The 123,423-nt window shown below is 38.3% G+C and overlaps 5 protein-coding genes across 13 annotated transcripts; 2 read left to right on the forward strand and 3 right to left on the reverse strand.

Annotated features, from left to right (window-relative positions):
* Positions 1-1,702: 1,702 nt before the first annotated feature.
* pdlim7 (PDZ and LIM domain 7) lies at positions 1,703-47,519 on the reverse strand. 5 transcript variants are annotated; one of them, XM_084431233.1, is made up of 14 exons: positions 45,115-45,279; positions 42,383-42,481; positions 32,459-32,610; positions 24,688-24,718; positions 19,965-19,981; positions 19,481-19,519; positions 17,244-17,398; positions 16,291-16,327; positions 10,601-10,662; positions 9,909-10,146; positions 9,321-9,501; positions 7,705-7,825; positions 5,557-5,672; positions 1,703-3,562 (listed from the first exon to the last, which is right to left on the reverse strand). In XM_084431233.1, the coding sequence occupies exons 1-14, from the start codon at positions 45,133-45,135 to the stop codon at positions 3,476-3,478; spliced, it is 1,356 nt and encodes a 451-aa protein (XP_084287359.1). In that variant the 5' UTR covers positions 45,136-45,279; the 3' UTR covers positions 1,703-3,475. The 5 variants fall into 5 exon arrangements, with proteins under 5 accessions (XP_084287359.1, XP_084287355.1, XP_084287357.1 ...); XM_084431229.1 differs by lacking the exons at positions 16,291-16,327; positions 17,244-17,398; positions 19,481-19,519; positions 19,965-19,981; positions 45,115-45,279 and adding exons at positions 22,918-23,111; positions 47,386-47,519; XM_084431231.1 differs by lacking the exons at positions 16,291-16,327; positions 17,244-17,398; positions 19,481-19,519; positions 19,965-19,981; positions 45,115-45,279 and adding exons at positions 22,918-23,111; positions 47,332-47,353.
* Positions 45,921-52,927, forward strand: cltb (clathrin, light chain B). 2 transcript variants are annotated; one of them, XM_084431235.1, is made up of 6 exons: positions 45,935-46,370; positions 47,504-47,553; positions 47,682-47,799; positions 48,627-48,738; positions 50,006-50,059; positions 51,272-52,927. In XM_084431235.1, exons 1-6 carry the CDS (start codon positions 46,181-46,183, stop codon positions 51,441-51,443), a joined length of 696 nt encoding a protein of 231 aa, XP_084287361.1. In that variant the 5' UTR covers positions 45,935-46,180; the 3' UTR covers positions 51,444-52,927. The 2 variants fall into 2 exon arrangements, with proteins under 2 accessions (XP_084287360.1, XP_084287361.1); XM_084431234.1 differs by lacking the exon at positions 50,006-50,059 and having other exon boundaries at positions 45,921-46,370.
* Positions 51,972-59,213, reverse strand: higd2a (HIG1 hypoxia inducible domain family, member 2A). Its single transcript, XM_084431237.1, has 2 exons — positions 58,969-59,213; positions 51,972-53,630 (listed from the first exon to the last, which is right to left on the reverse strand). Exons 1-2 carry the CDS (start codon positions 59,210-59,212, stop codon positions 53,464-53,466), a joined length of 411 nt encoding a protein of 136 aa, XP_084287363.1. The 5' UTR covers position 59,213; the 3' UTR covers positions 51,972-53,463.
* A 761-nt stretch (positions 59,214-59,974) lies between these two features.
* Positions 59,975-66,747, forward strand: faf2 (Fas associated factor family member 2). The gene is made up of 11 exons (XM_084429866.1): positions 59,975-60,151; positions 61,010-61,078; positions 61,184-61,318; positions 61,605-61,681; positions 61,787-61,925; positions 62,086-62,171; positions 62,267-62,358; positions 63,914-64,091; positions 64,243-64,414; positions 65,651-65,794; positions 66,021-66,747. Exons 1-11 carry the CDS (start codon positions 60,089-60,091, stop codon positions 66,201-66,203), a joined length of 1,338 nt encoding a protein of 445 aa, XP_084285992.1. The 5' UTR covers positions 59,975-60,088; the 3' UTR covers positions 66,204-66,747.
* Positions 66,748-70,602: 3,855 nt separating this feature from the next.
* On the reverse strand, positions 70,603-87,655 carry rnf44 (ring finger protein 44). Of its 4 annotated transcripts, none has more exons than XM_084429870.1 (11): positions 87,342-87,655; positions 81,469-81,669; positions 81,126-81,345; positions 77,429-77,548; positions 76,426-76,599; positions 74,756-74,917; positions 74,207-74,322; positions 73,622-73,709; positions 73,133-73,254; positions 72,952-73,051; positions 70,603-72,347 (listed from the first exon to the last, which is right to left on the reverse strand). In XM_084429870.1, the coding sequence occupies exons 2-11, from the start codon at positions 81,573-81,575 to the stop codon at positions 72,285-72,287; spliced, it is 1,272 nt and encodes a 423-aa protein (XP_084285996.1). In that variant the 5' UTR covers positions 81,576-81,669; positions 87,342-87,655; the 3' UTR covers positions 70,603-72,284. The 4 variants fall into 4 exon arrangements, with proteins under 4 accessions (XP_084285996.1, XP_084285994.1, XP_084285995.1 ...); XM_084429868.1 differs by having other exon boundaries at positions 77,381-77,548; XM_084429869.1 differs by lacking the exon at positions 87,342-87,655 and adding an exon at positions 84,713-85,098.
* Positions 87,656-123,423: the final 35,768 nt, after the last annotated feature.

Raw genomic sequence — 123,423 nt, forward strand, 5'->3', positions numbered from 1 at the left:
GGATCACAAATTGTCCGCTTTCATCTTGAGCAGTAATGACGGCCACGTCTGAAGAGATGATTGGAGGAGCCCGGCACATTCTCTCCACAGCAAGGCCTGTTTCACTCAGCTAACAGAGAACTCCAGTTAAATGCCATATTGTGCACATTATGGGTTTTTGTTTCATGGTTTTTCTACCTTATGTTTCCCTTGGTGGTTTTCGTAAATCAATTAACCAGTCAGCTATTTCTCTCTCTTTTTTTTTTTTTTTTTTATCTATGAAAGTCTTGTAGATAAGTAGCCTACTTTTCATATGACGCAACCAAAGTGTATGAGCCATCTGGAGCATTTCTTTCATATCTATGCCGATTGTGTTTTTTTTGTTTTTCGAGTACAAGTAACATTCCTATATTCAACACTCTTATCTATTTTTCTTTCAAGATCTCATGCTAACTTTTCATTTTGAGCATTTCACTGGTAAAACGATTTAAATATGTAATACAGCACTTTGTAAAGTAATTGTAAATGATATTTTAATAACAAGCCAAAAAAGACAAGACAACTGACGTAACATTTGTCAAAGTATAACCTGTGAAGTGTTTGCCTACTGTTCATTGGTTATAGCACTGAGTTCATTCTTTCTGCAGTGTTTGAGGTTTAGACTGTTTCCGCCATTAGTTTGTTCACCGCCGCTTTGTTTCGTCCTGAGGCTGTTGGTTTATGGGTAATCAGTTCTTAGATTCCTACGAAATCTCAACTCTACGTCATGAGAAATAAATTTAGACAAGGATTTGGTGTAAAAATGGTCAGATTCCTAACACTCAGGTTTACAAACAGTTCAGTTGAAACGGACACGTTGCGCATTTCTAAACGTTCTTTACAGAGCGCGCAACAAAATGAGTTTCTCATTGATGTCGATACTTCTCACTGACATGAAAATCATTCCAGCAGTCTTTCGTTCTGAGCTCACAAAGCAGAAGTCAGCAACCAACACTGAATAAAGCAGATGCCATGATATTCACTAAAAGAACCACCGATCTCTTTTCATGACTGTACATTTTGTCAGCCTCATTCATGGCTTTTTCTGTGTAAATGAATGTGTGAGTGTGCTATTTCTTTCCACTGAGTTTCTTTTTGAACTGAGAAACGTAGAATTGTGTACTTGTGAATGTTCAATTCGATTTCTTAATTCAATGTTCCTTGCCTTTCTGCAAGTCAGAATGCTGTATTTATTACATGCCACAGCGCTTATGCAATTGTACAATTCTTTTCTATTATTATTATTATTATTCTTTTTTTTTTTTCTTTTTTTTTTTGGTAAAGTTACTTTTCATTTTTCTTGTCGATGTAAATTGTCGTCGATGATTTTGTGGTAATAGGAAGCCCTCTTCTGCAGAAGGTTTCCTGTACTTTTTGGACAATGATATGGATTTGTGGGTAGAATTTTGGAAATTCGTTTCTAAGTGCTTTCAAGTATTTACTTGGCCTTATGTATATATATCTCTCTATGAAATTTCAGAAAAGGTATGTATAGTAATTGAACCTAAAATGGATGTAAATAAATTATATATTGTTAAAAGTGGAGTCGATTGATTTATGCTAGGCCCTCTCGCTTCAGTTTAACACTTACAGAAGGATTCAATCCGTAGCCTTCAGAATTCAAATGCATGCAGAAAACCCAATGACACTGCCATTCATATGAGTAAGTCAGCACACCGCAACATGAATGCAGGTGATTTATTGACTAAGTGTCTCTAGCACAATTTCTTTATAAATGATTTGCGCCATCTGACATATAAACCTCTGCACAGAATACAGCAGTTTGACACACAATAGTTAAAGGCTGCAAAGCAATAAAAAAAAAAAGGCACTTGATAGTTGATACATAACACATTGTCAATACAACAAAAGTATAAAAATTGAGCTGTTGCCTCAAATATATATAGCGTTCTAAGAGCAGGATATTGGAGGGTTGCATTTCTTCCGATTAGAGCGGAGGAGATCACGATAAGGGAATGATGTTCTGGGCAGCATCTCTATGTTTGGATGTTACTGCCCAAATGGCATAAGATTATGCACATATCGGCGATATCTAAAATCAGGAAACCACTGGCCAAAGCTTTAAATAACACAGCGAGCAAACGCTATAAGTGACTCAGTTACCATACAAAATTGCAGGATCCGTTTACGCCAATGCAAACCGGTTTTATGGCATCACGGGCCTTTCCTTAATTCAAACTACCTGTCTGATTAGAACAGATGAATGTAGGGTATTTAGTATTGAAGACATGTAGAGACCATTGGTTGGGTCAGGATGGAACTCATGCAATCAGTGCTAATGTATTTCAGCGTAGCTGCCAGGGGCATTTTATTCCTCTGTGGTTTGCCATTACCTTAAGTACCCTGGCAGAGCAAATCAGGCAGAGCAAAAAAGTAGGCTGCACAGCATCTGGGGGATTGAGGGGCCACTTTAAGATCCTGTCTGAGTAGATCACATGCGCAATGCTTTAGCCTACAAAATGGATTGTATGGAGTAAGACTAGATTGCTTTACTCATTGCACGGAAAATGCTTTGTCCTTATTTGTGACAAAAGAGAGGACAGAACTTTGGATAATAAATATACATCAAAGTGTAGAAGAGATGGATGAATCTCATAAAAAAAAACGTTACGTTTTACACTAAAATAAAGAGAAAAACACTTTTCCGTTAGTTTTTTTCCACTGTGACAATATTTTCATGATAATCGCATTCCCTTTATTTTTAATGGTGATTTTTGCTCTATTAAAATAAGCATAAAAGGCATAAATCATGATGTATAAATACTTCTTTTTTTTTTTTTTATTGCATTACAGTAATTAGAAAGACACAAGTAGGGAAAATGTGCACAACGGTCATGGAAACTAATGTTAAAAAAAGTTAATATTCTTACAAATGGCTTAATTTTAATTATGCAATATAAAAAGGGGTGACATATGACCTCACAAGTATTGAAATACTGAAACGAACCAAATCTATCTAAAATGTGAAAGTAAAGTGAGCCGTATAAGTGAGTGTAATATCTTTGGATTTACGAAGCATCATGAATACTGCAGGTGTACTTGTGGAGGTGGAGGTGGAGGTGGATGTGGATGAGGAGGGACATCCAAAATGCCTTGTTATCCATTCTGACATCTGCCATTGTTGGTCCTAACAGTTCATAAGCCGTTTTTCCAGTTGAATGACTGGCATCGTAACAGCAAAACTGAGGCCAGTCTGTCGGCTTACTGTAGCAAGCTACCGAAAATTCAGATCCGTGCTTTGCTGAATGATACATTCTTAGTGAATGCTGATCGAAGCGGGCTATAACAGCCGGTGAAAGCCAGCGGAGCTGCTGTATCCATCACTCTGTCAGTCAGCCATATGTTACAGGCTTCAAGTAAAGTAGTTGGTCTTGTTTGGCATAGCTATAGACCCCCCAGTCTCCGCTCCGGCCCCTCCTTGAAGAACAGCAGAGCCTCACAGCGGAGAGAAAGCGTGGCTTTTACACAGTGGCTTGTCCTTCTTTGAATAGAACGTCTTCCCCTCTAGATTGATTTGACAGATCTGAGGAGATGAAAAATGAGCATTAAACAGTGGAAATCAAACTCTTATTCAGTCATGGAGCCAATGCAAAGGGACTATTCAACAGGGCTATTCAATAGCTGCGATTCACCATTTGCTACTTGCTAGAAGCCAATAATATTAGGGGGGCGAAATGTTTGAATTCTAGAGAGCATTTGGGTCAGTAAGATATTTTTAAAGAAATCAACTCTTTTCCCACCGGCGTTTCTGAAAAAAAGTTTCCAGTCACCGCCAGCATTTTTGAAACAAAAGTTTCATGGCCCCCAGAATATTTTTTTTTTTATGAATATCTGAACATGCAATATTGTCAAAAGAAAGGACAGAGCCTCTGCTTTTAGACAAACAAAACAAAAAACTTTTATTTTAGCTTCATGCATTGTTTTTTTAATCGACATTTGAATAGGAGTGTTTCATAAAAAAAAGGCTGGAAAAAAAACCGCGGGAAAATAATAATATAATAATAATAATAATAATAATAATTATTATTATTATTATTATTATTATTATTATTATTATTATTATTATTATACGCTGCATGTTTCAGAGTAAAGCACAGCACTGGGTTCATTTTCAGTTTCGATTCACAGTAAATGCGACTCAAACACACAGCACTTGCATTTGGGAATGCGACGTGCGCCAACCATCTTCCCAAATTCGGAAAGAGAATCATTATAAATCTGTTGTAGTCAACAAAGAGAAACGTTAAGGTCTCTCTGCGGTTTACCGCCAAAAATAAAAGCTCAATGGTTTCATGTTTGAAAGCAAATTTAGACAACCACATGTTAGTATTGCAATTTTACCATTGTTCTGTAAAATAAAATAAAATAAAATAAAATTGTAATTATAAAAAAGTTAATATTATGATTGGTATTAATAATAATAATAATAACAAAAACAATAGCAATTCTATTAATACTTTTATTATAACACATTGTATTATAAGACAATATATTATTATTATTATTATTATGATTGTTAAATATTAGATTTTTTCATTTTGCAGTACAATAGAATGTATTAATGCAATAGTAAGATATGTATTTATTAATTTAATAAAATAATACAAATAATAAATTGCAGGTCAGGTTTTCCTTCTTTTTTGTCTTTTGCTGATCACATGCCTGCAATGTTCCTCACAAATGTTTGCTATTTATTGTGCTCTTGTGGGCAGCAATGAGGGACACAAATAAAAATTAGGCCATCCTTAAAAATATTAGAAAAAAAGTGTCGGTAGGTAGGTCTATTTTTATTTTATTTTCAAGATTCAATGAAAAAAAAAATTTGTCATGATGATTACATAGGTATGAATTTAAACTAATTTGCATATCGTGACGTCACTGACTGGGTCAGAATCAAGAAAGAAGCCACTAGATATCAACTAAAGTGGATTTTCAGAGGGAAACAAATAAATTAAATTGACACTCAATGGTGTAAACATAATCATAGATGACGCGCCACGGGTTTTTATTTAAAAGAAAGAACGTAGCTTATGTTTGTATGTAGGTCTAGGCAATTTATATTCACAATACTTAATAACTAATATTATTTTATTGCATTTGTATTAGTTGTTTGAAGAGTTAAAAAAAAAATCAGTCGGTCTTAACACAAGTTTACAACCGGCAAGTCGGTCGGACTAAAAGGGGAAAAAAATTAATAATTGGGTCGGTAGCCTACTAAATTGACAGGGTCGGTCGGGTTACGGCAAACAAGAATATTTTTAAGGATGGCCTTAATGAACAGATTAAATTCCGAAAAAGAAAAAAAAAAGCTAAATAAATAGCAAGAGCATCTCCAGTACTTCCATAAGAGAATATCTGGAATATTTTTAAAAGCTGCGAAACACTTAAACTTCATGCAAACGCAGCCGCTGTATGAACTGTCTGGGTTCACAGTGGCTATTTCTTGATAGTGTTGCGTGGCGCAGAAAGTTTAAGATGGAGTTTCGGGACAGGTCCCAATGCATCAAAATGACTTACGGCACAGACAAAGCAAGTGTCATGCCAGCTGTAGCCCAGCGCCTCAAGGAAACGGTCCCCCGCATCAATCTTGAAGTCACAGCCATGGCATTTGGTACCAAACATCTTTTCATAGTCTGCAGAGAAAAACAAACCAGCCAAAAAGGGCCTATTAATCCAGCGAGGAGGAAATGCTTGGTCAGACACAGAGAGAACAAGACAAGACAAGAAAGAAAGAAACGTCTTATCGAAAGGAAAAAGAAAAGGGATTACATTTTCTCAGGCCTCACATGCTCGGTGTGTGATAACACACTGGTCCAGATTCCTATTTGGATTGCCCCAGTTTTAGCCATTACGGAAAACTTAAAAGTTGCAGGCTTTACGTCTCGTACGCAAGGTAAGTGGTTTAAAGCACAATCCTTTTAAGGTGCTGAGACTGCAGCTATTTTATCAACACTAGCTCTTTATTTCTGACAGAAGCAGCTGCCCACTTGCTGCTGACACAAGACTGAAACTCTTCAAAGCTGTAAAGCACCGGAACTGCAATGCAAGCCTATTTACATAATAAAGACACACACTCCCTTCAGATCGCTTAATGTCTGTTTATGTAAGATTAGGGGCCCAACAAATGTGACAATGTGATTAACTGCACTACATAAATATAAATTAAACATGGAAGGTGGCTGAGTTTAGCAACTTTCCATCGCTCAGGAAACAAAATGAATGAACAATTTCACTACTGAATTCAAAACTACTTCAACCGTGGTTCTCATGTGGGAAAATGTAAGTTCGAATCTGATCCGCAACATTCCCGAGCTCCGATAAATAAAAGTGTCAAAAGGTCCAAAATAAAAGAACAGCCGCCACACAATCTCTAAACACTTAGAGCTGTGGCAAACATGTTTGATTCTAATGTCTCCTGCTCTCACTAGTCATATGTTTACACGTAGATTTGCACTTTTTTTACTTTTAATGGCGGTTGAAAACCCAATTGAAGGCCCATTTTCTGCCACTTACTGCGTGACAGCTGATGTAAAATAAAGGATCGGGCTCAGGATAGCTGATTCGACCAGTTAAAAATGCCTAATTGGCCCCGTTACTGATCCTTGAGATTGATTGGGACATCCCTAATATAAATAAGTACCTATGATCACGCGCGTGAACTCGACAATCGACTACTGTGGACTTCCACCGAAAACAGGATGTAAACAAAGGTATGAGCGCTGGCTGAATTAACTTCATTTTTATTAATATCTCTAACATCTACTGCAGTCAGATCCACTCGTGTTCACTCGGAAGGAATCACTCACATTTTCTGTGCACTTGTAATGACACTTAAAGGATGTTAAGAGGCTAAAAAGCAGGCTTACTACTTGCCCCATTGAAGTCAATAGGGTGCAAATTTTAAAAATAGAATAACTCGGTGTAGGCAACACCGATTTTTGTCGTTGTTCTCTGTATTGACAGCACTCCAAATGTACAAAAAAATGAGCTCAATGTTAAAATTGACCGGAGTTCTCCTTTAAGGTCTTGTGACATGGTCCGTGATGCATTTATATCTCATTCGAAACGCACCAGAGTTCGTTTGGAAGCGGACCGTGACGCATCTTTTCAGCGGTCGTTTGGACACGTATTCAAATGAACAGTGCATTTGCATCGAAGTTTGTTTTAACCGAACCAAACATGCCGAGTGTGAACACACCCTCAGTCGTAATTCTCCATAGTCCTATAAATTAAAGTGTCAAAACAAAATTAAATTAAATAAAACTAAAATTCCTGATGCCTTGTTGCATCATAAATGCAAGCATCAAAAAAAGTGAACTACTGGCTACTACAGCACATGCTGACACTTTCAGCTGGTCAGCATGAGCTTGAATCTGTATTGTGATTCGAATAAACAAAAAAGCTTTAAAAAAAAACCTGAACTAACAGTATTAATGGTTTCATTGAGCAGCAAAGCACTTTCTACTAATTGCATATTTAAAGTAGATTCTCGAGCATAAAAGTTCTCAGCAAAGCTCCTAATCAATGTTCAGGGCCGGTATGGAGCAGATTTGAAGTCTGAAGTGAAGTGGCAGCATTTGAATGATTAAACACCGCAGGAGCCCGCGCTCGGCTCTCGGCAGGGGCTGTCGATAAGATGTGCGGCCGGGCGTACGAGTCGCTCACCTCTCTCGCAGTAGGGCTCTCCCTCCTCCATGTAGAAGGCCTGGTTCCTGATGGGCATTTTGCAGGCGGCGCACAGGAAGCACTGTACGTGGTAGGTCATCTTCAGGGCGTGCATGATTTCCTGTGGAGAGGACAGAGGGGTGTGAGGGAGCCGTTTTTGAGGTCATACAGACATTGTCATAGTATTATATTGTCATATTATAACATTAACTTACATAGTTTTTTTTTCTACAATTTGCATTAATGCATTCCATGATTCAATTCTGGTAACGCTTAATAATCATTTCTGTTAAGCCATTAATATTAAATAATGCTTTACAGATCAGTGAATATACATTTTTAGAAGAATATGTAGCAAATTCGAAAACAGCTAAAGTCAACATGAAATGCTGTTTGCAGCTCATTTTTTAACACTTGGAATAATGAATAAATAAATAACCTACTAATGTATTGTGCACAAAAAGACAAGAAATGTGTGTAAATATTTTCAGATGATCAGAAAGTAAATGGGGTTAAATGATGTTGACTTCTGACATTTTTAACTAATTGAATGTATATTACATAACGTAATGCTCTGTATATTACATATATACTGTATATATATTATTATATACCACCGTTCAAACGTTTGGGGTCAGTTCGATTTTTGTTGTTGTAATTATTATATTGTTTTAAATGTCTCTTATGCTGCATTATTTGTTTAAAATACATTATTGTAAAATTGTACAAAATTATAAAATAATATTACAATTTACAATAACCGTCTTTTTATTTTAATATAAGTGACCCTGAATCACAAAACCAGTCACAAGTCGCACGGGTATATCTGTGGCAATAGCCAACAATACATTGTATGGGTCAAAATTATCGATTTTTCTAAGTAAAGATCATGTTCCATGAAGATATTTTGTACTTTTCCTACTGTAAATATATAAAACATTTATTTTTGTGAGTGAATGCAGCACAATCGCAAACATAAATGAACAACTTTAAAGGTGATTTTCTCAATGCTTTGATTTTTTTGCACCCTCAGATTCCAGATGTTCAAATAGTCCTATCTCAGACAAATATTGTCCTATCCTAACAAACCAGACATCAATCGACCATTTATTTATTCAGCTTTCAGATGATGCATAAATCTGAATTTAAGAAAATTGACCCTTGTGACTGGTTTTGTGGTCCAGGGTCAATATTTAAATATATATATATATATATTTATTCCTGTGATGGCAGAGCTGAATTTTTAGCATCATTACTTCAGTCTTCAGTGTCACATGATCCTTCAGAAATCATTATAATATGCCGATTTGCTTTTCAAGAATGTTGAAACCAGTTCTGCTGCTTAACACTGTTGGGGAAACAGTAACATTATTTCTCTGGATTATTTGATGTTTTTTTTTTTTTTACATTTTATCAATTTCATACATCCTTGCTGTATAAAAGTATTGTGGTATGGTATATATATACTTTTTTTTTTTTTTTTACCAGTCTCCTTAACGATTTAACAAACTATTCCACAACTCAGTTTGAATGGGTCAGTGTATATTCCTGTGAAACTCTACTCAAAAGAACTGCATTGTGTGTTTGTGTTGCAGAACGATAGGAAATGCGCTCACCCCAGTTATTTTCTTCTTGCATTTGGCACAGTTGGGTGAGTAACGGTTGTCATAACACTTGGTGCAGTAAATGGATCCTTTCTCCTCAAAGAAGCCCCCCTCGTCCAACACCTTTTTACACTGACAGCACATGAACTCCTCAGGGTGCCAGGAACGACCGAGCGCCACCACGTAACGTCCCCTAGAACACAGGCACACGAACACAAAGTCTTACAACTAAAGCCTTTTGCACTGAAGTGAAAGGGTCAGCTCAAGCATCAGCAGCTGGGTTTAGCACTCTTAAGTGTTCAGTGTGCAAAAGCCATTCTAATGGAAATAGTAGGTCAGACGCAGAAACCCACTGCATTCCGTATTGATTCTCCACAGCAGAAAGCCCAAGGACATGCCGCTATTTCTGTGCTCAGCGTATTTTAAGAAATATTCCTGCCTTACAAAGTTTGACAACCTTTTATCCCTCCCCATGTCTTGAAGTAATGACATTTAGCACACAGTCATCATTGATTTGGAGGTATTTTGGGCTGCCTGCAGCAGTTAGCTTTGGGATTTTACTACATTTTTGGCAGTCCTGAAGTATGACTCCAGCCGTACCTGATGATCTTGTTGCAGGCGGCGCAGAGCGGCGTACAGCCACTAGTGTCGGCAGGGCTCTGCTGTGCTGCCTGAAGGATGGAGCTGCGGTTCTGCATGGGAGTGGGTTGGACCGGCTGCTTGTGCTGGGTCACCACCGTGCTGGTCTTGTCTGGGTGGTAGCGGTCTGCAAACCCGGGGTCCGTCACCCATGGTGGCCTGCAGGACGGGCCGGAACTCATTGGCGCTTTAGCTGGTGCTAAACAAAAAAGACAATGAAACATATTTTTTCAGCACTTCCTCACTATGGTCCAACAGAGACCTGTTAGCAGTATGTACCATTTATGGGCTGCTATTAAAACAAGTGCAATCGTAGTCTAAAATGGCTTGCTTTTATCCAGAGATATCATTATCATTGAGATGCTGCTAACACCATGAGAGGAGAGCAATAGGAGCGGCTCATGGTTTAATTCAGCTTATATAAACCGCATCTCGGGAGAGTGATAATTGAGTCATATTATCATCTTTGACTATAAACACATCAGTGCCCCTTATGTCTTACTTTTCCCATTAACATCAGGCCTGTCTGAGCCAGCCGGACCGCTCCGTGAACAAGTCAGCGAGTTAAGTCCTCCCCGTGGGAGCGACTCCGGGCCGTGAGTCAGTGCGTAATGTGAGAGTCAATCTATTCTGTCAGTTCTGAGAGTACTTACCTTGAACTTCATCAGGTTTGTCTGCTGGCTTGGACTTGGCAGGACAGGGAGTTACTCCGTGACTGTAGAAAGAAAATTTCCTTTCAGAACACAGGCCATAATAAAACGCCGTTAACCAGAGCCAATGAAAATGTTATTAAGCTATGCGACCTCTGACATCTACATCCTGGATGGAAAGTACACTCCTGAACAAAGCGAAGAGATTAAAACATCATGACCTGGCATTTTATGCAAATTAAAGTACAGGATGGGTGTTTTCTGCTTTAATTGTGAATAAAAATCAAACATTTCATCTTTATTTTTTTGTACTTTCTTCAACAAAATTGCAACATATTTAGACTAGTTAGACCTTAGGTTATCAAAGAAATATCTTGTTTTAAAAAATATGTATTATATAAATTATATATTATATAAAGAAAATATATTACACACACACACTCATACATATATACACATATACATACATATATATATATATATATATATATATATATACACACATATACATATATACATATACATATACACACACACACATATATATACACATATATATACACATATACATATATATATATATATATATGCTAACTTTCAAGGGGGGCCCAAATTTATATATATATATATATATATATATATATAAAAATTGGGGGCCCCCTTGAAAGTTAGCAGAGGCCCCGGTCCCTTGGTTGAGATTTAAACTGATTTAGACTATGTGTGGTTTTAGCTTACAGATTACTCTAAAAATGTCAGTTGTAGCATTTATGAGCTTTTCACCATACATCATCTGAATGAAATGAATAAACATATCCAGATCTGGTACTTCATCAAAGCTACATGATCACACAAGAACAACACAGTCATGTGCTTTCCAGATGTGTGTATGCAGTTTTATGTTTGCGATTATGAGTATGTCATTCCTCATGTTTGGTTCTTTCTCAAATGAATTAATGTCGTGAAGTTCCCTCGGCGTAAATCTATACAGAGTCAGCCAAACAAGTCTGTCTCATGTTTTAATGCCAAACATGGTTTTAAAATGATACCAGTTGGACAAAGCGAGATAACGAATGATTAAATCTCTATTCAGAGAGATTTAGAATCGATGCATACTGATTTCAAACAATGTCTAATTATCTCTTATTTGTGCAAAACACATTTCAGTTCTGTCCCACACACTAGTGTGCTGCCCACAACAGGAAGTCTGTTCCAAACAGTAAGTAGCAACATTTTCGTTTCTACCCTTGCTTTGGCCAATGTCTAAACTAGAATCGCCAATCCCAGAGTGCACTGCACTGAATTTTATCCATAAGGCTATAGAATTTGATCAAGATAAAACAATTATATATATATAAAAATGCAGTATCTGATGTAATGCCCAAGTCAAGTCACCTTTATTTATACAGAGCTTTATACAAAACAGATTGTTCAAAGCAGCTTTACAGTGATAACAGGAAAATTATGCATTTCAGCTGATGTTCAACGGAAGTCAGTTCCGTGTTGTAAAGATCATCAATTATTAAATGAGTTAATTTCATCTATAAAGCAGTTTTGCAAATAATTATGTCATCGTCCAGTTCAGTTCAGATCTCACACAACAGCACCAGTACAGTCAGATCAATAATATAACGAAGTCAGATCAAAGACTTGAGAAATAAAAAGACGATGCACTCATTCATTCCGCCATATAGAGTGGTGCAGGTATGACGTCACTTTGTAGGCCAACCGGCAGTAGGCATCACGCTGGTTTCCTCGACAAAAACCCAATAGGATTTTCCCATAGGCTTTTGGATTATGACTAAAAACAAGCTCTGTGATCAACAAAAGTTTATGATACTTGCACGTTTTGTCCATCAAGATAATTATCACAGATGAACACAACTTATGTGAATTTTGAAGCCAAAATTTGTTGCCCGAAGTAAAAAAAAAAAACAAAAGTAGGCTATAAACAAGCTAACGTTACTCCACGGTACCGCAAATTCAATGTCACCGTCACTAAGCTTCCGAAAACTCTTTCAGACTTTATCTGATAAACATTTTCCCAGAACGTTTGAGCTAGAATAGTTTATAAGAGCACAATTATAACCATAACCATGCTGTAAAAGTGGACTGAGCTTACCTTTTTGGCGTGATGACGTTTAATCTCCTCGACAACCTCTGTAGTCCCACTTATTAGCAACCGCCTTTTTAGAGACATGTAACAGCTTCAAAAAAATCACGAGTTGGGTAATATTGATGTATTTTATGTCGTAGAATAAAACGTGAAAGTGTCTTGAGCTTGTGTTCACCACAAACCTTATTTCAGCCATTTAACCAAAACCCCATTGACTTTGGGACGATGGAACCGGAAGTGCTAAAATGCTAACTCACTTCGGCGTTTTGGCCTACAAAGTGATGTCATATCTGCACCACTCTATAGACCTAATGTAGCCCCGCCCCTTTTCAGCGCTGCGCTCGTTGTCTTTTGTATTCTGGTCTGTATTTTCACAATGATCTTACGTATTTATGAATGAACGGCTCGTTTTAAAATCTTCCCGGTCTACTGGCATTTGTTAAGACATCTGCTTAATAAGTAAATCCACTTCACCAACTAATTACTCGACAGCGATGCCATAGAAATATACAGAGCGACTGCAAAAACGGTAGTTCAAAGATGGCTGTGTCTGTGCTTGTTTCTCTGGCGCGTTGCACTTTCTCCCATTCATAGTAATATAAGTCCAGCCTTCTAAATAAAAGAGCCAATCGGCATTTGGTAAAGCCATTGCATCACTGCAGCTGCCATTAGAAGCTCCGGTTGCTATAGAAAGAGTCAGAGCTCTGAGAGGCGCACTTATGACTGCACATGCGCATTGGCTAGTCCAGCCTGAAAAATGCAGATTTCAAATATGAAATTTAATCGTAAGCTTGGTGAACAGGTTTGGAGAACTAGCCCATTCAAAGAGATTGGAGCTGTACTTGCATGACTGAAAAAGCTGCCGAGAGACGTTTCAAAGATGGCCGCCGAGTGAAATGACTTGCCTTAAAGGTGCAGTAAGCAATTTCTGAGAAACGCTGTTGATATTTGAAATCACCAAAACAAACATGTCCCTACCCAAAAGGATCACACCCCTATCTTGATAGCTCCACCCCCATATTCACAAACACACGATGCAACACAGGCACCTTCCCCATCATGAGTGTATATGCCCCTTACTGCTGGCAACAAGTGTGTTTTGGTGCTCTGTCCGATCCACTTTTCAACAGTGTTTCTCAGATTTTCTTTGGTAATACTTGTGCTAAGTAATGCTTAGAATATAGAGTTGTTAGCTTATCTAGCCAGCAAAGCTAACATTTCAATGTTTGAATCTTTTTGGCCCTGCTGAAAAAAAGCACATTAAACCAGCCTAAGTTGATTTAAATAACAATTAAACACAAGAGGGAAGTTATTTATTCCCTCACTTCTTTGAAGACAAGGAAGTATTGTTGCGCTCAGATGAAGGCTAGTTGTATGTCCAGGTGCGTGAAACCCAATAAAATGTAGAAGAGACTATAGATGGTTCGCACTCTGAAAAAACTAGACAAAGTCTTTAAAAAAAAGAATCAATTATTCCCTCACTTCTTTACAATACTAAGGAACAGCCATGTATAAAAAGCAGAAAATGTTGAAATGAAGAAGAGGGAACAAACAGAGGCTGAAGAAAATAGAGGAGGACAGCAGAAAGTTTCACAATGTTTTATGTACTCATAGACATGAGTCAACAGATTATTTTATCTTATTGAAGACAGAACCAGAAGAAGAGCGATCAGATGACATCATAATAGTGAATTATGCTAAATTACAGTCAGAAAAAAAGAATGAAATATAAAGGAGAAAGAAAAAGAAAAAGAAAAATCCCAAGGGGGGCTACACAACAATCAGAAAGACGAACAGTACTGTGATGGATACCTCCTCTGAACAACCACAAAAATCATAATAACAATAAATTAACATGATTATCAGTTTGTAGAAACGATACCACTTGAAAGAGACTATGTCACACCAACAGCATTCAGATATTCCTAATGGGAACATGAATGTAGGGCTCAATTTGTGTGGTTTTTTCCGACTATGCCTGCGTTTCTTCTCACGTTTGTTTTTGCTATTTTCAACTTGCATTGTTTTTTTTGGTTTTTTTTTATTATTTTTTTTTACATTTTTTCATTAACTTGACAACCCCCCCCCCCCCCCCCCCAATCCCCAATTTTTTGTCCTGGTATAGCTGGGGTTGGTGTTCACCCATAGCTGGCACGCGGTATCGAGGTGATGCGTTTGTATCTAGCGCGGCCGTATCTCAGCCACCTCGGCCTTCTGATGCCCGGGAGACAGAGCGTTCAGGACTTGATGTTGAGGGCACGGGCAGATCTCTCGTGATGCCAGTCTCTCAGCCTGGCATAGCGGGGACTCTGAATCTCAGAGAGGAACTTTTCCCTGCATTCATTGCACGACAGAGAACAGGAAATTAGGAGAGCAGTGAGAACAAAACAGAGGGAGAGAAAGACATGCCAGCACATATAGAAAGACAAAAAAGGGAATGAAAATAAGATGGAGAGTAGCAGAACAGAAAGTCAAATCAGAAGGGATTGAAGAAAGATTAAAAGTTGCAACATATGCAAGCAGTGAAGAATTCAGAAAAAAAAGAAAAAAACTCAGTGTATCTGTAGATAACCAGGCCCAGACAGAATCTGCAGCCTTTTTCCTACATTTCCTGTTTTGATTTTAATGGAAAACTTGCTAAATGGATTTGGAACTACACGCTTTTTTTAAAGACAACGATTAAATAAGCCAAACGTTTTAAGGACATTTAAACACAAGAGAGAGTGTTCTGATGGATAGCAATGCACAAGATGCTTTTTTAAGGCTATGGAAACCATTTGGTTTGAAATCAAGTAGGAAAATAGGAAAGGCTATTTCTGAAAGCAGAACTGGGTTGCATCCAAATTCCCATATTTCATAGAAGTGCATTCTTGTAGGTATTAGGGTGGTCGAAATCTAATTTGCCCAAGTAACGGTTTTAATTATTATCGATGCTAAAAACAGTTGTGCTACTTAAAATTTCTGTGGAACCAGTGATACATTTTTCTCAGGATTCTTCAAAAAGTACCACATTCATCTGAAATAGAAATGTTTTGAAGTATTATAAATGTCTTTACTGTCACGTTCAACCAATTTAATGCATCCTTCCTGAGCCTAGAAGTATTAATATCCTTCAAAAAAACAAAAGCACTCCAAACTGTTGAAGGGTAGTGAACTTTTCAAATCTACCGGCAACTTATGGGATAGCAAAGTTTCTATTGTATAATGGAATAATTTCATAACCCCTTGCATTTTTTCCTCTACACAACCCACCCATCAAAAATCAATGAATGCGAATTGTTATCTGAAAAGGCGCAAACTAGATCTATAAAACTGTATTTCATACATGACAGGCATTTATATTCTGCAGGAATCTGTGGGCACGATTCTGTGTGGGTCTGATTATAAGGCACACAGCACTCTGTGTATGAATTTATACTGCAAATGCACAGATCAGACAAGGGCTCATAATGCAGATCAAAGCATATTTTCAGCATTTCTCCGCAGAGAGCTGATCTCTTAATGAGTGTAGAAAAAGGTCAGAGCTAGCGATCTAATGCTTCAAACTGCACTTCATTAGCAAGTTCACACAGTTCTTTACCTGGACCTTTTCATGTTCTCATCATCCGGGTCCTGCACTGAGGGAAGCAGGAGAGATACCAATCAGACCAACCATTAGACACACACACACACAAAAAAAAAAATCCACGGCCAAGGTCTGCACAATGCTACAAAACACTTGAGGATTGCTGCTTTTAAAGGAACTACCTATCACCTTTCAACATGAGAGTCAATCCCGTGAGATGTACAGGAACGGTACGCCAACAATGGTTGACTGAACACATCTTTCCTACCACTTACACAAGAGCAAATCACAGCCACTCAGGCTCTAGATCGCATAAAGGAGAAAATCTCAGCCATAACCATTTAAGCTATGGATAGACGACATTCCCCACTTCTTTATGATCTCAATCTCAATATCAGATCAGCAGCTGGGTCCTCTAGGACATGCTTTCATACCCTCCTACACTAAGATTAGTCCCTGCCACCAAGTAAAAAAGGGATTTAGGGATTTTTTTACTTAGGAACAGGGCTGGGAGATACAACTGTATATAGTGTACCGCAGTAAATACACCATACAATTAAAAACAAACAAAAAAAATACAAAAAGTAAAAAATACTACTTAGCTACTTTAACAGCTTCAATATTTTATGATTGGAGTTGTATGCATGTACGTACGGAGCTAGAACGATAGAATGATGGATGGAATTGGATGGGATGGGTATGAATTTGAGTTGAATTTCTGGAGCAAACCATCTCGTGATATACCACGGTAATTCACGTTTAAAGATTTTGTTCATAACTCCTGTCCCTGCTTAGGAATGTCTTTTTCCACATTACTTCACAAAATACTGACTCCCTGAGGAATGATCTTTCCAAAGAAACCCATTGACACTAATGAGCTTAGATGCTGAAAAGCCCAAATGAGAAGCAACTGCTCTGAGAGGAGTATACGGCGCTGACAGGCTGTGGTCTGCATGTGTCTGACTTACTGAAGTCAGTGCCTGTGAGCTGGGCCAGGATTCGGAAAGAGCGAGACTGGGTGGTGCCGGTGCGCGGCTGCCAATCCTCCGTATCCTGGATCAGTCTCTTCTTACTGCGATCGTTGGGGATGAAGCAGGCCATGTTTTCCACCCGCAGACCGTGCCTGGAGACATGAGCCCTTCGTGACCTCTCTCATTCACCACAGCAGCACAGCACACCACACCACCAAAAATACACAAATGGCTTCACATAATGCGTGCAGCACAAGAAGAGACGACTACACCAAACACAGCGAGGGAACATGAGGATGAGGATCCCAAAAAAAATCTGTTTTTTTCTGGGGTGCATAAATTCCTTTACAAAAATGTATCATGGTAACCAAAGTTTCTGACAAAATAGAATAGTTACAATTGCTACAACATCAAGTAGTAGCTATATTATTATGGTACAGAAATTAGCATTGTAAAATGTAGTAAGGTGATGTTTTAGTGCCAGTGTTTTCAACCAGGGGTGCCTTAAAGGTATAGTGGAGGATTTTCTTTTTCCGGGTGGATCATCAAGACTATTGGTCCTCCTAGTTGTCAATCATTCTGGTGATATGTTTACGTAAGGCCGTCGTACGTGCTCGTCCCTAGGTAGTTTTCGCTTTCTGCGCATGCGCACTTTCAGGTGTATATGTGTGGTGAGCTACGGTTACAGCCATTCATTGAAGCTCGCCGTTCTCACCGGGTTTTTTCAAAATGTCTGAGGGTCGCAAGAGGAAAAAGTGTCTACGAATTGTATGACAAGAAGAGAAAGGCCTCTGAAGAAAGAAACAAGACCAGAGTGTTTTTGGGAGAATATTTCACACGCTGGCGTGCGCTAAAAGCACAGGTTGGGCTTCCCACTGATGCCTCAGTCGCGAAGTTTCCACTCGACAGGTAAAGTTTGGCATGCTATTTGGAGAAATCCATTTAAAATCACTGCTAGTAAATGTAAGCTATGATTAGCGATGCTAGCCCTGGCACAAGTCACGCACTAGGCTCGTGCATGCTCTCTCATGCACACGTTTAATAGGCGTTCCCTCTCGGGAGCAGGTAGAGTGTTGCGCATGTGCATTTTTTCAAAAAGTGGAGAGGGCGGTTCTTTTCTAAAATTCTGGCAAATCCTCCACTCTACCTTTTTTATACCCAAAAAATTTTATAATTCTATCATCAAATACTCACTCTCATGTCGTTCAAAACCCATAAGACTTTCATTCATATTCCAAACACAAAATTTATATTGTGAATAAAAGCCTAAATAAAATCTGTTCATCATATAAAGAGATTGTGTCTCTTCAGAAGTCTTGGATTAAAACCTTTCAATTCATATGGATTTATTTTACAATATCTTTGTGTTGGATGGATTTGAAACAACATAAGGGTGAGAAATTATGACAATTTCCATTTTTGGGGGTGCACCATCCTTAGTGTATACTAAGTAAGTAAGTAAGTAAGTAAGTAAATACTAAGGTATTTGATGGGGTCCATGGAGAAGAAGGGCTATAGATGTTTTAAAAATGTATTTATTTCATTTAACAATTAAATGTTCCTTATTTAAGCCAACCATTTTTTTAAATATAGTAATTAATATTCATATTTTATTTGTATTAATTATGATTTTTTATTTAATAATTTATTTAAGTGCCTCAGCTTGTTTCCCAGTGCAGCTTTATTAAACCTGGCATTTACTTTGAATATTGTTGGCTCTGTGACAAAAATGTTGCTTTGGATAGAATCGTCTGCTAAATGCAAGAGTCTTAAATCAAAGTTATTATTCAAAATAGCATTAATCAGTTTATTATTTAATTAAATAATGTAGTAAAAGAAAATCTTTTTTTTTTAAGTACTGGAGTCTGTGGGTTGGCTGAGAGTCTGGTGGGAGGGTCTATAATGGTTGAAAACCCTGTTTTTCACACATCAGAGTCATAACTACATGCACACACAAAAGAATCAATCAAAACACCCACGAAATGTGATTTCTATTCAGGCTCCACATCATTGCTTCATGCTCTAATGAAGTCGCTCAAAGTGCACGGCTACATTTGCTAATAGTTTCAAACGACCCAGCTAAAGTGCCATGTTTCAATACAGTTCAACTCCTGAGTGAAAAAGCAATGAAACATGGTCTGATGTCGTCAAAAGCAAGAGTTTATTAGTGAGGTCAGCGGCAGGTCTAAGTTCTTTTAGCTAGTGCATTAGAGCCACAAGCATTCAGCACTTACTTCCCCTCAGGGTACAACTCCTCATAGAAGGCTTCTCCTCTAATGAACGGGAGAGTGAAGGAAGAAAAAAACAGGATGGAGAAAAAAGGAAAAGGAGCACAAATAACAATAGAGAGGAAGAGTGGGAGGAGTACAACAAAGAACACAACAATGTCCATTAAAGCAGCCTGACTTCACACCGAGCGAATGGAGACTGTCCACCGCGCTCTGAAATATCAACGCTGGAATAAAGCTGCACATTTACAATCCCATAGTGAATAATTACAGATTGAGACGGCAGTTTAGATGTGAGAAATCTGCCGTCTCCTAAAGCCAATACTGCAACAATGCAGGCTTGGGAAAAAGGAAAGATAAATTAAATTTAGGGAAACAAATATATGAAAACGGATAGAGGCTGAGCCACAGGGCTGGGATTTGATAGCCAAAAACAATAATTGCACACATTTTTCAGAGCAGGAGGGAAATAAGGAAAGGCATTACTAACTTGTCAAGAACTTCCATCTGTGGAATGACAAAGGAGATTAAAAAAAAGAGAGAAGAGAAAATCGTTTAGAAATAAATCACACAGAGCAGAATACACAGCATTTAGAAAGACATGATGCAGAGACAAACAAAGCAAATTGTGGGTTTCTAGTGGTGAAAAGCATCACAGCGTGCGTTAAGTAACACAACAGAAAACGTGGAAACATGAGCTGTGCCTCCTGTTAAATAAGTTAAATGATTCTGTTCTAGAACTTTTAATGTGCTTTTATTATTTAAGATATCCCTGCAACTTTTGCCAAACATGACAACCACTAGATCAAACTGACACTGAATCTGGCTTTACGCCATTAAGCCAACATCACCCTAAATACATGGTTCCTAAAAGATTTATGTGTTTTCCAGTCGTTTGTGACAACTGAATAAAATCATTTCAATTTCTAGCCAGTGAATCATTAAGTATTTTAAAGTTGAGCAAGTAGAAAATATCCAATCATTATTAAAAAAAAAACATACCGTAATGGAAAAAGTAATGATTTGCTATATCTTATTAACTTACCAGGGGAATTTTTAAAAACATATCCAGAAAAATGCATATATATATATACACTATAACTTTTTAGAAAGACATCTCTTATGCTAAAAGCTACATTTATTTGATCATAAATACAGTGAAAACGGTAATATTGTGAATTATAATTACAATTTAAAATAACTGTTTTTTGTTTGAATATATTTTGAAGTAGTAATTTATTCCTGTCATGATACTCACATGTGTCACATGATCCTTCAGAAATCATTCTGATTTGATAATTTGCTGCTGAATAAACATATCTTAATATTATCAATATTGAAAACAGCTGTGCTGCTGAATATATTTTTGTGGAAACCGTGATATATTTCGATACAGGATTCTTCATAAGAACAGCATTTATTTAAAATATAAATATTTTGTGATATTATAAGTGTCTTTACTGTTACTTTCAATCAATTTAAAAACAAGTATGAATTTCTTTCTTTAAAAAAAAAAAAAAAAAAAAAATCTTATACTGACCCCAAACTTTTGAACAGTAGTGTATATTACAAAATACATAATAGAATCTAATACTTTCGATTTGAAACCTTCAGGCATTTTTCAAATCTCAAAAGTTGGTACCACTACACAAACACTGCAAGCAATAGTGCCCCTTAGAGTGAAGAGCTGTAAAAACAAGCTTGTAGGCGTGCGGTGCAGTAAACATGCTCAGAATGCTGACGTGACTGTGTGATCTCCAGAGAACACGGAGACCTCAGTGCTGGATCGCACAAAAAAAATAAAAAATAAACACACAATCGCAACACTCCAGCAGCCGAGCTCGGATTCAGACTCCTTCCCTCCACTACACTCCAGAAAAGGTTCCCAAAATCCAACTGAAGTTCAAGGCTTCTGAATAAAACAATGAGGACATCTATTTAAATAAAACATCAGCTTCATGCAATTTGTTTGTGAGGAAACTTCTGTTAAGGTGGATTACAGTACAGGAGCTTTTCCGAGTAAGGCCGTTAAGTAATTCAGCACCGGGGCCGTAACGGCATTTTAAGGGCTCAGCAGAATTTATGGGAGGGTCTGGACTCTATAAACAGCAACATACAACATCAAGCACTGGCCTAAAGACAGACTTCAACCTTCTCAACCTGGCCAGATCAACACCTTAGACCTTCACAAACTCCTTCATGTGTTTATGTTAAATAAAAATAAAAAACACCACAACTTTACTGTCTTTAACTCCACCGGACTTGACGGCAAACATCTGTTGTTTTGATCAGCTTAAATAAAAGCGCTCGTTAAAATGCTGGACCCTGGCGGAAAAGAGGAGCAGAATGTCCCTGCAAAGGGATGATAAAGAGGTGGAGAGGAAAACAGATGAAGACGGCGTGTTCGAGCGGGTCCCAGAACAGTCTGGTCACCGTGGTGGCGATGCAACCGCCCGTTCCAACAAGGAAAACAGACACAGCTGCTTAACGCCATATCGTTTATTACAAGCACGCACAATAAATCCGGAAAAACACTAAAGACCAGACTCTTGAACTCACTGACCCCAAACCTCACTGCAGAAACGCAACAGAGTGTCGACTTAAACTGTCAGACTAGTCGCGATATGTCAAATCGTGCAAACTGCATTTTAATTAAATAAATATATGCGCTACCATCACCAGAATATACTATAAATTGTATTATTTTTATTAAATACTATTTTTTTTATTTTACAGTACAACAGTTACAATATGTATGTATGTATGTATGTATGTATGTATGTATGTATGTATGTATGTATGTATGTATGTATTTATATATATATATATATATATATATATATATATATTTATTTATATATATTTATATATATTTATTTATTTATTTATTTATTTATATATATATAATGTGTGTGTGTGTATGTGTGTGTATATATATATAAATAATGCCGTATATATATATAATTTTATTATTATATAAAATATAATAGGCCCTAAAATTATGGTTTAATTTATTTGTTATTCATTTATTTTTCCAGCTGCTTACAAGAAAATAACCCCACTCATTTTAGAATGATTAATTCTTACTAAATATAGCTATTTAAGTCCTCTGGTAAACATTCCTGTATTTCTTTATAATCGCAATATATCTGTCAGAAAAAGTAAACATCACAATGTCGGTTTTATTTTTCCAATATCGTGCAGCCCAATTTCAGAGCTAGCATCCAGACAACTCACGCTCACCGTGAATTCTGGGAGCTGCGGGCGTTCTTACCCATCACTGAGGTATTGCTGCATCATTAGAAACATGCAGCCTTGGGTATGATGAGGCTCATTATTGTGGACTAAGCTCATCAAACAGGTCCCGTGGCGATCAAAGCCCGCATTAAAGACAGATTATGAGCCTGAGTCTCGGTTGGAGACCTGGCTGGCTGGTCACCTACCCATTGTGAGGCTGCGGCGTGCTGCTGGGCACCTGCGAGTTGAAGTTAGGCTTGGGGGCGTACGACACTGGCTTGATGACAGGCCCCTTGCTGCCATTGCCAAAAGCTGCGGAGAACGGCCGCGCCATCTTGTTTATGGCTGTGCTCGGTGCAAACGAGTACTTGGGCTGACTGGATGCAGGTGCGAGTGAATCCTGAGTGTGGAGAAAGACAGTGCAATGCAACACCATGCATGTCAGATCATGCACACACACACACACATACACACTATTTCATAAACTCCAGTGGCACCACAGGTGAATGCACAGTCCCAGATACGGTTTAATAGTTAATCCTCTCCAAATGAGAGGATTAACTGGTGGGAAAAAAGGTGAGAATTGTCTTCATGTCTTTTCACAGCAAATTATGGAGCACGGAGAAAGTGGAGGGGGATTGTTTGAGAAGTGTGAACACACCCTGGGCACAAATATTTATCTTGAGATCAGGCCAAGGTCCAGCTTAAAGGACCTACTTCATTTTAGCTGCACTTTGTACCTGAATGGGTCGAAAGGAAAAGTATAACTGTCTGATATGACTAGAATTATAACAGGCACTGTTGCAGATACCCATGCTATGATCTATTGCAGCCACATGAGGGCGTGATTTCTCCCATTCAGATTCAGGTGTTTTGTTTTAGTATGCATTGTGGAAGGAGATACAATCTGATTAGTTATTAATGCTACATTTTTTTTTTTTTTTTTTAATCTGCCCAGCCAACATTTTCACTGACCCTACCATAAAATAACAAATATACATGTTTTTTTAACATGTTAATAATTTTTAATAAACATTTATTATTTCGAAAGGTTTAAATATAGTTGTCATGTGTGTATGTCAAATATTAAACAAACGTACAAAAAATATAAATTATATTTATTTGTATACATTTTAGATATGTTGTATATAACAAATTATATTAAAATATAAATATAAAATAGTTTATTAAGCTTTTAATTTGCAATTCTAGCTATAATGTATCCAGCTATAAAATCCATAAAGGCTAAATTAATTTACAGCATGTGCAAATGGCCTACAGGGAAAATTTACATTTAGTCTGGTTTTGTGCATTCTGTGGCAATGCAAATTCAATCAAACCAAAAACTGCTCAAGGGAAGTTTTAAGCAAGACCAAAAGCAAGACGTTTAACATTAGAATTAGACAGGCAAATAGACATACCACCCAAACTTCCGCAATATAGTGCAACCAGCCCACGAAAGCTAACAGAACCATGAAACTTACATGAGAATGAGTTATGAAGCGTTGTATATTTGAGATACAAGTATGTGTGTGGGGGTTAACTTAGATATGCTTTGGGGACAAAGTAGTGCAAAGAAATGAGCGAAATCTGACACACACACACACACACACACACACACACACACCAAAAATGTTTTAATAATCCTTTGGGAAGTACAAGGATGAACTTAAAAAGACAAAAATTATTCATAAATAGCAAATGTTTGCAAAAGTTCTTCCAGGGTCTAGTTGTAGTTATATATATATAACTTTATATTTAAAGTAATATATTTTATATTATATGGTATGCTCATATGATATTTAGCTAGCAAGGTGTACATGTGAGTTTGAGTGTGTGTGCTCAGTCCTGAAGTATTCAAAGCAGCTAAGAACTTGAGAACAGATCTAAATATCAGATATCAGGAGCTGGTTGAGTGTTCTTGCGAAAGCTTTGCAGTTCTGTCTGACAGAAGAGAAAAAGGGTAACCGTCTTACCTTCTGCTCTCCTCCGGCAGGATGAAAAGCTCTGCAGAGAGACAATTAGAGAATGAATTCACTTACGCTCGTTCATAAAATGACTCATTTCACTGCAATGTTTAAAATGTTAACCAAAGAGAGTCTAATGGATGAACACATTTGTTTTTAATTCAACAAGTCTCATGATGAACTCATTTGTGCCAAATTCAACAAGTCTCATGATGGGAATTCAATTGGTTCTTTCTGGCTCCCAAATCCCATTTTATCAGTCTGAATGGAATGTTGCAGCTGTATCTGTGGATAAATACCTGATGTCTGTCCAAATGTTTTTGAATAGACACATGTGACTCGAACATGTGAAATAGCAACGAATCAGATGTGGATAAATAAGAAAAAAATCTAGTTATTAAAAGTCACAAACACTTAAAGTTGGCATTAAAACACCTTTTCAAACTGTTTTTTTCTCTTGTGCTCATTCTCTTAAAGGGATAGTAAAAAAAAAAAAAAGAAAAACCCCAAAATGAAAATTCTGTCAGTAATTACTCACCCTCATGTTGTTCCAACCCCGTAAGGCTTTCGTTCATCTTCGGAACTAGCCTGGCTAACGTCAGACCTCTTTCTCATTGAGACGTGGTCTGGGAACCATATGTTCATTTTCTCGTATTTGAGGCGTGGTTTAAGAATGCCCAGAGCCGTTTATTGGACGCTACGAATGTCTATCAAATGCGCCTGTACGTAGCTCATAGCCAATCGTTTCAATTATACCAGATGACGTGTGTAGAGCGAGAAAATTCGACGAGGAAGAAGACGAAATAAACTTGCGTTCTAAACTACTTAAACACTATCTAAGGCTGCATCGAAAGGTAACTTTGCGTCTGCTGCCATGTTAGATCCATAGATATAAACAAACTGCTTCAGTGTGTCGCATAGACGTCGTCATCGTCTTGCTGCTCCCTCCCCGTTCTGTGATTGGTCCCCTCGCTGAGGCGAAAATCTAGTCCATGGAATCCAGGCTGCCTAGCAGCGTGAATAAAATCGCGCTGCGCACAAGGCAGCATGGGGGAACCCAGGCTACTTCGGAACACAAATTAAGGTATTTTTGATGAAATCTGAGAGCTGGATCACTCCTCTATAGACCTTATGTAGCTCCGCCCCTTTTCAGCGCTGCACTCATTGTCTTTTGACTTCCGGTATTTTCACAGCGTTTTGCGTGTTTATTAATGAACGGCTCGTTTTAAAATCTTCCCGGTCGATTTACATTTGTTAAGTCATCTGCTTTAAACATTACAGTCCTCATGATAACTTTCGTTAACTTTACATTAAGTAAATCCACTTAAAAAGCTAATTACTCCTGGACAGAAATGCCATATAAATATACAGAGCGACCGCAAAACGGAAGTTAAAAGACAATTTTCCAAAGATGGCGGTGCCCTCGTTTCTCTGGTGCACAAGGTCTATAGGCTTCTATGGAATCGAAACTTGCCGGCCCAGAAAAGTTAGTAAAGACATCGTTAAAATACTCCAAGTGACTTACAGTGGCTCAAACACAAGTTTATCAAGCGACGAGAATACTTTTTGTGCGCAAAAAACATCAAAAATAACTTTTCTGGGCCGGTAAGTTTCGATCCCTTAGAAGCCTATGGAGGAGTGTTCCAGCTCTCAGATTTAATCAAAAATATCTTAATTTGTGTTCCGAAGATGAACGAAGGTCTTACGGGGTTGCAACAACATGAGGGTGAGTAATTACTGACAGAATTTTCATTTTTGGGTGAACTAACCCTTTAACAATTAACAAAAAAAAAAAAATGACCAAAGACCAGTCTATAGTACCCCAAAGTACAATGGTATTATTACCACTAAAACCATCACTGTACTCAAGATAGTCACTGTATTCGGTCCTAAACTGGACTGTCTAGGTTAGTTTGACTGGGCTGGAAAAAAACTTTTGCATTCCATCATCGGCCTCCCTATGACTCTGGATTTCCTGTGCCTATACAGCACTTCCTGTGACAGTGATGGTGTCCTTTTGCACAGTGGCCTGCTTACAGATAACAGCTCAGAGAGAAAACGTCGAAGAAAACAGCACAACCAGGCTGTTTTACAAAAGTGATATGGCCCAGGAAATGAACATCGTCCAGTGCAACTGACAATTTTTTTTATATGCAATGTATTTTCCCACAAGCAAAATAAATCAATAAATCAATTAATTAATCAGTTAATTACATGTAACCCTGTTTCAGTGGCAACTGGCAAGAGCAAGCTATTGTACTTCAACAAAAGATTAAGACGACAAACATTGAGACAAATTAAATCGGATTTCACATTGAACTTAATGCTTTAAACAAACACTTCACTAACCAAAACACACAGGAAGGGCGAACTAGGACAATGATCTAAAGCAATGTCGCTAAAAAGAGACTTTATGTGTCAAAGAACCCTTGCAAACCACAACTGAAGAGGTTGCCCAAACGGCTATGTAAACCAAAAACGACACCACCCTCTGTAATAAAAGCATATCCCAGAGTAAATACAGACATGTTCAGACATTTGTCTTCAAGTATGTCTTTCCATGGGATGCAAACACTGTAATTTATCTGTGATTCACAACAACAGACAGATACACTGACATGTCTGACAACCAAAGCACCCAAAACAATTGTCAAGATACTAGACATTAACGGCAAACTGGGCAAAGGGGTAATTACGAACACTGATAAACAGATGTTTTCACAGTTACGTCAAAACAAACTCCACAAAAATGTCAAGAAATGACATCATTTAACCACCAGCAAAATGACTCATAAGGACACGCCCACTTTCATTCACACCTCCAATCAGCTCTCTCCATCCCCCAGCATTCAAACAAATTGGGGCCTGTGACAAAGAGCTGTCAGGAGAATCAGCTAGTCTCGGCATCGGCAACATTTTATGACAGAATCGAACTCATTCATTTATGTCCTCCTTCATATACCAATAATACCATACCAGCTTTCATATCCAGGTGAATCTCACTAAGAAATGTATGCATCATATCTCACCACAAAATCCCCCAAAAAATGGAGAACAAAAGAGGAAATTATAGTAGTTTGCATGTAGAAAATTATGCCTAGTTTAGGACCATTTAAGACCATCATTCTCAAAAATTTGCATTACTATAATGTTAAGGGGGGACTAATTCTTCTGATTACAAAATAATATTTTTTTGTCTTCATTTCAGTTCTACAATGATGTATACTAGCAAATATACTTAAAAAAACAACAACAACACATGGAATATGTATTTAGTTACTAAAAAAAGGAATGTCTGTGCTTAATGAAATGCAGTATATATCTATATCTTAATAGGTTAATTAATAGGGTGCATTTTGTTCACGCAAAATTACATAATAATATAACAAAAATAAAAACAAGCTATTTAAAAAAGGTACACTCACTGTGACTTTGTTAAAAATGTACAAAATCTATGTAATGAGCGAGTATATCATAAATCCATCTTCCAAAGGGTTCTTTTTTTTTCTTCTTTTTTCTTTTCTTATCCTAAATCACTACGGTACACCTATAATAAGTTACCCTGGTAATTTCTCGCGAGAGCACAAGTTGAATTTGCTCAGCGAGTTACTCATTAAATATGCCCCTCGATCTGAGCTGCACCAATCACATCGGGTTCATGATATAGGCGGGCCGCGAACGGCGACGTCGAAGTCATTAGTAAACATTGCAAGATGTGCTATGGATGAACACCAGTTGTTTGAAACGGCTTTGGCCGCTACAATGAAAGATTTAGACTTGCCTTTTTCTCTAAAACAGGAATAGAAGACAGCGCTCGAATCGTTCCTTTGCAAGAAGGGCATTTTTGCCGTTTTGCTGACCGGATACGGCAAGAGTCTAATCTACCAGTTAGCTCCGCTGGTAGCTAAGCGATGTTGTGATTGGTCGTAGTGTTATCCAGTTGCGTGCAGTGAGATTTTCAAATGCATGCTTGGTGCATGCTGGCCGATTTTCATTAGTCGACGCCAGACCATTAATCTTTTAGATTTAGGTCTGGATTTCCAGGCTAATAATAAGTGCTTATATTTGGAGTATTTTAGACCGAGCAGGACATCCGCTGTGGTGTAGCCCAGTATCTGCGTGACTCATCATGGACATAAACAGAGAGAAGTAACTCTGGCTACAATGTTCTTCCACAAGACTCAAGCTGTTTTGTTTATTAACCGCTAGAGCATCGAAAGTTACATAGTGTACTATATAAAATCTACTATACACAAATTTCCGGGTGAAATATGACCCCGACTGTGTCCGAAATCAAATCCTTCCCTACTATATAGTATGCGAAAAACATTACGCCACAAGAGTAGTACGTCCGAATACATAGTATTCGAAAAACAGTAGGCAAAAAGTCCCAGGAGATTCTGAAGTGCACATATGATGGACACTTTACTATCCCATGAGGCTACGGGAGAGGATTTGTAAATGGCAGTGAAGCGATGCAACTGATGCTGGTAGGTCACATGACAGTAACAGTATAGAACATCCGAATTTCATTCACACTAAATAAAACAAATTTTTCACGGTCACAACGTAAATTGAAATTCAGATGCAACCTACTCTGTGCATGCCTGTCTTGACAGTTTTCATGAGATTTGCCAGTGAAAAGAGACAAACAGTTTTACATATAAATATAGTCATGCAAATACTGTTTGAGCTAAGCCATGTATTATCAAGAGGACGCAATTCTAATAACTCAAGTGCAAGTTTTTATCCGTCTTCTCTTAAACAGGCCATTACTAACCGCTACAAGCGCTTACCTATGTGATGACATTTAAATGATTCTCGCACACCTAAAAAAGGAAGAAAACCACATTCATAACTGCGGTTTGGCCCATTAAACAGGCTCTTCGTCATCTTGTGTTGATCACAGGGACGGCTTAATGACAGAGCAGGAAGGAGTGCATCTGTCACTCTGCAGCTAGACTCCTCTTTTCCCATTACTCATCTCTTAACCACATACACTAGACTCTTTCCACCAGTAGCTCCTATTCTGTCTGAGTAAGGCCCATTAGCTTTCCTTTTTTGGGCCCTTTCTGCAGCTTCCCAAAAGGAGTGCAATATAAGCGATTTGAGAATTGTGTCCCGAGGCATTGGAGTTTTCCCATCTCCAAGCTGAAAAGTGAAGGGCAGAGTTAGCACTCTGTCTCCAGCTTATCTGCTCTACCTTTAGCCCAGGGTCATCCGAGCCACCGGACAGTTTTATTACACAGCATGACAGTGAATTTATAAGATTTGTTCTATGTATTTAATACCTGCCTTAAAATCTATTTGCACAACACAAGAGGCCTGAAGATCTAGAGGCCATTTAATTCAGTTTAAATGCCACACAATACACAACTGCAGTGGAAAAAGGGAAAAGACCTTTTCATTTGGTATATTTGAAATTTGAAATGTATTGTTAGGAGGATAACCCCTTGAGATGAGGCATCTCGTTTTGAATCTCAAAATATCTTGATAGATCTGCACTCTAGACACAATTTTGGGCCAAATTAGATTGAATTAGGAACCATTTAAAAGTCACATTGACATTTTCAAAACAACAGACCAAAATTAGATGCTAAATATCACAAGAGCACAAGAGTGACTGTGCAGTTTTATGTGGCCTTGGTTTTGAAGTATTTTTCCCATTGATTTTACATTCATGCATCTGGAAGAGGTTTTATCCACAGCGAATTACAGCGCATCAGTTTGTGTATTCCCTGTGATTCAAGCCTACGATCTTGCCGTTGCGTACCATGATTTTCAAACTGAGCTACACATTTTCCAGAGGCATTAAAAAACACACACACACACACACTCTTGTACATCTATCTTTATGAGGACATTCATTGACACAATGCAATCTCTAGCCGTTTACCCTAACCTAACCCATCACAACTAAGTGCCTAACCCTTACCCTAAACCTACCCTTAACCTAATTATATCCTTATCCCTAAAATCAAGTCTTGACCCTCAAACAGGCCTTTAAAGGGGTCTCGGAAAGTGAGGACCGGGCCAAATGTCCTCACTTTACTCTCTTTGTCCTCAGTCCAGTGGTCTAAAACTGGTCCTCACAAAGATAGTTCACACACACACACACACACACACACACACACACACACACACACACACACACACACACACACACACACACACACACACACACACACACACACACACACACACACACACACACACACACACACACACACACACACACACACACACACACACACACACACACACACACACACACACACACACACACACACACACACACACACACACACACACACACACACACACACACACACACACACACACACACACACACACACACACACACACACACACACACACACACACTTGTACATCTATCTTTATGAGGACATTCATTGACACAATGCAATCTATAGCCGCTTACCCTAACCTAACCCATCACAACTAAGTGCCTAACCCGAACCCTTAACCTAAACCTACCCTTAACCTAATTATAACCTTATCCCTAAAATCAAGTCTTGACCCTCAAACAGGCCTTTAAATGGGTCTTGGAAAGTGAGGACCGGCCCAAATGTCCTCACTTTACTCTCTTTGTCCTCAGTCCAGTGGTCTAAAACTCAAACTGGTCCTCACAAAGATAGTTTACACACACACACACACACACACACACACAAATAAAGCATTCTAAGATCCACACAATCCAGCTCCAAGATAAATCATAATATTTGAAAAAAAAAATGAAAAAAAAAAATAATAATACTAATAGTTATACTGTTATATATTAATATTTTTTTTTATTTTTTTTTTAAATTTTTAATTAGAAATTATTTGAAGGTTTAGTAATTTGGTTATATGCTTTTGTCATTTTTATACATTTTGGCTTTCATTTATTTTTTATCTCTGTTTTAGTTTTTGTAATTTTAAGTACTTCATCTCAAACTTATTTTATTTCAGTTTTGAATTATTTTTCTAATTTCAGTTTAGTGTTAGAAATTTGGTTACTAGGTGCTTTCGTGTTTTTTATTAGCTTTTGGTTTTAAATTTTTCTATTTTAGCTTTAATTTATTTTTAATCTGTTTTAGTCATTTAAAGTACTTAATCTTTAAACTTATTTTGTTTCAGTCAGGCAACATTGTGCAAAAACATTTTTCATCTAATATTTACATTTTTATTTTATCACAGCTTTATTTCAACAAAGAAAATGATTGGTTAACAATAACAACACAATGCATTTCACAATTCTTTTGTACAGCTATTTGTTAAATAAAAATCCACAGAAACAGTAGACCAACCTTAGAGCTTGTGGCAAGTTTATCTTAAAAGTGGTCATCAATATAAAAACATTTTTCTATAAAGAAAATTTATTGGATACAATAATTTTTTTTTTTTTTTTTTTTATCTGCCGTCCTGTTGTTGCACGATATAGGCAATGGTTTTGGCATCCTTAACAAAACAATGGTAAACCCATATAAACAGGCAATTACATTAAATGGAAGGGTTGTACTCTTTACAGGTATCTATTAACTAAAGCAAATGGTGTCCGACTAGTCTTTTTCTCAAAGCTCTTTGAAAGTTGTAGACATCTGAATGTCTCATGTTGTAAAATTCACACTCTATCTTTCAAGACTGTAATAAAAGGGCTTTTGAGTGATGCATGAATCAGAGAACTCAATTTCCTGTTAAGTCATCCTCTCCCCCGTCATGTGATACTGAAACTCAAAGACACTGATGAAAGACGCTGAGTAAGTGTGTGTGTGTGTACCTGCTCAGAGTGAGTGTGAGGGAGTCGGTTGCGGCTCTGATCTTGTTCTGTGCCTCCACATGGGTCATCTCCTCTGCGTTGGCCTCAGAGATGGACACCACCCAATCTCCAACACCCACTCCGGCCTGGGCCGCCTTGCCGCCTGGGGTCAGCTGAAACAGTCATAGAGAACAAACATTAGTCACACTCTGTCTAAAGAAGTGTCAGGAGATGACTTTCAGCTAACCCAAAACATTTCAAATCTAAACCAGATTTTCCCTTTGAAGCAAGTGAGTGGTGCTGAAAACAAACACAATACAGGGGTGTTGTAAGTCGTTGCCAGGGTGCCAGGTTTCTAAAGCACATTTTTATGTGGTTGCTAGGGTATTCTGGGTAATTACTAGGTAGTTGATTAATAACCAAAGCCATAAGTGCCCACCCCCAAGTCTCTATGACTTTTCTGGTCTAAACATATGGCTATTCTCACACTTTCTACAGTATGTAAATTTATAAGAGTTTTAGCTTGTTTTCTTGTCCGTCAAGGAGAAATCATAAGTCTCATAGCGCGCGCACACACCCACACACCCACCCACACCCACACCCACACCCCCACACACCATCTGTAGCATGCAGTGTTTTATTGATAACTAAACCTATTAAAAACTATTTTAATAGCTGAAATAAAATTTAATAAATATAAATATTAGATGAAAAAATATGAAAGGTTGTCTTGGCATGGCAACTACCTGAAATAAGTTCAAGTACTAAAATTACTGAATTAAAACTAAAACTGAGAATAAATAAATAAATAGAATGAATTTTAAATAATTAAATACTATTTAAAATGTTTTCAAAAAAAAAAAAAATGAGAAAGGACATAACAAAATGATAAAAAATTTATTCAAATGAAAACTGAAAATATAAAACTAGCATGATGCAGGACAAGCTTTCTGTTTAATACAGTTTAGCTTAAGTTTAAGTTTAATACTTAAGGTTAGCTTATTTAAGTCCCTAACCCCTAGCATGAACCATAGCAATATTAATGCCCACCTTAACTCCACTACTATGAATCTCCAAAGGAATAAACTCATTTAGGCTATTTAATATGTAAAAGCTGATGAACGTATTATAATTTGACCCAGATTCTGACGATGCCTATATTCAGGGCTCTGTAGGCCACCAGCAGTTGAGAAGATTAAAATGAGAACATTTCTCTGAACCTGCAAACCTGACCGGTTATATCAAAAATAAATGGATATAAGCCAACGACACACACTCATGCTGAACTATTCAAAACCACGTCAACTCTAAAACCACAGCAGTGAATGAAACAGCACACCTAACTTCCAATCAATCAAACCCTACCGCACAAGAACAAACACACCTGAGAGGAAGTGAAGTTTACAGACAAACAGACAGACAAAGAACTCACAATGTAATACTGTTGATAAATCCATCATAACACAAAAGCCAGTCTAAAATAATCCAGCACTTTAACGCAGCATTGACTTTTACAGTCTCACTGTGCAGCGCTTTCAGATAAGGCCGTCTTGGCAATGAAGCGAGCCACAGCATATAAATCACTCAGAAAAAGGCCAGAGGCATCGCCCAAAAGGGAAAGTGAATAGAATGTAGGGAAATATACAAATGCCGGTGTTACATGGAAAAGAACATTCAAATTTTGGAACATGGAAAATGTTCTACTGCTGTCTGACTCTGTGTACAATATGAATTGGGAAATTATGTTCTGCCATGTCTAGAAACATATGAGTCACGTTCATGTGTATATCACTGACTTATGCTAAAGAAGAACATATCTCCCAGATTTAAGCGTACACCATGTTCACCACTGGAATAGCAGCACAACCAAAATGTGAAACTCCAAGGCTTGGGTCAACCTGCGTCTGATGCATTATAGAAAAAGACGACCAGCAACAGTTTCAGATAACTACTGAGCAAAGTGTGAACAACTTGAACGTCACACACTGATGACAAAGCACACATCCTAGAACCCGCCAAACTGATCCGCCGTATAACATTTCTGAACATTCATTCCAAACAATGCGTGCTCTGACAAGCTTTGAAGGAATTTCTCTGACCTATTGTTGATCTGGCACGCAGTTCAGCTAGATTTCCGCTGAAGATGAACATTTATGAGGAAACTTTGCTCAAAAATCCCACAGAAATGGTGAACAGGAAAGATTCGAGTCCCAGCCTAAAGCTAAAAGGTACACTCAAACAGAGAAGTCTGGGGAATATCTGTTAGCATTCCCATTCATTTCGATCACAGTTGCTCTGCTTTTCAATGGCCAGGCATCAATGAAGAAAGATGCTTTTTGAGCCAGATGGTGTAACGGGATCATGAGAAACCTTAACCCTGTGGACCCAAACAGCACCACCACATTTGGCCACAAATAAAAGCAATTCAAAATGCAAAATGCTGCGCATCATTAAGAGCACTTAGTCTGTATAATAAGATAATAAGACATTTGGTTGTAGCACCCTAATGAGATCCAGCTTTTGCTATTGGCATGTATTTGAATGCAATGCACATGGTCTGTCCTCATGTCTAAATAAAGCTGTACCCAAAGATTTACCATCTGCTCTGGACATTTCAGGCTCCCTATCCCTCCATTCTCCAAGTTCTACCATGTTTCCGGTTTTCGACCGCCTGCTATTCACTTCAACAAACATTTAAGTCTTCTCTGCTGAGCTCTGAATCGGAATCCGGAGTTAGACAGCACTGGGGGAAGAGAACAAAAGTTATTGTCCTCGGACCTCAGACCTCAACAGCCTGTTTGAGAGACCATTCAAATATTTATGAAACATAAGAAGCACTGTGACGTCGTCAGGACATCATGAGGAAATGGCTGCGGTTTGAAAAACAATCCTGCAGAAAGTCCTCCCTCAGGTGTAGCGCTTTGGCAAGTGTGCAGGAAACAGATCAGACCAGGAGAGGTCTTAAAAGAGTTCATCCAAAAGACAATGAACATTCTATCGACTCTTACTCACCCTCATGTTAGGGCTGCGTGACTTAAAAGTTTTCATTTTCTGATAGAAATTGTGATTTAAAATGTGATATAAAAAAGTCTGCTGTCCCTGTTGGTCTGCACAATTTGGCCAAAATTGTAAGTATTTGACTATATAATAACAATAATAATAAATAATAATAATTATAATTATTATTAAAAATGCTGTTGTAATATTTCATGGCAAAATAGGAGTATTTAAGAAAAATATAATAATTGTTATTTATAATTTTTTTAACAAATACAAATGTATTACTATTGTAATATTTGAATGTAAAAAATATGAGCATTTAGTAATAATATAAGCAGTGTTGCCACTGGTTCCTTCAAGATTTTTCTGATGTATTTTTTTTAATTAAGTTTTTCAATTTATGAGTAAAATAAAGCCTGTGGTGAACATTTGACATTTTGTTCCACAACGTAAAATGAAACGCTCTCACACCCCAAAACTGTCTTATCTTGTTACTTATTAGAAACATACGCTTTCAAAAATAAACATAACTTATTAAAAATTCGCGAATTCGGTATGGGTGTGTGTAGTTTTGTAATACTCCATAGAGGAATCAGCGACGAATTAGTCTTCTGGGTTCTGATGTCATCCCTGCACTACTCTATATTGCGTTATTCTATGAAAAGTAACTAATTGTGTTACATAGATACTTTTTATAGAAAGTACTAGTGCGTTACGTACAGCTGGGCTTTCTTGCTTGGTTGAAATAAATGAAATTTCTATTTTTAGAGAAATGTAAAGGCCCTTTCACCCTCTTACTTCAGCAATAAAAACAAAAAAGTAAACACAAACGTGATGATTTTCTATAGTCATTTTTGCTTAGTATGGTTGGATTGCATCATCGAAGGGTCAGCAGCAAAGACATTGGTTAATAAAGTTAGATTAAATACATCAATTATATAGGTTTAATTTAATATATTTAATTATTTCAGGTTTGCGTAATATTCAGAGTTTGCATTTTACTGTTTTTTAATTCATTTTGGGGAATATTGAATCAGTTTTTGTGCAAGTGAGATGAGTAAATGCATGCTCAAATGTAGTCTCCAACAGAGGTGTCCAAACTCGGTCCTGAAGAGCCACGCCTGCAGAGTTTAGCTCCAACTTGCCTCAACACACCTGCCTGGACGCTTCTAGAATGCCTAGTAAGACCTTGATTAGCTAGTTCAAGTGTGTTTAAATGAGGTTTGGGCTTAAACTTTGCAGAACATTGGCAAGAATTTTTTTTTTACTATAAAAGCGTTACTTTACTAATTACTTAGTAAATCTGATTATGTAACTCGTGTTACTTGCAAAGCGTTACTCTCAACACTGAATATAATAATTGTAATTTTAAAATACTAGTAATTAAAATACTAATGTTTGTATCTGTCTTAATTTATTCATTTTCAAAAATGAAAATACATTTTTATAAAAAATAAATCAAAAATAAATCAAAGAGAGCCAAAAAAGCCTTTCTTTTGTTGAGAGAAGCACTTATAAAATGCCTGTTGACATTACAAGTTGGGGAATGTTTGGTGCATGTTGCATTCCCAAATGCATGTTATAAGCAAACTTAAGTAACCTAAACTGAGTTTGTGATGAGCCACTCTGAGACACTAAAAACACTTGATCATAAGCTGCTTGCGTGTAAAAAAAAGCCTTTGCGATTTGATAATCACACTAAGCCATTTCCTGATTTTGTTAAGCAGAATGTTGACACTGCTCTTCTACATTCAATGGAAGTGAATAATGACCAGGGGCCGTTAAGCTCCAAAAATGTCAAAAAGTGCCATAAAAGTAGTCCGACATTCTAAGTCAACAATACTTTTATGGTGCTTTTAGTCATTTTAGATCTTCCCTGGTCACTATTCACTTTCAAAGGGAAAGAGCAGTGCAAACCTCCTGCCAAACATCTATTTGTGGTCTGTGGATGGGGGGAACAAAATCGTGAAAACGAGTTAATGACAGGATTTTTTTCATTTTAGTTTTTTAATTTTTGGGTGTACTATCCCTTTAAAAGTAAACGCATAGGAAAATAGGCACACATACACAAAAATAAAAGGTTGAGAGACAAGAGAAAGAAAGAAGACAGGGGAACGTGGACGGTTGAGTATGCAGATAGAGCTGACGGACACGGCCACCTGTGATCCTGGCTCAAGTTCAGAACCCAGCTGTTCCTAGACTTGAGTCTGGTGGCAGTTAAGTGCTGCGCTAAGACCTTTTACAAGTCAAAGGGGGAAGAGTAGAGAAACCTTAAACCCTCTGACATCAATGTGAAGGACTACACAAGAAAATACACTCATATAAACCGCTACAAACGAGGACGGCAGCCATATTAGATGTTCAATGGAGGATGATTTGGGTCACAATCAACAAGAAGAATGGAGTCTTTGACATATCCCATGTATGTCCTGGATATCCGATGCTTTAAAATCATGGCCCATTTACAATTTTCTACCCCAGACACGCAGTGGCCTATCCTTTTGTCCATGATAGTGCTGAAAGTTTATGTGGCGACCCTAAAGACCACCCCATTAAAATCCTTGCTGCATTTCACTTTCCATTTCCTTTTGGGGGGCTGTAAGACTCTGGGCCTCAGTGCAATTGCGTCAGCTGATACGAGTGAGCCATAAATATCTTGGATGTAAGAGCCAAGCTTTAAACCAAACTGTCTTCAGAGATCTCTCAGAGCAGCCACTGCCATGCTGGCTAACAAGCCCTCTAAAAGCAAACAAACATATTGACAAACTTGTTAAAATGACTGTGACAAACTCAGATGATTAGGTCCACAGGTCAGAGACACTGGGAATACGATCAGTAAACCATGAACTAAATGTTTCTCATGATGAACGTCAAGGGCATGTCTCTCTTTTATTTTGTTGAAGTAATAATTCAGCCAAAAGGGAAATGCTGTCATTGTTCACTCACTCACGTCGTTACAAAACCATAATGACCTGCTCTTTTTTTTCTTTTTTTCTGAGGAACACAAAATTACATTTTTAAATAATCTTTATACAATGACCGTTCTTGGTAACAAGAGCTATGAAGCCCAAAACAAACAACACACATATATTATGACATTCGTCTACTTGTGTGCTTTACTCTCAGAGGAACAGACCAAAATGTAGGTAGGTATTCACTGAAAACCCCAAACTCTCATTCTAGAAAACATATGACTGCTGAACAAAATAAGTGAGCGCAGATTTAGTCAACAATATTTTAGGTCTGTTTTCCTGAAAGAGAAAAAAGGACTGTTAATTTGAAATCCTTATATCTGATATAAATTGGATTATGTCAACTTTTAAAAGCACACTAGCATGTGGATGGCCTAAAGGCTTACAGTCATTGACTAAAAGCCACAAACTCCCATTTTGATTTTATGGGGTCTCTAACCTCCAGAGTAATATGCACAAAGTAATAAATGTCTTCATCAAGGGAGCAGACCAGCTTCAGTTCGGGTTAACGTCACAGAGCTGGAACCCCAGGGAACAAAATCACAAAAAGAAAACTCAGACTGTTCTCTTAATCTTCTAAAGATTACATCATACATAATTTTCTAATTGCAGTTGTGTTGAATTTCTTGAATGGCATTTTGCCTGCTAATGCAATCCAGATGGACATCCACTGAAGCAAATACAAATCATAACATTTGTACACTGTAATCATTATGGATTTCACAGCTAGTACACACAGATCCAACTGTTTGTGTGTGTCATCTCATCTGTAGGTTTCACTTGCATTTATTTCACTAGGAAAGTATTCCTTTGAGGTCCAAGAACCATGTCATCTGGTTTTGGGAATGATGACTGGAGACATTAATGGATAGTGGGTACAAAGGGCTGCTCTGTTGCCAGAAAAAGTAAAGCAGTGTTAAAATCCCAGGAATGCTGAAGAAATGTGCCGAGGTGTCCAATGGAAAGCGAACAGGAGAAGGAGGAGGTGGTGAAGGAAAGGAGGAATGAAAGGGAAATGCTCAGAGGCCAGTCCAGTTTCCAAATACCATCAGCTGATGAACTCAATCCATATTTATGACATGGGGAAAATACAGTCGCTAATACTGCTAGACTGTATTAGTAATGTGGGACTGGGGTGGTTTTTAGCTAATTATATGGTTGCTAGGGTGTTACTAGGTGGTTACTTAATGCCCCAAGTCAAAAGAAACCAAACAAAAGACATTCTGGTCCCTAAATATAGCTCGGGTCCCTCATTTAATGGAAGTCTCTGGGATTTCTGCGCATGTTTATCATCCAACTGGTGAAAACTGTGAACCAGAATGCTTAGAAAAGCACCTTTCCTCAAAGACTATCATTAGTTTATATAGCACAAGCGGTGCAGAATGAGTTAGATGCCAAAGTTTAAAACACGGGATTAGTGGTTCGTTCAAATCAAGTACCACTAATTATTGTGTATAACAGCAAATGTTTAAGCAGTCCTCTATAAATAAGCCACTATGTTCCATTTCATCATTCTCCTGTTTGAATGGCCAGCCTTGTGTGCATCAGCACATAATACCTCACTCTTTAACCTCTTTGTTCTCCCATTGAGGAGAAGGGTTGCATGCTCAAATTGGAGAAGAACAGACCACCCATCTTCAGATTACTCCCCTTTAAAGCCTGTGGACAGAGCATATCTTCATTAACTCACGATACGCTTCAACCCAGCGTGATTTAACACTGCATAACTCAACAGTACGGCAATGTGGAAGGGTGTAGCCTTCTGTCAAGATGAATGAATCACCGTCCTTCATATCAGACTAACAAATCACCTTTAAAAGCATAGTGTAATCTCAAACGACAGAACAAACACACCTAATGAGTCACCTCCTGTCACAGTAACGACTGGCTGATGTCTACCTGAACATAGGAAGCTGTCCGACTGTAACATTCCTTTGAAAATTCATTTTCACATCTGTCAAGAGGTGAGGACGACTGAGATATGAAATGTTTGCTTTACTGCGATGTGTTAAACATACGGCACGTTCCAGGTCATGTGATTAGCATTGAGGTAGTAAATGGTGATCACTTGCCAATTTAGGGCTTTAATTTAGAATAGTCTTTATGAGGCCTAGAGAGCCACTGAAATGTAAAGTAAATAACTGATCCATCTGGATGAACTTATCTCTTATCTCAGGACACTTATCTTTTATCAAGTTTCCATTTCTTCGAATTAACGTTGAAGTGGTTCCTGCAGTTTAACTCAAAAAGAAGAAGATATCCTTCATTTCCAAAATGATAGTCATCATTTTTGCTATGTTAGCTCTAGCGTGAAGGAGATGCCGGTGTCTGTTCAGTCCTGTAATGAAATCATTCTTCATAAACCCAAGACCCTGCAATGCACTTTATGAGAAGTTAAATCAGGTTAAGAATGACACGCACAGACACGCTCCTGCTATTGCATAACATCTGGCAACAGCAGGCGGTTTTATGGCCGGGTCGCACACTGACGGATGAAGTCACCATTTTGACTGAAGCAGACATTTAACACAATGCAAGTCATCAATGCTGACAGACGTCTGAGGGCTAAACAGATGTACACGGCTGCATGTTATGCTACCATGTCAGAAAAACAGAGCTGAAAACATAGAAAGTCCAGTTATTGTTCCTCAATATTTAGATTTAGAAGCCGATATTAACGTGAAATAATTTAAAAGTAAATTACAAGAGACATAAAATGACTGAAAATTTTGGAACTTCTACACAAGTGAAATGCTACTTTTGGTAACTTCTTCAGCCAAGTGGTAGTCATTACAAAAAAAAAAGGCCAATGAATCAATATCAATCATTAAGAGAAGTACATGCAGATGTAGACAAGAAAAGCTATGAAGAACAAGACACATTACTTAATGCAATAAAACAAGAAGACAAGACTTGTGCACTAGCATAACTTGCAAAAATGACTTTTCAAACTCATCTATCATTGGTTGAGACAGTCACAGACAGTCTTGCCCCAAGCTAATCCAATGTTTCACAAACAATGACGTAACTCGCTGCTTAACCACCGCACTACAATTCATCGTTGGAGAAATTAATATTTCACAACAGTTTCTGTTAAAATGCTGAATCGTTGAACCACGATGATAATGGTGGAACATGCAACCATAGTTGGCTAACAATACTTTTGGGAAATGCATCGCTAGTTAGGATGCTCAACAAACTGAGCAATGTTTTGAAGACAGTTCAGAGTCACAATATTTAATGTTTTTTTTTTGTGTGGAATCAACCTACGTACACGCATCGCCTTTATCAAAACTAAGGCCTCAATCGTCCCTATGGTATTCGTATACATACGAAATGACTTTTTAGGTTCACAACAGCACTAGCTACCAGAGCTGACATTGTGTGTATACTACAAACAACACTGCTCATATAAGGAATGGAAATTCTGCGTCTGGACCTGATCTGTTCAATATGCTCCATTGGAGGTGCCATTAAGCCAAGATTCAATGACCTTAAAGAGAGAACAACGCATGCTGGAAACTAAACAAAGCATAACATATCCTTGTGAGGAGACATCTGAATGGAGTTCTGAAGCAGCCCTTTTCTTATGGGGTTGATATCAAGCGGTGACATGTTTCTGAAGGAATGCAAGTGTTGAAATAGACCTCATGAAGCACTGAGCACACTGTTCTCATTAACTCGATTGCATTTCCTTTCGAGTTTGTGTTTGATGTCTTTCTGCACGCACAGAAGGGACCGTAAACTAACACAGAATTGGTGCAAAACCTCATTAGGGGGATGAAAACACCTTGAGTGAGTGATGGATGCATGCTATCTAAATGGAGTCTGCGAAAAACCTTGTTCATTTGTCAAACTGAAATGTTAAAGGGAACAAATGGGATGAATACATCATTAATATACAGCTGACAGCTTAAGCTGATAACAAAACATGTCTATTACCCATCGCTACATCCAAGATGAGGTCACTTACCCTGGACACGGTCAGGGGCATGTTGAAGTCCTTGCCTCCCTGAAGCCGAAAGCCCCAGGGAGCAGGTCCGTTGAGTGTTACAGAATATATATTCATGGCCTGAAAAGAAAACAAACAGAAGAGAGATTATGGTTTCATTCCATCATGTAGTAATAATATTACAAGTGATTCTGAGCGCCTAACAAGGCTATTTACCAAACATTCCAGAGCCACATACGTGAACAGTGTCTGGTATGCTGTTGATGTCTGACTGTGCGTGAATTAAACCCAACAACCAAGAAATCTTGAACAATTATATAGTACAATTTTGAACAATATAACCAAATTTACTCCCATACATAGAGTACACTCTCATAAAGCTATGTATACTAATAGGCCTACACTCTTAAAAAGGTTATTTTGGGAATGTAAAATGGTTATGGCATCACCCTCTTTTAGAACCTTTCAAAAGCTTATATCGTAAATATATTATCGAACAGCTCTTTAAAAAAAGTTGGATATAGAAGTAGCCTATGTCCAACTTTATTCGCATACATAGGCTACAGCATACTCACATAAAGCAATATAATTTAATCGCCCAGCTCTAAGATATTACAATGTCTGTAAAGCTGGTTTAAAACCATGTGTATTGTGAAAAACACTACACACATATAAAAAATAAAAAAAAAATACTTGACAACTAAACAAAAGTATAAATATCAGGTTTTAACAGATTTGGCTTGAGGTTGACAGCACTGAAACCATTTGAAAACCCTTTTATTCCTGTGTGATAAATTGTACACGACAGCGTTCATGGAGACATTTGAGATTCGGCTTATTTAAATTAATTATCAGGTAGGTGACAGAAATAAGCACCTATATATTTCCATTGCGTGGTGAACTGCAAATTACTGGTCAGTGATCCACAATGAAAGTGCACATTATCTACACTCTAGCAAATCCATGAGTGAAAATGCTATATATTATGACAACCCAGCACACTTAAGAAGCTCAGCATAGATTTATAGCACTCAATGGCTGTTTGAATAAAGCATGAGCACATGACACGCTTATGCATGATGATAGCAGATTCATTTAATAACTAGGCTACTGCATATTATTCCTCAAACACTAAATAATCCACGGGTGCCACCTCCAGCAAATCATAGCATCACTGCTGATTATGTTACGGGTTGGTACAACATCAAATAGTAACATGACATAAAACTAAAAGCCAAGGACAAGCCGAGTCCTCAAAATCATGACATTTCCCCCCTCCCTGTGACTTATAGTCTCCAAACTCCAGAGGCTGTCCTATCCCACACAGAGTTTACCTGTTACAATGTGGCACGGCGCACACATACCTTATGCCACGGACCAAACTTGTCACCCAAACCTCCAGAAAACCAAGTGGAAATCTGGCACTGCAAGACAGCCTGACTTTCTCACTGCTGGCAAAGCTCAACTCCCTCCCCTCCTTCTTTGTGACACGGGTTCGCTCCACGTCTCTCTTACTCCACAGGCTATATAAGGAATGTAAAACTACACCAAACTATTTCAGCCCAACACCCACGAGTCACGGAGAGGGGGAAAGAGAGAGGGAGGGAGGGAGTGAGTGAAGGAAGAGAAAACATCTACTACCTCAGATTCTGTGGCTCTAGATGTAACATTTAAACTCATGAACTACCAGAAAAAGACATCAGAAGGCAGGTTGGATGGGTGGGAAGCCAAATGAACATTCCTCTCAATGTGGATAACATATGTTTCATGGTTGCACCCACAGTTGGGTATGTGACAGCAATTTGAGAATGCAACAGCGCTGTGTTTGCCCTGTGGTAAAACTCCAATTGAGAAACCATTATCAATTCTGAATGGTCTTCTCACACTGTGCGAACAACATATGTTTTAGACGGCAAAGCTGTGCCACCCTAAGCAGGTTATGTCAGGCTGAAAACAATTTGAGAGAACAAAACTGCAGCTGTTGTCAAACCCTGTGGCAAAACTGTAATTGAGAGGGCATTGTACGTTCTGAAAGGTCCTCTTTTCTGAGTGCATTTCAATTTTCCACTAACTGCCTCCAATTTCATTCAGTCCTTTGTGATCAAAATGACTTTAAAAATAATATTCATTCATAAGCCTGACATTTCATCCCCCAGGGTGAATTAAAAATGAAATAATGTTTCATAGCTTTAATGTTTTAAAGCTAAAAAAGCACATAACTATGCATAAACGCCGGCAAGCTATCAGGAGTTCATCCTTTCTATCTAATTCTATCAATATTATATAGGGTTCATGTGAGTGCAAGCATAAATCTTGTACTTTGAAAACTGCAAACTATACATGAACTTTGCATCATTTTTTTCTCAATATGTGGAAATAAAACCAATGTCGTTGCCTTCAATCAATGAAACTAAGTGACAACTACACAATCTGCAATTTTTAGCTTTGTAATCATTACAACTAAAGGATCATTTCCTACAAAGAAGAAAACATTTAGCTTTTTAGAGAATCCAGATTAGCTGGCAAGCCACATTATAATGTAAACGAATTGCAATGTTAGGAAAAGTCCCAAAGTATCCTAAAGCTGATGCATAATTTTGCCATCATAACCGTTAACAGCCTTCAGCAGAACTTATACTATGATGAGAGTCTATGTATGTAACCTAGAAACGTAATACAATACACTCTCTTTTAAAGCCCAGTTGCTGCCGGTAAGTTACATCCAAAAAGAAGTTGGGAAGCAGAGCATTTACCTCCTTGTGATCGACAGACATCGCAGCCTTCCGTTTTCTGATATGATGATCTGTTATAAATAGAGATCAAGTAAACTTCACAACTTTCTAGATTTGGGCGTCAGGTCGCGCACAGAAGCCGCAGGTTTTCCCTGTTGGATTTTCTTTTAGTAGGACTTTGATTATACGTCATGCGTCACGTGGTGGCCTGACGCACGAGCTCGGTGGGCGCGCCCCCGTGGCCAGACTCTCTTATGTTCTATATTGAAGTGAAGATGTGTTCAAGTTTGTGTAAATTCATTGAGTCTATTGCCCGCCGGCAGGTTCTCGATTGTTTGTAGAATACAGATTTGATGTTTTGTAAACGTGGGCTCATCTTTCTACTTTATTTTATTTTATTACTTTATTTACCCATACTAATTCATAGTTTATTCAAGTATTTTACCTGTGTATAATACAGAAAACTATGTTCAACATAGGTCAGTCTATACTGTTCTTGACTTTACTACGTTTTCAGGTACTTCATTGAGGTGTAGGAAAATCTCAAGATCATGAAACTTTAGAACTTTATAGGACTGTTCCGGCATAAATACATCCAAATTTCAACCTAGCTTGCTGGAAATTGTCTTCAAGAAAGTCTCAAAAACTCAAAACATGTGCTGCTTAAAAAACCCTGAAAGCTCAGCATTGCAATTCGTCAAGTTTTCCAAATTTGCTAAACAAAAATTATTATTTGTATAACCAAAATCATCATGATGAGTACCTGGCTTGCTGTAGGGTTGAAGCCTGTATTACGTACTCTCTCCAGTAGATGGAGACACAACACCACAATCAACTGTGTGTTCAACATTGTTCCTGTCATTTTTTCACAACACTCCCAACAACCAGAGCTGCGCGTCATTCAACTCATAGCCAACCTGCTGCCATTAAAAAGTAAAAAATTACTTTTTATATACAAATCTGTCTTCGTTTGACCTTCAACAACCACGTTTATTGTTCCTTTCAAACACTACCAACTCGCTCGAAGAACAAAACAGCTGGAGGGTTTTAGTGCAGCTTTACGGAAACCGGTGTTACTTTGTTAAACATGGCTGACGACTTTGGGTTTGTCGCCTCCGACAACGGCGTTCACGCAGAAGAAGACCCGGCCGCGGCGTTTCTGGCCCAGCAGGAGAATGAGATCGCCGTGATCGAGAACGACAGCGCCGGTTTCGGCTTCGGTGCGCTGGAGGACGACGACGGACCTCCGCCCGCGGACACGTACACGTTCATCGGAGGTGTGTGTTTCACGCCGGCCTGTTTGCTTTTGCTTAATCAAATGAATATTCAAGTTTATTTATTTATTTACTGTAAAAACTAATGTAAAAATATACTACAGTATACATAAGTACTAGTGGTACCCTGTTTTTGGACATCTATCGTGGTATTCTTAAAAGTACCGTGCCATACAATACCATGGTACTAAATGAGAGTACCATATCACTTACCAAAAACGTACCATGGTTTTTGACCATCCCTTACTAAATGTACTGAAATTCGTGTACCTTAGTATTTACAGGTAACGTTACTTACTTTCAAGAATCCCATAGTACATGTCCAAAAAAGTATGGTTAGGCTACACCTTATTTTAGGTGTCTTTGTTACACTGTTATTATACATGTAAGTACTGAGTAATATTAAGTAACAACATGTACTTACTATAGGGTTAGGATTAGGGTTTGGTTTAGTTGCATGTATTTGTAGTTACTAACTGTATGTAACATATGATATTACATTATATACCGTACTATAGAAGTACCATGGTATTACCACTGGATACCGCCACTGTACTATAGTACTGTCGCAGTACTTTTTAGTAAAGTATTGCAAATTAATTAAATGAATTATAGCAAAAAACAACCAAGATTACAAAATAATTACACTGTACTTGTTGATTGTTAGAATTAATTGTCATTACAATACATAAATATAGCACAGGTGCTCTAAATCTAATCTACTTCATCATCAACAACCATGAAGACTGATATATAATTGAATGGTTTACTGTTTAACTGAACTAAAAACTAATACCACCAACACAGATTTTCTAGTCAATGTTTTTTAGTAGTCTAGCATCACATCATCAGCTTTAATGCTGGAGTTAAAGTCACACCTGTACCTGTCAGGGTAAGACAAGCAAGCAAACCACTAGAAAAGCACACTAGTAAAAGCAATTGAGTATAATAAAAGAGAACAGACCAGCCCATGCTGACTAGATCCAGAAATTGTGAGAGAGGTATTTTATGTACTCACAGTCCAACGAGGTGTGCTGCATTCCGCTGATGCCTGTAATGTTTCCATGAATCAACACAGTGTAGAAACTGTTGCCTAACAAGTGCTGAAACAAGTTGTTTCTTCTATTTGAGTGCAGGTGATTTTGGAGGAGCACCAGCTACTGCTGTAAACGGAGATATGTTTCAGGTGAGTGTGGTTAATCAACTAATATTGTCACATTAAATGTTCTTGTTTGTTATTATGTATTACAACACAGTTGCCAGTTGTGCCAGGAAAAGACGTTGTTAACATTACATCATCATTTGTAACATTAGGACGCCAACGGCACAACTGATGGCTACTCAGCCATTGCTCAAGTTGACATTCAGAGACAAGAACCTGAAAGTCTGCGCCAATGGAGGGAGGAACAAAAGTCTCGGCTGGAGGAATTAGGTATTGAATTATTTCCTGTAGAATTAGAAGTAACCGTCAATAAGAGTGTGTGTGTGTGTGTGTGTGTGTGTGTGTGTGTGTGTGTGTGTGTGTGTGTGTGTGTGTGTGTGTGTGTGTGTGTGTGTGTGTGTGTGTGTGTGTGTGTTACTAACTGGATAGCCTGCCCAAGTTCAATTAAGACAATTCTTTGGCATGTCATGATATTAGATGCAGGAAATTTAACTTAAGCTTGGTTTAAGTTTATTTAATATATGCTCGGTTTCACAGACAAGCCTTAAGCCTAGTCCCAGACTAAAATGCATGTTTGAGCTGTTTTAATTGAAAGCAACTTGCACTGACATATCTTAAAACAAGTCAGTACCATTGTTTTGCCTCAAGATGCACACCAGTAATGTTTTTTTCTAAGACACGTTACTTAAATGTCCTAATTAAAGGCTTACTCCTGGCTTAATCTAAGCCCTGTCTGTGAAACCAGGCCTTGCAAGCCTTAAAATCAGTTAGTTAATAGTACTTTTGACAAATATGTTTATTCCAGTTTATTCCACATAAGACTGGTCTATTCTTACGGTAGCCAGCATGTTTATATCATATGACCAGCTGAATACTAAACACTTCATCCCTGATCCCCCCAGTTTGTAATACTGGCCAGCAAAACATAGTTAGAAACTTGATAAATAAATGCTTTTATTTAAGCAGCAGATTCATTTTTCAGGGAATTTGTATTTTAAAAACATAAACAGGCAGCCAAACGTATTATTATCTTGCAAACAAAGACAAATGAAATAAGCAGCTTTGTATATGAACTTTCTCTGGTTTCCGACGTGCAGATTCCGCCTCTAAAGCAGCCGAGGCTGTGTGGAGGGACAAGGCCCGGAAAGAACTGGAGGACTGGCATGTACACCAGAATGAACAGATGGAGAAAAATAAAGCCAACAACAAGTATTTCACCCTAACATGCTTTATCGAACTATATGGTTTTGTTAGTGAAAATTAGGATGCACAGTTGTGAACCACCAGTCCATACAAGAAAACACTTGAAATGAAGAATGTCTTATAAAATGATTGCTAGAACTGAGTTTTATTGTCAGTATTATTTTACTTGATTTAAAGACATTTGTTTTCTGAGAATTTTTTATATGAATTATATGTTTTAGAGGAGCTTCCATTTTACTCATACTCAAAAGTAAACGTAATTAATTGTGAGTCTTACTGCTGGCTTTTAATGTCAGCAACCTCTCACACCTCTTAACAGACTTTTGCATGGTATCTGATTCCCTTTGTTTTACTGTAGTTTTGTCATGTGTACAGAGAAGACTGTTCATAAAGGTGTCTGCATGCTTTTTATTATTGCTAGAAATGACATGAACTTTGACTCATGCCAGGGATGGGCAACGTCGGCCCTTGAGTGCCTCTGTCCTGCAGAGTTTAGCTCCAGCCCTAATCAAACACACCTGAACAAGCTAATCAGTGTCTTCAGGATTACTAAGGCTGTGTCTGAAATCGACCCCTATACCCTCATTCAATATTCCATACATTACTCCACTAATATAGTTCACTTGAGAGGGTGTGAATTCAGACACTGAGTGCGCCGGAAGGGCTGCCGCTGTTACATAGTTTGTGCTTGCTGTTTAATAATTACTTGAAATTAGCAAACTGACAGCTCTAGTAGTAAGATGAAAAACTAACATGTGTAAACCATATTTGAACAATTTAATAATCAATTAAAAAGGGATTTATACCTGTATGATATTACATACTGTATGACAGCCTAAGTTGTTTAAAAAAAAAATGTAAGCAGGGTTGGAGCTAAACTCAGCAGTACAGCAGCAATCATATGCCATATTATTAACAGTTATCATTTTTTATTTGCCGTACCATCCTTTTCATTCACGAGAGAAAAACAAAAGCACGTCAATTAAAATAATCATTAAAGGAATATTCCGAAGCTTTAAGAAAATGTAGACATTTGTACTGAGGGGATGATGAAACATTTTCTTTGTTAATGAACAGCAAACCGCACCACATATGCTTTTGATTAATATTAACTTTTATCTTCAGTCTTCTTAGTATCATGAAAAAGGATTTGATGCACTTTAACACTTCTGTTGATGTTCTTCTTATGTATCCCTCTCTCCCTATTTTTCTCTTCTTTTCCTTTATCTTGTTTTCATTTCCTCTTTTGCTTTCCTGCCTGTTTGTGCACTAGGATCGCTGATAAGGCTTTCTACAAACAGCCCAACTCTGATGCCATAGGTTTTGTGTATGTTTAATGCAAATCAGTGAAATAACATAAATGCACAGTTCCTTGCTTGCATCACATAAACAAAGATACGACACTACCGTTCAAAAGTTTGGGGTCATTGAGGATTTGTAATGTTTTTGAAAGAAGTCTCTTCTGCTCACCAAAATACAGAAAAAAACCCTGAAATTATTATTACACATTTAAATAACTGTTTTTTATTTGAATATATTTTAAAATGTAATTTATTCCTGTGATGGCAAAGCTGAATTTTCAGCATAATTACTCCAGTCCTCACTCACAATTATCTTTCAGAAATCATTCTAATATTCTGATTTAGTGCTCAAAAACATTTATTAATATTATCAATGTTGAAAACAGTTGTGCTGCTTAATATTTTTGTGGAACCTGTGATGCATTTCTTTCTGGATTTTTTGATAAATAGTCCTTTTTTTTTTTTTTTTTAAAGCATTTATTTGAAATAGAAATCTTTTGTCCCATTATAAATGTCTCTACTGTCACTTTTGATCAATTTAGTGTGTCCTTGCTGAATACAATTTCTATCATTTCTTTCAAAACTTTCAAAAACAAAATCTTACCTACCCCAAACTTTTGAATGATAATCACATTCATGCTTTGCTTCTCGTTTCATTTAGAGATCTGATTAATTTGTTCAACCAATATTTGACAGATATTCATGTTTTTCTAGTTTTGTTAATAGGTTTAAAAGTTTCCCCTTTCATTCTCAATTGAGAAACAGAAGTTTAGGCAAAACAGCTGGATATACTCATAACAAATATCTTCTGATTGGCTGTGATTGTCACATTGTGTAACTTTCACATTCCATAGACTGTAAAAAAAAATGTCATGGTTCAGACAATGGTTAGGACAGAAAATAATTACTATCGGAGATCGGACATAGAAAATAATGTTGGTCGATCTCTCATTTCTTTTGGCCTCGGTTTCACAGACAGGGCTTAGGCCATAGTTCAATTAGGGCGTTTATGTGGCTTTTATAAAAGTGCCTTAGAAGAAAACATTACTAGTGTGCACCTTGAGACAAAACAATGGCACTGACATATTTTAAGATAAGTCAGTACAAGTTGCTTTCAGATTTCAAATATGTATTTTAGTCTGGGACTAGGCTTAAGCCTTGTCTTTGAAACTGGGGGTTGATGTCGAGGCATGACATGACCTCTGGTGCTCATGATTCTCTCCTGTCTGTTCTTTTAGAGCATCAGAGGAGGCCTTCCTCAAGGAGTGTGATGATGACAGTCCTGGAACAGAATGGGAGAAAGTGGCCCGTCTATGCGACTTCAACCCCAAGACCAGCCGTATGACTAAAGACGTGTCTCGGATGCGCTCCGTTCTTATTTCTCTAAAACAGACGCCTCTGGTTCGCTAACAACTCCCTCTTGTATTTCCTAGGCTTTCTTTTCTTGTTCCCTCTTGCACTCTATTTTAGTGAGGCTGAACACTAAAACAGATTTAAGTTTTTATGTTTTAACGGGGTCATTGAATGTGTACACTTTACTGTATTTAAACTTCCTATTTATGTACCCTGGTGGTTTGCAATGGCAGAAGATTTCAGCTATTCCGTAAGTTAAAAAAAAAAAAAGTCAAGTGTGCCACGAACATTTGTAAACAGGTCAAACGAATTCATGGTTTTTCCCTTAATCCCAATGTCCATGAAAGGCAGCAGTTCTATCTGAATGCCAAAAGTTTTTTTTGGTGCATCTTACAAGTTACTTTGTGATTGTTGTGACATTTGCAGTGCCTACAAACCATTAGACAGCATTAATTCACTGGAACCAAAAGTGTCTTTGTTGCCTTGTTACAATGGAAATAGAAGTATTTGTTTACATTCTATACTTGGATACAGTTTAGTTACCATCTCTCACCCTATGTAGGTTTTTTTTTTTTTTTTTTGTCATTTATCTGTCTTCATAAGTTGAATGCTGTGGTGTAATCAGTATCTGGGTTTGGCATCATCTGCTTTTTTGTATTTCTGTTCACTGCCAAGAGGGACGTTATATTTCTGAGCTTGCTAAGGTTATTGACCCATTATTATTTTCACATTACCACTTTTCAATATTCAAATAATTATTAGTTATGAGCAGTTTTTAATTTCCCATGCATGTTGCTCATAACAGCTTCTTAATTACTTAAATTAACAGAATATTTTTACAAATGAAGAAGAGTTACTGCACAGCAATCCTTCATTGCACTGTGCTCATATAGTGCTTAATATTTTCCACTGTTACTACATACATATGGGACTAATAATACCGAGTTTAAAGCATTGACTTTGTCAAGTGTACAGTTCCTGATTCTCATTCTGCAGCAATGAATCCTGTGCCTAAACCTTTTCTCACTGTGAGACTTACTATCTGTAGGCCTTCATCAGTCGAGTGTCCAAAAGCGCTAGAAATAAAGCGTAGCACAGTGAAATAATGAAGATAGTTGTTCTTTTACAAAAAATGCTGGAAGTGAAATAATACTGCTTTTTACAGTCCAGATGTTGACTTTGTTATCCTGCTTGTTACTTAATGGCAGGTGTATAAATGCTACAGTTTGTTTGTACAAGTTAGGAGGCCTTGTTTCCATTGAAAACTGAATTTTGGTTGGAAATGTATTTGCATATTACAACTAACAAAGGTTAATAGCCAAAGAAAACGATCTGTATGTTTTTTTGACTAAGTGAAGCAATCTAGTAATGATATTAATTTGTAATTTAAAATTGGTTAAATTTCTTTTTTCTCCCTTTTCTAGATCTCTTAGCCCTCACCCTGACTCCAAATAAATGTGTGTGCATCAATGCAGACCATGCAATAATTGTGTATTCAATAACACGTTCAATACATAAATAAAATTAATTCAATAAAAAAACTTCTGAATTCAGACGTTCATTGTAACTTTTCTAAACAAATAAGACTTGCATTTATTACACGTGGAGAGTTTAGATAATATCAAGAATCCCCATTATCTTTGATTACATTACTCTGCAGCTTGACTAGTCTGCATACATATACATAATAGAAAACTGAGGTAAGAAGCAATGTAATGTTTCAAGAAAGGGTCATCAACATGGAAAAACAGGTACTATGCCTGTCAACCAGATACTTTACCCACAAAACAGTGGCTACTGTGACACTCTTTAAATTAAATACTGGGTATTAAATGAGTGTGGCAGTTTGATACACTTCTATAAATAGCGTCACCTGTCGATCTATAATATGAGATCTTACACTGGGCTTATTTTGTTTTTGCTCAGTGGGAAAACTTAAGGTCTGAAGGGTTAAAGAAAATAAAAATGCTAACAATTGGCATTTAATGTTCAGTTCACTCCACATTCATATCACATTTCACCCATCGACCATATAAGGCGCTTGTCAATGTGGTCAAACAGGGTCTCTGTCTTCTCTTCACGGCTTGGGTTTCAATGCTGTCACAGCCACACCCACTATAATAGCAACGACCGTGAAGCCTTGGGCGAAGATACGGGCTCTCATTAGCAGCTGGGACTGTCGGGTCTTGCCCCGTCTGAAGGCGCTGAGGCCATAGATCAATGCTCCGGCTGTTCCCAAACAACCTGAGGAGGAAGACCACAGAAAAATTGAAGCTATTCCATTTGATTGTATATAACATAAAATAAGAATCATTACCATGCAATACACATTTAATGCCAAATGGTTTGATCTTAAAGTTTTTTTTTTTTATTCTATCATCCATTTCTGTTTTCTTTAGCTTGTATTTTGAGTAAGCCCCAGCTGGACAGCTGCGTAGGTCACATTCAAACCCCACAGCTGGAGAGAAGGGTGTGTTTAGTGGAAAATCTACCATGCCCTGGGATTCTCGTTGATGTTTACAACTTCACTCAGCCAGAGATCAACGGATACAAAGAAAATAATGTGATTTCAAGATTTCAAGGATCACTTACTCCCAGCCAAAAGTACTATATACGGTACAATTTGGGGTCCCATTGAAAATGATCAAAGCTTCCACAGAAACATAAAGCAGCAAACTGTTTTCCACACTGATGTTGATAATATGAAATATTTCTCAAGCCCCAAATCAGCATATTATAGGGTCATTCCCTGTCTGTCAACTCAACCAGAGGTCCCCGCTGATTTTTTTTTATTCTGTTCATATTTTTTCAGTAAAAAAACAAACATAAATAGTGATGAAAGCCAAATATTAAATGTCACACAGGTGTATATTTACTGTGTAATCCACTATTTTGTAGAGAGGGGTCCAAATGACAATTTTTGATTTGGAGCCAATTTACAGGGTTGCAAAAATGACTTTAGAAAGATGACAGCATCATTATTTTATTTTTACACAGAGATTGGTTGGTCTATTAGTAAAATATGTTGACTTTAGCAATCTTTGTTTCATTATATGCCAACGGTGACAGTTCAAAAAAGGCAAAAAGCACTTGTGTTTTTTTGCACGCCTGTAACTCAAGAAGAAGGGGCTAGGATTTGACTCGGGTTCGTTTGATTTTGGTTCATTCACACTGCCAGTGATTTGCCGGAATCAGAGAGCGCGTTCACACACAACCCGTGTATGTCCCGGAAAGACACGTGACATCGATGTGACTTGTAATGTCTCAGCAGCGTCTTCAGTTTGCTTATGAGCTGCGATTTCTCTCTCGAGAAACCACGCTTTTATTTTGCATTTATTTCTCTGATTCGATCATAAAATTGCGCATTTCGTACCGTTTCACAGCTGGCGAACGATCCCGGCTTCAGCGTCATCACTACGACACGGCATTATTACGGCTTTTGTTCACACAGTGCGCGTCCCGGGACTGAACACGGCAATGTTACTAGGTCCCCAACCCGGCATCGATCCCGGCTTTAAACCCGGGTCGTGTTTGCGTTCACATAGAAGGCGTTCCGGCAATTTGCCGGCAATTTCCCGGGTTCAATGCGCTGTGTGAAAGGGGCTTGAAAGGGGCTAAGAAGTAATAAAGATATCTGAATATCCTTTAGAATCTGGTTCTTAAACTTTTCTTTTGGTATCTTCATTTTAAAGCCCCTCGATGGTTCAATCCCTGAGATATGGACATGTTAATGTGGCTCCATGATAGGGCTGCACGAATCACGATTAATCGCACTTTACATGTAATCGCACTTAAATCGAGATGGCTTATCGCGATTTTGAAATCGCAAAGGCTGCGATTATTTTTTATGCGCAGTTTGTCATTGATGTACGGCTCTGTAAACGCTTCTCCATCTGAAAGCACTGTGAGTTTGAGTCACTTATAACGTGCATTTGAAAAAGCAACACGCGTCAAACATCTTTCCAAACACAATAATCATTTATGAACCTCGTCTTTACTCCAAACTCACTTCATAACGACAGTTGAGCATCCTTCTGTGAGATGATGTGTCATGTATTTGTAAGTCATGTATTTGTAAGTCATGTTTAATCAAAGCGTTTCAATCTTCTGTTTATTCAGATACAGCGATAGGGATTTCCTGGAATGATGCGCTGTTATTGTACTTCTGCGGCGGGGCATATTTAGCGTGTTTGCGTGAGAGCGCCCTCTGGCGTTCAAATGGGGTAGTATTTACTACCGATCAGCCGCACTCCACTGACAAGCTGCGCAAAAGATAATCGCAGCCTTTGCCAAATCGCGTGCGGTTTTATTGCGATTAATCGTGCAGCCCTACTCCATGAGTAAATTGGTAAATAAATTGTACACATTTGCAGTGGTCAAAAACCAAATGTGGGTCACTTTGAATACAGCTGATAGGTTTTTTTTTTTTTTTTTTTTTTTTAAAGAGGAACATAAGAACAATAATGTAAAAACTAGAAATATATTTTTAAAAAATGTATCAACTCAATTGCATAGATAGAACATACCTGTCTGAGTGCCATAAATATGCTTTTTCTAAAGTTGTCTAAAAGTATTCAAGATATCTTAATATCCTCCTAGATTCTCATTCTTAATTAACTTTTCTTTCGGAATCTTAATTTTTAAAGTCCTATAAAGTTCAGTCCCATAGATATGGGGATCTCAAAGCAGTTCCATGCTCAAATTGTTGAATTTGAACCATTTTCAATGGTCAAGAACCAAATGTAGGTAACTTTTTAAACAGCTGATGATTATTGTGTATACACAAAAGAATGCCTAAAGAACAAATAACACTGAAAATAGAAATGTTTCCATTTATCAAAACAATTGAATACAATACATCTCTCTGAGTCCCAAAAACAAAACAGTTTGTGAAGTTTACATGTCTTTATTTCTATACTAAGATCATTTCTATACTATATAAGTTTACTAATACTTTAATTCAAGTATTAAAGATATTTTAATGTCATTTCTTGAAATGTCGATTCTTGTTCTTATGAAACTTTTCTTTTGGAATCTTAATTTTTAAAACCCTATATGGTTCAATCACAGAGATATTGGGATGCCAATGCGGTAACCAGTTACGATACTGCGTATTTGAACTCTTGGTAGCTTCAGAAGCTATTAAAATGAACAAAATCCCATCTTCCAAATATCCCTAAAACTGATTCAAATATAGTTAATGTGCCTCAACCATTTTCAGTGGATTTTTGGTACTCAGAGAGTTATGTTTAATGCAATTCTTTTGATAGAGGGAGTTTAAATTTCTAGTTTATTCTTCTGACATTCCTCTTTTAATGCAATAAGTATCAGCTGTGTGCTAAGTGAACCACATTTTGTTTTGAACATGGAGCTGCTTTGAGATCCACATATCCATGGGACTGAACTTTATAGGACCTTGAAAATGAAGATTTCAAAAGGAAAGTTTATTAAGAATGAGAATCTATAAGGATTTTAAGATATATTTTACTTTTAGAGTTACAGGCATGACAACGTTGGCTCTCACAGACAGGTATGTTCTATGCAATTGTGTTGATAGAAAAATACGATACACATTTCTAGTTTCAACATTATTTGTTCTTCAGATATTCCTCTTTAAAAGAAAAAAGATGTATGCAAAGTGACCCACATTTGGCTTTTGCCCACTGAAAATGTTTACAATTTACTCATGGAGCCACATTAACATGTCCATATCTCAGGGACTGAACCATCCAGGGGCTTTAAAATGAAGATACCAAAAGAAAAGTTTGTTAAGAACCAGAATCTAAAAGGATATTCAGATATATTTAATACTTCTTGAGTTACAGGCATGCAAACATGTAGCAAAAAAAAAAAAAAAAACACAAGAAGTGCTTTTTGCCATTTTTTTAACTGTCACCGTTGGCATATAATGAAACAAAGATTGCTAAAGTCAACATATTTTACTAATAGACCAACCAATCTCTGTGTAAAAATAAAATAATGGTGCTGTCATCTTTCTAAAGTCATTTTTACACCCCTGTAAATTGGCTTCAAATCTTAGGTGAAAATTGTCATTTTGATAGCCTGGTAATACCAAACTCTGCTACTTCGCTTTGCTTCGTAGACAGAGTCTGGCATGGCATAATTGAAAAGCGTTTTCTTTCTCGCGGGGAGGCGCTTGTCTGAAGTTTAAAATAATTGGTTCCCGTAAGCCAATCACATAACGTTTGGTTATGGCGTGTGTTATGCGCATGCTCAGCCGCATCTAACTTCCACTGTAAAAACATGTAGTATGATGCGAAAACAAAATCATCGAGCGAAATACCGGAGTGAACATGGCTGTGAACGACTTTTGCAGATTATGTGAAGTAAATCTAAGCATCCACGGTACAATCAGTGTCTACGTCACGGCTCTCAGCCCGCCCTCTGTTCGTTGATTGGCCGGCTGTTTTCAGGCCGGAGGAAAACGGAAAGCTATTACGCTGTCTCAGACTGAGTACAGAAGCGAAATGAAATTGAGTGGAAGTAAGAAGACTGACGTAGTCAGGCTATCATTTTGACCCCTCTCTACAAAATAGTGGATTGCAGAGTGAATATGCATCTAAGACATTTAATATTTTGTCTTTTATCACTATTTATGTTTGTCTTTCTATAGAAAAAAATATGAACAAAATAAAACATTTGAGCTGGGGAAGTTTCTGAAATTTGGTTGATTTGACGGAATGATCCTATAAATGATTTCTAAAGGAATAAATTACATTGTAAAATATATTAATATAGCCAAAAGTTATTTTAAATGTAAAAAATATGTAATAATATTACATAAATTAAAACTATATGTTTTATCAAATAAATGCTGTCTTGGTGCACATAAAATACTTTTTTCAGAAACATTAAAAAAATCTTCACAACCCCCTAATGTTGCAACAGTCATTGTTAATACTAGAAAACTTATTTAATTTGGTAGGCTATCTACAAGGTAGCCAACAATTTTTTTTTTTTATATAATAATAACTAAATATATAAGAAATGCATTGTTGTTATTATTATTATTATTATTATTATTAACAAACTTCTCAGAAATTACAAGTAACAGAAAGATACAGAAAACATTCTATTTTATTGTGGTCTCAAACATTCAGCCTTGACCAAGCTTCAACACCAACAAAGCCAACAATGCCCCTGTTTTTGTTTATTGTATTTTATCCTGGTTATCCTTTTATTCTGGCTTTGACACTGCAAAGAATTTGCACAGCAGCACTTCCATAACACAGAAGAGGGAACTAAATTGCTGGTGTTACTTTGACGGGGAGATGAAAGTCAAACTATGAGTGCAAACGTGAAATGTCAGCTGTATGGTAGAACCCCTGTAGTGTGATTCAGAATATGCCATATGATGCCAAAGATCACCTTGAATGCATGACATGAGACGTTCCCATGCTGTGGCATTGCATGTATACATTAAACCCATTCAAAACTCTCTGCATTTTATGTTTAACGGCGTTTAACTGTTGGTAAACAAGATCATATGAAGCTCTATGGTGGTTGTATCATATTATGTATGTTGTGCTGCTTGTGTAAGTCACTGCTTTATGTAACTCACCTATAGGAACGAACGGATTCTCTTTCGTCTTCCTGATGAATTTGTCTTTAAAGTTCTCTTCCCTCGCCCTGGACAGCGGGGTGAATCCCTCAATGACCGGAGGCTGAGACAAATCAAACACGACCGGTGGAGAAGCTGTTTTATTCGGCTGATCTTGGCCAACCGGGGTCGTTGCAGTTGCCATGATTAGACAGGAAGTGGAATAAACACGGCGTTTCCGCCAGCTGTGTATCACATGACACATGTTTTTCAAAAAATGTGCAATATAATATTCCTTAATTATGTTAATATAGTAATTCGTTAAAACAACTAATACAAAACGCTCTTATATCCAAATGTGTTACTGTTTGTTAAATTGCCCGAGTTGTGCGATAAGAAGTGCAATAACAAAGTATTGGGAAAGCAAATTATTCTACGATTTCAACACACCAGAAAAAAGTACATTTTTTGATAATGAAACGTTTAGAAACAAATACTGTTATTGTCTTAAATGGCCAATTAAACGAAGGACATTCAGTTTAAAATCATCAATGATTGTTATCCTGGTGCTGACATTCTATGGAAAAGATTCCGTTTTGAAGTAGAATTTTGTGGATTCTGCTTAGAAGAGCCTGCAATAATTAAAAAAAAAAAATTGTATTATTATTATTATTTTTTGCCCGGTCACATTGCAGTTCTGGCAGGATCTTTACAGCTGGCTAAATATTGGTAGGCCAACTGAAATTCCTTCACTTAAATTATTTAAGGTTTTGGTTTATGGTCTCTCAAAAAAGATGACACTGATGTTATTATTATTACTATGGGTAAATATCATACATAAAAGCAAGTGGAATAACAGTAAACCCTCTTTAACTTGGTTTAAAAATGAATGTAAGAATTATTATTATCTATTTTAAATAGATGAATTATGATTACTAGCTGCACTTAAATAAAAATAAAGAACACTGTTTATTGTGCATTATTCTTGGTGAAAACAATAAAACAAAACATGCGCCACACGACTCCTGCGCAGCAGGTGGCGCAAAAAAGAAAGAGTTGTTTGTGCAACGTTTAACGTATTCGTCATGTCAGCAGCACGCTTTATACGTCATCACGTTTTATTAGGGCTCGGCGAGGTAAGATGGCGGCGCCAGAAGAACAGGAATTATCTCAGGCTCAAACTGAAAAACTCCTCCAGTTTCAGGTACCAATTACTTTGTCTTGTTAACACATATTGATTGAATATTTTATACGCTAAAGCATCAGAAAAATAGTGTTCGTGGTATCTAGCTCAGCCGCTTTAAGTATAAATGACCAGTCAGCGAGCTAACTCCCATTAAGATCGTTAGTTTTTACTCAACCGAGACCAGCTTCAGTGCACCTAATAAATACAGAATTAATCTGAATAATAACCTTTTTATTTGTGTCCACATAAAGATTTTCTCGTGTTTACAAGTGTCTTTTGTTTTAGTTGAAATGGCAGCTGTCAGTAAGGCAGCGAGTCATTTATTGTGTATCAAAACCTAGAGAGCTGCGTAACTTACCTAGACAGTAGATTTGATCAAAGTAAAGTCATCAAGCTAAATGGCCAAAATCTTGTCTAATTTAGCTGCAGTGTTTTTATTTTTATTTATAAATAAACAGAGGGAGAACCGCTAAGTTAGTCGTACGGGTGCGTAACGTTAAATATCAAAAATGCTATCTAGATAACAGACAGCTCGCTAGGTTTCAAGACGCAGTCCTAATCTGCTCCCAGTCTGGCATTACTTAAACTTTTAACCTGCTGAATTTGAGGAAGATTTTATTTGTCTCTTTTTAAACTGGTTGCAAGTTACCATCATTGGAGAAGTTTCCGTTACTTCTTCCACAACTAACGTTACTACTGAGTTCGAGTAATATAAAAGAAATACGCCCTTGAATAGTAGCAGAACATTTGGCACACATTTTTATAAACATGCCAGGCAACTGGATATTTATTTTCTAATTTATTGTGACAATACATTCCAGCTATTTTTTTTTTTAACCTAAAGACTTTTGTTTGCAAATGGCACATATTATTCAGGACCTGACAGGCTTGGAGTCCATGGACCAATGTCGGCGCACATTAGAACAACACAATTGGAACATTGAGGTGAGAGATGGTAAACCAGATGAATTGATCCTGTCATTTTAGTTTTGTTTATCATTTTGTATTAGGAACCATATAGTTATAATTGTGAATCTCTCTTTGTTTCAGGCTGCAGTACAAGACAGACTAAATGAGCAAGAAGGAGTTCCGAGTGTCTTCAACCCGCCACCCGCCAGACCGTTACAGGTCAACACCACAGACCACAGAGTGTATAGCTATATTGTCTCAAGGCCACAGCCCAGAGTAAGATGGTCTATTTCGTTTTTATGTTTTATGTATTTCCTTTCTTCCCAGTGCTCATTACTTTTGTAACAGTGTTTTAAAAAATGACACATGCCAAAAATACATTTGCACAGCTGTGGTAAATATAAAAATGTCAAGTGGTAATATGCTGGTTTCGGCCTGGTGTGACGTACAGTTCAGGGTAATACCCTTTAACACATGAATATTTTGACAAAACAAGATATCGCAACATGATCTCTATAAATATTAAACCAAGTGCTTATATAAACGTTTACTATTTTTACAGGGCTTATTAGGATGGAGTTACTACTTGATAATGCTTCCCTTCAGGTTTACGTATTATACACTTCTGGATGTATTCAGGTATTAAAGCAATTAAACTTTGAAATGTTCACATAGACCTGTATTATATTACACTAATGCTACTAGTCTTTCCACTGATGTTTCTTCCTTTCCTAAATTTGTCAGGTTTGCCCTGAGATTCATTCGGCCAGATCCAAGGGGTCGTGTCACAGATCCTGTTGGAGATGTCATGTCCTTTATTCATAGTTTTGAGGAGAAATATGGTAGATCGCATCCTGTTTTCTACCAGGGAACATATAGTCAGGTATGGTGATGTATAACTGATGTATTTATCTTAACATTCTTTCAAGATTAAGACCATTTAACTTTTCAAATATTGACCCATTAATCAGGCAGACTGAAATGACTTTCATGAAGTAAATCAAAAAGTGTATCAAATTAACTTTTGTTTTTTTTTCTTCTAGGCTCTGAATGATGCCAAGCGAGAACTTCGCTACTTGTTAGTGTATCTTCATGGAGATGATCACCAGGACACAGATGAGTTCTGCCGGTAGGTTTAAAGTTGTGATGTTCATTCATGTGTTACATCTGGTGAGCTTCTGATTTCATAACTAGAGCCCTTGTCTGTCTGTCTGTCTCTCTCAGAGCCACATTATGTTCAGAAGAGGTACTGACCTTCATTAACACAAGGATGCTGTTTTGGGCATGTTCCACCAGCAAGCCGGAGGGTTACCGAGGTAACCAACTTCACTTCCACGTCTCTGATTAATCTTTTTCTGAAAATTGTTATGGTGTCATAAGGGGCTTTCGCACCTGAGGAACCTTTTTAGTTCCTAGAACTATTGGCGGAAGTTCCCAGATTTTGGTGTGTTCGCACCGCAGGAACTAGGAACTAACGATTTTAGTTATTTTGGAGGAACTAATTTAGCTCCTGCTTCAGAGTAGGGTCTAAACCAGCACTATAGGAACTATCTGTGACGTTAGTGTATGCTGATTGGCCGAACGCACGCTAAACACCAAAGCTGTGTAAACACAGATTATAACCTATATATTTATTCCAGAAACTAACTCTACGAAAATGGAAAACAGTGATAGATGGTCCTATGTATTTCTGCTCAGCTAGCAACACTGGACATCAAACACAAGGCAAATGCTAATACCTTTTCATAAACGGTCTACTTTCTATGTATAACAGTTCTATCTAATAACTTATTAGACAGGACTGTTAGACAGATCGTAAACGAATGAACACGGAAAATGCGAGCAGTGTTAGCTCAGGCTCTGGCGTTCTCAGCGCCGTTAAAATAAGTCACAACAACAAGCGCGGCTTATGTCACTTCAGAGTTCCTACTTGCAACCAGAGCCGCTTTCTGACCGGATGAACCTTTTTACAGTTCCTAGAACAATTGGCTAAAGTACCCGGATGTCGGCGTGTTCGCACCGCAGGAACTAGGAACGATTTTAGTTCTAGGAACTCCATTTGGAGGAACTAATTTAGGTCCTACTTCAGAGTAGGGTCTAAACCAGCACTATAGGAACTACCCGTGACGTTAGTGTACGCTGATTGACCGAACGCATGCGGAACACCAGCACCCGCCATTTTTAAAACAGCTATATGTAAACACACAGATTATAGCCTATATATTTACTCCAGAAACTAACTATACAAACATGGAAAACAGTGATAGATGGGTCTCTAAACCTTTATGCTGAAGAGAAAATCCAACGCAACTTTGAGGGGACCAAGCCAAACATGATTATGTTTATCTGCCCAGCTAGCAACACTGGACATCAACCACACGGCATAGGCTAATAACCTTTTTTTTTCATATACTGTCTACTTTCTATAACAGTTCTATCTAATAACATATTAAACAGTACTGTTAGACAGATCGCTAACTAATGAACACAGAGAATGCGAGCATTGTTTGCTCTGGCGTTCTCAGCGCCGCCAAAATAAAGGTCCATCGCGCCGTCAAAATAAAAGTCACTGTGCTTGCGTCACTCCCTTACCCCTCCTACCAGTTCCTATGGCCACTTGGCCAGTGCGAACGCAAACAGCAAAACCAAGTTTGGGGGAGAGTAGTTCTTAGAACTGTTTAGAAGTGGACAGTTCCTAGAACTAAGTTCCTGTAACTACTTGGTCGGAAAGCGGCTCAGGAATATGTTCCTGAGGAACCATTAGTTCACGGGCAACCACTCTGGTGGCTAGTTCCTAGAACTACCCGGTGCGAAAGCCCCTATTATCTCACGAGATGTGGTTTGAGCTTGTTTCCTTTGTTGTGTGTTCAGTCTCTCAGGCCCTGCGTGAGAACACCTATCCCTTCCTGGCTATGATCATGCTGAAGGACCGCAAAATGACAGTTGTTGGGAGACTGGAGGGGCTGATCCAACCTGAGGATCTTATCAACCAGCTGAACTTCATCATGGAGGCAAACCAGACATATCTCATGTCAGAGCAACTAGAGAGGTAAGGTTACGTAGTTGGCTTTCTGAAGAATTTAAAGTCTTGCACCTACACATGACCAACCAGGATATTTAATTGTAACAGATATTATTACCCCCCACACACACACACACACACACACACACACACTGAATTTTCTGTTTTGTAACTACAGGGAGGAGAGGAATCAGACGCAGGTACTGAGGCAACAGCAGGATGAAGCTTACCTGGCGTCCCTCCGTGCAGACCAGGAAAAAGACAGAAAGAAAAGAGAAGAACAAGAGCAGAAACGCCAAGAGGAGGAGAAGGCACGCCAGACCATCCTCGCCGAGGAGAGGAGACTGAGAGTGAGTGATTTGCTATTATATAAAGAAAAATAAATTATTTTAGAAATACATTTGTTGTCAATTGTTTAAATTAAGAAATTATAGGATATACCAAATAATTCAATCTTTCTTTAGGGTGTTTTCACACTAGGTGTGCACCAAGGTTCTATTGACATCAGAGATGTGAACGGTCTTTTCTGAGCTCGGGTGAACTCTGCTCGCAAAAACATACAATGTCTGAATAAAAAAAGATTGTGGGGTACGGTACTACAGTCGCAATCGTACTAAATCACGGAAGTGAACCGCTATTGATGTATGATTCAATAAAACTGTGTTCTCACTCACTTTCCTGACACACTGCAAGCAAAGAATATATACACATCACATTTCTGCTGGACTCCCATGTTCTTTAGAGCATTTCCAGTACATTAGAAGCAGATAGACGCAAGTGCCATTATGTGCTGAAAACAAAACCAAAGGTTCAAAAACCAAAATATAAAGTGAGATAAGCAACGCTATGCATTGTGCTGCCTTCTGCGTTTTTCTTACCGTGCAACAGGGGTAAACAGCTGCTGCTTTGATGTAATTGCACCGCGGTTCAGACCCAAATGACGTAAAAAGCAGCCTTAAATTGATCACGGTAAAATAACTAATCTGTCCATGGTAGGGCTGGGTGTTGATTCAAATTTCACAATTTGATTTGTATTTCAGTTAAATTTGATATAGATTCATTGGGGCTTACAGGTTCACTGTTATAATATTAAAGGTTAAAAGTAACTGATTTGGAGGCTTTTCTGAGGTAAATGTAACATTACATGATATTGTTTACTAGCTGTTTTATTGATGTCTTTCTGCGGTTGAAACACTGATTGACCGATTGTTTACATGTGAGATATGGATTTGGTAAGTTGTACTGTATCTTTCAACATACCTTCTATTGTTATTTCATATTTATTTATTCATGCTGTAACTAGTAGTAAAGAGGAAGATCAAGATGATCACTTCACATGTGCGCCGCAAGATCGATATTGGATTTTCATTGAGAATCGATTTATTTATTTTTCTTTTACCCAGCCCTAGTCCATGGATCAAGTTGCAATTCCAAAAACTTGTGAACAGTTCCGTTTGTCTTTAACCTAAAGAGAAAAGCCTGTGCACAGTCTTTTTCTTTGCACATCATGAATAACTGTTCACGATGACTGTTTAGTCAGTTGACAAATTTCACTTAATGACTTCCTAATGATTGTCTAATGACAGACACTGGAAGAAGAGAAGGAGCGCAAGTCTGAGTGTCTTCCCCCTGAGCCGCCCTCGGACGACCCTGACAGTGTCAAAATAGTGTTCAAATTGCCCAACGACACTCGCGTGGAACGGAGATTCCTCTTCAGCCAGTCTTTGACGGTAAACACCCTTCAGATGCTCTTTTGCATCGCTTATATATACAGTGTTGAGAGCCATAATAGTATGATATCAGCGTCTACAGCATCTGTGGTTGAAGAAAAGGAGAACAGGCTCATGAGACGCTTTTTGAAGTTGATGTTTTCATCAAAAGCTCAGTCTTTTTTGTATTACGTGATACCACCTAATATTTAAAAAGGGCTAAACCGTATTTTTTTCCCCTTTTTAGGTAATACACGACTTCCTGTTTTCATTGAAAGAGACCCCTGAGAAATTCCAAATAGTAACGAATTTCCCACGCCGGGTCCTGCCTTGCCTGCCGACGGAAGAGCAGCCCAATCCCCCCACTCTGAAGGAAGCCGGTCTGAGCCGGTCAGAAGTCCTCTTTGTGCAGGACCTCACAGACGATTGACATTTAGCTAACCCTCTGCTCACGAGTCAAGTCCCGCCTCCCCTCCAGTTTGTTCTTCTGTTCGATGGCCTGGACGAGGGATCACTGAAATAAACCTTTTACTGAATTTAAAAAAAAAAAAATAACCCATCCTTCCCTGCAGTGAAGTTTTGTTCTGTAAAATGAGTGCAAGGTGAACAGCCCTGTAAATATATGACTTAGATATTTAAGGACAAGCCTGGAAGCCACAACAGAGTTATCTTTTTCTTTCCTTTTTTTAATGCAAATCAAAGTCGACCATATAATGTATCTCATCTAACGACCAAAAGAGGGGTTTGTCAGCAAAGGATCCGATGGGCTGCTTGTGGTTCAAGTGAGTTCGGATAAGAAAACTAAAGGCCACATCATTTCCATGTGGCTTTTGTCTGTATAGAGTTTAGTGCAAGTCTGCCCATAGTGTGCCTGTGGTAATTCATAGATGCCTATGTTGCCTGTCGTCCATCTGATGGGTCTGGTCATGTAAAGATGTCATTTTCCAATTCTAAATTAAACATTTTAAAATGTTGTTGTGGTTTGACTAACAATGTTCTGGTTCAAGCTTGTTCAACATTAACGTTGCAGCCTGCTGCACAAACCTGAAGCCATGGTCGATTTTAATATTTTTGTAGGCATGTGGAAATAAAATATGGTGCTGAATAATGGCTTAAAACATTCATTGTACAAGTAATTGGAGAGGTAGTAACTCAGATTACCTTGTTTTATAGCATTAAGTCTGTTTCACTGTGAGTCTGAACTATTAGGGTGAATCTCACAAAGTTGGTCAAAAGATGGGTCACATTTAACCCCCAAATCAAAAAAAAAAAGGAGTCCATTGAGACCATTAAGATTTTCTTTTTGCATTGTGACTGTTTTAATTGTAGACATTTTCTCCATTAATGTCTGTTCTATAGAAGTCATCCACTCAAAAAGGTAGTATAGGTGGTATCTCTTGTGCTGCCTTTATTATGATTTGAATCAACAAATTATGTACAGACTGAAGATTTATATTACTGTATCACAGTAATGATGTGCTCAACATTGAGAATGTAAATTGCAAAAAAAAAAAAAAATCAGGATGAACTGATATTTTAGCCAATACGATAATCAAATTCTTTTCGTGTTATAACCAATAAGTGGTGGTTCTAAATACATACTTAATTTTTTTTTGTATGGTAGAAGTGAATTTAGGCAACATTATAATGATACTATTGTATGTTGATTTTTAAATCTGCTATAGATACACATACTGTTTGAATAAAAAAAAAAGAGATCTATGGGATGCTGGTTAGATAATAGAATGCATAGAGCCGTAACCAATACATTTAAGTCATTACTTGAGTATTAATCAAGAAAGTTTGTGTGTGTGTGAGAGTAACTTTAATAAAGGTAATTTTTCCAAGAATGAACAATCATTTTTATTCACCAGTGCACAGATGCTCTCTTATATTAAAGGGTTAAATCTTTGCAAAAATCTATTGCCGTCCCTAGAAAAAATGGGTGGAAACGATCGCACTGCCTTAAACAAATTGTTCAGCAGGTATTGACCCATCACCGATATAATGCCAATATATTGTGCTTCCCTAGGTCTAAATATTTATAGCATCGAACAATGTTCTTCATGAATATTCCTTTTGATTATATGGGCAAATATGACCAGGGCATTCTTTATGAGATTCACCTTTTAACTGTTTTGAGAGACAGAAACCCTCAGACAAGTAACTGAACTCCAACACATCTATACTGTGCAAAACGTTTAAAGCATTGATTACTTTAGTCAGTGTAGTATGAGTATACATCACACATTTATTAGTGAACAACCCTCTCCAATCAGCCACAATTAAAAAAAATATGATTGCACTACTCGGTAAAGCAGAACTAGCAACTTTCATTTAAAAAAAGTACAAATCTTAAAAATTTCAATCAGTATACAGATGTATTTATAATACACTATAACTAGTTATGTTAAATGCTACAAACAATGATTCCAATGGAATGAAAAAAATTATAGCATTAAGAACCATTTCCTATATATAATATATATATATTTATATATATATTAGCTTTTTTATTTCATTTTTTTTTTATTGTTTTTTTCTTCCAAATACAAACATGGCAAAAATGAGGTAACTGTAAATGTGCAAGTACCAAAGCAAAATATCTTCCTAACACAGAACACATGCCCCTGGCCCTGTTGTTGGCTGGGTAGTCTGGAGTTCAGGCAATGACTGACCCCTAAAGGCCAGGAGGAGAATAGAACAGTAAACAATCCACTATCCCACCACAGCAAGAAATCATTGGTAAACAATCAGTGGCGTCTATGGAGCAATCAACAAATCACAAATCCTAAAGTATTTAGCTGCTTATTGGAACACAATTTTCCACCACACAAGCTGTGAGATTATTTATTAGTTGAATCACAGAAAGACTACAAGATTCTATTTATCATCATAACTCATAGGTTGTTGTTTTTTTCCTTTTTTTTTTCTTTTTAGTAATTCAGTACAGGTAACACTGAGGTTCTTAAGGAATCTTGGTTATTGTGAAAAATTCCTTTATAAATCTAAATAAGGATATAATAGAAATAGCCCACAGCCGGTTACCCCAAGCAAAAGTGCTTGCGTGTACATCAACAACTTATTTTTAAACCATAACAGTTACAGATGCTCAAGGTAGAGAGAACCGTACAACAGGTACATATATTTCTGACCATTTTGGTGAATGAGTGATAGCGCAGTGTTGTTTTAACCCACACAAAACCTCCTACTACTTCCATTTAAGGCAGATGTATTGAAACGGATCACTCGGGCGGTAAAATAATATTATCCTTTAAAAAGGTCACTGTCTACCAGCACATACAAGTAAAGCTAAATAGTTTTTCTTTCTTTTTTTTCTTTTTTCTTAATTGAAACCCCTGTCGATAATGTTATTAACTGTTGCTGACCTCCGTGAGGGTACTAGTAGCACTGCATGCTGTATGAATAGAGACCCATTACAAACTATTGCATTCTCTTATGTGAATGTAGCATTACACCTAAATATAGAATATCTAGCACCTTTTTACTATATGGCTTTCCATTATCTAGATTCCAGGCAAGTGTGTCAGTAACTGAGGCAACAATAGAAGCACAAATGTGGTGAGGAGCCAATCACATTTCCCATCTCAAAAAGTCTTCCCACTGGCATCAAGCTTAACTTTGTTATTTTAAACATCCTATATTATTATTTTAGATATTTTTTTTTTTTTTCTCTCTTCTTCTTCTTTTGCAAGTACAAGCACAATAAAATCTTGTAGTCATTCGGTTCTATTACAAATGTGTGCAGTACAGTGCATGGCAGTTATCAGCTGAGCAGAAAGTCCCCTACACCCAGAACCCAAAGCCAACTAGATCTACCTAAAAACCAGTTGGGACCTGGTAAGACATGCATGCATATTGCGCACAATTAAATACTTGCCCACCCCTGATATCTTTCACTGAAAATACAGATTAAATTTTTTATTAGTCTTTTGTTTTCTTCTTTTTTTTTTTTATCCTTAAATCATGCAAACACTGTAAGAATAGTCTTGGAAGTGGTCTAGTTAGAACAGTGTGCACCGTGGCACCTTTTTCAACGGGATTACAACCTTTGTGTGTGGTTTAAGTACAAGAACACGGAAAAACGCAACGGCTGGAAAACAGGTTTGAGTAACATACGCTAATGATCGGCTGCAGTGACGAAAAGCCTATTCTCACTCGATACAACACGTCACTTCATCTTTTTTTTTCTTTGCATGCCAGTCTTATAATGGAATAATATTCACCACTATTTAAAAAAAGGAATATTAGTTCAGTTGATTACATTTAAAATATGCATGGCCTGAGGAAAACAACCCAGAATACCCAAATATATCTCCATGGCATCAATCCAATTTGAAATGGACTGTTTTCCTATATTTTTCAATTACAGAGAGGCCCTGAGTGAATTTTTTTTTTGTTTTTTTTTGTTATACTCAAAATATATGCCAGTGAACAGATATGTATACATAGATTAATTATCAAAAGTGTGGATTAAATTCATGACAATGGCTTTTTTTTTCTTTTTTTTACCTGGCACGCAAACGCAAGATACTCACATTCTCATGAGAGAGTCCCTTTACCCGAGAAAGCCAGTGTGTCTATTGAGTTACAATGACTATTCAGTGGACAAACGACTCAGGAATATATATATATATATATGTATATATATATATATATATTTAAAAGTCCTACAATTAAAAGTACTTAGGGAAAAAAAAGTATACCCAAATAGTTCATAGTTTTCGCCCGAACAACGTTCAGGTTTGTTTTTGGAATCGAGTGAACCACAAGTTGAGCGTTTTACAGTGCATCTTTTTTTTTTCTTTAAACGACCCTAACGCTCCGTCTCTGCCGTTTCGAATCCTGCCTGGGATCTTCGTGGAACGACTACAGTCAACTGGCACACAGGAGAGGGCGTAGCTAGAAATACAGAGGGTTTCAACATTCTTTTGTCTTAAAAACAAGACGATAATTTGCAACCTTTCACACCAAGGCTATGCATACAATGTTTTTTTTTTTCTTTCACATCACTTGACACTGTGAACATGGCCTGAGACCTGACAACGGGAGGCAAACTAAAACGCGCTAAAGATGCTTTAGTATTCCGACCGAATCCTTCAAAAACGCTCTCGAGAGAAGAAATAAATAACACCACTTTAAAAAAAAAACGTATACTTTTAAAAGAGGAACTGAAGATTAGTAACAGGTTTGTGCTTGTCAAGGTCTTGAGAAGGCAGAGCTAAAATCTTGTAGAGTATATTGATTATTTGGCTCACGAATGAGGAAAAACAAAAGGCCTAGTCCTCCACAATCAGGTCAAAACGTTGCGTTCACCTCTCACACTCATTGCACGTATTGCTTTCCGCAAAGTCTTCCACCCTTTCCCAAAAAGTCATTCTGGAAAGGCAAATGCGACCTCCCCATGGCCTTCGTCCGACGTTCCTCTTGTGGTTGAAATGCGGTGGATCCCGTCGATTCAAATATTGCTAGTCTAAAAGAACAGTCCGCGCGTGGCCCGTGAGATGTTCTCCTGGATCTAGCCGAGAAAGAGTTACACAGCTGAGTGTGAGGGAGTGGGATGAAGAGGGCCAGTCCAGAATGGATGTGGGTTGTGCAGTGCAGCCAGGTGGGAGCTGGCAGAGGCAGTGTGCTGTCCTCGTCCCTGTGTTCCCATGGTCCAGTCAGATTGGCCTTGCCAGCAAACAGCAAAAGCCAAAACCCCACAGCGTCCTCAATGTCTCTACGACTGTGGTGAAATCCCAGCGGGAGTTTTCCCGATGGATTCACGCCCGTCGTTTCCCAGACCTTTTTGTCTACGTTTCCCTCTTTAACCTCAGGCCTTGGAACTTTGAACCACTGAAAGTCACACCTTCACAACAGCATTCGCAGATAAAAGAGAATCGGGATTAAGATATTCAAATGATCAATACATTATTGCAAAACATAGATTATTAACAAGTCCCTCAGCCCATCATCACTTGTAGAGACATGCATCTATGATGGTCGTTCACCGGCGGAGCAGCCGCGTCTTACCGAGTCGTCTGATTGCACAGTAAAACCAAAGACCACCGTCATCTTGGCCCGCTCCCGCAGTCCCAAACGATACTAAAGCACGATTTTAATCATCTGTGATCAAACAACTAGAGAATATTCAATTGTGTAAACAAATATGCCAACACAACACGTATTACAGGTTATCTTTGGAATCTGCGAAAAACAAGGGCAGGGAAATGAAAAAGAAAGATGAAAAAAAAACAAAAAAAACAATGGTCACAATTCCAGAACTCGGAAGTTGCTATAGGCGGCAGTAGCTTTCATGAAACTCACACAATGACGCACAGCAGAGGTCAAACAGGTTCCTTACAAATTCCAAGATTGCTTATTGTAGAGGTGGGGTTGGGAGCGGGGTGGGGGGTAGATTTGCGTTTGGCTGGAGATCAGGTGTCCCCACTCACAGAACACACTCAAGGATTTGTGCTGCTTTCCAGTGAAGGACAAAAACCTGAACTCATTCCACATCGCGGTGAACCTCCGACGCGTCGGCTCTACAGATTGGACAGGTGCGATTGGTCTGCAAGACATGTTACGGATTAATTTCTACAAGCCAGTGATGTTTCTATACACCATTACCTGATCTATGCATCAGCTATAACTGTGCCAACATTTACTAAATATGAAATAAAAAAATTCATTTCAGCAACTATCATGAAATTAGAAATATTTTCTACCATTCAAAAGTTTGGGGCCAGTAGGGAAAAAAAAATATTAATACTTTTATTCAGCAAAGATGCATTAAATTGAGTGTTAAGAAAAAGCGTTAAAATTTCTATCAAAAAATCCTGTTTGAATAAAATATTAAGCAGCACAACTGTTCTCAGATTGATAACAATAATAAATGTTACCTGAGCACCAAATCAGCATGACACTTTAAACAGTTTTAAATTGTAATAATATTACACAATATTACCATATTTCTGATCAAATAAATGCAGCCTTGGTGAGCATTAGAGACAAAAATCACACCAACCCCAAACATCTGAACGCTTGAGTACATAAGCAATTTACAAGCCATCAGCCACTTAAAAATCTATATTCGTTGACCGTTACTATTTACATCGTCTTAGCGCTTTGCTGTAAGTTAATGCAGATATTGTGCATTAAGATGTTCTTCTTACCTTTAACCACTTGTCTACACATTTCGCATGAAATTCGTGGTTGCAGGGTAATACTCGAAGTAGCTGTCTTGACTCAAAATCACTAAAGCATACAACACACCTGTAAGAAAAGTCAATACCAAGTCACAATCAAAACTTCAACATTATATAACAGAGGGCATATATAACAGAAAACACTTACAGAGTTTGCTCAGATTGGTGGTTTTCTAAATTGAACCTGTAGGACGGAAGTTGCTCTATATCAGCTTTCGTTAGTCCTCGAGGTTTCGCTTCTCCGAGTCTCTCAGCAAGGTTTAATAACGCCTGAGAGAAAAATCACAAGTGTTCAAAACTCTCCACACAAACTGTGATAAGATAACGATGTTATCTCTGTTCCAAAGTTAGCTTTAATTCTATAACGTAACTCACTAATTCTATGAAGTTAACCTTTTCTCAACTTTGTTGCATCACTGCACATGCCCACAGAATCACTCTTATTGAAAATGAGTAAGTTGCTTGATCGTTGCATCGAGTATGTATAAACTTTTAGAAGTTAGCGAGCTGCTTATACAATCAGCGAGGCAGTTCACTAGGCCTTACATAAAAACCATTAGTGGCTTAATTTTGACAAGCCAGGTTATACAAACAGTGGGGCAACTACATCACCCAGCATGTGAGGATTCTCATTTACCTCATAGTTTTCCATCTCCACATCATCTACATCCAAGTCCAGGCTGATAGCAGGACCCACAGCAGTTGGAGGCACAGGTAGCATCGAGCTGTTTCATAGGTCACAAACACATAAGCATCACAAATCATTAGCATACACTCAATGGCCTTTCTTTCACTCTAGCAAAGAAATATCACAAAGGCTTCATATAATTATAAGCAGCATTGAGGGCATTACAAGAAACGTGCATTAAGTAATCAGATTACTTTTTTGATGTAACATGTAAAGTAACCCGTTACTTAATAAATGTACACATTAACATCAAAGTTAATTACTTTTCAGTTTAATTAACTTGCTCACTTCCTGTCTCTCCTTGACTGTCTTATCCAATAAAATATAATCTGAATTAAAATTTTCTCTCTTTTCTATAACTTAGAGACATGCACACTCTTGTGCGCGAGGGAACAGACAAAATTAAGGCCTTACTTTTACAAGTAACTTTCCCCAACACTGATTATAAGCTTACAATGTCCATTATTAGAATATGAAACAATTTATATGGCAAAATGTGTTTGATTTGTATTATAAATAGTAGAAGACCCTCACAGGAAGTATGGTAAGAAGCCGGGGTAGTAGGGCGGTGGAGGAGGCGGGGGAGGCAGAGGCTGCTGTAATCGGTACCTCTGTCCAGTTATACGCCTCGGCAGCATGTGCGGATATGGCTGAGGAAACAGAGACATGAGGAAAACCATTCAAATTATTAGTTTTCATTTACCAACTCTTATCCAAAGCTACTTTAGCAGCATTTCTACCATATCATATGATATAAATATGAGACAAAAACTCATACAGGGGCATTTCTGCCCCATATCTTGAATTTTAGAGCCATTCTAACTGCATTCTATAGGCTCCATCACAGTAAGTTGTTGCCCTGCTTCATGTTCGTCACCAATCAACTGTATGAAATGTCAGATGACCTACGTAGGTCTTTTTTTTTTTTTCATGCCTAATTAATTAAATTAAATCCACAGCCCTAGTTTTTGCATAATGTCATTACTTGTTTATGCAAATGCTCCTCATTTAAATCAGTATTTCATTTTGACTTGTTTACTGCGATTCATGCTTTGTTGACATGCAGAAGCAAAGACATCTCACCACTCCGTAGGGTAGCTCTTGATGGAGGGGCTCCTGGGGGAGGTACTGAAGGGGGACAGAGGGGGTCATTGCTGGTGGATGGTGGGCTGGAGGATAAGAGAATGTTCCTAACGGATGCTGGTCTCCTCGCAGATCCACTTCATTCTCCACCCTCTGCAGAGGCTGAATACACACATATAAAAGACATTGCACAACCAGAAAGAAAGAAAAAAACATACCTGTAGCATAAGATTATGACAATTAATACCATAAAACTATATGCTGTTTTATAAAGGATACATTTTGTCACACCAACATTCAGCATTGCTTTTAAGGGTAGAATCCATTATGGAGGCTTATCGGTTACCAATGACTAACTGTTTTCTCTAGATTGTAATGGGTTTGCTTTACTAATTACACTGTAACAGTAATCACATTACACTCTAGATTACTGTAATGCACACTCAACATTGGGAACCACATGGCAACCTTCAAACATGGCTCATCCAATCACATTTACAGGTTTGAGTTATGTTTTAACTGTAACTATGTTTTTGATGTAACTCTCAGGTGTAACATAATGTAAAGATGTTTTTGCACTAAAGGCGGATTTAAAAATAAGCTCATTAAAAGTATCATCATTCATCAAGCAGCTAACTTGCTTTTTTTATATAAAAAAATAGCACTACTACTACTCCATAAAAATGTAACAAAACATTTAGTGTTGAATTACCAGCAAAGATAACTGCATTACTACATTTACAGCTACAGTAATATAAAATTACTCACACCATGAAGATTTTGGTCATGTTGTCAATGTAACTTATTTGAAATGCACAAAATAAATTTTTTCTCCTTTTTGAGCTTGAACGGACAAATGAACACAAAATTAAGTCTGACAAATGTCAAAATGTCTGTCCCAGGGAGTATCCTCATAAACACAATCGGTTATGTTGTAAACATTTGAGAAAGAAAACGAATGTGTATCATTATTTTGGATCTGTGCATTCATCTTAAGGTGACAGCAGCCTAATATGCCCGCAGATGTTTGTGTCACCAATGTAAATCAAACTACAAAAGAGAAAATCACTTTTGTAGCTTTAAAAAAGATAACATTTATTAATTATATTTCATTTATACAGCGAAGACTACGCAGTGTTATTTTACATTTGATTATTCAATTTCTGTCCCTGAATACTGTTAGGTTTAGACCTACAAAACACTGAAAAACAAAGCCCTGCTTATTTCATTTGTATCTTTGTTCTATGTATCTATACTTGTAATTTGTTTATTGTTTTCTATGCAGATGCAATAACCTACAAATCAACCCAATCATCCTAGAATTATTCATTCTTTAAAAATACAGCTATTCAAATCCGGTGAAATTGTTTTCATATTGCAGAAAAACTAAATATTGCACTTTTTTTCAAATATCGTGCAGCCCTAACTTATCCTGCAGGTGTTATTTACTATCATTACATCTACCACACACTATATTACTATTACATATAGCTTTATATCAGCCAACGGCCACCCTGCTGTCCAAGATATCAGCAATCAAAAAATACATATTGGTCGATCCCTAAAAATAATATGTAAAAACTTCTTGCACTATAATTTGCATAAAAAGGACATTAATAATAGTTCTCTTCCATTTAGTAGCATTCATAGATGCTGCGATCTGCACTCACCATGCGCGGGTGCTGGGGCTGTATGGGAACAAACTGGTTGAGTGGAGGCAGATGAGGCGGCTGGTGAGGCGGCACTGGCGGACTAGGGTGAAGGATAAAATGCTCACTGGAGATCATTGGTGGAAATGCCTGATAGGACACTGGCAGGTGCTGCATGGTGCAGGCCTGAATGAGCTGCAGACAGACAGACAGAGAAATACCAGACAACAAAAGGGTCACTCACACCATAGATACACTCATGAAGAAAGTGAGGATGGGCAATTGAATACTTTCAACATGCTAACATACTCTGGACTAAAGCATATCTAACACTTTCCCTACTCTGTACAATTTAGAAATCCACTAAACCATTTCAAAAGCATTAGGGTTAATGATGGGGAAAACTTAGAAAATAATTTTTTAGTTTATATAATTTCATTAAGCATACATAATGTAAAGAGGACTGAAAAACAATTGTCCTCTGCACAATATAAGAGACTTTCAACTGTACATCACTATAGCCACATAAAAAGTAGTACAGATGTGGGCATGTTGACACAAATGCAATGACTTGAGAAGATGGTCAAATTAGCAGAAAGTACACCTTTGTCATTAAAGATCAAATACCCCAAAGACATTTGCAGTGACAATGCAAACAAAAACTAAAGGGGTTGCACACTGTCCCTTGAAAGTTGCATCATAAAAAGGTCATTAATCATTCTAGAGACACAGGAAAAGCCTACAGGAAAATCAAAACGTGAAATGCAGCTTTATACCAATGTCTAATGTGTAAGCATGAGTGGGACGTACAGAACAACACTCATAATCGCATATCTTTGGCTAGCAGGACAGGGTGGGCATAATGGCTGCCTGGGACACACATACATCGGCTAAAGTAAAGCTGGAGCGATGGGACATGTTAGGTGTGCTCTACACAAACTTCACTAACATTCCAGCTCTTCCTTTTCAAACTCACTGGAGGAGGAAGGCAGCAGAGCAGAGAGAGCTGTCCGCTGAACATTACCGAGCATGCTGGGAGCTGCTGAGCATTGCAGGCTGGGATAGGTTGCCCGGTGTGGATGGGAAAACCGTGGGTCGTCACCGTGGTAACTGTGTAAGATATCGGAACTGATCCTTGATGCATCTTGAAGGACAACACAAAAGGTTCAGGTTACTTGTTAAAAAACAACCACTACCTCTGATTTTCATTATCACAGCAATCATCTGATATCAGCAATATCACAGCAATCTGATTGCTTTCACATCAAAGTCAGAGTAAATACACTTTCACAGACAAGGCTTGGATTAAGCCAGGATTAGACCTTAGTTCAATTAGGATTGTAAATAGGTGATTTTATAAACGTGCCTTAAACATTACTGGTGTGAATCTTGAAACAAAACAATGGCACTGACATATTTTTAGATAAGGCAGAGCAAGTTATTTTCAGTTAAAACAGCTCAAGCATGCATTTCAGTCTGGGACTAGGCTTAAGCCTTGTCTGTGAAACTGAGGGATGTCGTCTATATTAAGGATCTCAAACTACCAGTTTATCTCAAATTTGGATTTTCTTGAATTTTGGTTTAGCGTCCAACGCTCTCCCATAGTTCTCTTAAGGATTATTAACCCATTTAATCCCACTGGTCACAATTGTGACCACAATTTTTCTTTGCATATTTTAGTGTGAAATTAAAAAGTAACTCATATTATGAAGTACATATTCATATATAATGAAAATGTAAGATGTCTATAAGAGTTTATGGCAGGTCTAACATGATTAGCTTGTTTGGTTATGTGACCACACACATTTATTTCTTGGTACTGTCGTCTTAACGGAAGGATGACATAAAAGCTCAGAAAGGACAGGTAAGAATGCTAAGTTCCTTTTTGAATAGCTTATACATTTTTTGCACATATCATCATGAAAGGGTTACCTATACATACACATTGAAATTAAATTAATACATGCTTTATTCTGTTGTGAAACTGCAGATAAATGAAGACGGTTACAATAGTGACCAGTGGTATAACACAGGGAGTCTATGTTCCCCATATGTAATTCTGTGTTATTTTTATGAACTCTCTTTCAGACTGACTTTAAGTCAAGTTTTGGATTTACTTAATAATAATAATAATAATAATTAATAATTTGTTACATTTATAAAGCGCTTGGGTACTTAAAGCGCTTCACATATGGAAGGGGGAATCTCCTCAACCACCACCAATGTGCAGCATCCACTTGGATGATGCGACGGCAGCCATATTGGACCAGAACGCCCACCACACACCAGCTTACTGGTGGAGAGGAGACAGTGATGAAGCCAGTCAGTATATGGGGATGATTAGAAGGCCATGATGGACAGAGGCCAAGGGGCAAATTTGGCCAAGATGCCGTGGTTAAACCCCTACTGTTTTTCGAAGGACATTCTGGGATTTTTAATGACCCCAGAGTGACTCTCTGAGCACCGTCCTTCTCATCCGAAGGACGGTGCTCTTTGGCAGTAGTGTCCCCGTCACTACACTGGGGTGTTAGGACCGACACAGACCACAGGGTGAGCGCCCCCTGCTGGCCTCACTAACACCTCCTCCAGCAGCAACCTGGTTTTCTCAGGAGGCCTCCCATCCAGGTACTAACCAGCCTCAGCCCTGCTTAGCTTCAGTAGGAGACCACTCTTGGGCTACAGGGTGATATGGCTGCTGGAGTTGGATATGCTCTGTCTTCCAGAGACTGGGTTAGGTCATGGGCCAGTGTAGTGATGGGTTTGGCTGAACAAGCTGGTGTTCCAGGTGGATGCATCTTCAAGCATGACATGCCTGGACTCTACACAGTGCTGTGGTCAACAGTTGGCTGTTCCACAGAGATGTCATGAATTGTGTCTATGATCTCCTTGGATTTCAGCAAGTAGTTGCCCAAAGTCTCCTGAAAATATTTGGTACTGCACCAAAAGGACAAGGGAGGCCATCCTCAATGTCAGCTGCTGTGACTGATATACCCAGGTTTGATGGTGTTGCCCACTGGCTGATAAACACAGGTAGGCAGGACACAGTTGTGATTTAAAAAAATATATATAATTCCACTGTTATTTCTTTAGGAAGGTGATATATAATGAGTTCCACACCAGCAAACAGTTGTGACTGTTGATTGATAATTTTTGTGATGCTTTCCTGTTATTCATGAATTGTTACATGTTCCTTGGCATTGTTACATGTTTCCCACCATAGGCTCATTTTTAATCATTTGTTTATTTTAATTTGTTTATTTTAATTTATTATTTTATTTCTGTACGTTTTTTTCTTTTCATTTTGTAATTTTAAGTATTTTGCATCATTTATAATGATTGCATTCTAAGCAATTTCCTATAATTTATTATTTCATCATAATTTTATTAAAATATTTGTGCCATGTTGCTGCATAGGATTGCTATTTTGTCATTTTTTAAACTGGGCCAGACAATGTTTAACTATTTGTTAATCGAATAAATCACTTCAACAATTTAATTCTGTCTTCAAACTAATTTCTGGAGATTTTTAATTTATTATATACCCCATAGACTTAGACTCCCTGTGTTCTACCACCGGTCACAATTGTGACCAGAGATAAAACTCTTATTTTCATGGACTTTTCAAATATTTTTTTACATTATTGACATTGATTGTTTAATATACTTGCAAATACCACACAAACTCATACTTTTCATCTCTGGGAAAAATTTGGGATTAAATGGGTTAAGCTGCCAAATATTTCTTTGTTTTTACACTTTTATACATTTAAATTGGTATTTATTAATACTTTTTTCACATGTATTTATTTTTATATTTAAAGGCCTGAAAAGCAAAGTTTGCTTATGCACTGCAGTGTCCCAAAATCACTCACTCAATTCCCTATACAGTGAACGTCAAACAGTGTGTTATATAGGGAATAGAGCTGAACGATTAATCGCTAAAAGACCGTAATCTCGATTCAAACACCCACACGATTTTATTCCTAAATGACAATTTTTCGGCTCTGTCCTTTTTATCATTAAACCTTTGACAAGTAAGATCACAGCGAACATTCAAATCGTCATCGATCTTGCCGCTGACCCAGAAAGAGCAGTTGTCATTTATAGGTATGAAACAGCTTCACAGTCTTTTTGACCACACAGTATCATTATTTCTGTGTTACAAACATTCAAATGATCACAGAAGTACTGGGATAAAAGTGTATAGTTGTAAAGATGTAAACACTGATGTCTAGTGTAGCGATCAGAATAGTGTAAACCACTTACATAACTTGATGTTTCAAATGAAGATTGTATCAATTACATTGTTACACCAGTAAGTGGCGACAAGTGACTTAAAAATGTTTTTGACATTGAAACATTCATTCAAGCGATTTGTTCAAAAACACTGATCCCTCCAGTAAAGAAACAAGTCTTTATGAGTCGTTGAAATAATTTCTTTTAAAATAATTGATTGAAATTAATATATATATATATATAAACTGCATCAATTAACATTTTAACAGAACCTCTAGTAACGTCCATGTTATTTTGTTTAGTTGTCTATTCAGAATCATGAGGGCATTGTAAAAAAAAAAGAAAAAGAGAATAGTTGTAATTTTCGAGAGTAATCAATCACTAGTATTTCGTTCTAATGAAAATCAACACCTGGATAGTGGCTTCCAGAAAATGAGAGTTTGAGACCCATGGTCTAATTGAATAACTGTCGTTTGAACTAATACCTGTTCGTGAAGATCCACCATGATGGAGTTCTGTTGGGGGGGCTGTGTGGCAGTATGCAGCATGCGTGGAGGTGCACTGGTGTGGCTATATTGCCTGGACTCATCTAAAGGAATCTGCTGATGCTGGGAGAAGACAGGGTGGAGGAAGTTCTCATCCTGATGTAGGGAAGTGTGCACAGCAGGTCTATCTCTCTGCCCCCACTGACGTCGTACTGGAGGACTAGGACATGAACGTACACATAACGTAAGTAGTCACTCTGCAGATGTTTTTTTGTTTTTTTAAATAAAATGTACAACTCGAATGCTAATTTCATCAAACTCAATACGACACTGTCTGACCCACCTTCTCCTGAGGTGCAGAGGGGTGATGCAAGGCTCCCCGACGACCCTCCTCTGGTTTAAGGGGGCTGTTGATGGCCGCCTACTCACTGCTACTTCCCATGGTCGCATTTGTGACGTCGTACGAACGAGTCACACCTGCCTGGGGTGGGGAACCAGTAGTGCAAGAGGCACTTGTGTCTAACAGCTTCAGATTGTCGGAACTCTGTTTGAAACACAAGAAATATTGGTTTTGTGAATTGAATAATGATGTACAGAAAAAACTTGTGTTGTCATTTATCGTGCATTTCAACTGAAGTTAATTAAAGAGGACCTATTATGGTCGGCAAAGTTATGAAGCACTCCAACTAAAATCCACTCCAACCTCGATATCCCTCATTTAAATAATTCCCACCCAAGGTATAAGCAAATAAGGGGCCAGGCCTGATTGAGTTGTTTTAGTAGCATGTCGAAACTCATGGTTATAGTAATGGTGGCGTGACATTTCTAAAACATGCTTGAAGCGGTTGACCAATCACAACACACTGGTCCAGGGAACTGATCAGAGCCATAGACTGTAAAAGATCAGAGCACATGTTGAGCTTTTCGGAAGGAGGGGCTTCATAAAAACAGAAGTGAACAGAGGTGCGTCTTAAAATGACAGCAGCCTAATAAACCTGCAGCCGTCTGTCGTTAATGTTAATAAAACAACAAAAGACAAAGAGAATATCACTCACTCCTCTTGACTGAGTCACTTTTGTAACTTTAATAAAAGAATACATGTTGGCTATATTTAAATCACACAGTAAAGACTATGCACTATTTTTAATTAATTTATACAATTTATGTAGCATTTCTTATTTAGTGCTTGATAATTTTCAGGCAGGTCTAATTCATTTGTTTTATTGTAGTTTTGTCCCTATGCTTGTAAATAGTTTCTTTGTTCTTTTGCATTTTTTTTTTTTTTACTGTTTCCTTCAGTAAGCTTGAGAGTTTTTTTTTTTTTTTTTTAGGCTAGTAGCCTATTAGTTTTTTTGTGAGCCAATTGAGTTTTTTCAATTATGAAATTTCAATAGTATCAAACATTTTATTATCATAAAAACCTTGTTTAAAGCAATAATAACTATATTGTGATACATATATAGTAAAACAATTAGGTCTACTTGTATCGTGATATCAGATTTTGGCCCCTACTTGCTGCTTAACTTGCATAGTACAATGCATTGTTGAAGAAATCAACTAGCTAGTCACCACTGTTTCCAAAAAACGTATTGTCCCAAATCTGTCATTCAACTATGCTGGTTAATGATGTCACGCAGGTGGAGTAATAACTTATTTTAATTAATCAGTTCGTGATCAAATTAATACCAGATCTGTCTGCAATAAATGACTAATTCTATTTTCTTCTGTTATTTTGCTTAATTTCCAGATTCAATCATAGGCTCCTTCTTATGTAGCCTACTACAGCACGTACACACAAGCGCTCTTCAAAAACGGTGCTTTAAATCTGTTGAAAAACTAAAAGATGTAAATTAAATTTGCATATATTCAAAATGAAAGATATAGATTGTCCTGAATGTCAGCTTGCTTATTTTTGCTCAAGATAAGGACTAAGTCATGCAAACAAGAAACTATGCTTCTAACAGCTCGAAAGCTGTGCTGTTCCAACCATTCAACTTTGCAATGCTATTTGCGAATGTTTGTTGGAACTATGGTTTCGGGAAACACCGACTCGTTGAAATATGCTGATAACGACAGAACTTGTTGGCTAACAATGCTTTTGGGAAGCGCACCCCAGAGCGTTACTGACAGACTGAGAAGAGAGGTGCTGTAATAACATGCCTTTCAAAACATGAGGCAAATTAGTCTTGTGATACACTTATTGTTTAGCATGCAGGGAACCCAGTTTAAGTCCCGTTTGCATGATGTTGCATTTATATTTTGTTCACAGATCGTTTTGTTCTAGCCTGAAGCAAACGCAGGGCACAAACATGAAGGAGAATGACATTTGAAAATGAACACATTTTCAGTAAAAATTATTTTCAGTCTATTGTAGTCAGCTGTGGTCGATCTGTTGTATGGAAAACAGAAGCATTTACATTATTCAAAATGTCTCCTTTCATATAAAAAACAGCATACAAGCTAACAATTTTTGGGTTAATTATTCCTTTAAAAAATTACCCTCATCCTGCTCTCAAAGCAAAACAGCATGAATAGCTTTAATCAAGCTTTTGAAATCAAGAATAGTGAAATACTAATTGAATTAAAATGTGCTTGTATTTGCCTCAAAAAAGCTGTATTGTATTTTTTTATGGATTGAGACATTATTTCACTGTGTAAATCTTTGAAGTAAACCATATAAGACAGTGGGAGCAGAAATGATATAAAACCAGCCTTTTCAGGCAAGTAGACATCACACTTCACTGACAGGCATCAGAATGAATAATTAAAATATTATTTACATACACATTTCAAATCATTTGTATTACTTTTCTCTAAACAAAATCAGTGAAGTGTGCATGGTTCACACAAACAAAACTTCTCATCACACTACATGACATTTAAATGTCCAATGCCATGTGTAAAATAAGAAAACAAGTAAGAGCAGATATTTACAAACAGAGTTTAATGGAAAGACGGGGCTGATTTGCCACAAAGAGGGGGAGCTGTAACTTCAACAACAAAAGCGTGGATGGCCATGTGCTCCCACATAGACAAAGCAATAACAAAGGAGCGCCACCAAACCTCGCGTGCCTCGCTTTATCAGAAATAATCATTTGAATGGGCTTGTGGATATGATTAAAACATGGTCCGTGCTTCACATAAGGACAGTGCACATTTCCTATGAAGCAAACAAATAAAATTGTCACCGGGGCCCAGCAGTAGATCAACAATAGCACAAAGAGTCGCAAGGCCGAAGTTTTACAGGCGCGCGCGGAGCTCGTGCAAACACCCGCAGTTGTCCTCGTGCTTTTAAAACATGTTCTCAACACTACACGGAGTTTGTGCATTACATTAAATGAATTAAATCAATCGCATGCACTTCCCATGCCCTAACTGCTATCACTAGCTTATAGCCCGAGCAGATGAAGCCCTAAACAGGAAATGCAGGGATGCACCCCTGACAAAAGAAACATGGTTTGGCTTGAACGCCTCGTTTAGACAGTCTGCAATGTTTGAATATCAAGAGTGTTTTCGGTTTTACTTTAGCTGATACATGACAGCTTTGTGTCCAATAACCAAAGTATGATCACACCAACCGAGCTTACTTGTTTTCAATGGCGCGCGAGTTTCCGACTCGTCCACGCGCTGCTTGTTGGCGACTAAAACGATGCAGTTTGTCTTGTTTGGTGAATTTGCAGACTAATCCAAAAGAAATCGCCAAGGTACACTAGCAAACAGTCATGGTTAAAATGAGGTATCGTCCGTTTCCTAGTTCACGTCCGCGAGCTTGATCTTGTTGTTGAGCTTCAGCATAAAAAGAGAAAATACATATTCTTCCGCAGCCTAACATCCGTTAACTTATATCCAACAAACTTGTAATAGCGTGCAGTTGTTGTTTCCTTTATTATTACATCCGATGCATTCAAAATGGGTATAATCTGTGACATGGGTGCTGTTCAGTATTGTTGTGGTGGTTGTGTGCTACTGTGGTGCTCGCATGATATAGTCACGCCTTCTTCCTCTAAAAACTACCACGCAATAGACAGACAGCCAGTCACTTTTTAGATGCTGCTGTTTGGTCGAATTGCTCCAGCCTGATACCAACCTTCCGGGTGTTTTCACACTTCCTCTTTACTAAAAACAAACTCAAACCACTTTAAGTGGTCCAAAAAAGTTGATTGAATTAAAAAGGGACCCAGTTGCATTCGCACTGTCCGTGGACACTAGTTTTTGGTCCAGTTTAGCTGCAGTTCATTTTACAATTCACATTGTGTTTTTCAAGAGAACAAGCTAACTTCAATACTGTATTTTAATATTTAGAATTATTATTATTGAGAATAATTAGATATCATGATAGATTATAGTATTGCTGGCGTAGGCCTAAATATTAACTTTAATGCTAAAGTGAAAATAAAGTAAACATAGAGTGTTTTTTGTTCACAATGGCTCACTTTGAAGTTATTCTGGAGCATCCATAAGTCAAAATCACTGACAAACCAAGAAACAAACTATAAGCAGCTCCCAAAATTGTTTTGCAATCCAACAGATGGAGTCAGTTGATTTGTGTTGTGCAGAAGTCAAAACATTAACCATAAGCATGGCAGGCAGTGCATGTTATCGGTGATGATTTATTATGCCACTGACATTCATTTTGAGGTAGCATGGGCAGTCCCAGATAAAGGGGATGTTGTTTGTCACAAGGGATTTGTTGCAGTGATCAAACAACAGTGATGCAACACAGTCGTGGAGTATATTACAGTTCAGTGAGACAGCATCTAATTAATTCCTTTAAAACAGTACAATGCACAAGGTACTTATAATCTTAAAGCAGTTCAAACAGCATGTCAAGGGATCAAAAGGGTGCTTTAAAATAATGTCAAATAAACATCACCAAACAAACCATTATTGCAAGTGGAAGTCCTTTTCTTCACTCGTTGAACCATCTCATGGTTCTCTAAAATGTTTCCTTGAATTGAAACTGACCATCTCCTATAGGCTATGTTCATGTTTTATAATGCTTAATAACAAAACAAAGAAATTTTTTAAATGGAATTCCAATGTTTGGAATATTTCACTAAACCACTGCAACATAATAAATGCCATATTAGGCCTATATATTTTCATTATACTATAATTTTTTGTATTAATAAAATACTATAATTTATGCGGCAAAAAATATAATAAAATATAAATTTATGTGGCAGAAATTTTATTTTAAAAATGCAATATTATTTTACAATATACTGATTTTATTACTAGTATTATATAAAAAGAGCAGAAAAGTATAGAAATCAGAGTAGAATATAAATCCTTTACATTCAGCAGTTTTCAGGTTTAAGTCGCTTTTGTGATTTTATTACATAAGTTAATGTACGATGAAGGTATAAATTACCATTGCAAAACATTTTAAGCATTGTTTTAAATTATGGTATAATAATAATAACACAATGTTTATTATTAGTGTTATTGTCACTGTGTGTGTAGCCTACTAAATGAAAAGCAGGAAGAAAAAAAAACATCATGTTGGGGAGTCTAACTGTGTTCTCTCTAGTTCTCATCCGTCTCTCCATCAGAGACAGTGTGACACAGCCCAGTCTGTTACATAAGCCTTGCGCCAAATGGCGAGCCAGCGGACAGAAACACATGCAAGCGTCTCAAAGCGGTCAGAGTAACATCTTGTTTATTCAATGCACTTTAAAGTTCATAAACTGACATAAAAAATATGGACCAAAGAAAATGCACCATTCAATGCATTAATGAGACTGTAGAAGAACTAGGAGGGCAAAGTGCCCCATTTTTTTTTTTTTTTTTTTTCTAATAATGTTTGAGTTTAATTCGTCTGAGCACGCATGGGTCAGAATCATTTTTTGCAGCATTTTCTCTCGTGTGGCTTCACTGCAGAGAAAACGCCGCAATGTAACCTTCCTTCCTAATCTTTAACTCACGAGAAAATAGCGAAAATAATTCCGATTCAAGTGAAACCTCCGCTGCGCGTGCACACAATCACGCACATCGGAGACAAGCGCGAGACAAGCAAACCCGCGTCCAATCCATCCGTGCACTTCCAATCCAATGTAAACATTACAGCATTACAGCAACAAAACAAGGAGGGGCTCAAGGCTTTAGGGGGACAAGATATAAAAACACGCTGATACCTATGTGCGATGCATTCAAGACCGTGAAAACCCACGGAAATCCACGCCATCAACACGAAGACGCAGGCGCGTGCGTTACCTGATTGTTAATTTGTGAGCATCGCAATCGCTGACATTTCTCCTTGTAATTCTTCACATCTCTCCCATATTCGGTGCGGCATGATCCTCAGCTGTTCCTGTTAATGGAACATTCCGTGGATTTCACCACTGATTTGTGAAAAAGGTACAAACTGGAGCTCGCACGAAGAATAAAGGCAGAATGTGTCATTACTCTTCGCATCTCGCGCAAAACAACCACTCTCTGAATGCATCAGACTTTGGAGAAACCAATGCACTCGGTTGAACCCAGTATCATCCGCCGCCTATTTGCGTGCTTTTGTGACATACCCCTATGTGGGGCATTTAGAGGCCGCTTGCTTATGGCAAGCAGTTTGAGCATTATTCCTCATGAAATAAATAGTTGTTTAAAAATAACCGTAAAAAGGATATGATCAGTCATGAGTCATAAGCCATAACTTATGTTTTTACATTACTTTCAAGTTATACAAGAGTTAACTCGATTTATAAGTCAGTTTAACATATTTAAAGTTGTACAACCAAGTTGATTATACATAAAAAATGTAAGGCATAAACTGAACTTTTTATGTGAACTGAAATTTTTTAATTGAAATGATTTAGTTTTTAGTTTTGTTTGTTTTTGCAATGATATATAGTGATACTTCTATTTTATTTGTAAATAATCCAGTTGTCCAACTATAGAATCTTTTTCAGTGTCACTGACTATTCATTATAGTAGGCTACTATACTGATTTCAAGTATTGACAAATACTGAATTTGTCATTATTACTTATTCATTAACTTATATTGTTAGCAGTCGCTTTCATATAGTTGCAAATACAAACAAGTAAATTCCACATGTTGAATCCTACATAGTTATTGTTATTCTTTAGTAGATACTAATAATTATGAACTAGAATATAACAAATAAATACTATAGTAAAAGTGGAATAGATAGGCTGATTGTTAGAATAATGTCTAGGAGATTTTATGATTGTATATGTGCGAATTTCACTTTCATTTAGGTATATTGAATGAACAATCAGTGCAAGTGGATGTTTATATATGACATTCAATCATACCATGGATTGAAAATGTAAGAAACTAAATAGATACGCTAAGGAATACATGTTCAAATGGCTTGCCACAGTTGTCTTGCTCTACCGTAAACACTGTACAAGTTTGTCCTCATGAACTCCCAATGTCAAGTCTCGGTTAACAAGATCGCTGGGCTACAGTTAGGTCATTGCATAGACTGTGCCATTATCCTATTCTCCACATTGAATAAAAAATAATAAAAGCTCAAATCCTCGTCGAGCATCCTCTGTGACAAAAATAGACAGCTGACTGGGATTTTTTTTTTTTTTACTTCGTAACGATAATGATGACATTACCTGTGCTCTATTTTCTTATTAAAGCTGTTTGCATCATGAGGGAGGCATATGTCATCATCAATTTGATTCCTTGCATCCATTATGGAAAAACTAATCAGGGTCACATTACGTAATTGCCAGCCTATGATTAGAATGTGCTTTGCTTTGTCTCCCTCTACTAGCCAGACGAGGAACAGCAGACACTACCTGAGATGATTGACACACGATACACCATCATGTAATTCTCGCATTGTTTCTTCATAAAACAAGATGTTACAAAGTTATTTGATGTGTGTTTACACAGTCAATATTATATTATAGTGAGGGTCTATCTCTTCTATAAATCATACACCATCGTATAGGCTCCTGAAGTCTAACATGTTTTTTGAGCTGGGTTATTGTCTGTTTATTTATTTTTTGTATATTCTGAAACATTTATGTCTAATAATAGGGCGTTAGTCCATACTTTGCATAACCGTTGCTTAGTGAGATGGCTGCCTTGTTGTCAGCAATAAATGAGCAAAGCACTTTATTGTCACGGAAAGCCGTTCAGTCTATAAATGATTAACTAAACAGTGTTCATGTGTATAACTTATCGCACATACTTATTGTTATTACAGTGAAAATTATGACATGATGCCTGTAAACACTATTTCTTTTCCCAGCATAAACAATATGCATATCATTAAATACTTATGTCTTAGGATGTGATGATCACTGGGCCTCACCTATTTCTCGTCATTGTGCGAGGTCATAAACCAAAGTCTAATACGATAAGATTAGGATGGCATATTACTGCAACACATGTGGCATGAACAGGTCACATTTTACAAAATGAGGACCAGTAAACAGATTTAGGAGATTTTTATATTTTTATGTACTATTCTAACACACCCACATTCTTTAAAGTCATAGGCCACACAAATTTGCCATAGAATAACTGTGAAAAAGAAAAATCGCTTGAACAAAATTAAATAACCTGTTAAACATGAAAGTATTATGCAATCCTTTAAGACATGTCTTCGTATATAGAACCTTTTCACATAAAGGGTTCTTTAAGAACCCTGTTTTAAGAGTGTATACACAGACATACTGTACATACGCTTTGTGTGTGTGTGTGTGTGTGTGTGTGTGTGTGTGTGTGGTCCAGGTAAACCCTAGTTATGAGGACAAAATGTCCCCACAAAAAGGCAAATATACAAAATCCTTGTCTGTGTGGGACATTTTTTGGTCCACATGAGGAAAACAGCTTATAAATCAGACTAAATTATGTCTTTTTTATGTAAAAGTGCAGAAAGTTTTCTGTGATGGGAAGGTTTAGGGGTAGGGGATAGAATATACTGTTTGTACAGTACAAAAATAATTTTGTCTATGGAAAGTCCCCATAAAACATAAAAACACAACATTGTGTGTGCATGTGTGTGTGTGTGTGTGTGTGTGTGTGTGTGTGTGTGTGCGCGTAAGTGGAGAAATAAATAATATTTTCATACTAAGTATAATATTTTATTCAATGATACAGAACTATATACTATTGTATAAAGCACTGATCTATTTCTATTATTTGTATACAGTGGGTACGGAAAGTATTCAGACCCCCTTAAATTTTTCACTCTTTGTTATATTGCAGCCATTTGCTAAAATCATTTAAGTTCATTTTTTTCCTCATTATTGTACACACAGCACCCCATATTGACAGAAAAACACAGAATTGTTGACATTTTTGCACATTTATTAAAAAAGAACAACTGAAATATCACATGGTCCTAAGTATTCAGACCCCTTTGAAGCAAGTATTTAGTAGAAGCACCCTTTTGATCTAATACAGCCATGAGTCTTTTTGGGAAAGATGCAACAAGTTTTTCACACCTGGATTTGGGTATCCTCTGCCATTCCTCCTTGCAGATCCTCTCCAGTTCTGTCAGGTTGGATGGTAAACGTTGGTGGACAGCCATTTTCAGGTCTCTCCAGAGATGCTCAATTGGGTTTAAGTCAGGGCTCTGGCTAGGCCATTCAAGAACAGTCACAGAGTTGTTGTGAAGCCACTCCTTCGTTATTTTAGCTGTGTGCTTAGGGTCATTGTCTTGTTGGAAGGTGAACCTTCGGCCCAGTCTGAGGTCCAGAGCACTCTGGAGAAGGTTTTCGTCCAGGATATCCCTGTACTTGGCCGCATTCATCTTTCTCTCGATTGCAACCAGTCGTCCTGTCCCTGCAGCTGAAAAACACCACCATGCTTCACTGTTGAGACTGTATTGGACAGGTGATGAGCAGTGCCTGGTTTTCTCCACACATACCGCTTAGAATTAAGGCCAAAAAGTTCTATCTTGGTCTCATCAGACCAAAGAATCTTATTTATCACCATCCTGGAGTCCTTCAGGTGTGCTTTCATGTGTCTCACACTGAGGAGAGGCTTCCGTCGGGCCACTCTGCCATAAAGCCCCTACTGGTGGATGGCTGCAGTGATGGTTGACTTACTACAACTTTCTCCCATCTCCCGACTGCATCTCTGGAGCTCAGCCACAGTGATCTTTGGGTTCTTCTTTACCTCTCTCACCAAGGCTCTTCTCCCCCGATAGCTCAGTTTGGCCGGACGGCCAGCTCTAGGAAGGGTTCTGGTCGTCCCAAACATCTTCCATTTAAGGACTATGGAGGCCACTGTGCTCTTAGGAACCTTAAGTGCAGCAGAAATTTTTTTGTAACCTTGGCCAGATCTGTGCCTTGCCACAATTCTGTCTCTGAGCTCTTCAGGCAGTTCCTTTGACCTCATGATTCTCATTTGCCCTGACATGCACTGTGAGCTGTAAGGTCAGGTGTGTGGCTTTCCTAATCAAGTCCAATCATAATCAAACACAGCTGGACTCAAATGAAGGTGTAGAACCACAGGGTTCTCAAGTCTCACGCATTGGCCGTGAGACACACGCAATTCAACCAGTTCACACGCTCACACGCCACACCGTGTATTTCTCACGCTAAAAAAGGTAATGCCAACCAAGTTGTCCTGCAAGCTTTATATATAACGTTGTATACGAGGCGCAGGCACACAAAGTGAAGTTTCCTGCCGCCAGCACGTATCTCGTCAGATTGCGTTCGTTACTAGGCAACATAGATGCGCGAACACACGGAAGTTGATGGAACATTCTCGGCCACCGTATGCTCGTTACTAGGTAACCAACAACATCGTGCGAACACACGTCGTGATGGAGAAGGTAAGTTGGAAGAAAGCTCGTCTAACATTTTTAGGCTAGAACATTTAATATATAGCCCATCGTACACATTATTATTGATGCAGTCAAAAACTCTACAACGACTTTGCAACCAGGCCAGAAGCTTTGGCTCAGTTTGGCTAGCTTACGTTATCTGAAACTAAGGGAAATGTTAGTGGGTATGGGAAGGAATGAAGATGTATTTCTTCATTTTATTTTAAATATTATATAATTGTATATATTATACTGTATTAATAGTCTTTCTAGTTACATTAAGGCTACATGTATTAAAGCAGAGTGGGTAATATTTTAATTTAAATGTCTGGCATCGAGCCACAGTGCTTCAAGTTGGAGCCCCCTAACTGTTATCAAGGCATCAAAATGTGCAACAAACACTTACAACACAAAACACATTTCATAAGCTTGTGTACACACACACACACACACACACACACACACAAACACCTTAATACTCTAATATGTCATTTGTTCACAATGTCCCACCACACAATAAATCACTATACCATTTCGACTAGACACATTCAAAATGCAAAAAGATTTGTTTTTCCAAACTGTTTGGAGCAGTTTGTTATATTTTTGTAATTTTTGTATATTTGTAATTTTGAAATATAACATTAAAGAGTATATGTGATGAATTGCTCTGACATTTATCAGATTTACCAATTGTTATAATTAAGTTGGCTTGAGAAAGCCAACTTACTGATATTGTACTTAAACTTATTAAGTTGGCTTGAGAGAGCCAACATATTGAAATCCTATTTAAACTTATTATTAAGTTGGCTTGAGAAAGCCAACATATTGAAATCCTATTTAAACTTATTATTATTATTCTTCTGACCCTAAAAAAATCTATATCAAACTCGTCCTAGAGCTTTAACCCTACATACTCCAAACTCGGCTCAGACACTCAAACTGATCTGACTCGGTATGCTATATCTTTTCAGACTGATCGGACTTACGGTTTTCCTAAAAATGACGATCAAAACTCGAAAAAACTCATTCAAAAACTCCATTGACTTACATTGGGGAGTTCTAAAAAATTCAAACCGACAAAAATTTAAATCTAAACACCTTGAAGACTAAACCAAACTGCCGTTCTATATACTATATGAGCCATTGAGACTCATTTAAACTAATAAACTCTAAACTATAAACACTTATAAACTAATTAACTTATAAACTCATGAATTCATAAACTTATGAACTCTTAAACTCATAAATTAATAAACTCTGAACTCTTAATCTCATTTAAACTTATAAACTCTAAACTGATTTAAACTTATAAACTCAAAACTCAAGAACTCATACACTTATAAACTCATCAATTTATACACTTATAAACTCTAAACTCAGACACACACACTGAGTTTATGAGTGAGTGTGTGAGCGAGTTAGTGTGTGTGTGTGTGTGTGTGTGTGTGTGTGTGTTTGTGTGTGTGTGTGTGTGTGTGTGTGTCTATCTAACTTATTTATCTATCTGTCAAACTTCAAACTACTGTAAACTACTGTAAACTTCAAACCACTATAAACTTTCTTAAGTTTAAATCTTCCAGCTCCCAAGCAACTCCATAGCAACCAAACTCGAGTACCCTAGCAACCGTTTTGTAAGACCTATATCTCTGTATCAGAACATCGTATAGAGATGAGGTTTGGCTCTTTTGACTCATGCTAGCAAACAGCACTTCCAACATACTACACATGCTAGCAGTAAATAGCTACATGCTAATAGTGATTAGTTAAGTGTTAAATCATGCCAAGATCATGCTAAGAACTCTATAAAAACTCCATAGTAACCATCTATGACAACTACCAGCCACCTATTAACACCATATCAACCGCCCTGAATACCTTAGCAACCGCCTAGCAACACCATAGCAACCACCCATAACACCCTAGCAACCGCCTATCAACCACCCAGAACAGCCTAGCAATCACCCATAACACCCTAGCAACCGCCTAGCAACCACCCTAGCAACCACCCAGAAGACCCTAGCAACCACCCAAAACATCCTAGCAACCGCCTAGCAACCACCCAAAACACCCTAGCAACCACCCAGAACACCCTAGCAACACCCTAGAAACCACCCAGAATACCCTAGCAACCGCCTAGCAACCACCCAAAACACCCTAGCAACCACCCAAAATTCCCTAGCAACCACCCAGAATACCCTAGCAACTGCCTAGCAACCACCCAAAAGACCCTAGCAACCACCCAAAACACCCTAGCAACCACCCATAATACCCTAGCAACCGCCTAGCAACCACCCAAAACACCCTAGCAACCACCCAAAATACCCTAGCAACCGCCTAGCAACCACCCAAAACACCCTAGCAACCACTCAAAATATCCTAGCAACCGCCTAGCAACCACCCAAAACACCCTAGCAACCACCCAAAATACCCTAGCAACCGCCTAGCAACCACCCAAAAGACCCTAGCAACCACCCAAAAGACCCTAGCAACCGCCTAGCAACCACCCAAAAGACCCTAGCAACCACCCAAAATATCCTAGCAACCGCCTAGCAACCACCCAAAAGACCCTAGCAACCACCCAAAACACCCTAGCAACCACCCAAAAACCCTAGCAACCACCAAAAGACCCTAGCAACCACCTAGCAACCACCCAACACACCCTAGCAACCACCCAGAATACCCTAGCAACTGCCTAGCAACCACCCAGAATACCCTAGCAACCGCCTAGCAACACCATAGCGACCACCCATAACATCCTAGCAACCGCCTAGCAAAAAAACGTTCTGGTCCAAACTTTCTCAAGCCAACTTAAAGTTTGTCTCGACGAACTTTCGCATCTAGTTATTAGGGGTTCAAGCACGAAGTGCTGAAACCCTATTGTAATTGTACTGATTTTTATTAGGGGTTCAAGCACGAAGTGCTGAAACCCTATTGTAATTGTACTGATTTTTATTAGGGGTTCAAGCACGAAGTGCTGAAACCCTATTGTAATTGTACTGATTTTTATTATTATTATTATTCTTCTGCCGTAAAACGCATCGTGCAGCCCAAACCGTAAGTGCTAGAGACTTGAAACTTGGCCAGAAGGTAGTACAAAAATCGAGGAGAGGTTCAGAGAGTATGACCCCGATTGGCCCATAGGTGGCGCTATAGTGCCAAAAACCAAAAAAAATCACGGTTTTGCTTAAATCTCCTTAACCCTTTGTCACAGACTCAAGTGTCTTATATCACTGTAATCCTTGTCTCAAGACGGACAAAATGTATATCTTCAATTTCATTTCCGGTATGCAAATTTTTCCGCCATTTTGAATATTGTCCAAAACCTACTTTTGCAAACTAGTAGAGGGTTTTTTTGGCCAATCGGAACCAAACCAGTGCAGAAATGTTCTCTGGAGTCTGATTATCAGTAATTATCGAAAAAAAGTTGAAATTTCGATCCACGGTTGCTAAGGGGCGTCAAAACGTTCGCAGGAGGCGGAGCCAGTTTACTAAAATGGTTATAACTCATGAACGAAATTAGATATTTTCACCAAACTCGGAACACATGTGTATGAGTTCAATCTGGGGTCACAGTAAAAAAATCGCGACGATTGAACACTAGGTGGCGTTATAACATGAAAAAAACATGAAAAGGGCTATAACCACCTGACCGTTAGTCCAATTGACTTGAAAATTGGTATGCAGTCTCATGGTCCAGGGTGCCATGTATATCTATGAGGACATTGGCGTATCTCGAAAAACATGGCCGCCATCGGCCAATGAAGTTGAGCACCTATTAGACAAGGTTAACGGAGGCCGATCGGAACAAAACTCGATGGGCATGTTCAACTCATGGCCCTAGAGGTATGTGAGATTTTTGAAAGAAATCGGCCACTAGTTGGCGCTAACGAGTTTTATGGCTCTGTAATCACGTGGTGTTAAACTTATTGTCACATTATGCATATCATTTGATAGATCTGCTCATGCTGAACAACTTTGCCTCAAGAACCACTACTGTCAATCAAACTGTTCATTAAATATTCGCAAACATGTTAAAAACCTACTTTTGCGAACTAGTCCCTGGTTTTTTGCCCGATCAGAACCAGACCAGTCTAGGGTAATTCTCTGGACTCTCTAGATCAATAATTATCGAAAAAAAGTTGAACTTTTGCATTTGGATGGCTGTAATAGGGTCATTTAGAAAATGGGCGTGGCAAAATACACTAAAAAGCCTATAAATCCTAAATGAAAACTCAGAACTTCACAAAAATTGATGAGCATATGTGTCAGAACATGCTAAAGAAGCATGGACATTTTTATGGAGATCGGAGCATAGGTGGCGCTATAACTGTTAAAACGCTTTAAAACCATATATTTCCTATGGTAAATTGCCTGTATTTGCTGTAAATGGTGTCTTCTATCATCATATAATGTTCATATCATAATGTTCAAAACCAGTGCAGCACAATTCTCTGAACTCTCTAGATCAATAATTATCTGAAAAAAAGTTTAACTTCTTCAAAAGGTGATTTTATATGAATATAATGACATATTAAGCCAATAAGTGGTATTTTACTGCCCCCTGCTGTCATTTCATCATACTACTCCCTAATATTGTTATAAAATTCATATTTAGACTTTATAAAATCATTATTTTAACATTTACAATCACATTTTGTCAAAACTCATCTATTGAGTATTACTATTGACAATTGTGTTACACTGAGATATGGAAATGGACGAAAGTAAATGAATGAAATGAAACGAAAGTAACGGCATTTAAGCCACGCCCCCGAATACAAATTCATTCATAACTCGAAAACGGAAAGTCGTTGCGCGCTCAAATTTTGATGGTGAGGACCTCTCTGGGCTCTTGATCGAAACGTGTCGTCGCGGGCCTCGGGAGCGCGCCCCCCGCGCATCGCGAATCCGCGGGACCCCCGATTTTGAACGGCCATTACTCCCGACCCAGACCACCCCGAACATTGTGTGAGAGCTCGTTGGAAAGGGCGCGTCCTTGGCTAGCTTCGATTCAAATGTGGTGTTATTTGCCCTGGGCATTCCAGAGATAATAGCCCGAACAGATATGCCTTATAACAATCATAACTCCCAGCCCCAATCGCCCAAAAACACGTTGATGGTCTCATTCAACAGGGCTCCTCAAGCACTATCTATGCTCTGAGTTTCAGAATTTTTCGCCTTTTGGTTCCTGAGATATAAGTAAAAAAACAAATTCCCATTCATTCATTCAAACACTTCAACTGTAAAATGTAAGCTATAATACCACTGTTGTCCACTAGAGGGAGCAGCAGGATTACGCATGATCTTTTAATTCGCTTCAGTATTGGGAAATAAACAAATGCTTTAAGAAGCAATCTTTTTTATTATGATGTTTTTTTTTTTATTATGATATTTTTTATACATTTTATTTTTTATTATGATTATGAACGGTTTGATTGACATTAGTGATTCTTGAGGCAAAGTTGTTCAAGATGAGGAGATGAAGATATTTTCACAATATCACATCCTAAAAACATTGAAAACATATTTGTCTTTGTGTGTGTGTGTGTGTGTGTGGATGTGTTTGTGTTTGTGTGTGTGTCTGTGTGTGTAAGCATGCTTAATGGAAAGAACATGGAGAAACTGCTTTGTTTTACTGGTGGATAAAAAAGTCTTTCAAATGAAAGTGAGTCAATTAGTGGTCTTCTCCTGCCCTCTGCAGGACATTCTACTTAATAAAATATTTTCATCTGTGCTTTTGCGTTAGTTTTTGGACTATATAAAATTACTTGCATGAAAATCACCTATTATAACACAGTCATGTTTTGTCAAAGTTTATCACTTCATTTTTACTGAGCTCTCAGTTTGAACAATTCTGCCTCTCAGTGATTAATTTGAAATCTGAAAATGGTGTTATACAGAGGAGATTTGCAATTATCATTTTGTTACCTATCTTTTTTTTTAAATATCTACATCTACAACAAAATGTGTGTGCATGTGTGTGTTCAAGCATGGTTAGTGTATTAAGTATTATTGTTTAAGTATTATTGTTTTCATTTACATTTTAACCACCAGAAGAAGAACACTCATTGGTTCATTCTGCTCACTAAAATATTATTTTTCATTTTTTTTCCATTTGAAATATTGTTTAAACTTAATAAAATCATTAAAATAACATTTCAAATCATATTTTGTCTGTTTATAAATCCCACAGACTCACATTGGCTGCAATACTAATGTTTTTGTAAAACACAGACCTGATAGTCTAATCTGTGTGTATTGTGCATATATTATTGATATTATTACTATTGCAAATCATGTTATTGTAACTCATATCTTAATTGAATATTATTTGTAATTTTAATTCTTTATTTCTTAATTGTTTTTTTATGATTACTACAGATATTATCACCAAAGATATCAACTACACCTTCACTTTTAGTATTGACACGCTGCACACACAGCACAATCACACACTCACTAATGCATTCAAATAAATGGAATCTTATTGTGCTACTTTATTTGTACATGATTAGAATGAACAGAAATCTAAGAATATTTTTCTTCTTTTGTTAAAGCCATTTCAGACTCCAAGTAAGCATTATATTACTAATCATCTATTTTAAAGGTGCCATACAATTGAAAACTGTATTTATCTTGGCATAGTTGAATGATAAGAGTTCTGGACATGGAACTGACATACCGTGAGCCTCAAACACCATTGTTTCCTCCTTCATGTGTAAATCTCTTGTTTGCAAAAGACCGCTGAAAAATGAGTGAATCCCACCATAACACCGACTGTGACGTTGGAGTCAGGATCATTAATATTTATACCCCCCAAATTTGCATTTTCCAGTCCATGTTCTAGGCCAGGCAGTGTTAATGTGGACCTGCACAGCCGAATCATCAGAAGATCTGCAGGTATTGTGAAGAAGCAAGCAAGGACTATGCTGTGTGTGTGTGTGTGTGTGTGTGTGTGAGTGTGTAAGCATGCATTGAGTTAACATGGAAAAACTGGTTTGCTTTAGTGCAGAAAACTGGTTTAAAGTGAAAGTGAGCCAATAAGTGGTCTTCTAGTGCCCTCTGCTGGCCATTCTACTTAATAATGAAATATTTTACATGTGCTTTTGCATTCATACTTGGACACACACTAAAAATCACGTATATAACTAACTATTATAACACAATAATATTTTGTCAGTGTTCATCACCTCATTTGCACTGACACTTCACATAATTGCTAGTAATGTGGTTAATCATGCTAGAAACATTGTAAATCATAGTAAATAATACTGAAATGAGGTGTATCAAGGTAAATCATGCTAGAATCCTAATAAATCATTCTGGAACATGGTATATGATAGTAAATCATGCTAGAATCATATTAAATAATTCTAGAATGTGGCAAATCGTTGTGGGAGGAGCCTATTTTACTCAAATGGCTATAACTCAAGAAGTAAATGAGATATCTTCACCAAACTCAGTACACATGTGTATGGGTTCAATTTGAGGTCACAGTAAACAATTTTATGGAGATCGGACCATAGGTGGCGCTATAACTGTTAAAAAGCTTTAAAACCATATATATCCCATGGCAATTTGCCTGTATTGGCTGTAAATGGTCTTTTCCATCTATTATGTCAGTGGTTACATGCTTGCTAAATAAATCTTAATGACTTTTGATGCTTTTGTGCTTAAATGCCTTAAAGGCCTTAACTGCTTGAACCCCGATAAATGCTGCTTGCAGCTTTAATTATTATTATTATTCTTCTGCCGTAAAACGCATCGTGCAGCCCAAACCGTAAGTGCTAGAGACTTGAAACTTGGCCAGAAGGTAGTACAAAAATCGAGGAGAGGTTCAGAGAGTATGACCCCGATTGGCCCATAGGTGGCGCTATAGTGCCAAAAACCAAAAAAAATCACGGTTTTGCTTAAATCTCCTTAACCCTTTGTCACAGACTCAAGTGTCTTATATCACTGTAATCCTTGTCTCAAGACGGACAAAATGTATATCTTCAATTTCATTTCCGGTATGCAAAGTTTTCCGCCATTTTGAATTTTGTCTAAAACCTACTTTTGCAAACTAGTAGAGGTTTTTTTTGGCCAATCGGAACCAAACCAGTGCAGAAATGTTCTCTGGAGTCTGATTATCAGTAATTATCGAAAAAAAGTTGAAATTTCGATCCACGGTTGCTAAGGGGCGTCAAAACGTTCGCAGGAGGCGGAGCCAGTTTACTAAAATGGTTATAACTCATGAACGAAATTAGATATTTTCACCAAACTCGGAACACATGTGTATGAGTTCAATCTGGGGTCACAGTAAAAAAATCGCGACGATTGAACACTAGGTGGCGTTATAACATGAAAAAAACATGAAAAGGGCTATAACCACCTGACCGTTAGTCCAATTGACTTGAAAATTGGTATGCAGTCTCATGGTCCAGGGTGCCATGTATATCTATGATGACATTGGCGTATCTCGAAAAACATGGCCGCCATCGGCCAATGAAGTTGAGCACCTATTAGACAAGGTTAACGGAGGCCGATCGGAACAAAACTCGATGGGCATGTTCAACTCATGGCCCTAGAGGTATGTAAGATTTTTGAAAGAAATCGGCCACTAGTTGGCGCTAACGAGTTTTATGGCTCTGTAATCACGTGGTGTTAAACTTATTGTCACATTATGCATATCATTTGATAGATCTGCTCATGCTGAACAACTTTGCCTCAAGAACCACTACTGTCAATCAAACTGTTCATTAAATATTCGCAAACATGTTAAAAACCTACTTTTGCGAACTAGTCCCTGGTTTTTTGCCCGATCAGAACCAGACCAGTCTAGGGTAATTCTCTGGACTCTCTAGATCAATAATTATCGAAAAAAAGTTGAACTTTTGCATTTGGATGGCTGTAATAGGGTCATTTAGAAAATGGGCGTGGCAAAATACACTAAAAAGCCTATAAATCCTAAATGAAAACTCAGAACTTCACAAAAATTGATGAGCATATGTGACATAACATGCTAAAGAAGCATGGACATTTTTATGGAGATCGGAGCATAGGTGGCGCTATAACTGTTAAAATGCTTTAAAGCCATATATTTCCTATGGTAAATTGCCTGTATTTGCTGTAAATGGTGTCTTCTATCTATTATCGTATAATGTTCATATCATAATGTTCAAAACCAGTGCAGCACAATTCTCTGAACTCTCTAGATCAATAATTATCAGAAAAAAAGTTTAACTTCTTCAAAAGGTGATTTTATATGAATATAATGACATATTAAGCCAATAAGTGGTATTTTACTGCCCCCTGCTGTCATTTCATCATACTACTCCCTAATATTGTTATAAAATTCATATTTAGACTTTATAAAATCATTATTTTAACATTTACAATCACATTTTGTCAAAACTCATCTATTGAGTATTACTATTGACAATTGTGTTACACTGAGATATGGAAATGGACGAAAGTAAGTGAATGAAATGAAACGAAAGTATAACGGCATTTAAGCCACGCCCCCGAATACAAATTCATTCATAACTCGAAAACGGAAAGTCGTTGCGCGCTCAAATTTTGATGGTGAGGACCTCTCCGGGCTCTTGATCGAAACGTGTCGTCGCGGGCCTCGGGAGCGCGCCCCCCGCGCATCGCCAGCCCGCGGGACCCCCGATTTTGAACGGCCATTACTGCCGACCCAGACCACCCCGAACATTGTGTAAGAGCTCGTTGGAAAGGGCACGTCCTTGGCTAGCTTCGATTCAAATGTGGTGTTATCTGCCCTGGGCATTCCAGAGATAATAGCCCGAACAGATATGCCTTATAACAGTCATAACTCCCAGCCCCAATCGCCCAAAAACACCTTGATGGTCTCATTCAACGGGGCTCCTCAAGCACTATCTATGCTCTGAGTTTCAGAATTTTTCGCCTTTTGGTTCCTGAGATATAAGTAATAAAACAAATTCCCATTCATTCATTCAAACACCTCAACTGTAAAATGTAAGCTATAATACCACTGTTGTCCACTAGAGGGAGCAGCAGGATTACGCATGATCTTTTAATTCGCTTCAGTATTGGGAAATAAACAAATGCTTTAAGAAGCAATCTTTTTTATTATGATGTTTTTTTTATTATGATATTTGTATATATTTTATTTTTTTATTATGATTATGAACGGTTTGATTGACATTAGTGATTCTTGAGGCAAAGTTGTTCAAGATGAGGAGATGAAGATATTTTCACAATATCACATCCTAAAAACATTGAAAACATATTTGTCTTTGTGTGTGTGTGTGTGTGTGTGTGTGTGTGTGTGGATGTGTTTGTGTTTGTGTGTGTGTCTGTGTGTGTAAGCATGCTTAATGGAAAGAACATGGAGAAACTGCTTTGTTTTACTGGTGGATAAAAAAGTCTTTCAAATGAAAGTGAGTCAATTAGTGGTCTTCTACTGCCCTCTGCAGGACATTCTACTTAATAAAATATTTTCATCTGTGCTTTTGCATTAGTTTTTGGACTATATCAAATTACTTGCATGAAAATCACCTATTATAACACAGTCATGTTTTGTCAAAGTTTATCACTTCATTTGTACTGAGCTCTCAGTTTGAACAATTCTGCCTCTCAGTGATTAATTTGAAATCTGAAAATGGTGTTATACAGAGGAGATTTGCAATTATCATTTTGTTACCTATCTTTTATTTTAAATATCTCCATCTACAACAAAATGTGTGTGCATGTGTGTGTTCAAGCATGGTTAGTGTATTAAGTATTATTGTTTAAGTATTATTGTTTTCATTTACATTTTAACCACCAGATGAAGAACACTCATTGGTTCATTCTGCTCACTAAAATATTATATTTCATTTTTTTTCCATTTGAAATATTATTTAAACTTAATAAAATCATTAAAATAACATTTCAAATCATATTTTGTCTGTTTATAAATCCCACAGACTCACATTGGCTGCAATACTAATGTTTTTGTAAAACACAGACCTGATAGTCTAATCTGTGTGTATTGTGCATATATTATTGATATTATTACTATTGCAAATCATGTTATTGTAACTCATATCTTAATAGAATATTATTTGTAATTTTAATTCTTTATTTCTTAATTGTTTTTTTATGATTACTACAGATATTATCACCAAAGATATCAACTACACCTTCACTTTTAGTATTGACACGCTGCACACACAGCACAATCACACACTCACTAATGCATTCAAATAAATGTAATCTTACTGTGCTACTTTATTTGTACATGATTAGAATGAACAGAAATCTAAGAATATTTTTCTTCTTTTGTTAAAGCCATTTCAGACTCCAAGTAAGCATTATATTACTAATCATCTATTTTACAGGTGCCATACAATTGAAAACTGTATTTATCTTGGCATAGTTGAATGATAAGAGTTCTGGACATGGAACTGACATACCGTGAGCCTCAAACACCATTGTTTCCTCCTTCATGTGTAAATCTCCTGTTTGCAAAAGACCGCTGAAAAATGAGTGAATCCCACCATAACACCGACTGTGACGTTGGAGTCAGGATCATTAATATTTATACCCCCCAAATTTGCATTTTCCAGTCCATGTTCTAGGCCAGGCAGTGTTAATGTGGACCTGCACAGCCGAATCATCAGAAGATCTGCAGGTATTGTGAAGAAGCAAGCAAGGACAATAGTGAAAATGGCAGATCATGGATATAAATGTTATGTCTGAGGCTGTGCTGTGGATTTGAGAACTTTTCATTCCCTTCCCACAAAACTGTCAACAGGCATGGTTGATGTTTACAACAGGATACCTCACCATTTTAATTCAAAGCTGTTAGTTTGCTCTTAACGGAGGCCGATCAGAACGAAACTCGATGGGCATGTTCGACTCGTGGCCCTAGAGGTCTGTAAGAATTTTGAAAAATCAGCCACTAGTTGATGCTAACAGGTTTTACGGCTATGTAATCATGTGATGCATATCATTTGATAGATCTCCTCATACTGAACAACTTTGCCTCAAGAACTACTGCTGTCAATCAATTTGTTCATTAAATACTTGCGATTATGTTAAAAACCTACTTTTGCGAACTAGTCCTAGGTTTTTCGCCCGATCGGAAATATACCAGTGCTGTACAATTCTCTGGAAGCTCTAGATTATTAATTATATAAAAAACTTTAACTTTATCCATTGGGTAGCCATAACAGGATCATTTAGAAAATGGGTATGGCAAAAAACACTCAAAAGCCTGTAAATCCTAAACAAAAACTCAGACAACTCACTAAACTGCCTTATGTGCTTAAAGACCCTAAATGCTTGAACCCCGCTAAATGCTGCTTGCAGCTTTAATTATTATTATTATTCTTCTGCCGTAAAACGCATCGTGCAGCCCAAACCGTAAGTGCTAGAGACTTGAAACTTGGCCAGAAGGTAGTACAAAAATCGAGGAGAGGTTCAGAGAGTATGACCCCGATTGGCCCATAGGTGGCGCTATAGTGCCAAAAACCAAAAAAAATCACGGTTTTGCTTAAATCTCCTTAACCCTTTGTCACAGACTCAAGTGTCTTATATCACTGTAATCCTTGTCTCAAGACGGACAAAATGTATATCTTCAATTTCATTTCCGGTATGCAAATTTTTCCGCCATTTTGAATTTTGTCTAAAACCTACTTTTGCAAACTAGTAGAGGGTTTTTTTGGCCAATCGGAACCAAACCAGTGCAGAAATGTTCTCTGGAGTCTGATTATCAGTAATTATCGAAAAAAAGTTGAAATTTCGATCCACGGTTGCTAAGGGGCGTCAAAACGTTCGCAGGAGGCGGAGCCAGTTTACTAAAATGGTTATAACTCATGAACGAAATTAGATATTTTCACCAAACTCGGAACACATGTGTATGAGTTCAATCTGGGGTCACAGTAAAAAAATCGCGACGATTGAACACTAGGTGGCGTTATAACATGAAAAAAACATGAAAAGGGCTATAACCACCTGACCGTTAGTCCAATTGACTTGAAAATTGGTATGCAGTCTCATGGTCCAGGGTGCCATGTATATCTATGAGGACATTGGCGTATCTCGAAAAACATGGCCGCCATCGGCCAATGAAGTTGAGCACCTATTAGACAAGGTTAACGGAGGCCGATCGGAACAAAACTCGATGGGCATGTTCAATTCATGGCCCTAGAGGTATGTGAGATTTTTGAAAGAAATCGGCCACTAGTTGGCGCTAACGAGTTTTATGGCTCTGTAATCACGTGGTGTTAAACTTATTGTCACATTATGCATATCATTTGATAGATCTGCTCATGCTGAACAACTTTGCCTCAAGAACCACTACTGTCAATCAAACTGTTCATTAAATATTCGCAAACATGTTAAAAACCTACTTTTGCGAACTAGTCCCTGGTTTTTTGCCCGATCAGAACCAGACCAGTCTAGGGTAATTCTCTGGACTCTCTAGATCAATAATTATCGAAAAAAAGTTGAACTTTTGCATTTGGATGGCTGTAATAGGGTCATTTAGAAAATGGGCGTGGCAAAATACACTAAAAAGCCTATAAATCCTAAATGAAAACTCAGAACTTCACAAAAATTGATGAGCATATGTGTCAGAACATGCTAAAGAAGCATGGACATTTTTATGGAGATCGGAGCATAGGTGGCGCTATAACTGTTAAAACGCTTTAAAACCATATATTTCCTATGGTAAATTGCCTGTATTTGCTGTAAATGGTGTCTTCTATCATCATATAATGTTCATATCATAATGTTCAAAACCAGTGCAGCACAATTCTCTGAACTCTCTAGATCAATAATTATCAGAAAAAAAGTTTAACTTCTTCAAAAGGTGATTTTATATGAATATAATGACATATTAAGCCAATAAGTGGTATTTTACTGCCCCCTGCTGTCATTTCATCATACTACTCCCTAATATTGTTATAAAATTCATATTTAGACTTTATAAAATCATTATTTTAACATTTACAATCACATTTTGTCAAAACTCATCTATACGCTGATTTCACGCAGCCGCCATTTTGAAATCGAAAGTGAGGCTCCGGTGGGAAAAACCCCGGAAGTAAAGATAAACAACAATGCCTTTGGACTACCAACCTGAAGCTGCTGCCGCGATTTACACTTTTGGATGTTAATATCCAATATAGGATATGTATATAGTTCATTCCTGCTTCTTTTTTTACTTTCTGAATTATATAAAAAAAAATATTTTATTTATAAATTAATTTCACTGTATATAGTCTAAAGTATGAAAGAAATGTATGTACAGTTTTAGAATTGACACAACATCATTAAACACAACAATACGCCATCGCATTCACGACTCTCCTATGATTAAAGGCGACACTTCCGGTTTTCTTCCCACCGGAGCCTCGCTTTCGATTTCAAAATAACGGCTGCGTGAAATCAGCGTATTGAGTATTACTATTGACAATTGTGTTACACTGAGATATGGAAATGGACGAAAGTAAATGAATGAAATGAAACGAAAGTAACGGCATTTAAGCCACGCCCCCGAATACAAATTCATTCATAACTCGAAAATGGAAAGTCGTTGCGCGCTCCAATTTTGATGGTGAGGACCTCTCTGGGCTCTTGATCGAAACGTGTCGTCGCGGGCCTCGGGAGCGCGCCCCCCGCGCATCGCGAATCCGCGGGACCCCCGATTTTGAACGGCCATTACTCCCGACCCAGACCACCCCGAACATTGTGTGAGAGCTCGTTGGAAAGGGCGCGTCCTTGGCTAGCTTCGATTCAAATGTGGTGTTATTTGCCCTGGGCATTCCAGAGATAATAGCCCGAACAGATATGCCTTATAACAATCATAACTCCCAGCCCCAATCGCCCAAAAACACGTTGATGGTCTCATTCAACAGGGCTCCTCAAGCACTATCTATGCTCTGAGTTTCAGAATTTTTCGCCTTTTGGTTCCTGAGATATAAGTAAAAAAACAAATTCCCATTCATTCATTCAAACACTTCAACTGTAAAATGTAAGCTATAATACCACTGTTGTCCACTAGAGGGAGCAGCAGGATTACGCATGATCTTTTAATTCGCTTCAGTATTGGGAAATAAACAAATGCTTTAAGAAGCAATCTTTTTTATTATGATGTTTTTTTTTTATTATGATATTTTTTATACATTTTATTTTTTATTATGATTATGAACGGTTTGATTGACATTAGTGATTCTTGAGGCAAAGTTGTTCAAGATGAGGAGATGAAGATATTTTCACAATATCACATCCTAAAAACATTGAAAACATATTTGTCTTTGTGTGTGTGTGTGTGGATGTGTTTGTGTTTGTGTGTGTGTCTGTGTGTGTAAGCATGCTTAATGGAAAGAACATGGAGAAACTGCTTTGTTTTACTGGTGGATAAAAAAAGTCTTTCAAATGAAAGTGAGTCAATTAGTGGTCTTCTACTGCCCTCTGCAGGACATTCTACTTAATAAAATATTTTCATCTGTGCTTTTGCGTTAGTTTTTGGACTATATAAAATTACTTGCATGAAAATCACCTATTATAACACAGTCATGTTTTGTCAAAGTTTATCACTTCATTTTTACTGAGCTCTCAGTTTGAACAATTCTGCCTCTCAGTGATTAATTTGAAATCTGAAAATGGTGTTATACAGAGGAGATTTGCAATTATCATTTTGTTACCTATCTTTTATTTTAAATATCTACATCTACAACAAAATGTGTGTGCATGTGTGTGTTCAAGCATGGTTAGTGTATTAAGTATTATTGTTTAAGTATTATTGTTTTTTCCATTTGAAATATTGTTTAAACTTAATAAAATCATTAAAATAACATTTCAAATCATATTTTGTCTGTTTATAAATCCCACAGACTCACATTGGCTGCAATACTAATGTTTTTGTAAAACACAGACCTGATAGTCTAATCTGTGTGTATTGTGCATATATTATTGATATTATTACTATTGCAAATCATGTTATTGTAACTCATATCTTAATTGAATATTATTTGTAATTTTAATTCTTTATTTCTTAATTGTTTTTTTATGATTACTACAGATATTATCACCAAAGATATCAACTACACCTTCACTTTTAGTATTGACATGCTGCACACACAGCACAATCACACACTCACTAATGCATTCAAATAAATGTAATCTTATTGTGCTACTTTATTTGTACATGATTAGAATGAACAGAAATCTAAGAATATTTTTCTTCTTTTGTTAAAGCCATTTCAGACTCCAAGTAAGCATTATATTACTAATCATCTATTTTAAAGGTGCCATACAATTGAAAACTGTATTTATCTTGGCATAGTTGAATGATAAGAGTTCTGGACATGGAACTGACATACCGTGAGCCTCAAACACCATTGTTTCCTCCTTCATGTGTAAATCTCTTGTTTGCAAAAGACCGCTGAAAAATGAGTGAATCCCACCATAACACCGACTGTGACGTTGGAGTCAGGATAATTAATATTTATACCCCCCAAATTTGCATTTTCCAGTCCATGTTCTAGGCCAGGCAGTGTTAATGTGGACCTGCACAGCCGAATCATCAGAAGATCTGCAGGTATTGTGAAGAAGCAAGCAAGGACAATAGTGAAAATGGCAGATCATGGATATAAATGTTATGTCTGAGGCTGTGCTGCGGATTTGAGAACTTTTCATTCCCTTCCCACAAAAGAGAACTGTCAACAGGCATGGTTGATGTTTACAACAGGATAAACTCACCATTTTAATTCAAAGCTGTTAGTTTACTCTTAACGGAGGCCGATCAGAACGAAACTCGGTGGGCATGTTCGACTCGTGGCCCTAGAGGTCTGTAAGAATTTTGAAAAATCAGCCACTAGTTGACGCTAACAGGTTTTACGGCTATGTAATCACGTGATGCATATCATTTGATAGATCTCCTCATACTGAACAACTTTGCCTCAAGAACTACTGCTGTCAATCAATTTGTTCATTAAATACTTGCGATTATGTTAAAAACCTACTTTTGCAAACTAGTCCTAGGTTTTTTGCCCGATCGGAAATATACCAGTGCAGTACAATTCTCTGGAAGCTCTAGATTATTAATTATATAAAAAACTTTAACTTTACCCATTGGGTAGCCATAACAGGATCATTTAGAAAATGGGTATGGCAAAAAACACTCAAAAGCCTGTAAATCCTAAACAAAAACTCAGACAACTCACTAAACTGCCTTATGTGCTTAAAGACCCTAAATGCTTGAACCCCGCTAAATGCTGCTTGCAGCTTTAATTATTATTATTCTTCTTACCAAAAAATTCCACTCAAACTCGTCCTAGAGCTTTAACTCTACATACTCCAAACTCGGCTCAGACACTCAAACTGTTCTGACTCGAGTTGCTTTATCTTTTCAGACTGATCGGACTTACGGTTTTCCTACAAATGACGATCAAAACTCGGAAAAACTCCCATTGACTTACATTGGGGAGTTCTAAAAAATTCAAATCCAGATTCAAACTCACCAACCGACAAAAATTCAAATCTAAACACCTTGAAGACTAAACCAAACTGCCGTTCTATATATATTAGCCAATGAAACTCATTTAAACTAATAAACTCTAATCTCATACACTTATAAACTAATTAACTTAAATTTAATAACTAATTAACTAATAAACTCATGAATTCATAGACTTATGAACTCTTAAACTCATAAATTAATAAACTCTGAACTCTAAACTCATTTAAACTTATAAACTCTAAACTCAAAAACTCGTACACTTATAAACTCTAAACTCATAAACTCTGAGTGTGTGTGTGTGTCTGAGTGAGTGTGTGAGCGAGGTAGTCTGAGTGAGTGTGTGTGTGTGTGTGTGTGTGTTTGTGTGTGTGTGTGTGTGTGTGTGTTTGTGTGTGTGTATCTATCTAACTTATTTATATATCTATCATAAACTTCAAACTACTTTAAACTACTTTAAACTTCAAACCACTTTAAACTTCTTAAGTTTAATGCTTCCAGCTCCCAAGCAACTCCATAGCAACCAAACTTGAGTACCCTAGCAACCGTTTTGCAAGACCTATATCTCTGTATCAGAACATCGTATAGAGATGAGTTTTGGCTCTTTTGACTCATGCTAGCAAACAGCACTTCCAACATGCTACACATGCTAGCAGTGAATAGCTACATGCTAATAGCAATTAGTTAAGTGTTGAATCATGCCAAGATCATGCTAAGAACTCTATAAAAACTCCATAGTAACCATCTGTGACAACTACCAACCACCTAGTAACACCATATCAACCGCCCTCAATACCATAGCAACCCCCCAGAACACCCTAGCAACCGCCTAGCAACCACCCAGAACACCCTAGCAACCACCCAAAATACCCTAGCAACCGCCTAGCAACCACCCAAAAGACCCTAACAACCGCCTAGCAACCACCCAAAAGACCCTAGCAACCACCCAGAACAGCCTAGCAACCGCTTAGCAACCACCCAGAACACCCTAGCAACCACCCAAAATACCCTAGCAACCACCCAAAAGACCCTAGCAACCACCCAAAATACCCTAGCAACCACCCAAAACACCCTAGCAACCACCCAGAACACCCTAGCAACCACCTAGCAACCACCCAAAAGACCCTAGCAACCACCCAAAATATCCTAGCAACCACCCAAAACACCCTAGCAACCGCCTAGCAACCACCCAAAAGACCCTAGCAACCACCCAAAATATCCTAGCAACCACCCAAAACACCCTAGCAACCGCCTAGCAACCACCCAAAAGACCCTAGCAACCACCCAAAACACCCTAGCAACTGCCTAGCAACCACTCAAAAGACCCTAGCAACCACCCAAAAGACCCTAGCAACCACCCAAAAGACCCTAGCAACCACCCAAAACACCCTAGCAACTGCCTAGCAACCACCCAAAAGACCCTAGCAACCACCCAAAACATCCTAGCAACCACCCAAAACACCCTAGCAACTGCCTAGCAACCACTCAAAAGACCCTAGCAACCACCCAAAAGACCCTAGCAACCACCCAGAAAACCCTAGCAACCGCCTAGCAACCACCCAGAATACCCTAGCAACCACCTAGAACACCCTAGCAACCGCCCAAAATACCCTAGCAACCACCCAAAAGACCTTAGCAACCACCCAGGACACCCTAGCAACCACCTAGCAACCACCCAGAACACCCTAGCAACCGCCCAAAATACCCTAAAAAATACATTAGGAACCACCCAGAACACCCTAGCAACCTTTGCGGCCCAAACTTTCTCAAGCCAACTTAAAGTTTGTCTCGACGAACTTTCGCATCTAGTTAAGTTGGCTTGAGAAAGCCAACATATTGAAATCCTATTTAAACTTATTATTATTATTATTATTATTATTCTTCTGAGCGGAAAAAAATCTGAGACTAACTCCTCCTAGAGCTTTAACGCTACATACTCCAAACTCGGCTCAGACACTCAAACTGATCTGACTCGAGTTGCTTTATCTTTTCAGACTGATCGGACTTACGGTTTTCCTAAAAATGACGATCAAAACTCGAAAAAACTCATTCAAAAACTCCCATTGACTTACATTGGGGAGTTCTAAAAAATTCAAACCGACAAAAATTTAAATCTAAACACCTTGAAGACTAAATCAAACTGCCGTTCTATATACTATATGAGCCATTGAGACTCATTTAAACTAATAAACTCTAAACTATAAACACTTATAAACTAATTAACTTATAAACTAATGAATTCATAAACTTATGAACTCTTAAGCTCTTAAATTAATAAACTCTGAACTCTTAATCTCATTTAAACTTATAAACTCTAAACTGATTTAAACTTATAAACTCAAAACTCAAGAACTCATACACTTATAAACTCATCAATTTATACACTTATAAACTCTAAACTCAGACACACACACTGAGTTTATGAGTGAGTGTGTGAGCGAGTTAGTGTGTGTGTGTGTGTGTGTGTGTGTGTGTGTTTGTGTGTGTGTGTGTGTGTGTGTGTGTCTATCTAACTTATTTATCTATCTGTCAAACTTCAAACTACTGTAAACTACTGTAAACTTCAAACCACTATAAACTTCTTAAGTTTAAATCTTCCAGCTCCCAAGCAACTCCATAGCAACCAAACTCGAGTACCCTAGCAACCGTTTTGTAAGACCTATATCTCTGTATCAGAACATCGTATAGAGATGAGGTTTGGCTCTTTTGACTCATGCTAGCAAACAGCACTTCCAACATGCTACACATGCTAGCAGTGAATAGCTACATGCTAATAGTGATTAGTTAAGTGTTAAATCATGCCAAGATCATGCTAAGAACTCTATAAAAACTCCATAGTAACCATCTGTGACAACTACCAACCAGCTAGTAACACCATATCAACCGCCCTGAATACCATAGCAACCACCCAGAACACCCTAGCAACCGCCTAGCAACCACCCAGAACACCCTAGCAACCACCCAAAATACCCTAGCAACCACACAAAAGACCCTAGCAACCACCTAAAACACCCTAGCAACCGCCTAGCAACCACCCAAAACAGTCTAGCAACCACCCAGAACACCCTAGCCACCACCTGGCAACCACCCAGAATACCTTAGCAACCGCCTAGCAACACCATAGCAACCACCCATAACACCCTAGCAACTGCCTAGCAACCACCCAGAACACCCTAGCAACCACCCAAAATACCTTAGCAACCGCCTAGCAACACCATAGCAACCACCTATAACACCCTAGCAACTGCCTAGCAACCACCCAGAACACCCTAGCAACCACCCAAAAGACCCTAGCAACCGCCTAGCAACCACCCAAAAGACCCTAGCAACCACCTAAAATAACCTAGCAACCACCCGAAAGACCCTAGCAACCGCCTAGCAACCACCCAAAAGACCCTAGCAACCACCCAGAACACCCTAGCAACCGCCTAGCAACCACCCAAAAGACCCTAGCAACCACCCAAAAGACCCTAGCAACCACCCAGAATACCCTAGCAACCACCCAAAACAGCCTAGCAACCACCCAGAACACCCTGGCCACCACCTAGCAACCACCCAGAATACCTTAGCAACGCCTAGCAACACCATAGCAACCACCCATAACACCCTAGCAACTGCCTAGCAACCACCCAGAACACCCTAGCAACCACCCAAAATACCCTAGCAACCGCCTAGCAACCACCCAAAACCGCCTAGCAACCACCCAAAACACCCTAGCAACCGCCTAGCAACCACCCAAAATACCCTAGCAACCACCCAAAAGACCCTAGCAACCACCCAAAATATCCTAGCAACCACCCAGAACACCCTAGCAACCGCCTAGCAACCACACAAAAGACCCTGGCAACCGCCTAGCAACCACCCAAAAGACCCTAGCAACCACCCAAAATATCCTAGCAACCACCCAAAACACCCTAGCAACCGCCTAGCAACCACCCAAAAGACCCTAGCAACCACCCAAAACATCCTAGCAACCACCCAAAACACCCTAGCAACCGCCTAGCAACCACCCAAAACACCCTAGCAACCGCCTAGCAACCACCCAAAAGACCCTAGCAACCACCCAAAAGACCCTAGCAACAGCCTAGCAACCACCCAAAAGACCCTAGCAACCACCTAAAATATCCTAGCAACCGCCTAGCAACCACCCCAAAGACCCTAGCAACCACCCAAAATATCCTAGCAACCGCCTAGCAACCACCCAAAAGACCCTAGCAAACACCCAAAATATCCTAGCAACCACCCAAAACACCCTAGCAACCGCCTAGCAACCACCCAAAAGACCCTAGCAACCACCCAAAACATCCTAGCAACCACCCAAAACACCCTAGCAACCGCCTAGCAACCACCCAAAAGACCCTAGCAACCACCCAAAAGACCCTAGCAACCGCCTAGCAACCACCCAAAATATCCTAGCAAACGCCTAGCAACCGCCTAGCAACCACCCAAAAGACCCTAGCAACCACCCAAAACAGCCTAGCAACCACCCAGAAAACCCTAGCAACCGCCTAGCAACCACCCAGAATACCCTAGCAACCACCCAAAATACCCTAGCAACCACCCAAAAGACCTTAGCAACCACCCAGGACACCCTAGCAACCACCTAGCAACCACCTAGCAACCACCCAGAACACCTAGCAGCCGCCCAAAATACCCTAGCAACCACCCATAACATCCTAGCAACCGCCTAGCAAAAAACGTTCTGCTCCAAACTTTCTCAAGCCAACTTAAAGTTTGTCTCGACGAACTTTCGCATCTAGTTAAGTTGGCTTGAGAAAGCCAACATATTGAAATCCTATTTAAACTTATTATTATTATTCTTCTGACCCTAAAAAAATCTATATCAAACTCGTCCTAGAGCTTTAACCCTACATACTCCAAACTCGGCTCAGACACTCAAACTGATCTGACTCGGTATGCTATATCTTTTCAGACTGATCGGACTTACGGTTTTCCTAAAAATGACGATCAAAACTCGAAAAAACTCATTCAAAAACTCCATTGACTTACATTGGGGAGTTCTAAAAAATTCAAACCGACAAAAATTTAAATCTAAACACCTTGAAGACTAAACCAAACTGCCGTTCTATATACTATATGAGCCATTGAGACTCATTTAAACTAATAAACTCTAAACTATAAACACTTATAAACTAATTAACTTATAAACTCATGAATTCATAAACTTATGAACTCTTAAACTCATAAATTAATAAACTCTGAACTCTTAATCTCATTTAAACTTATAAACTCTAAACTGATTTAAACTTATAAACTCAAAACTCAAGAACTCATACACTTATAAACTCATCAATTTATACACTTATAAACTCTAAACTCAGACACACACACTGAGTTTATGAGTGAGTGTGTGAGCGAGTTAGTGGGTGTGTGTGTGTGTGTGTGTTTGTGTGTTTGTTTGTGTGTGTGTGTGTGTGTGTGTGTGTCTATCTAACTTATTTATCTATCTGTCAAACTTCAAACTACTGTAAACTACTGTAAACTTCAAACCACTATAAACTTGTTAAGTTTAAATCTTCCAGCTCCCAAGCAACTCCATAGCAACCAAACTCGAGTACCCTAGCAACCGTTTTGTAAGACCTATATATCTGTATCAGAACATCGTATAGAGATGAGGTTTGGCTCTTTTGACTCATGCTAGCAAACATCACTTCCAACAAACTACACATGCTAGCAGTGAATAGCTACATGCTAATAGTGATTAGTTAAGTGTTAAATCATGCCAAGATCATGCTAAGAACTCTATAAAAACTCCATAGTAACCATCTCTGACAACTACCAGCCACCTAGTAACACCATATCAACCACCCTGAATACCTTAGCAACCGCCTAGCAACACCTAGCAACCACCCATAACACCCTAGCAACCACCTAGCAACCACCCAAAAGACCCTAGCAACCACCTAGCAACCACCCAAAATATCCTAGCAACCACCCAAAAGACCCTAGCAACCACTAAAAATATCCTAGCAACCACCCAAAATACCCTAGCAACCGCCTAGCAACCACCCAAAAGACCCTAGCAACCACCGAAAATATCCTAGCAACCACCCAAAAGACCCTAGCAACTACCCAAAATATCCTAGCAACCGCCTAGCAACTACCCAAAAGACCCTAGCAACCACCCAGAACACCCTACCAACCGCCTAGCAACCACCCAGAACACCCTAGCAACCACCCAAAAGACCCTAGCAACCACCCAAAATATCCTAGCAACCACCCAAAAGACCTAGCAACCGCCTAGCAACCACCCAAAAGACCCTAGCAACCGCCTAGCAACCACCCAAAAGACCCTAGCAACCACCCAAAATACCCTAGCAACCACCCAAAACACCCTAACAACCGCCTAGCAACCACCCAAAACACCCTAGCAACCACCCAAAATATCCTAGCAACCACCCAAAACACCCTAGCAATCGCCTACCAACCACCCAAAAGACCCTAGCAACCACCCAAAATATCCTAGCAACCACCCAAAACACCCTAGCAACCGCCTAGCAACCACCCAAAAGACCCTAGCAACCACCCAAAACATCCTAGCAACCACCCAAAACACCCTAGCAACCGCCTAGCAACCACCCAAAAGACCCTAGCAACCGCCTAGCAACCACCCAAAAGACCCTAGCAACCACCTAAAATATCCTAGCAACCACCCAAAAGACCCTAGCAACCGCCTAGCAACCACCCAAAAGACCCTAGCAACCACCTAAAATACCCTAGCAACCGCCTAGCAACCACCCAAAAGACCCTAGCAACCACCCAAAAAATCCTAGCAACCGCCTAGCAACCACCCAAAAGACCCTAGCAACCATCAGAAATATCCTAGCAACCACCCAGAAAACCCTAGCAACTGCCTAGCAACCACCTAAAATATCCTAGCAACCACCCAAAAGACCCTAGCAACCGCCTAGCAACCACCCAAAAGATCCTAGCAACCACCTAAAATACCCTAGCAACCGCCTAGCAACCACCCAAAAGACCCTAGCAACCACCCAAAAAATCCTAGCAACCGCCTAGCAACCACCCAAAAGACCCTAGCAACCATCAGAAATATCCTAGCAACCGCCTAGCAACCACCCAAAACAGCCTAGCAACCACCCAGAAAACCCTAGCAACTGCCTAGCAACCACCCAAAAGACCTTAGCAACCACCCAGGACACCCTAGCAACCACCTAGCAACCACCCAAAATATCCTAGCAACCACCTAAAATACCCTAGCAACCGCCTAGCAACCACCCAAAAGACCCTAGCAACCACCCAAAATATCCTAGCAACCGCCTAGCAACCACCTAGAACACCCTAGTAACCACCCAAAATACCCTAGCAACACCCTAGCAACCACCCAAAACATCCTAGTAACCACTCATAACACCCTAGCAACCGCCTAGCAACCACCCAGAACACCCTAGCAACCGCCCAAAATACCCTAGCAACACCATAGCATCCACCCATAACATCCTAGCAACCACCTAGCAAAAAAGTTTCTGCTCCAAACTTTCTCAAGCCAACTTAAAGTTTGTCTCGACGAACTTTCGCATCTAGTTAAGTTGGCTTGAGAGAGCCAACTTACTGAAATCCTATTTAAACTTATTATTATTATTAAGTTGGCTTGAGAAAGCCAACATATTGAAATCCTATTTAAACTTATTATTATTATTATTATTATTATTCTTCTGAGCGGAAAAAAATCTGAGACTAACTCCTCCTAGAGCTTTAACGCTACATACTCCAAACTCGGCTCAGACACTCAAACTGATCTGACTCGAGTTGCTTTATCTTTTCAGACTGATCGGACTTACGGTTTTCCTAAAAATGACGATCAAAACTCGAAAAAACTCATTCAAAACCTCCATTGACTTACATTGGGGAGTTCTAAAAAATTCAAACCGACAAAAATTTAAATCTAAACACCTTGAAGACTAAATCAAACTGCCGTTCTATATACTATATGAGCCATTGAGACTCATTTAAACTAATAAACTCTAAACTATAAACACTTATAAACTAATTAACTTATAAACTAATGAATTCATAAACTTATGAACTCTTAAGCTCTTAAATTAATAAACTCTGAACTCTTAATCTCATTTAAACTTATAAACTCTAAACTGATTTAAACTTATAAACTCAAAACTCAAGAACTCATACACTTATAAACTCATCAATTTATACACTTATAAACTCTAAACTCAGACACACACACTGAGTTTATGAGTGAGTGTGTGAGCGAGTTAGTGTGTGTGTGTGTGTGTGTGTGTGTTTGTGTGTGTGTGTGTGTGTGTGTGTGTGTCTATCTAACTTATTTATCTATCTGTCAAACTTCAAACTACTGTAAACTACTGTAAACTTCAAACCACTATAAACTTCTTAAGTTTAAATCTTCCAGCTCCCAAGCAACTCCATAGCAACCAAACTCGAGTACCCTAGCAACCGTTTTGTAAGACCTTTATCTCTGTATCAGAACATCGTATAGAGATGAGGTTTGGCTCTTTTGACTCATGCTAGCAAACAGCACTTCCAACATGCTACACATGCTAGCAGTGAATAGCTACATGCTAATAGTGATTAGTTAAGTGTTAAATCATGCCAAGATCATGCTAAGAACTCTATAAAAACTCCATAGTAACCATCTGTGACAACTACCAACCAGCTAGTAACACCATATCAACCGCCCTGAATACCATAGCAACCACCCAGAACACCCTAGCAACCGCCTAGCAACCACCCAGAACACCCTAGCAACCACCCAAAATACCCTAGCAACCACACAAAAGACCCTAGCAACCACCTAAAACACCCTAGCAACCGCCTAGCAACCACCCAAAAGACCCTAGCAACCACCCAAAACAGTCTAGCAACCACCCAGAACACCCTAGCCACCACCTGGCAACCACCCAGAATACCTTAGCAACCGCCTAGCAACACCATAGCAACCACCCATAACACCCTAGCAACTGCCTAGCAACCACCCAGAACACCCTAGCAACCACCCAAAATACCTTAGCAACCGCCTAGCAACACCATAGCAACCACCTATAACACCCTAGCAACTGCCTAGCAACCACCCAGAACACCCTAGCAACCACCCAAAAGACCCTAGCAACCGCCTAGCAACCACCCAAAAGACCCTAGCAACCACCTAAAATAACCTAGCAACCACCCGAAAGACCCTAGCAACCGCCTAGCAACCACCCAAAAGACCCTAGCAACCACCCAAAATATCCTAGCAACCACCTAGCAACCACCAATAATACCCTAGCAACCACCCAGAACACCCTAGCAACCACCCAAAATACCCTAGCAACTGCCTAGCAACACCATAGCAACCACCTATAACACCCTAGCAACTGCCTAGCAACCACCCAGAACACCCTAGCAACCACCCAAAAGACCCTAGCAACCGCCTAGCAACCACCCAAAAGACCCTAGCAACCACCCAAAATATCCTAGCAACCACCCAAAAGACCCTAGCAACCGCCTAGCAACCACCCAAAATACCATAGCAACCACACAAAAGACCCTAGCAACCGCCTAGCAACCACCCAAAACACCCTAGCAACCACCCAAAACACCCTAGCAACCGCCTAGCAACCACCCAAAAGACCCTAGCAACCGCCTAGCAACCACCCAAAACACCCTAGCAACCACCCAGAATACCCTAGCAACCGCCTAGCAACCACCCAAAATACCCTAGCAACCGCCTAGCAACACCATAGCGACCACCCATAACATCCTAGCAACTGCCTAGCAAAAAACGTTCTGGTCCAAACTTTCTCAAGCCAACTTAAAGTTTGTCTCGACGAACTTTCGCATCTAGTTATTATTATTATTCTTCTGTTAAAAACTGTTGACTCAAACTCGTCCTAGAGCTTTAACTCTACATACTCCAAACTCGGCTCACACACTCAAACTGATCTGAAGTTAGTTGCTTTATCTTTTCAGACTGATCGGACTTACGGTTTTCCTACAAATGACGATCAAAACTCGGAAAAACTCCCATTGACTTAACATTGGGCATTCTAAAAAAATTCAAACTCACCAACCGACAAAAATTTAAATCTAAATCCCTTGAAAACTAATTCAAACTGCCATTCTATATATATTAGCCAATGAAACTCATTTAAACTAATAAACTCTAATCTCATACACTTATAAACTAATTAACTTAAATTTAATAACTAATTAACTAATAAACTCATGAATTCATAGACTTATGAACTCTTAAACTCATAAATTAATACATTCTGAACTCTAAACTCATTTAAACTTATAAACTCTAAACTCAAAAACTTGTACACTTATAAACTCTAAACTCATAAACTCTGAGTGTGTGTGTGTGTGTCTGAGTGAGTGTGTGAGCGAGGTAGTCTGTGTGAGTGTGTGTGTGTGTGTGTGTGTGTGTGTGTGTGTGTGTGTGTGTGTGTGTGTGTGTGTGTGTGTGTGTTTGTTTGTTTGTATCTATCTAACTTATTTATATATCTATCATAAACTTCAAACTACTTTAAACTACTTTAAACTTCAAACCAATTTAAACTTCTTAAGTTTAAAGCTCCCAGCTCCCAAGCAACTCCATAGCAACCAAACTTGAGTACCCTAGCAACCGTTTTGCAAGACCTATATCTCTGTATCAGAACATCGTATAGAGATGAGGTTTGGCTCTTTTGACTCATGCTAGCAAACAGCACTTCCAACATGCTACATATGCTAGCAGTGAATAGCTACATGCTAATAGCGATTAGTTAAGTGTTAAATCATGCCAAGATCATGCTAAGAACTCTATAAAAACTCCATAGTAACCATCTGTGATAACTACCAACCACCTAGTAACACCATATCAACCGCCCTGAATACCATAGCAACCCCCCAGAACACCCTAGCAACCGCCTAGCAACCACCCAAAAGACCCTAGCAACCACCCAGAACACCGTAGCAACCACCCAAAAGACCCTAGCAACCACCCAAAAGACCCTAGCAACCGCCTAGCAACCACCCAAAAGACCCTAGCAACCACCCAGAACACCGTAGCAACCACCCAAAAGACCCTAGCAACCACCCAAAAGACCCTAGCAACCGCCTAGCAACCACCCAAAAGACCCTAGCAACCACCCAGAATACCCTAGCAACCACCCAAAACAGCCTAGCAACCACCCAGAACACCCTGGCCACCACCTAGCAACCACCCAGAATACCTTAGCAACGCCTAGCAACACCATAGCAACCACCCATAACACCCTAGCAACTGCCTAGCAACCACCCAGAACACCCTAGCAACCACCCAAAATACCCTAGCAACCGCCTAGCAACCACCCAAAACCGCCTAGCAACCACCCAAAACACCCTAGCAACGCCTAGCAACACCATAGCAACCACCCATAACACCCTAGCAACTGCCTAGCAACCACCCAGAACACCCTAGCAACCACCCAAAATACCCTAGCAACCGCCTAGCAACCACCCAAAACCGCCTAGCAACCACCCAAAACACCCTAGCAACCGCCTAGCAACCACCCAAAATACCCTAGCAACCACCCAAAAGACCCTAGCAACCACCCAAAATATCCTAGCAACCACCCAGAACACCCTAGCAACCGCCTAGCAACCACACAAAAGACCCTGGCAACCGCCTAGCAACCACCCAAAACACCCTAGCAACCACCCAAAATACCCTAGCAACCGCCTAGCAACCACCCAGAATACCTTAGCAACCGCCTAGCAACACCATAGCGACCACCCATAACATCCTAACAACCGCCTAGCAAAAAACTTTCCGGTCCAAACTTTCTCAAGCCAACTTAAAGTTTGTCTCGACGAACTTTCGCATCTAGTTAAGTTGGCTTGAGAGAGCCAACATATTGAAATCCTATTTAAACTTATTATTATTATTATTATTCTTCTGAGCGGAAAAAAATCTGAGACTAACTCCTCCTAGAGCTTTAACGCTACATACTCCAAACTCGGCTCAGACACTCAAACTGATCTGACTCGAGTTGCTTTATCTTTTCAGACTGATCGGACTTACGGTTTTCCTAAAAATGACGATCAAAACTCGAAAAAACTCATTCAAAAACTCCCATTGACTTACATTGGGGAGTTCTAAAAAATTCAAACCGACAAAAATTTAAATCTAAACACCTTGAAGACTAAACCAAACTGCCGTTCTATATACTATATGAGCCATTGAGACTCATTTAAACTAATAAACTCTAAACTATAAACACTTATAAACTAATTAACTTATAAACTAATGAATTCATAAACTTATGAACTCTTAAGCTCTTAAATTAATAAACTCTGAACTCTTAATCTCATTTAAACTTATAAACTCTAAACTGATTTAAACTTATAAACTCAAAACTCAAGAACTCATACACTTATAAACTCATCAATTTATACACTTATAAACTCTAAACTCAGACACACACACTGAGTTTATGAGTGAGTGTGTGAGCGAGTGTGTGTGTGTGTGTGTGTGTGTGTGTGTGTGTGTGTGTGTTTGTGTGTGTGTGTGTGTGTGTGTGTCTATCTAACTTATTTATCTATCTGTCAAACTTCAAACTACTGTAAACTACTGTAAACTTCAAACCACTATAAACTTCTTAAGTTTAAATCTTCCAGCTCCCAAGCAACTCCATAGCAACCAAACTCGAGTACCCTAGCAACCGTTTTGTAAGACCTATATCTCTGTATCAGAACATCGTATAGAGATGAGGTTTGGCTCTTTTGACTCATGCTAGCAAACAGCACTTCCAACATGCTACACATGCTAGCAGTGAATAGCTACATGCTAATAGTGATTAGTTAAGTGTTAAATCATGCCAAGATCATGCTAAGAACTCTATAAAAACTCCATAGTAACCATCTGTGACAACTACCAACCACCTAGTAACACCATATCAACCGCCCTGAATACCTTAGCAACCACCTAGCAACACCATAGCAACCACCCATAACACCCTAGCAACCGCCTAGCAACCACCCAGAACAGCCTAGCAACCACCCATAACACCCTAGCAACCACCTAGCAACCACCCTAGCAACCACCCAAAAGACCCTAGCAACCGCCTAGCAACCACCCAAAAGACCCTAGCAACCACCCAAAAGACCCTAGCAACCACCGAAATATCCTAGCAATCGCCTAGCAACCACCCAAAAGACCCTAGCAACTACCCAAAATATCCTAGCAACCGCCTAGCAACTACCCAAAAGACCCTAGCAACCACCCAGAACACCCTAGCAACCGCCTAGCAACCACCCAGAACACCCTAGCAACCACCCAAAAGACCCTAGCAACCACCCAAAATATCCTAGCAACCACCCAAAACACCCTAGCAACGCCTAGCAACCACCCAAAAGACCCTAGCAACCACTGAGAACACCCTAGAAACCACCCAAAATACCCTAGCAACCACCCAAAAGACCCTAGCAACCACCCAAAACACCCTAGCAACCGCCTAGCAACCACCCAAAAGACCCTAGCAACCACCCAAAATATCCTAGCAACCACCCAAAACACCCTAGCATCCGCCTAGCAACCACCCAAAACATCCTAGCAACCACCCAAAAGACCCTAGCAACCACCCAAAAGACCCTAGCAACCACCTAAAATATCCTAGCAACCGCCTAGCAACCACCCAAAATATCCTAACAACCGCCTAGCAACCACCCAAAAGACCCTAGCAACCATCAGAAATATCCTAGCAACCGCCTAGCAACCACCCAGAATACCCTAGCAACCACCCAAAACAGCCTAGCAACCACCCAGAACACCCTAGCAACCACCCAAAATACCCTAGCAACCACCCAAAAGACCCTAGCAACCACCCAAAATACCCTAGCAACCACCCAAAACACCCTAGCAACCACCCAGAACACCCTAGCAACCACCTAGCAACCACCCAAAAGACCCTAGCAACCACCCAAAATATCCTAGCAACCACCCAAAACACCCTAGCAACCGCCTAGCAACCACCCAAAAGACCCTAGCAACCACCCAAAATATCCTAGCAACCACCCAAAACACCCTAGCAACCGCCTAGCAAC

Source organism: Rutilus rutilus (genome assembly GCF_951802725.1).
Source record: "Rutilus rutilus genome assembly, chromosome: 14".
NCBI classification, from domain to species: Eukaryota; Metazoa; Chordata; class Actinopteri; order Cypriniformes; family Leuciscidae; genus Rutilus; species Rutilus rutilus.

Excerpts from the sequence above, each read along its gene's own strand:
- pdlim7 (XM_084431233.1), bottom strand. The coding sequence starts at position 45,135 with ATGTCTGTCGATCACAAGGAG. Across the intron at positions 32,611-42,382 it reads TGCCCCTGACCGTGTCCAGG|CTGACCCCAGGCGGCAAGGC; the intron begins GTAAGTGACCTC and ends TGACTGTTTCAG. Across the intron at positions 16,328-17,243 it reads GCTCACAGGCACTGACTTCA|TGCAGGACCCGGATGATGAG; the intron begins GTAAGTCAGACA and ends TGCTTCCCTCAG.
- cltb (XM_084431235.1), top strand. The coding sequence starts at position 46,181 with ATGGCTGACGACTTTGGGTTTGTCGCCTCCGACAACGGCGTTCACGCA. Across the intron at positions 46,371-47,503 it reads CACGTACACGTTCATCGGAG|GTGATTTTGGAGGAGCACCA; the intron begins GTGTGTGTTTCA and ends ATTTGAGTGCAG. Across the intron at positions 47,800-48,626 it reads GTCTCGGCTGGAGGAATTAG|ATTCCGCCTCTAAAGCAGCC; the intron begins GTATTGAATTAT and ends TCCGACGTGCAG.
- higd2a (XM_084431237.1), bottom strand. The coding sequence starts at position 59,212 with ATGTGTCATGTGATACACAGCTGGCGGAAACGCCGTGTTTATTCCACT. Across the intron at positions 53,631-58,968 it reads GAATCCGTTCGTTCCTATAG|GTTGTTTGGGAACAGCCGGA; the intron begins GTGAGTTACATA and ends CTTCCTCCTCAG.
- faf2 (XM_084429866.1), top strand. The coding sequence starts at position 60,089 with ATGGCGGCGCCAGAAGAACAGGAATTATCTCAGGCTCAAACTGAAAAA. Across the intron at positions 62,359-63,913 it reads CAAGCCGGAGGGTTACCGAG|TCTCTCAGGCCCTGCGTGAG; the intron begins GTAACCAACTTC and ends TTGTGTGTTCAG. Across the intron at positions 64,415-65,650 it reads CCGAGGAGAGGAGACTGAGA|ACACTGGAAGAAGAGAAGGA; the intron begins GTGAGTGATTTG and ends GTCTAATGACAG.
- rnf44 (XM_084429868.1), bottom strand. The coding sequence starts at position 81,575 with ATGCGACCATGGGAAGTAGCAGTGAGTAGGCGGCCATCAACAGCCCCC. Across the intron at positions 74,918-76,425 it reads AGCCCCAGCACCCGCGCATG|CCTCTGCAGAGGGTGGAGAA; the intron begins GTGAGTGCAGAT and ends GTGTGTATTCAG. Across the intron at positions 73,052-73,132 it reads CACCAATCTGAGCAAACTCT|GTGTGTTGTATGCTTTAGTG; the intron begins GTAAGTGTTTTC and ends CTTTTCTTACAG.